General features: G+C 45.6%; 5 protein-coding genes across 13 annotated transcripts in view; 1 reads left to right on the plus strand and 4 right to left on the minus strand.

Annotated features, from left to right (window-relative positions):
* Window positions 1-16,703: 16,703 nt before the first annotated feature.
* On the minus strand, window positions 16,704-46,356 carry PIAS2 (protein inhibitor of activated STAT 2). Of its 5 annotated transcripts, none has more exons than XM_062018344.1 (15): window positions 46,270-46,356; window positions 36,870-37,344; window positions 33,203-33,287; window positions 32,551-32,601; window positions 32,339-32,429; window positions 29,776-29,910; window positions 27,375-27,480; window positions 26,713-26,786; window positions 25,834-25,994; window positions 25,158-25,291; window positions 24,580-24,751; window positions 22,407-22,546; window positions 21,344-21,385; window positions 20,570-20,607; window positions 16,704-17,484 (listed from the first exon to the last, which is right to left on the minus strand). In XM_062018344.1, exons 1-15 carry the CDS (start codon window positions 46,291-46,293, stop codon window positions 17,401-17,403), a joined length of 1,812 nt encoding a protein of 603 aa, XP_061874328.1. In that variant the 5' UTR covers window positions 46,294-46,356; the 3' UTR covers window positions 16,704-17,400. The 5 variants fall into 5 exon arrangements, with proteins under 5 accessions (XP_061874328.1, XP_061874326.1, XP_061874329.1 ...); XM_062018342.1 differs by having other exon boundaries at window positions 16,704-17,510; XM_062018345.1 differs by lacking the exon at window positions 21,344-21,385.
* Window positions 46,357-53,557: 7,201 nt separating this feature from the next.
* On the plus strand, window positions 53,558-86,758 carry KATNAL2 (katanin catalytic subunit A1 like 2). The gene is made up of 16 exons (XM_062018529.1): window positions 53,558-53,648; window positions 60,656-60,726; window positions 61,071-61,237; window positions 63,359-63,401; window positions 64,123-64,246; window positions 65,281-65,391; window positions 65,865-65,957; window positions 66,713-66,790; window positions 69,764-69,862; window positions 70,537-70,600; window positions 71,296-71,414; window positions 74,364-74,455; window positions 76,755-76,865; window positions 84,402-84,564; window positions 86,116-86,218; window positions 86,531-86,758. The coding sequence occupies exons 1-16, from the start codon at window positions 53,598-53,600 to the stop codon at window positions 86,668-86,670; spliced, it is 1,629 nt and encodes a 542-aa protein (XP_061874513.1). The 5' UTR covers window positions 53,558-53,597; the 3' UTR covers window positions 86,671-86,758.
* A 2,904-nt stretch (window positions 86,759-89,662) lies between these two features.
* Window positions 89,663-105,217, minus strand: HDHD2 (haloacid dehalogenase like hydrolase domain containing 2). Of its 5 annotated transcripts, none has more exons than XM_062018426.1 (7): window positions 105,182-105,217; window positions 102,894-102,995; window positions 97,783-97,991; window positions 94,954-95,038; window positions 91,041-91,257; window positions 90,633-90,696; window positions 89,663-90,358 (listed from the first exon to the last, which is right to left on the minus strand). In XM_062018426.1, exons 2-7 carry the CDS (start codon window positions 102,992-102,994, stop codon window positions 90,255-90,257), a joined length of 780 nt encoding a protein of 259 aa, XP_061874410.1. In that variant the 5' UTR covers window position 102,995; window positions 105,182-105,217; the 3' UTR covers window positions 89,663-90,254. The 5 variants fall into 5 exon arrangements, 4 of the variants coding, with proteins under 4 accessions (XP_061874410.1, XP_061874408.1, XP_061874409.1 ...); XM_062018424.1 differs by having other exon boundaries at window positions 102,894-102,999; window positions 105,182-105,211; XM_062018425.1 differs by lacking the exon at window positions 105,182-105,217 and adding an exon at window positions 104,649-105,114.
* A 2,279-nt stretch (window positions 105,218-107,496) lies between these two features.
* IER3IP1 (immediate early response 3 interacting protein 1) lies at window positions 107,497-111,651 on the minus strand. Its single transcript, XM_062018428.1, has 3 exons — window positions 111,506-111,651; window positions 109,759-109,860; window positions 107,497-109,137 (listed from the first exon to the last, which is right to left on the minus strand). Exons 1-3 carry the CDS (start codon window positions 111,594-111,596, stop codon window positions 109,082-109,084), a joined length of 249 nt encoding a protein of 82 aa, XP_061874412.1. The 5' UTR covers window positions 111,597-111,651; the 3' UTR covers window positions 107,497-109,081.
* A 23,526-nt stretch (window positions 111,652-135,177) lies between these two features.
* The window catches only part of SKOR2 (SKI family transcriptional corepressor 2), a 25,448-nt gene continuing 18,521 nt past the window's right edge, over window positions 135,178-142,104 (minus strand). The window contains exon 7 of the mRNA XM_062019067.1: window positions 135,178-135,240. Coding sequence (XP_061875051.1) covers window positions 135,178-135,240 — 63 coding nt within the window. The remainder of the gene's footprint in view (window positions 135,241-142,104) is intronic.

The raw sequence follows: 142,104 nt of genomic DNA on the forward strand, positions 1-142,104 counted from the left end.
AAAATGCCTGCAGTCTTTAAACACCTCAGTCAAAAAATAGTTGCAGTCTTTCAAAACCACAATTGATTCAGATATCAAGTCTTAGAATCATTCTAGAAACCAGTTTAGGTGCTTGTGTGCCTTGATCATAAACCAAGCTCATTTTGTCCCTGTCCATTAGAAAATTTGGATCACTTCTGAGCAAAATCCAAGTCGTTTATTTACTGTTAATTTAAAATACTGCACCTAATTACTCCATCAAATACCTCGTTCTGAAGTGTCTCTGAAATAGCCTTTTGAGAAGGGAGTTATGTACATAAGTATTCTGGCCTTCTGCTGAGCACAGGGCTTGAACATGTGGCTGGAGAGGCAGTTAGCTCCTCAAAGTGAAGCTGTAGTAGGCTATGGGGGGGTGCATCATTCCTCTGTAGTCCATTTAATCACAACTACTGCAGCCTGTGTTTGTGGTCGCTGCATTCCTGCAGGAATAGCTAAGTATTCTTTCCCGCCCACCCCCATCCCTCCCCAATCAAACATGCTGCATTTTCTCTGTTGGAGTTTATCTTGGAAGTCCTGGCCATTCTTTTGAAGTCTTGGCTTTTCTCTTTTTCTCTTTTCTGTGATGTTTCAGCATCCTTAAGAAAACTTGCATGTAAAGAGAGCATGTGATGTCAGAGAGGTGCAGTCCTGCTAGCAGCCTCTCCTGGATGTGATGGAAAGATTCATTACTGCAGTCTCTCAACATACTGGTGGATAGTGGCTACTAGATCCTAGGTAAGAAGTTTATTTGGGAACAGGAAATGAGATCTTTCCTCAAGGGCCACTGCCACGTTTGTAGGGTCAGTTGCTAACAGGTTCGTTCCTTCCTTCTTTCTTTCCCATCCACATACTGCATGATCTGCACTGCTAGTTTAATGGGGTCCTGTATGATCTACAGCCTCAGCAAATGCCCTCATCACTCATCCCTAAAACTCATGCTTGTATGACTGTTTGAATACCTCAGCACATATTTAGGTAGCACAGGACAAAAACACCCTGCAACCCCAGAGAAGTCAAGTTGAGGCAAATCACACCAGAGTCTGATTTAATAGGACTTAATTTGACTTCTGATTTGTTTACACTTCATGACACAGTCAGTTTCCATTATCATCCCTCTTTATTTCCTACTTCTATAATTCCACAGTATTCTCTTAACGTGTGAACCTATTAGAGTTTGTTAAACACTCCAAGATTTTTTTGCAACTGTGTTCAGTGCAGCTGTGAACAGCTTGTTAACACATCTAAAGGAAGCAACCTACAGCACATGTGAACTTCAGGAACTAACTCAAAGTGATCTTTAGCTTGCAATCCCTCCCTCCCAAAACCCACATGGATCTTACAGATGTGCCATGCTCATCTCTGAACTTTCATTTTCCTCCTTACAAATGGATTTTACTTTAAAAAAAAAAAAAGGTTTTAAAGTAATTATTTTGTGTTTGGAGTTGATTCACAAATTTTAACCGAGCATTTAGACTAATGCAGATCACTATGGAGCTAAACTTCCTGTAACAGTCTACACAAATGTATCAGAAACGTCCTGTGGATAGAGCAGCACATATCATCTCAAGAAATCAGACCAGGACAGCAGCAGCAAACTGATGTTTTCCAGTCAAATTTCCCCTTATCTTAATGGGATTTCTTATTTACCTTCTACAAGTGCTGTGGCTGCCTTCCCATCACACCAGATTGCCCCTTCCTCCCTGCCACTCCTGGGCCCCTTCCTTTGCTTTGAATTGCAGGCTGTCGCCCTCTTTTACCTCCTCTAAGCGTTAAGCCAGATCCAGCCTTCACCTCTGCATCACAGACAGCTTCCACCAATGCTGGCTTTCAATTTCTCCCTGAGGTCAAATTGCAGCCCAGCCCACAAATCCCACCCCCTGGCTTGGCTCTTGCATCATGAGCTGGAAAGCCCTCCTATGACCAAGATTTGTAAGGCATGTTTGCAGGGAAGCAGCAGTTTTCTTCAGCCTGTACTTCATGTCCTATTTATTTTGCATCTTTTCCCTCTTATGTGACAAGAAACAGCAGTTTGTGTTGGGGGAAGTCCCTCTCTTGAGCTAAATCTTTGACTCTGCTGGAAATAGCTCTTTCAGTTGCTCCAGTGGCTCTGAAATCCCCTACAGTCAAAGAAATCTCTCTAAGGAGTGTTTCTACTATCAAGCTTTATTTTTGCATCTAAAAGAAGCTCTCAGACTGTCTTCTAAGAGGTTTCTTTCTCTCAAAATGCAAACAAGATTCTAAATCTAAAATTCTAAATCAATGAAACTTTTTATAAGTATGACCAACAAAAGGGAAAAAGCAAAGGAAAGGGTGGAAGGCTCATTTCCCTCATCATTGTGAGTTAAATGCTGAATCTACAAGTTAATCCTGTCTCATGCAACCACCAACCTGTTTAGGGCCACTCACATGAGTATAGAGGTAACACAAAATGGGTTAAGATTTGCAGAATCTGGGCTATTAGATTAATAGCTAATTGAGGCCAGGACTGCCTGCTCCTGTTTGTTTAACACACAGCACAAAGCAGCTTTCTGCTAAAAGCCTCCAGCTAGCTCTCCAGTAAGACTGAACAGTAACAACAGATTGCTGATGACATCTGGAGCAGTGTCCCTGCCTTATCAACTTGCCATCATATTTTACACCTCAAAGCAGGTTTGAAGTTTTAAAGCTGGATTAATGTATGAGCTTAGTTAGATACACTCGCTTAGAAAGTGCTTTCCTCAAGGGCTGGGCAACTCATTCTGTTTAAAACATGTCACCATTAAATCTAGTCTCTAACACAGTGAAATCAATGAGTGTACCATACTCCAACTTTCCCTTTGGCAGACTAGAACTCCCAAGCCAGAATTCTCTGGGAATAGAAGGGGACAGGGGTGATAAAATGTTTCTCTGACACTCGAGTATGCACCTGATGGAGGGCAGCCAGTGGTTGTAAGCAGTGCCCAGCACCTTAGGGTCCCACAATAAACTCAGCTCAGAGCCCTACCATTTTTGGGAATGTTTCTTAATATTTGTCCTGAAGAGTTAAGTTTTTATCAGAACTGTAAAGGTTTTCAATGAATGCTTTTCCCTGTGCTTTTACTCCTTACTGTGTTTACATTTATAGAAACGTGATTTCATCCCTTACTTACTACCATCACCACACCAGGTAACAGTGGACCAGCAGGAGATGGACAGAAGGGATTTATAAACAGGGATTTCCCACAGAAAAGGCGGTAAAAAGGGAGAACAGTGTTTTCAACACATCCTGAGGATCAAGGAGAAATGGCAAATTCAGACTAAGTATCTTAGAGCACAAGTCTGTTGGGGACCAGCTGAGGGCCCTGGGGATGTTCATCCTGTAGAAGAGGAAGCTAGGGGAAAACCATCTCTTGACAACTGCCTGACAGCAGGCTGTGACCAGGAGGGGTTGGTCTCTGCTCTCCAGCTACAAGTGACAGGACAAGAGGAAACAGCCTCCAGTTTTGCCAGGGGAGGTTCAGATTGGAATTAATGAAGATTTTCTTCCCCAAAAGACTGTCCAGCCCTGTCCCAGGCTGCCCAGGGCAGTGGTGCAGTCCCCATCACTGGAGGGATCCCAAAGCTGTGGGGCTGAGGGACACGGGTTAGTGGTGGCTGTGGCAGTGCTGGGAGAATGGCTGGACTGGAGGACCTTAAAGGGCTTTGCCAACATAAATAATTCTGTGATTCTGTGAAATGAAGGCCCGGGAGATGCAAAGCTCCCTTTGTAGTTCTAGACATGACTGGCAATGTACGGGAGAGCAGGATGATAGGTTTTGCTAACACTTAGGCAGTATCATGCCCTAAGAGTGCCTTAAGAAAGTTTAACAATAACCACTTCTGAAGTGCAGTAGATTCCATGCAGTCACCTCCAAGGCTAGGAAGGAAGCCCTGAGACCAAACCAACCCCAGCTCAGCATTGCTGCAGGTGCACAAAAATTGACTGAGAACCAGCACTTTCTTCCTTCAGAGCAACTACCTTCTGGAATCCCAGCATCCTAAAATCTCCATTTAGGCCACCTAAGTCCAAACCTCTTCTGCATTTTAAAGACAGTTCAGGCATTTAGGAAATTTTTCATACCTCTACTCTGTTTCTTCTGGGGTTCTCTCTGGACTGGGATTTGATGTAATAGGTAGTTTTGAAGACGGAGGAGCGCTCTCTCCCTAGGCACAAACAGAATAGTTGAATATATATATTAGAATAACCACTTTCCAGAGAAGACAAGAGGAGAAAAATTCACAGTCAGAGCTGGAATATTATTGCACCATATGCTTTCCAGCAGCCAAGCACAACAGGGTCCCTCCACAACCCTTGCCTTACTGCACCCTGTTGTATTTCCACCTGGAAACACATATGGCAGTGCCTAAGAGATAAATTCTTTTTCTTTTATTTTATTTTTTCTGATTGTAATGTCATTTGCCAGCTTTAAAGGAACATTTGATTGTGAATCACAGTCAGGCTAAGGATAAAAAAGTTCCTATCTGTTCCCACTAATGACAAAAACAGGTCCATTGGCCTGATGGCATTATATGAGCAAATAAAAACTTGAAAGAATGGTTTGGATTCTACTTTGTCTCATGGATCACTGACCAAATTGTTTTCTCTGCAGAAACATGATGCCCCACGGTTTTGTCAGGGACACTAAAGGGTATGAATTTTATTTTCCAGCTCTCAGGGAACACCTAGGGGGTAAGAGAGACATTACAAAAATCACTCTTCTGCTTGTAAAATGAAAAGTACTGCTTTGTAAAGAAGTGACCATGCATAAATATGCAGGACCACCACAAATGCTTTCACCCCCAATTACAGCCAGATTTGATAAAGCCATTTGTTACTGCCAACACTTTAATCATTACAGTAAGCTGCTCATGACTGCTGCTTGATCAGGGAAGAAGTTATGTTAGAAGATGGGAGTCCCTGGAAGAATGAGAGACTACAAAAATCACTTAGAACTAACCTATCATCACTCAGAAACAAGCAGAAATATTTAACAGTAGCTTTGTTGCAGTGGTGATGCTTTTCACCTCTCCACAGCAGCTCTAAGGGAGTCAGATCTCTTCTGCTTGAAGAGGGTTATATTGGGTGAAAATACAAGGAGGAAGGGTTATTACAAGCCTGGCCACAGATGTGGTGTGAAAGGAAGACGGTGGAACTCTGGATTTGCCTCATCAGCCTGGATTAATGTGATCATTGTGGAGGGCTATTCCACAGCCACTCCCTTTAGTGAGGGTGTCCTTCCTCTGGCCATGACACTGCGCCTTAGCCCTGTGACAGCCATTGCCTCAAAGGGGCACACTGGCCTTGGCAGGTAAAGTCTGAATGCCCCAGGCAGTTGATCCACCTGGGCTTTGAAGTGTCAACTCCTCCATCCCAGACCTGAAAGAGCCCACGGTGGTTTTGCCAGTGTAGAAACCCGATTCTTGTGTCTGGCTGATATTGTGAGCTTTCAAGTCTTAATCTGTTCACTTCCTAAGGAATAAACATCCAGAGATTCCTTAGCAACTTCAAACCCTGCACACGTGGGTTTACTGAGATGGTCATTCCTGACAGAGCTTCTTGAAGTTGTGTTTACTTCCACGTGGGCTTTCCTCAGGACAGCTTTGTTGCATTGCCACTTGGCACACACTGTTCTTTTCAATCAATAACAAAACTTCTCCACCTCCCAGCTAAAACAGATGTGACCTTTTCATTGCAATTTAGCAGATGTTCTCAAATGTAGCAAAGTTAACAGAAAGCTGAGTGGTAGCTCTTATTTAATTCACTGTGGAAAATCTGTCTGCATTCTTCCTGGAGCAGAAAACCACTTCATTCCTTGTGCTTTCCCTTCCTTTCATTCTGTTTTACAGCCAGAATCAAATTAACGTATCAACTAAACTTTCTTGAACCTTTTACATCTGTACCACTCTATTCAACAGCATAATCTAAAATAACCAAACTCAATTTAAAAATGTATCATAATAGTAAATTATTATAAGGGAAGTACTAATTTCATTCTCAAGCAGGGACCTGATGGCAAAGAGACTGTAATTTTTCAGCAATGTCTTTCATTTATTTCCCAAACCAAATCAAGTGCCTTATTGAGATCAGCCCTCAACTCTAAATGAACTTGGTTCAGTTATGTTCCTGTTCAATTGGTGGATGTGGACAAGCAAGCGTGTTTCACTAGCACAAAGGATCACATGATCCATCTCAAACTTACATGTACTGCAAAATGCTCATTTTTACGGCAGCCCTTTTGTGCCAGATTATTTCAAGCCAGCGACAACAGCAGTCTCACTGATTTAAGGAGAACAGAATAAAGGCAACACAGAGACAGTACTTTTGGAAATCATGTGTGCTGCTTTTATGGGTTAGTATCAACACTGAGTGTTCTTCCAAGCCTTCCAGTGAAGGGGGTGAAATAATACCATGTGGCATATTCTACTAGTCACTCAGTCACAACAAATCACAGGCAAACGAAAAGCTGAAATGCTTTCCTAAAGTGCCTGTCTCTCTTCATTGCTAAGGAAGGCCTCCAATGCAGAAACCTCTGCTAAATGCCTAATATTTTGTGAGATGGACCCAAGCATTTCTGAAGAGCAGGCAAAATCTGAAGAGATTGCTTGACTGTAGCCAATCACAGAATCATTCAGGTTGGAGAAAACCTTTAAGCCCGTATAGTCCAATTGTTCCCCCAGCACTGCCACAGCCACCACTAACCCATGTCCCTCAGCCCCACAGCTACACAGCTGTGGGATCCCTGCAGGGATGGAACAGCACCACTGCCCTGGGCAGCCTGGGACAGGGCTGGGCAACTCTTTCAGGGATGAAATTGTTCCCCATCTCAAATCTAAACCTCCCCTGGAGCAGCTCTCCCTGGGAGAATGAGAAGGTCGTCTCCCCTCAGCCTCCTCTTCTCCAGGCTGAACCCCCCCAGGTCTTCAGCTGCTCCCCAGCAGACTCATGCTCCAGCCCCTTCATCAGAAAATAGCAAAAAACCCCTAATCTGCTTCCTGTTAAAAGCTTTAAAGGAATGGAAAGGAATTGCATGTGGTTAGGAAAATGCCTACGAAAGAAACGTTGCAGCCACACCTAATATGTAACTTTATACCCTTCATTACTTGAATTTCAAGATGAAATTGTTTAGTGGGACAGTCGAGGGTCCAAATCCACAGTCTGCTTGAGATGAGTGGTAACAAAGCTAAATAAATGCACGGCATCAGACTAAGGAAACTCTCAGCTTTAAAGGCAGTGCTACCCTGGAAAGTCCCAAAAGCTGTTGATGAAACTATCATCTGCCTTGCAGAGACTATTATACCATAGGATTTTCTGTTCACAGTCTTAAAAAACAAAAGTTAGAGGGTTTTGGCTGTTTACCGGGTTTACTGGCATCAGTTTCACAGATTTTCAAGTAAAATATTGCTCAGGTGCCTTTTTGCTGCCGTACACACCCCCATCTCATGCTCATATAGTACAGAAATACCGTGAAGCTGAAAACTCATAGTGGTATTTTGAGGTCAATAGTCCACTGCTTCCTTAATGAAAAAACTTCAGGGCTGGTCTCTTTTATTTGTCCGAAGACTACGTGAATCATCAGTTGCAAAGAAGCAGTTGCTCCGTAAGGTACCTTTGTTGTAGGGTAGTAAAAGGTTGACCTACTGGAGAGCAGCTCCCAGAGAGGGACCTGGGAGTTCTGGTGTGCAGCAAACTAAACAGGAGCAGCAATGTGTCCTTGTGGGCAAGAAGGCCAATGGCTTACTGCAGGGTATGAAGAAGAGTGTGGGCAGCAGGTCAAGGGAGGTTCTGCTCACCCTCTACTTTGCCCTGGTGAGGCCTCATCTGGAGTCCTGTGTCCAGTTCTGGACTGCTCTGGTCAAGAGAGACAGGGAACTGCTGGAGAGAGGCCAGCACAGGGCCACCAAGATGATCAGGGGACTGGAACAGCTCTGTGATGAGGAAAGGCTGCTGGAGCTGGGGCTGTTCAGCCTGGAGAAGGCTGAGGCCATATCTTATCAATGCTGATAAATCCCTAAAGGGCCAGGGAGGACGGGGCCAGTCTTTGTTCTGTGGTGGCCAGGGACAGGACAAGGAGTAACAGGCACAAGCTGGAACACAGGCAGTGCCACTGGCACAGGAGGAGAAACTCCTTTGGTGCTGAGGTGAGGGAGCCCTGGCCCAAGCTGCCCAGGGAGGGTGTGGAGGCTCCTTCTCGGGAGGTTTCCAACCCCACCTGGACACGTTCCTGTGCCCCCTGATCGAGGGGAACCTTCTTGAGCAGGGAGTTGTGCTGGATGAGCTCTGCAGGGCCCTTCCAACCCCCACCATTCTGAGATTCTGTGCATTAGTAATAAAGTTGGATGTTTTTACTTCTCATGTATCGTTACTAGACATGGGATCCAAATAGATTATCTGCTGAAACACAGATAAACCTGTTGTCTTCAGAGGATCCCCTCAGAGGTACTAATCGTAGGTTTAGCTAAGTGCAATCAGAAAGAAAAGCAAATAGGCTACAGATAGATCTGTGTTAACTGCAGTGTCCCAACATGACTAATACTGCAAATGAGAAAACATTCTAGTTAATACATTTGAACAACACACAAAGAAGACCCCAGATTTACAGAACAAGCAAGGTTGTTGGCTAAGGGGGTGACATTCTTACCCAAGCAGGGTTCAAAATTGAACTGTCCTTGGGAAAATCCTATATAGAAGCAGGTGAGCTCTTCAGATGCCCTCAAAACTCTCGAGATCTGAGGCAACACTGGTGTGGAAGCTGTACAGTAATTAGAGTGCCACCACTGAATTAACACATTCCTTGAGAAAAGAGAGTATAATAGACACAAAATGCAGTTAGGATTTCCTAATCACACTCCTGCTTTCTGCATCCTCCTGGGTGCTTGTTCTTGCTATTTTAGCATCTTACATTTACACTATTGTATTAAACTCTGATCAAGTAAACTTTCAAGTTCTCCTTTGTGTAGATGCTCTGTTGACCAGGACAGGACTATTTTTCATGTCTAGGGCTGGAAGCAGTTTCTGGTAAGAAACACTCAGTCTGGGTGGCTGATACGGCCATTTATTCCATTCACAGTGCTTTACGTACATGAACACGCTGTATAAGTTTGATTTCATATCCTTCTTTTCTGATCTTGGGTTCCTTGGCAGTATTACTGTACAAATTCCCCCCGTTGGTTGACCTCAGAAGTTGATGCTCTCAGCGAAGACGTTCACCCGCTCACTCTGTGCTCGGCTATTTAATTACCTAACGTTCCTAAAAGACATTTTCGGATGAAAATCTGTATTAAGAACGCGTCTTAAGTGACAGCAGATTGTATTTAAAAAGAGGCGATGTCGCCTTCACGTTTCGACACGGAAACGATCAGCCATTTAATCTTTTTCTTTAAAAAAAAAAGGGAATGAATAAGGGGTTACGGCACCGAGCCTGACCACCCGTTCAAAGCAAGACAAAACCTGCTGCTCTGCCACCAAACATCCCAAGAGGGAAAAACCTACCCGGTCCGGCGTGGCGGAGCGCGGCCGCCTCCGTCCTCGCTGAGGGGAAGGGACGGGGCTCCACCTAACGGCCGTTTCCCTGAGCGCCGGCGGAGCCTGAGCGACGGAGGGGAAGGAGCCGGGATTCTCTTCCACCTCCACGCCAGCCACCTGGCGTTCACAGCCACGGCGCTGGCACGGGAGGATCACCAGGGCGAGAGAAAGCCGCCGCGCCCTGCCTGCCGCCGCCGCCCGCACCGCGGGAGCCGCCGCCCCTCTGAGGGACGCGGGAGGCGATGGCCGGGGGCCGCGGCGGCCTTGGGGGACCCCTGGGAAGGAGCTCCGGCAAGCAGCGGCCAGGAGACCACAGCAGCGGGAACGGGCGCCTCACCTGCGGAGATGGGTCGCAGTGGGAGCAGGCGGCCGAGCGGGGCAGGGACTTTCCCCCCACGCCCTCCCGCCCCGCCGCCGTGAGGGGACGCCGGCCGCCCCTCAGCACACGGCGGGCGGCCCGGGCAGCGCTCGGCACAGGGGGAGGGGGTGTCTAAGCCGGGCAACAGCTGATCGCGGCTGTTCCCGCCTCCCGCGGCTCGGCCGAGGCGGCGGCAGGTGCGGCCCGGGGCCGTCCGCCGCGACGGTGAGTGCTCCCGCGGGCAGGACGCGGCGGAGGGAGCGCGCCGCCATCACCCCGGCCGTGCGTGGCACAGCCCTGCCCTGGCCTCGGCGCCGGCCGGAGCAGCCCCGCCGGGGCAGCGGCGTCGCGGGAGTCTCTCCTCATTCCACCCTCTCAGCCCTGGGGCTGTCCGAGGATGGGGAGGCGGCTCCCGCGCTCTCGGGATGTGGGACTCGGGCTCTCTGCTGAGCTGATTTAGTTGGTTTCATTCGCTCCACATGCTGTTTGGTCAGAAGGGCGCTAGGTGTAGGGGTGGGGAGGGTGCCGCTGCTTCTTTCTGCCCCTTTTGCAGGTGCAGGGAGTTCATCCTATCACTCCAGGTCAAGAATCCGAACGTTTTCGGTACGTTCTGCTCACCAAAATCACTTACAAGCTTTGGGGTTAGATCCTGATCATCAGTGTCTGTCAGGAGATAACAGCATTGATTGCAGTGAGACTGGGAGTGGGCTGTGCCTACGTGTGAAATACATGCCCTATAAAGTGCTGCACTGCACTAAAGCTTCAGGAGGAATTGGTCTGACCTGAATCAAATCAGCAGCGTTTCCTCGGGGAAATCAAATCTATTAGAAACACCACAGGGTGGGTTGCACGGTTTTGTTTCATTTTCAGTTTGTTACAGTAGGAATTTGAACATCTTTAAGAGAAAGACATGCCCTGCAGAAGAGGAAGGCATTGCTGACAGCCAGGGATAAGCAAAGCTGCAGTACAGGCTACCCACACGATGTAATGCAGTGGTTAAAGGACCAAGGTCATTGTTTGGCTGCGGTGGTTATGAAACCTGAGGGGTTTGGCTGAAGTTTGTATAAAGCAATGATGCTTGTCCTACAAATAACTGCTTTCATCTCCTTAGGTTTTTGCTTGCTGTTGTACTTGGAAGAACTGAATGCCTGTGCAGCAAGCATTTCACAGCAAGATAACTTTGAGCTGGTTTCTGCCTCATAGAGACCTATCTAACAGGTCTTTAATTAAGAAAGAATGTCTTAATTAAGATGACTGTTAGTTTTTAATTGGCCTTTGTGGGTTTAGTTGCGTTTATGACCAAGAGAAAGTGATGTCAATGCTTTTCCCTGTCATGGAACACTGGTAGCTCCATTTTGGCATTTGTGTAATGAAGTGGTAAGTAAGATGTTTGGAAGTGGGTAGCATTTATTAATACATAACCCTGGACCTCTTGCCAGAAGGCCTAGTACGACATTACTATGGATGTTGGACTGAGCTCTTTTCTAATAAACCAGATTTTATTAACAAGCTAATTAGCAGAAACTTCAGAATGGTTTACCCAGATTTATTAACAAAAACGGCTGCTACGATATAACAAAGTGAATTAAAAGTGAACCAGCAACGTTAAGCTCTTAAAAATACACATTCAGGCCAAGGGATGAACCAAAGAATAACAAAGGAGTGCTGCTAAACCTAAACTTGTCTCTCAGTATTAGCTTCCAGCAGGCTGAAAGCTTCATGCCCATGCTTTGCCATAGGCAAAAAGTACTAGTGCAGTAATGTTGAAGACACCAGACCTTCAGTTTTTGGGAAGGGAAACAGTCTTGCAGCTGAGCAAGGGGCACAAAGTTGGAAATAAAGATTTGTTGGCGCTGTTGGCATTGGGCTGTCATGAGACTTGTCAACAGAAGCTTTGAGGTCGCTTAAAGAGGCACCGTGGGCTTAAAATACCAGAAAGAAATGAACTCTTATGGATATCTCTGTAAATAAATACAATCTAGTTTCCAATAAATGTATTGGAAACTTGAAGACAAGGGGAAAATGCAGGTTTCTGTGAAAGGTGGGATCTGTGCTAGTTAAATATTTACCCAAAGTAAATGCCACTTGTTCCATTTATGTAGTGATTTTGCCTGGGCCAGGGTGGGCCAGGGTTTGGAAGCTGGGGGAGCTACAGGGCTGGCTTCTTTAAACTAAGAGCTGCCAGAAGCTTCCCCTGTAGCTCACAGGGCTCATGCCAGGCAAGTCTAAGCTGGACCCAAAGCTGACCCAGGCCTGGCCAGTTAGTGACTGAGGTAACCCCTCTGGGAACAACGTCTTGGAGAAGGGGGAGAAGTTGCTGAACTGCAGCAGCAACAGGGACTGAGACTGTGAAAACATCTCCACACACACCAAGGTCAGGGGAGAAGGAGGGGAGGAGGGTGCTCAGGCCCTGGCAGAGAGATTCCCCTGTGCCCTGTGCTGCAGCCCATGGTGAGGCAGCTGTGCCCCTGCAGCCCATGGAGGCCATGAGGAGCAGAGACCCACGGGCAGCCCGTGGAGGAGCCCACGCCGCAGCGGGTGGGTGCCTGAAGGAGGCTGTGACTGCGTGGGAAGCTCACCCTGGAGCGAGCTCCTGGCAGGGCCTGGGAGCCCGTGGGGAGAGAGGAGCCCAGGCCAGAGCAGGGTTGCTGTCAGGGCTCGTGACGCCGTGAGGGCCCCGGGCTGGAGCAGCCTGTCCCTGAAGGACTGTTCTCCTGTGGGTGACCCACGCTGGGGCAGGCTGTGAGGAGCTGCCCCGTGACAGGCCCCGTGCTGGGGCAGGGTGTGAGGAGCTGCAGCCCGTGGGAAGGAGCCACGCTGGAGCAGTTGGTGAGGGACTGTGTCCCGTGGGAGGGACCCACAGTGCAGCAGTGGGAAGTGTGAGGAGGCCTCTCCCTGAGCAGCAGCAGCGGCAAAGCCCATCTGTGATGAACTGACCGTAACCCCCGTCCCCCATCCCCTGCGCTGCTGGGGGGAAGGAAGGACAGTCCTGGGCAGAGGGAGGGGTGGGGGGAGGTGTTGTATGATTCAGTTTTATTGCCCATCTCCCTGCTCTGATTGTTCATGAATGAATCAAACCTTTTTCTCTCCAAGTTGAGTCCGTTTTGCCCCTGACACTAATTGCTGAGTGATCTCTCTGCCCTTATCTCAATTCACAAACCTCTCACTATATTTCTCTCTGCCCTGTCCAGTTTAGGGGGGGGAGTGATATTACAACTTGGTGAGCACCTGGCACCCAGCCAGGGCTGAACCACCACGATTATGAAAGCATATAATTAGGAAACGTAAAGAGTATGTATGCACACTTCTGAACAGTAAAGTATTTATGTTATAAGTGCATATGCCATGGCTCTAGCACTCAACTCTTGCTCAGAGTACTGATTTTAATTTTCTTTTTACCACAGAACAATTTAAAAATGGAGAAATCATAAAAGTAGAAAAGGAAAACGCTGGTGCTGTTCTCTCCAAAGGGAAAAGTGAAGAAAGAAATAGTCCAAGGTCTCAGAAGAAGCATGTAAGTTTTGCTCAAAGGAGACTTTGTGTGCCAAGACACCCTAAAATGCTCTACAAAAGAAATATAGTTGGTTATTAGGGAACTGAAGAATAAATCTGCAGAACAAATTCAGAAATAAAGTGCCTTGGTTTAAGGTGGGTCACAGATGAAACCATGAGTGCACTCAGAAAGGTTTCTTGGTTGTACTACATTTTCTTTCACAGAAAAATAGGGGTAGGTCAGTGGTTGTGTCTGTTGCAGACTTTGGGGTAGGAGTGAAAGTTCAACTATAGGGGAGGATGGGGAAATGGTACGTGGCTGGGGTGGGGAGAGAACAGGCTGCTGCCTAGGTTGGATTTTTCTCATCTTGGAAGAAAGAATTGGTTACTTTCAGTAGAAGTTTGGGCTTTGTTTGTTGTTTTTTTCCTTAGTAAGAACTATTTTCTTGAGAAATGTAATGAAAAAGTTGAATAACAGAATGTTGAGGGCTGGAAGGGACCTGGAAAGCTCATCCAGTGCAACCCCCCTGCCAGAGCAGGACCACCTAGAGCAGGGCACACAGGAACTCATCCAGCTGGGTTGGAATGTCTCCAGAGAAGGAGACTCCACAGCCCATCTGGGCAGCCCCTTCCAGTGCTCCCTCACCTCAACAGAAAAGAAGCTTTTCCTTGTCTTACTTTGGAACCTCTTCTGTTCCAGCTTGTCCTCATTGCCCCTTGTCCTATCATTGGCCATCACTGAGCACAGCCTGGCTCCATCCTCCTCACACCCACCCTTGATGCATTTGTAAACATGAATGAGGTCACCCCTGAGTCTCCTCCTTTTCATAGAACCACAGAATGGTAGAGGTTGGAAGGGACCTTTAGAGATCATCCAGTCCAACCCCCCTGCAGAAGCAGGTCCCACCTAGATCAGGTCACACAGGAACGTGTCCAGACGAGTCTTTTTCAAGATCCAAAGTTAGCATGAGAATATGCAGTAATAAGAGTTATACCAAAAGTGTATCTCTTCACGTAAAAATCCCTCTTCTGTCTCCTACCTACCACTCTGCTTTAAGCTGAGCTCTTTTGGTGTTTGTTTCTTTTACTTACTGTCCTTGCAGGGGGGCAGGTTCCCTGTGTTCAGATGCACTTGTGGAGACTGTTACAAACCTTTGTCGCTGTAGCAACAGAAATGCGGATTCCCTTATTTCCGTGCCATGTGCAAGCTGAGGAGTCCATTTAAGCGTCTTTACAGGAAAATATTATTACAGTCTATTTAATATATAAGCTGCAGATGTGGGATGTGAGTTTTGTGTTTGTTTGATAATTCCCATCATGTTTTTCCTCCCAATTCTGGCACTTTTTTTTCCCATGTCCTTATGAAGCACCTCAGGCGTTAAAGGGATTTGCAAGAATAACCACTTTAACTGCACTCCTGTGACCCACAGGTGATTGTCATCACAGAACGAGACAGGCCAAGATTAGTGAAATCTCATCTCCCTCGGCCAAGTTGTCACGTGTTGAACAGCTTGTTTAACAGAGAATTACCAGGGCTTCTGAGGGTCAAGAGGGTGTGGGGTATTTTTGTCCCTGCACATTGAAGGGGGGGAACTGTTCTTAGCAAATGGTAGAATTATGGAAATAAGAAAAAATTCTTTCTCGGATACCACTTATGAGAGGGGCTAATTAAAATCTCTGAAGAGGTTTTTGGCTGAGTATATTGGCTACAAAAGGAGAAGACTTTGCTCTTCCTGAAACCAGAAGAGTGGCTCATCTGAAAAGCCCCAGAGATGGAGATTAGGTGTGGGAGCAAGCCTTGGCAAAGTGAGGGGCAGCAGTGGGAGGAGAAGAGAAGGATGTGTGTGGCAGCTCTGACGAGAGCTGCAGTTTGCAGTTGTGTTGCTCAGACTCTCCTGTAATGTTTACCAGGGATGAGCTGTTCGGTCTCTGTGAAAAAAAACCTTCATTTTTGTGGCAGCTGACATTTTGTGGTATGAAATCTGAGCTCTGTTTTAAAGTAAAGCATGCCAAAAATGTGAACCATTGTTTGTAACACCGAGCTTTAACAGCATGAGCAACTTTATTTCTTCTTCAGATTGTGGCTTTAATAACAAATGGTAAACGCTTACAGCTCCACAGATACATCCGTGTACTTTAAAAGGAAGCAATAGCTGATGCTCTTTTTTTTCCTCCCCTATCCAGGTGAATTTCAGAGCAGATCTGAGTTATCATGAGCAATACTAAGAATGTGTCAGCAGTTGCTCATGTTGATCATGACACATCAACAAGAGTCCTTGGTATTTAACATGGGTGTCTTTGCTTCAGCCAGAGCAACTCGATTCACAGACACATGAAAAGATGAACAAGGAAGATGTACCACAACCAAGTCTTGTAAGGATTTGTTTGGCTCTGTGTTCTTCCACTCCCCTTTCCTTTTTAATCTAAAGACAGGGAAATGGTTTGCTCAGAGCCTTGTCAGTCTTGTGGGATCTTTGTTACATGATGTGAATCAAGCTGTGTGTTACAGAAGCTCAGTCCTCAGCATGCAGGCTGGGCAATGTTGGAGTAGAGCTTTAAAGGGAGACCCTGTGACCATCCTTACCTGCTTCTCCCTGTGGAGAAAGACACTTTCAAAAAAAGGTTCTCAGTAGGAACCTTAGTTTGATTTCTAGACTAACACCTTGTTTCTCCAAGCTGCTGTGAGGGGCTGTCTCTTGTTATTTCCCCTGTCTTTGATGTCTATGGAGTTAACAAGTTGTGAAGTGATTTGGAGCATGACTGCAGGATTCCTGCCGTGTTATTTTGCTGTGGCTGCTACCCTGAGCTGGTGATTCTGAATACAAATAAAAAAAATAATGACACCCAAAACAGATTTTAAGATCCTAGGAACTTCAGAAACTGAAAGAGATCCCTCAGAAGAAGAAGAAACTGCTGGAGAGGCCAGCACAGGGCAACCAAGATGATCAGGGGAATGGAACACGGAGGGGTGTCCTGCAGTGACAGAAACCAGGAGGAGCCAGAGATCCTAGAAAATAATCCCACAAGTCAGACATTCCTTCTGATTTACAGCTGCCAAGGAAAGCACACGCTTCAACTTGATCAGCTGGTGAGAGAGTCGCAGTTCCCAGGAGCACAAGTCATCCAACTTTTTTAAAGGCTTGTTTACTGTCACTGCTTAGATGTATCTAACTAGAAAGTCACCTAGAGCTCAGCTGTGCCTGCTTCGAAGTGTTGGGTGGTGGTGATGGTGTCCTTCCTCCAGAGGTTGCGTAAGGCAGGGTTGCATAGCTTGTTTATCCCCTCCCCAGCCCAAAGCACATTAAGAGGAAGAAGTCACAGCTTAGGATTTCATTGCATTTGTGAAAGACATGAATTCAGCAGAAAAAACAACAACAAACAAACAAATGATAGGATCCCCTTTACAACATCTTCCCTGACCTCCTCAGGTCGGGAGGAAGAGACATGGCTACTTCACAAAGCTTCACTGTCTTAAAGGAAGCTGAAACATGAAAATACTAGAAACTCACCAGAGTCCACGCACCTGCCCCACTGTCCAGGGTGGCAGGGGTGGTGGTCTAGAGCGTTTAAGTGCTTGTTTTTTTCCTTTAATTAAACTCCCCTTTGTTTTTACATTATTGCTGTGTTTTACAATAAAAAACAACATTCAGAAAACCTAACCAGCAGCAAAAAGTCAATTCCCCAAGAACAAGGCCAAAGCATTATCTGAAGAGGCATTTTCTCTACTGGCTATTTAAAGAAAAAACCCACAACCCCTAGAACAAGAGAGAAACAAAATCCAGCCCCATCTATCCCCTGTCTCTAGTGTAGATGATTTTACATCACTCTCCAGAAAGGCAAATCCTTGCAATAAATATCAGCGTTAACATTCCGAGATGGCAAAGTTCCAGAGAGACAAAAAGCTGTGTGGGGTGTCCCTGGGAGCGAGTCCCTGCACTCTCAGTCCAGGGAGATGATGTCGGGAGCGCTGCCGCTGCTGGTTATGACGCCCGTCTCGGCCCTGCCCGAGGAGCTAACGTGCGTGCTGCTCTCGTCGTGGCTGGTAGAGGTGATGATGGTGCCAGGCGTGCTGCTGCTTGTTAAGGTTGAGGTGAGACTATCCAAAAACATAGGAGGACAGTACTGCTTGAAACAAACAATGAAGAATGAAGAGACTAACCGCACAAGGGAAATGTATGCTCTGAAGATACATCTTCCCTACAACAAGCACAAACCACGTCATTAGCAGAACCTCGTTAACACACACATCGCAGGAACCTGAGTTCTGCTGGCTGGCAAGTACACAAGCAGAGGTGGCAGCCACAAGCCCTTTGCCCCCATCCTCCCCAGTGTTATCTAATGTTTAGTAGCACATGGATAAACACTGCTGTGACCACACAATCACAAAAACACATGAGCCTCTGGAGAACATTCATCGCCTGCAGCTACTGGGCACAAGCACAGGTGGCAAAGAAGCCAGTGGCATCCTGGGGGTTATTAAGAAAAGAGTGTCCAGCAGGTCAAGGGAAGTTCTCCTCACCCTCTGCCCTGCTGAGGCCTCAGCTGGAGTCATGTGTCCAGTGCACAAGAGGAACAGGTACTGCTGGGGAAAGGTCAGCACAGGGCTACTGAGATGTTGAGGTGACTGAACATCTGACTACATAAGGCTGTGGGATCTGGAGAAGAGAAGGCTGAGGGGAGACCTTATCAATGAGAAATCCCTAAAGGGTGGGTATTGAGAGGATGGGGCCAGTCTTTGTTCTGTGGTGGCCAGTGACAGGACAAGGGCTAACAGACACAGGCTAGAACACAAACAATTCCACTTAAACATAAGGAAAAAACACTTTACTGAAGGGCCCAGGATGCCCAGGGAGGGTGTGGAGGCTCCTTCTTGGGAGGTTTCCAACCCCACCTGGACACGTTCCTGTTCCCCTGATTGAGGGGAATCTGCTTGAGCAGGGGCTGGATGAGCTCTGGAGATCCCATCCGACCCCCACCATTCAGGGATTCTGCAATTTTAGGCTCCTTTCATCATGAAAGGTGGCAGGATAATTTCTGCTACTGGAGTGGAGGTTGGAATGATTTCATCTCCCCTCAAGATGCTCCTTCAGAGTGTATCCCTGCAGTGATACCTGTCTGGGGGGGCCCTCAACATTTTTAGCACTGACAAATGGGCTGGAAACCTGTGTATTCTAATCTCAATCCCCCACATTTCAAGGCTGGAGTCTGCCTGTGTAAGAATCTAGTTACAGCAAGACATTCTCCCTAACTGTGTAAGTTTCCAGGGAAGGAAAAGCACTGCCTAGTTACTTTTTACCTACAAAACTTCCCTGTAATCCAAAGCCAGTGGGGTTTAGGTGTTACCTGCTGGGATTTACTACAAAGTGTTCAGCCATGTGCCCACCAAATTGTTTGACATAAACTGTCTTCATTAATCTCTTGCTAATATCAAAAACTGCTAAGCCTCTCTCCATCATTTTTTAACAATCACAGAGCACAGGTGAGGTGCCTGAGGACAGGAGAAAGGCCAATGTCACTCCAGTCTGCAAAAAGGGCAGGAAGGACGACCCAGGAAACTGCAGGCCACCTCCATCCCTGGAAAAGTGACGGAACATCTCATCCTGAATGGTATCACTGAACATAGGAAGGATAAGATGGTTATCAGGGGGAGTCAACATGGCTTCATCAAGGGGAAATCCTGTTTGACCATCCTGATATCCTTCTCTGAGTGCATAACCGGCTGGCTAGATGAGGGAAGAGCAGTGGATGTCATCTACCTTGACTCCAGCAAGGCTTTTGACACTGTCTCCCACAACATCCTCATCAGAAAGCTCAGGCAGTGTGGCTTGGATGAGTGGACAGTGAGGTGGATCGAGAGCTGGCTGAATGACAGAGCCCAGAGGGTGGTGATCAGTGGCACAGAGTCAAGTTGGAGGCCTGTGGAGTTCTGGGGCCAGTCTTATTGAACATCTTCATCAATGACCTGGATGAGGGGACAGAGTGTACCCTCAGCAAGTTCCCTGATGGCACCAAACTGGGAGGACCGGCTGATTCCCCAGAGGCTGTGCTGCCATTCAGCGGGATCTCAACTGGCTTGAGAGTTGGGCAGAGGGGAACCTCCTGAGGTTCAACAAGTGCAAAGTTCTGCATCTGGGAAGGAACAGCCCCATGCACCAGTACAGGCTGTGGGTTGAACTGCTGGAGAGCAGCTCTGCAGAGAGAGACCTGGGAGTCCTGATTGATAATAAACTAAATATGAGCCAGCAATGTGCCCTCATGGCCAAGAAACAAATGGCATCCTGGGATGCATCAAGAAGAGTGTGGGCAGCAGGTCAAAGGAGGTTCTTCTCCCTCTCTACTCTGCCCTGCTGAGGCCTCATCTGGAATCCTGTGTCCAGTTTTGGGCTCCTCAGCTCAAGGGGGACAGGGAACTGCTGGAGAGAGGCCAGTGCAGGGCCACCAAGATGATCAGGGGACTGGAGCATCTTTCATACAAGGAAAGGCTGTGGGACCTGGGGCTGTTTAGTCTGGAGGAGACTGAGGGGGGATCTTATTAACATTTATAAATATCTAAAAGGTGGGTGTCAGAAGGTTGGGGCAGCACTTTTTTCTGTTGTATCTAGCAACAGGACAAGGCGTGATGGGATGAAGCTGGAACACAAAAAGTTCCACTTAGACATAAGAAAAAAACTCTGTCACTGTGAGGTGAGGGAGCCCTGGCACAGGCTGTCCAGAGGGGTTGTGGAGTCTCCTTCCTTGGAGGTCTGCAAGACCCACCTGGACACGTTCCTGTGCGACCTGATCTAGGTGACCCTGCTCCTGCAGGGGGGTTGGACTGGATGATCTCTAAAGGTCCCTTCCAACCCCTACCATTCTGTGGTTCTATGAAAACCAACAGACAGAACAGTATATTTACAGAGCTTAATCTGACTTAATCTATGCAGTATGAGCAAAGAGGATGAAGTATATGGTGGCTGTATTCAGGTTATCTGCTTAAGAAAGGCAAACAAAGGGCCAGGAGGGCCTGGATTTCTCCTAGTGAGCCTGAACTGAACCCTCCCCGTTCATGTACCCTTGCAGCCACCTCTTAGGAGAACAGATTTACCTGGTCTGTGGTTAGGTCTAAGCAAACATGGTGTGGATGACAACAGGACCCAAAAAATAGTCTCAAAAATTAACCCCCAAGCAGTTCAGAAACATACCTGTGAATCGACTGGGATTAGTGAAAGGAAATCCAGACCTAGAAAGAAGAGAAGGACAATAAATGGACACATCTTTCTTCTATTCACACACAACAAATTTAAAGGAACTTTGTGGTTGTGGGACAGGTGTTTGCCATTGTTACAGAGTTTCTAAATGGAATATATCACTGTGACACCACTCTCAACAACTACTTCAGGCAGCAGCAAAACGAGTTATCTAGTACAAGTGGCTCTTGAGGAATGAGAATGATGCAATGACTTTATTATTCACTGGGTATTGCAGGGTGGGTCAATGCGGTTGCTTAGATGGAGGTTGCCATTTGGAGCTGTTGGTTCATAATGCAAGTTTCACTGCATATTGTACCTGACTTTGGCCAAACTGGGACATGAAGAGTGTGTCATCACATTAAGGATGCTGGAATGAAGTAAAGGCACAACATGCACAAGTCCAAAAACAAGCAGCAGGTCTCTTCCTCCACCCACGGGCAGCCAATAAGGAAACATTTCTAATATCATCCCCGTTTTGTGTCTAGACAAATAGAAGGAATGAAGAAGAGGAAACTACAAGTAGTTCAAGGTATATCCTCCAAGAGCAGTGACAATTAGCATGTGTCTCATGCACCATTAGTGTAAGCATTAAGGGCAAGATACTGGAAAAGATTATTAGACCAATGAGAAATTGCAGCCTTTTGTTTTGTTTCTCAATATTGGCCTTGTGTTTGCTATGTCAACAGAAAAAAAATGGTGGAACTTCCTCCCTCCATCTTCCCTCACCTCCAAATCTGTTCTGGCCAGCAGCATCTCTCCTCCTCTTCTCTGTTAGAGAAAAATTTTGAAGGAGATGTAAGCTCATGTGCTTTGATAGAATTGTCAGCTTTTGTTACAGAACTTCAGTTGATTTGAGATGGAGAACAGCTCCGAGACTTCCACTCTCTGGGCTTACTCTCCTGTCCAATTTGGGAAGGCAACTTCTGATTTCTTAACGAGGGAGATGCAGAGGGAGGGAGCAGCAAGGGAACCAAAATGGACAGAGGAATAAGGGGAATGATATCTGCCCCATTGCCAAACTGGTGCTGAAAGAAGAGGAAAAAACCCAGAGATGTGGCAGGGGAGAAATGGACACAGGCAATGGAGGGAGAGGGGACAGGGAAGTACAGGAGGCCCACATGACACCTGTCACCACAAGTCACCATTTCCTGAGCTTCGGGTTCATTACAGCTTGGCAAAGAGACCCCCCCAAGCCCCTGTACGCAGTGTTCTTGTCACGGAGCCAGGATAGAAAACAATCAGTATCCCCACCTTGCGTCTGATACTTAGCAGCAGTGTTGAAGAATACATCATAGGCATTTAGGGGATGTCTAGGTAAAGAAAGTCAATAGAGGTCAGCTTACATATTGTAGCTCACCTTAACCTTTTTCATACAGTCTAGACAAGAGTCCCACCAGAATCAGGGAGCAGAACATCTCTACCTCTAGGGTCGGGATCAGGGAGCACCGTCACGCCTCTAGAGCTTAAATAAGCAGCTACTGGCCCTGGCAGCTACAAAAGGTGACAAGGAGGTGTCTGCTCCCAGCCTGACTACAGCATTCCTGGCTGCTGTGTCCAAGTGCCAATCTGCACCCCAGAAGGAAGGTGTTTCACATCGCTGTCACGAAGTGCAGCCTGAAACTGGGGAACACAGCCTGTGCTGGACTTGTCTACACCATCACCTCAGGACAAGACTGCACAGTGTCCTGTTCCATTCAAAAACAGAACCAAAACAACCACAGAAACTTCACCCACTTATTTACCCACCCCACATATTAATAAATACAGGTGAAAAGCAGCCACCACCTACCTGGCAAGTCGGATGAAATACTGGATATCGGTGGGTGATGGAATGGCACTGGGTAGTCTGTTAACGAAGGGGGAACAGCAGCAGCGTCAACCGTTGTCACACTCGGCACTCTGACAGTGGATGGCTGATACATGAGCACCCTGTTTCGAACAGCAGGGGAAATTACAAACAACCTGGCCGTTAGTGAGGTAGGGAAGGGGAGTGACGCACCGCCGTGTGCTCTCAGTCACAACGTCACTGCGGTGCAGCTGCCCCCTACACAGCATCCCACCCAGACCTCCTTTCATAACAGCCATCATAATGACATGGCTTTATCTTGTCTCTCAACAGCAGCTGTGGCATAAGAGCAAGCTGGCATTGAAACAAAGCACGGTGCTCGAGTCAGTTGGCAGAGTCTACAACTCAAACGCCAATTGTTTCTGTGGATGTGCAGGTTGCTGGAGCTGGGAGGAGAGCCCTCACTTCCACTTCTCCACATCAACAAGCACCAGGAGCATGACTGCCCCTTATTCAGCCCCCCTGAGCACAGACCACACATGCAGGAGTTAAATGTCAAAGCCAGCTTTACCCACAGCCCAAGCCTGAGCTAAGTTTCACTCTTCACCAGCTTGCAACTAGTCCAAACTCTTCTGCAGCCTTTGGCCTTGTTACTTCACAGCACCATTAAAGCCAACACTAGACATACACACACATGATAAAACACTTCATAAACTCCAGGTCAGGTGGAAACACCCAAAACCCTGCTCACAGCTCCAAGCCCACCAGCTGTGACTGTTGGCCACTCACAGCTTCCTCTCCAGGCTGCTGCTTTGATGCTTTTTTAAAACGCTACTTCTGACTTCAGACCTTCCCATCTCAATCACCTTACATTTCAGCCTACCTTGCTTCTGCCTACAGGGAGACACCCCATGGTTTTACCAAAGTGAGGTGGAAATTATTCCAGAAGAAGCCATCCCGCAAAAGCCTGGCTTCCACTTGAAGGATGAAAACACACCATTTCTATACACAGTAAGGAAAACACATCAGCCACGACAGGCAAGAAAACTTAGTCCTTCTAGAGTTATAGTTGCAGGTAGGTATCTCAGTCACAAAGGAGCACAGAAGGAAATCTTGGTGCCTCTGGAAACTCTATTAAGATATGTAAGAAAAAAGCTACAAATGCAAGAAAGTCTCTTGCAGGACTCCTGCAATTCTCACAAAAAGCCAACAGCATTTCAGGATCGCTGCTGAAAGCTGTTGAAGATGACCAGCTCCTTGGCTCAAAGACACTCCTGGGGACTAGAGACATGGGACACATACTCCTTACTTCAAGAGCCAGCAAAACAGTTAGGAGTTCGACTATTATTTTAGTACAAGACATAAGCCACTACACAGTGACAAACACCTCACACACAAAGCAGCACTAAGCAGCTGTTACTAAAAGCACTTGGGATTGCAGTGACTCCTGTCCAGCCCAACCAGTGCCCCTCTCTTCCTGCACCCTACACGGCAAGAGCAAGAACCTCCTGGAAGCCACAAACAGTAACTGCATCCAGACAGACAGAAGAGATAACAGGAAAAGAGCTGGTGAAGCCCACTGCTGAAGTCAAGGATGACTGTGAAGATAAGCAGTTGAATGAGGACTTGTGTCATTAGTTGAGCAGGACTGACCGACAATCCCAGCCGACAAAAGTGTCCAAGACATTCTATAGTTTAACAGAGAGGAAGGAAAAGCTTGTCCTGACTCCTCCTTCCAAGACTGACAGGATGGATGGAATTCACAATACAGACTATTTTCCTGAGCACCAGAGCAGGTCAGATAAAGGGTGTTAGCAGTGACAGAAAAGCCTTTCAAGATGGCACTAACTTCACAAGAGTGCATAAAGCTCCTCAACTTGACACAATCTGCTTTCTCAAGAGAATCCTGGCCCTTAGCTTAACCAACTTCCTTCTCTACAGAGAAATTGCACAGCAACAGTCAGTGCAAGTCTTTAGTGAGATGTAAAACTATTTAATAGTACTTTGCCTGTACAAAGGTACTGTGTATCAATACAACCTTCTGCAAGGAGAGGCCTAGAAATTCTCCTCTGGAGGTGTGGAGCTGGATCCCAAAGACAGATGACAAGTCCGTGTGTCTACACATCAGTTTATCTGAGACATTACAGAGTAAGAACCAACTTTAAAATTGACAAACCCTTTGTTTGGGCTTCCTTGCGTTTCAGACATAAATATGCACTTCCTTTCGTCAGCAGGATCTTCCTCTTCATCAGAAGAGCTTTCTACTGTCAAGTCAATAACGTCAACTTTCTTCTTGTTTGCCTCACTGGCCACGGTCACAGAACACAGTTTGCTAACAACACTGGAACCTAAACAAGAAAAGAAAGTCTTTTTAAAAGGCTGTTGACACCAGCAGCTTCTATTTCCAACAGAAGCAGGAACTGAAATCCTGGTTTAGCTCATCTTCCTTCCCACTCCAGGGAATGTTACGGCCCAGGAGCTGTTTTGTTATTATTCTGTATCATGTTGGGAGTATTAAAGACAAATTTTAATCTTCACATACCCATTTAAGGGCCTATAACAAGAGCAACCTTTCATTTTATCAACAGCTATTACAAAAAAAGCAAAGCCTGAGCCCCAAAATGTACGCTTTGAGATATAACCCCTTTCTTTTTCACTTAAAGAAGGTTAGAACTATTAAGCCCCACCCCCCCAAAACTCCAAGCTACAACTAAGTCTCCCAGGACTTTGCAACCACTACCCCAATGTATGTACTTTCTATCTTGGTGCACTGTGGACTTGAGACTTCCACGGCTTCTTTCTTTGGCCTCATGGGGCACCAGGAGCCATCTTCTTGGAATTTGATCTCATCCACATCAGAACATTCGTTAAGGATTTCCATAAAGAGCCTGAAAGAAAGAAAGTTGAGAAGTTTCACTTTTGATTCCAAGTGAAGAGACATAGTTGTAAAGCTAAATACAATAACCTTCAACCCATTGCATAAACTCTCTCCCTAGTTCATCCTGCTGGGAAGGCCTGTAGTGACAGGCTCAAGGAGCATACCCATATCCCACTCCAGTGGGATACAATTCTTCCACACAGAAGCAGAAGTCAGACTTTGAATCAAGGTTGCTATTTGTTTATGAGTTAAAAGTTTAAAATTAATAGCTTCAGAGTCAGGTTATGTAAAAGTCATGTAAAACTTGTCCTTAGATGTTACATTTGGATTTCTACAGAGGAAACAGACTGAGGCTCGAGATATGGATAATGCAGTTAGGAGATAAAACTTCTGCAGTTTGTTACACAGGAAAAGAAACAGTCTAAGGATTCCTCCAAGCCTAAAGCATTTTGACAAAGAAAACAGTAAGAAATGGCTAAACCTAAAGTCACAAAAGTAGCTGACAAATACATCATGAGAACTCTTAAGTAACCTGTAAACACAGTCTCTTACCCATCTAATATTAGGCTCTCATAAGCTGCTTTTTTGTCACAGACAGGGCAGATCCAGGTGGGCTTCTTTTCATTCATTTGAAGGTAAAGAGCAGCATCAAAACATTGCAGGTGTGTGCAAGTAACAGCCCGGCAGGGGATTGTCAGTCTCATTTTTCCCAGCTGCAGGAGATGCATTTGAAGAGTGTTAGAACAGATGAAAGAGAAGGAGGCCTGGGATGGCAAACAATGCAATCAGAGGCAGTCAGTGAAGTAACTGTCTCTTCTCACTACAGAGTTTCCCAGAGCCAAGGTCACTGCAGACAAATCCACCCTTATCAGAGCCTGTACTGTGCGTTTGAAGGAACAATGAAGCCATCTTCAAAGTCTTCACTGGGTTGAAAACAGTCAGAAACATTTCTAATGGCCCTGCATTAATATTATTCCTAGGACCTTATTTTTATTGGAAGACCTACTGAAGCAACTAGCTTTATCATCTTCTTAGACAAATGTGTCAAAGGTTTTGGTGAGCTCCAGTTACGCTGGACTCGGAAAAACAAAGATCCAGAGTTGTATTTAGCACTGTAACCTTTAATTCTTCTGTCATCCTGCCCAATTACTCTCAACACCTCCATATACAAGATTACTCCTTCTAAAAGTTTCCCATTACACACAAGTAGCAGCTTGATGCCATTAACATTACAACTGAGGCAGTCATAGTTCCAAACCATAGCTGGTTGTGTGCTGCTACAAATCAGGGCCTAGGAGATACACTTCTCTCCCCAACTATTTGATATTAATAAGTATATAACAGAACCCAGTGAAGTTTCTAAAAGCAGCCTGACACAGCATTACAGAGGAAAGCACAAGTCTGCACATAGTCATTTCCAGCCATACTTACAGGACACATCAGAGACACCCGCAAGCTGGTTGTGGCAATCTCACTGTCAGGATCTGCTGTCAGTTTTTCTTTAACTATTGAAAAGGAATTAAGAACTTAAACACAGACATCACTTTAAATAATCTGTATTTCAAAGGTATGTGTTGCACATTTACAGTTATTTTGAAAGATTAATCAGCTAGGAAACTAGTTCAGAGAACTATCAAACAACAGTATTTTCACTGTTTATAAGCAACTGGCAAACACTCTGCATCACAAGATTGCTTGATGTGCAGCAGGTGTGCTAACAGCCACAAGGGTTGGTAGAGCCAACTCAACTGTAGGTGCAACAAGGTAAATAAAGCTGTCATCAGAGAGGGAGGTACAGAGACAAATCAGCATCACATGCAAGTGAGGAAAGTTTAGGACATCTGCCTGCACCCACCACAGGAAATGATGCTCAGGGCATTCCCATAAGAGTGTTTTGGATGGGATCTCCATGTGTGCTCCCTACCAGCACAGGGATTCTCACTGAAAAAGGTGCAGGATGCCTCAGCAAAGGAAGGCTTTGATACTCTAGGGATGGTGTTTCTTTTCAAAATGCTGCAAATCCCCTCAGTATTATCAGTTCCAAAGAGCCACTAACCACCTTAAAAAAAGTAGAGAGAGGCAAATTGACTTACTTAGTGCTCTGGAATGATCAGGGTTTCTGATACCTTTCATTTTTAGCCTCTGCAAAAGCATAGCTGAAGTGAGCTGACGAACGAGGTACACAGATATGGAGTAGTTCTACAAAGAGAGTTATTACAGATTTAGTGTTTGTTTCATACCATACTTCCACTGTGACAACAGATTATCATTTACACTAGCTGTAGCAACCAGTAAAAGCAAAAATGTGACGATTTTTAGCTTAAGTTACAAAAAACACTGACAGACAACTTCATGAGTGGGCAAGAGTCCAATACTCTGCCAGAATTCTCCTGCCAATGAAGTCCAACTGTTCTATTCCACAACCAAGAGGCATTTTGGGTCCTTTTCATGGAAAGATGACTTAGACTGGTGACACACCTTCTCGCACAGTCATTAAGAAACATCCCACATTTGTCTCCTAAATTTTCTGTACTTGGAATAGTGTGGTCAGCAGATCCAGGGCAGTGATTGTCCCCTGTGCTGGGCCCTGGGGAGGCTGCAGCTCAAGGGCTGTGTTCAGTGTTGGGCCTCTCACTCACTGACAGAGGGACACTGAGGAGCTGGAGCATGGCCAGAGCTGGGCAGCGGAGCTGGGGAAGGAGCTGGAGCACAAGGGTGCTGGGGAGGGGCTGAGGGAATGGGGGTGTTCAGAAGAGGAGGCCGAGGGGAGACCTTCTTGCTCTCAGCAGCTCCCTAACAGGAGGCTGTGACCAAGGGAGAGTTAATCTCTAGTCCTGAGCTACATGGGACAGGACAAGAGGAAACAGCCTCAGGTTGCCCCAGAGCAGGTTTAGATTGGAGATGGGGAATAATTTCTTCACCCAAGGGCTGTCCAGCCCTGTCCCAGGCTGCCCAGGGCAGTGGTGCAGTCCCCATCCCTGGCTGGATCCCAAAGCCCTGTAGCTGTGGGGCTGAGGGACATGGGTCAGTGGTGGCTGTGGCAGTGCTGGGGGAACAGGTGGACTCTGTAAGCTTAAAAAGCTTTTCCAACCAAAACAATTCTGTGATTCTAAAATTTTAGTTAAGTGTATAAAAGCTTATACTCGAGTCTTCCTCTGAAACATGTGGTGTCTCTGGTCCATGGCTTTTGATTTTGAAGAAACAAGTAAAAAGCACATTGTGACTTGCAGAAAGCCTTCTGGATTCAATTATCAGAAGAATAAGTAGTCCTTGATTTACCAACAGCTCTAAAGGCTGCTGCAACAGCTATTTAAAGCTAGAAAGGACTCAGAAATCCCTCAAATTTTCCCTTTCTTTCCTTAATAAATCCATTGGGGGATTTCTACAAGTCATTTAAGAGTCATTTTCAACTACGACCAATGACTGCAGGCACTAGAAAGCACCAGGTATCACATACCAATCACCACTCCCTCCCTCTCCTGCTACCTGAAGCCTGGCATGCTTTTCCCTCATTGCCCCTTTCCATGAAGTTTAGAACTGCATTATGAAGAGGCTCCTGGTTCCCCCACAAGTTCTCCATGCTTCTCCTCATTGAGTCACTTCTCCCTCAAGTCACCCAAACCTCCAGAATACTCTTCAGTTTTAAGAAAACACTCACAGCTTAGATATCCTGCACTACACAGGCACACATCCCACACAAACATGATCCAACCAAGCATGTTTGAGCTCCATCAAGGCAGAAACAGCTGATACAAGCAGCCCTGACACCTCCCTAAAAAATCCTTCCCTGAAGCCTCCCATTTAAGAGCTTTCCCAGATGGAAATACCACCCCCTCTTTTGGTTTATTTGAAGCTACAGTTTTAAATCAATTCATGGGGAGTCCATTTCCATGTAAAAAAAAACCCAAAAGAAACCTCAAAAATTAAAGAGATAGAAATATCCATTAACCAGTTCTTCCTACAAAGAGTTGCTTTTGTAAAACTGCTTTAGTATTACTTGGTTATAAACTAGGGAAAAACCTCATAAGCAAATGCACGTCTCCACCCCCACAGCCTTGGCACATCTGGTCTCTAAAAAACCTTCTCCAACAGACAGTTCCAGACACCAAGCAACATGCCTTATTTTTCATACCATCAGGCTACAAGGAAGAAAGTCGTTTTTCCTTTTGTCATTTTATCATGTCTGAACTGGTTTGTACTATTTGCATCCCAAAAAAAGATACTGGTCTTCTGGACAGACATTTCAGACACCACCTAACAACAGGCTCTCACAGGAATCCTGTGAGGAAGTCTTTGCAAATCTCAAGTGTTACTGTAAACTAGCACAGTTCTAGGGCAAACTTTGCTTGCTGGCACTGATAATAAGCTTAGCCATCTAACACTTAACACATGTTGGTGTATGTCTTGCTGGTGATACCAGGCAGAAAGGGAGAAGACAGGCTGGATGAGGTTATTTACACAGTTTTTCACATCCTATAGAACATAACAGTTTACCTTTCCGATTTCTGAAGCCCAGCAAATGGAAATCTGGTTTGGCACTGCTGATGACAACCTAACTAGAGACGTTATATTCAAGGGGCGTCCAGGTCGCTTCTGTTCAATTCCATTTTTTGGCGGTGGAGCATAACCCTGTGGGACAAAAAGGACAGAGAAAGGGTTACCAAGTCTTCCCCCACTTCTGTGAAACCTGTCAAAACAGACTTAATAGTTTTAAGCAGATGTATGGGAAGCAGGTAAATACAGAAGCTTTCTAGGCTGGAGATGAAATTCAATTCTTACTCTGAGAAATGTAACTTTGACAGTCTAAAACCATAAGTCTGGAGGTGCCGTAGTGTGTCCCGAGACAAGCACTGGAGCTGGAGAAGGATGTGGAGCACAAGTCTGACAGGGAGCAGCTGAGGGCCCTGGGGATGTTCAGCCTGGAGGAGGCTGAGGGGAGACTTGAGCCCCTTCTACAACTCACTCACAGGAGGTTGTGGCCAAGGGCAGGTCACTCTCTGCCCTGAAGCTAAAAGCAACAGGACAAGATGAAACAGCCTCAAGCTGTCCCAGCAGAGGTTTAGATTGGAGATGGGGAATGATTGCTTCCCCAGAAGAGTTCTCCAGCCCTGTCTCAAGCCACTCAGGGCAGTGGTGCAGTCCCCATTGCTGGAGGGATCTCAAAGCCATGTAGCTGTGGGGCTGAGGGACACAGGTTAGTGATGGCCATGGCAGTGCTGGGGGAATGGTTGGACTCAAGGAACTAAAGGGTTTTGCCAACCTCAACAATTCTGTGATTAAGTATAAAATCCTTGTTACTTGCCAAGACACCAGCACATAAGACTCTACTTTTAAGCCAGAACCAACAACAGAAAAGGAGAGAGATAGTTGTAGGAATACATGAGAACACCACGTGAACATGAGTTAGCACCACCTGAAGCAGTCTTGGCACGCCGGCAGCATTTCTCTGAAGTTTGTGGTATGGATTGCAGACAAGGAGACGACCAAGAATAATTTACAGACAACTGCAGAGGCAAGAATTTCTATACCAGGCAAAGAGAGAACAAGACTCACTTAGAATCATTCAAGCTGGCAAAGAAGGTTGGCAGCACTGAGTAATTACCTAGCACCAACACTACTGAGTGGGGCAATTGTAGTCTTTGAGGTAAAGAATTGATCTTACACCTCCTGTAACAGAAAGGAACCACCAGAAGAACAGAAGCAGCAACTGAAACATCAAAAAACGTTTGCAGGAACCCTCGGATTGAGGCTGTATTTTTCATTCAGATCACGCTGAAGGAGAGAAAAGAAAGTCACCACAGCAATAGTGACTTCTTTGCTTTCTCATCTAAAGTTTCTGCTGAACAAATTAAAGAATCATGATATGATGTGCAGGAAGAACCTACAGGAGGACCGAGATCCAAAGCAATGCAATAATCCAAGCAATTTTTGCTACATGCACAACACGTTATGCACAAAACGGGTAACACAGCACAGGGGAGCATGAGCTCTGTTAACAAGTGTGAGAATCAGATGATGTTGGAAGTCCACAGGACAACATCAGAACAAATTTTTTTGGTGAGTTGTTTAAATAAAGGTAGATAAATCTGCAGAAGAAAGGAGGAAATCCAGAAATTTGCAGAAGTTACTGAAAAAATACATGAAAGAAATGCTCTCACACAATGAAGACAGACAGAACAATGATGCAATGGCTACAGACTTACAGGAAAAAGCAGCTAGAGTATCATTTAACACAGAAAAAGCAGTCATGGTCACATATGGCAGGAAGGAGAGTACAGGATAGCACATCTAAAACACCAAGGTGGTGAAAAAACCCACCTCTGTACTACTACTTTTTCCATCTTCTTGAGCCTCCAGAACTATTTCAGAGCCTCCAGAACTATTTCAGAGCCTCCAGAACTATTTCAGAGCCTCCAGAACTATTTCAGAGCCTCCAGAACTATTTCAGAGCCTCCAGAACTATTTCAGAGCCTCCAGAACTATTTCAGAGCAGCTTGCAGCAGAGTTTCTCTCTGTTCCATGGTACAAAGACACTGCTTCCAGAGATTTTGCAAAAATGAGTGTTCTTCCCTTTTTGCATACATTCAGGCCTTGAGGTGACTCTGCCTACATCCTTGTTTTTGTGACGCCAGACACCAGTGAAGTGCATGACTGCTAACACTGTTCTGCTCCGCTATCAGCAAATGCTAGGAACCCTAAAATCCTCACAGTGCCACCCAAGGTGCAGAGCAGTGTACAAACTTCCACACAAGCAGGTGATGCCATGCCCTCGAAACAAGAAAAAACTCAAGCCAAGTACAAATATAGGCAGTCCAAACAGCGAGGGCTATGACCACTCAAGTCAAATAAGTTTGAAGAGCTATGATGATTCCCCATGCAGACACCACCTTGTTTTTCACATGTTTCGTTAACTGCAACAGATGAGGTTTGCTACAGGTGGCTCAAACAATCTATACAGTGGCTGTAATATGATTTTACATATTATACATATGTTACAGAAAACAACCAAAACACACTCTACAGGTCACAAAGAAACCACAAATACACACAAACTTACCGGCAATGGAAACAGCTTCCCATTTACTTTAATACACAAACTATTAGGGTAATTATCTTCTTGAGGGCAGCTTGTCTCTGCTAGGCACAGCCTGTATCACCAAAAAGGGAAAAATGCCATTTTTAAGTGTTACTCACGTTCATATGTACCCACAAACATCTACATTCATGTCACATTAGCCAATTAAGAGGAGAGCACTTTGAAAAAGCTACCTTAGCTGAACTTGGACTGTGTAATCTCTCCTGCCTCCTGGCAAGAAGTCTCTGTCATAAAAAGAAAGAAAGAAAACAAACACCTGTTGAAACAACAGATTTCATATTCCAGTCATATGCAGAATTAGCCCAGTATCACAAAACTTTGCTCTTCTCTTTAGTTTATTGAGCTGCGAACAAGTACTACAAGTGATGCCTCTGTTTTGTTATTGCAAGTTAAGCAAGACTTCAGGATCAGCATCCTCTGACAAGATTTTATAGCAATAATAATAAAGTATGGCGTTGTCGGGGAGTAAAAAAGCCCCACAAATTCTCTTGCCTTACACCATAGGTCTTGCAACAACAGAAACCCTGGGATACAATACAAAAGCAGCCTTCCATTCCTGCAGCCAGGAAACATGCAGGGAAGAAGAGCTTACAACCTCTCTAAATCGTCACAATTATTTGGAACCAAGTAATTGTCCAAGTGCATATACATTCTGTGGACAGTAGTTTCTGAGGACAGAAAAGACAGACTCAGTGCAACTTCTGTGAGGATTATCACCCTGCATCTACAAGCTTATGCCATGCATAAAATAAACCTAAATCCTTAAGCTTTCTCTTGAAACTTCACAAAAGTTCACTTACACCATGTCACATTCTTACTTCTTACCTGGAAATACAGATTTCTCTGACCTGTTGAGGTGTTAAAGCAAAGATAAAAAGCCTGTCTTGGAACCTCTGAATACTGCTCTGTACTAGAAAAAAAAAAGAGACACACAAGAGGTTTAATCATGGTGATTAAAGTCATTGATTAAAACAGGATCTGTATTTCTTTTTCCTGGAACAAGGCCTAAGTCACTTAACACAATCAAACTTGTGGCTGGGTTGCATGTAACTCTCAACAGGAAAGCAATGGAACAAATCATTCATTCAACTATATTCAGATGGCTTAATATCACATTACATTGCAGCTCTAAAGATGCTTGGCAAGCCGTGTTATAATCCTTTCTCCTGAGGGAGAAAGGCTCAAACAAAACAAACAAGAAAATACAGTACTGGATACCTGATGAAAAGAGCACTGCAGAGATATTTACAACTATTTTAGTGTACTACAAGAAGAGAATGTGCTCCAGGAGTTATTACTCAACTCGATAACAGGTAAAGGTAACTAAGTCTTTGGGGAGGAAGGAACTCCTAATGGCAGAGCAGCCAGCTAGACCTCATGTCTGGGGATTATTCCTCAGTGGTATTGATTAAAAAAAAATTAAAAGAAATTACAAATTTCTATCACAACTATACTCATCTGTCAGTGACACGAAGCAGGAATCAGAATCATAGAATAGTAGGGTTGGAAGGGACTTTTAGAGATCGTCTAGTCCAACCCCACTGCAGAAGCAGGTTCCACCTAGATCAGGCTGCACAGGAACGTGTCCAGGCGGGTCTTGAAGACCTCCAAGGAAGGAGCCTCCACAACCCCTCTGGGCAGCCTGTGCCAGGGCTCCCTCACCTCACAGTGAAATAGTTTTTTCTTATATTTAAGTGGAACTTTTGTGTTCCAGCTTCATCCCATCACCCCTTGCCCTGTTGCTAGCTACCATTGAGAAAAGGGATGTCCCAACCTCCTGACACCCACCCTTTAGATATTTATAAATGTTAATAAGATCCCCTCTCAGTCTCCTCTTCTCCAGACTAAACAGCCCCAGGTCCCGCAGCCTTTCCTCATATGAAAGATGCTCCAGTACCCTGATCATCTTGATGGCCCTGCATTGGACTCTCTCCAGAACTCCTCTGTCCCTCTTGAGCTGAGGAGCCCAGAAATGTTTTCGTATTAAAGGTCTGTAGTACGTACATATTACTTTCCTACTTTTTTCAATTTAAGTAAGAAAACTTGACCTGAAATAAAAGCAGACTGGATTTGTCCAAGAGTTTTAAAGTAACCAGCAAGGAAGGCAACACAACTAAAATGGGCAAACTGGGAAGAGCTAGACTGTGTTGTCTACTGTGACATTCAGAGATAACCTCTGTGCCCAGAAAACGCACACAACAGAAACAGAACAGAACCCAGGTGGAGCAAACACACTCCTCAAGTTCCTCAAACAATTCAAAACAAATACAATGTGTGCACAGCTCCCCATCACATGAAACACTTAGTGTTTTAAAAGCAATGCTTGAGCAAGTGTAAACAAAGATCATGGTTATGTTTTGTTATTGAATGTGGATTAAAACTAAACCTTGCACCTGCTGTTGTCTTCTCAGATTGGTTCAAAACAATGCCTCCACCCGGCCCTTCAAAGAGTCACAGAAAAATGGACTGCACTCCTAGCTCTGACTTATCTCTTTATTTGGTTTCTGAATCCTTAATTCCCAAGCATGCATGTTGGATTTACGTCTCAAGCATGCAAGTCTGGGACTGGGACTATAAGCTATGCACATCAATCTAAAAATATTCAATATGGGAAGCATGTTTTCAAAATTTGCTCATGAACCTGTGTTAAGAGTGACTTTCAGCCAGCCTTCACATCCTTCTAACATCAGCAGGGCCCGTTATTTGCTTTTCAAGCCATTCCTCTCATCTCATTTCCCCTCTCCTCGCACAGACCCAAGGCGTATCTCTGGCTCCTGACACATTTAGGTACCATACTCTGGAAAGAGTCTGAAGGCAAGCAAGTACTCACTTAAATGAACCTTGTCCTTCTTGCCCATGTCCCAAGAGGACCCAGATGTTACAGGACTATATGTTCCTCACTCCTGTGAGAGCTGGGCAGTGGCCAAAGATCCCAAGGTCTTCAAAGGAAAAAGGAACTTACCTGCAGCTCTAACTGTAACATGGTGTCACCCCTAAGGAAGCATTCCCTTTTCAAGGAGAAAAACAAAGTATCATTTCCAAAGCTGAGGAAATCGGCTGCTAGGGAAATGTCCAGCATCTCACCACCTGCTCTAGATGTCACTGATCAGGCAAACTGCATAGCAGAAAAAATAACAGGGAGTCCATGCTGTGTTATATGGGACACAGTGACTATGTGGCCAGCAAGCAGGCTGGTTAACTACAACCCAACTGTTGTCCTACAACACAGCATCATTCAGGAAGGTAGTTAAGATACTCAGCTACTGTGCACAGCGAGCATAGGCAGGCATTGGCAGGCATGGTGACACTGACAGATTGTCTCTGTGAAGGGAATGGCCCTAGAGCAGCCCAACACCACCACAGCCATTGTACCAACACATGAGCTCGATATTAAACTCCAACAGGGGATCACGACACAAACAGGAGTGACAAGAGGCACTGTAAGTAACACTTGTTAGGAATGCTTGCTGCTTTAGGTACCAAAGGATTAGCAATAATCAGTAGATACCTCACTGAGGTACAAGCCACAGCCTAAAAGACTATTATCAGTTAAGAAACTAAAATGTTTAAGTGGATACAAACTGTCTGCAAAATACTGGAACTGTTTCTCAAAAGTATTACTAAGTAACTTGGGGATGTTTTCTACTATGTGAGATAGGCTGAATATAAAGACAGAAAACAATTTGTATCCAAAGAATGAAATAAGTTTAGTGATGAGGCATTTGAGGAAGCTGAACTGAGCTTTCAGGTTATTTGGAAGACAAAGGTTCACTCTACATTTTAACATACAGTACTGGCAACAACCTATGGGCTGAAACCTTCACTGATCCGAGCATAAGGCTGAACTTTGCAGCACAAGTATCTATTCCAGTGCCAGATGCAGAATCACTGCAGTGAGGCACATGTCAACTAAGGCTGAACGTGTTCTCCTTATGTTGTTGCAACTTACTAATTACTGTTAACCCCGACAGATGTGTTTTTCACTTGTACCAGGCAGAGACTTCAAACCCTTCAGCCAAAAGCAGCATCAGGGGAGGTTCAAACCAGATAATAGGAAGCATTTCTTTACCAAGCAGGTGCTCAAAACACTGCAACAGGAGTCCTAGAGAGGTGGTTGATATCCCAAGCCTGTCTGTGCTTAAGAAGCATCTGCACAATGCCCTTAAGTAGTACTCTTTTGGGCATCCTTGAAGTGGTCAGGCAGTTAGATGCTCGCTGTAGACACCTTCAAATTGAACTATTCTACTCTTATTATTTAATATTCAAAAGAGAAAGATGTTCAATCCAACAGTATTTACAAATGAGAACACTGGTTTCTGCAGCTTGGCACTTTCAGGGCTAAGTGGTGAAAAGTGAGCAAGGGTAGAGACGATATGGGAAGGGAATTTCTACTTTTCCCCAGCTGCAGAAAGTGATTCAGGTCTGGACATTGTACCGTCACAACCAACTCATTTCGTGAATTAAGCAGCCTGCAGAGCTATTCAACACTTACCGAGACTTGTAGGTTTTATGAGCACATCAAGCACATCGTAAAAAGGGAGGCTCTTCAGTTGCACATCTGGATGAACGGGTGGAATCGGTGGGGATGGCTGCTGCATCTCAAAGTGGGGCTTAGTGTCTTGGAGAAACAAAGAACTGATAGGCGAGGAAGGAGACTGAGGCGTGACTGAAGTGGAAGGGAGTGGGTGGATGCCACCAACAGCCAGGTCAGGTTCCACAGGACAGGAGATACCGTCCAAATCGAAAAAGTTAGGTTTTATAGTGGAAAAGTCTGAATGTCCTTCAATTATCCTTGGGTACCGATGCCTATAGAGGTCTCGGATTTTTAGCTGAACTGCTGGGCTGCAGCCACTCTTCAGTAAGTCCAGTGCCCTCATGAGAAGGTCATGCTTCCGCCCGCTTTTGTTACGGCCAGTAAAGCCCAACAACACTTGTAGTTCAGAAACACGAAAACTTGATATCATATTCTAGAAAAGAAAGAGAGGTAAGCACAGTGGAAGCAACAGTACTCCAAACAGGGCTTTCTGAGGGGCATGGTGAAGCATCTGAACTTCAGCAGTCTAATTTCACCCTTGTTATCTTAGGTACTACCCACATCTTTCACTGAAACAGGAGTATATTTAAGAAACTGAAGTGTCCAGGATGAAGGTTGAGTTTGGCTGTGTCGATAATCTCAAAGACTTCTCACTGTGTCCAAATTCAAACAATGGCAAAAACAAATCTTTAATGCAACCCAAGTAGTGCCGTTTTAAATTCACAGGTAGAAGCATAAGCTTCAACACAGAAGCTCTCACCTCATGACAAAACATGAATAATCAGATGCATCAGTATTATCACCTGTCTTAAAGAATAAGTTCTGCATAGTTTCCTCTGGAACGCCCTTTCTTTTGAGCAGCATGTTAAACATGTGCATGAGCACAGAAAGGCATGCCAGGTTTCACTCTTAAAAGAATGACACAGAAAGGTAGGCACTTTTCAAACACCTGCACTGTATCATAGCTAACAGACTGTTTAATCAATGTGACTGACTCTTCCAAAACATCACAGAACACTTCCTGTCCTTTTCATGTCATGTTCTGGTCTCACAGAATACAAAAAGCTCTTCAAAGGAAACAATATTATTTACTTGGTTGTAAGTTCTTCCTGGAAGACTCTGAGGACCAAACTATGAAGTTCACAGACAGAAGGATTATTGTTTTTGAGAAAAAAACCCAGAAATAAAAGAAGCCCACTATGCAAAAGGAGAGAGGCAATCCTCTACCCCCATTACTGCAAACAATTAAGCTAGCACAGGCATATCATCTCACATTTTTGTGACCAAGCTCTTTTCAGAGGTATACAATTGTCCAGAATTCTTCTAAGCAGCTTCCTTCCTATTTCTCTGGGACTCTTCCACTGTAACAAGGACGTTAAGTTTTAAAGACAAAACCACCTCTGACTTTTAGTCTGTAGTGCAGTACCCTACCAACCCCAGACCCAGGCACTGGCAAATGAAGGCCCTAACAGGTGTGAAATAGTAGAGAACAAGGATCATAAAAGATACTTTAAAAACTGCAAATGTGCACGGCTGACTTTTAGAGTAGTAGTTCAAATGCAACATTGAAGGCTTTGGGTATTGATTTCAGACAGGATAAAACTCAAAACACAATGTTTTAGGGTTAACTTCCCTAATCCTTGCTATAAGGTTGAAGTTTACACCCACATATTCTAATACAGGTCTGATCTCTGCTAGAGTTTTAACACAGCTGTGCTAGAACCATGCAGTTCTGCAGCCAAACAAAGGACTGTGTGCCTCAATGCCTGCTCCCTATTATCTTCTTAATGTTCACAATATTGTTTCTACAGTAAGATAGATCAGGAAATTGAGCAAGACTAAAGGTGAGTTTAGAATCACAGACTCATTAAGGTTGGAGTAGCCCTTTAAGCTCATGAAGTGCAACCATTCCTCCAGCACTGCCATGGCCACCACTAACACACATCCCTCAGTCCCATAGCTACATGGCTTTGGGGTCCTTGAAGGAACTGGGACTGCACCACAGTCCTGGGCAGCCTAGGACAGGGCTGGACAGCCCTTTGGTGAAGTCATTCCCCATCTCCAACATTAACTTCCCCTGGGGAAACTTCAGGCCATTTCCACTTATACTGTCACTTGTAGCTTGGGAGCAGATACTGACACTCCTCACCCTGGTCAGAGAGTTGTGGAGAGCAAGAAGGCTCCTCAGCCTCATACAGGCTGAATACTCCCAGAGCCCTCAGCTGTTTCCTTTGTGCTCCAGTCCCTTCTCCAGCTCCTCTGCCTGGCTCTGACCATGCTGCAGACCCTCTGTGTCCCTCTGGCAGTGAAGGGCCCAGCACACGGGTACAATCACTGCCCTGGGACTGCTGACACAATATTGCTGGCAAGCCAGGATGCCCTTGGCCTTCTTGCCCACCTTGGCATGCTGCTGGCTCATTTCAGCCACTATCAACCAACTTCCCCCCTGCCGCCAGGCCCTTTCCCTCCAGCAGCTTTCCAGCCCCTCTGCCTCAGCCTGGAGCAGAGCCTGGGTACTACAACAGCTTTACAGTCATGCCACATAAAAGAGAAATTACACTGAAAGATAACAGTGATATTCAAGAAATTACTGAGAAGTTCATGTTGCATGCTCTGTAGACAGTTGCATCAGCTTGATAGCAACATCAGCTCCTTTATTTCAGTTGCAGGCAGTAAGTATGACTCTGGATTCCATAATCAGAATGCAAATGAATAAAATAATCCTTTACATTGAGATTAAGGAAAGAGCAAGTATTGCAAAACACCATCTATTACCCTGCCTGCTGCCTTCTGTGCATTCCTGCAAGTTAATCAAGGTGAAATGTGCCGTCAATCACGCCTTGAAACAGATCACATTTTCTGCAGAAATTTCAAACGAGCATTTTGTTACAAGATGGATTTCATTTTACTAGAAAACACAGGCTGGCTTCAATACTGCAGTCAGCAAGATTTTAAATTGACACCTCCATTAAAAATGCTTAGGAGTAGAGAAAAAAAAACCACACACAAACTTTTTTTTTTCCATCAACACAAGAATGTTTTTAGAAGAAGTCTCAGAAGAGTGAATGTTACTGGAAGCGATTAAACAATGGCTTTTGCAACATTTATCCCCTAAAGCTGATTCTGTGTTCCTTTTAAGGCAACAACCACCAGGCACAGGAGAAGACAGCTAGTCTGAGCTACACATTTTATTAGTGCATTTACAGATACATCAAAATGGACACTCACTACAATCAACAAGACTCTTAACAGAGGCATAACAGATGCTTAGGAGCATGGATAATCATGGTGCAAGGCAGGTATTACTGCCAACAAACAATATCAAGTTATTTTCTCTTGGGGTTCCAGCCATACTGCAGCCTAGCTATTAACATGCTTTTCACATCACTGAATTAAGATTAGACATTTGAGTTGTCACGTAAATGCCATCAATTTTCTCTTAAGAGAAGATATTTACAGCTGCACAGCCCAATAAAAAGCTTTTTTAACACAGGAGACTAAAGCCATTTTATTTTTAGTGTTCCTCCATGAACATGCTGAGTAGTTTGACTCAGTTTGAAGGAAATCAGACCAGGTAATTGAAGTACTTTTACATTCAAGAAATTCAAGTACTTTTGTATTTCATAAACACTTTTTTTCCCCCTGAAATTCACACTTGAGGGTCACAGGAAGTTTCCCCAGGATTGTTTCTTATTGTTAAAACTATAGCGACCATGACTCATAAGCAGAAGTACTGTTCTGAAGCATTAGGCTATAGGTATATCTGGAATGGTATTCATCTCACAGGAATGATGACGTTAAGGAGGCCAGGAAATGCTGACAACTCTGCTGAAGTTAAGTGTTGGCATGTTTCAGAACAAAATAAGGGATCAAATACCTCTCAAGAGGTCCATGTTCCTCCACATTCTCCTTACCAAAGCTACCTTCAACAGCCATTGTACTTATACATGTGTAGCAAAGGTAATCAAAAATGCCTGTTCAGTCCTTAACATACATCTACAATAAAGAGCAATGACTGTGCTTCCAGGGCAACTGCTCAAGTAGTGAGCCCCACACTCAGAACTGCAAAAGTGATACATGTAAATTTGAAAGTTCAAATACATCTGAACCTGAAAGTTTTGCTTCAGTCCCACTGGCTTCCAGACATTTTCTGAAATGTATGAAGGATAGAGAGAAAAGGGGTGCACCAAGGACCAGCCTCACAAACCCTCAGCTCCTGAATTTAAGCCCTTTTTCTGGATATTCATAGCACAGAAGCACACTACTAAGAATTTCTGCAATCAATTTGGATACATGCCAACTGGTAGTGGGCTAGAAATATGCAACACTAGTAAGAAAGAATTCACGCCAGTGATGGTTGAAAACCTCTATGTTGACACTAAACTCAAATATAAATATGTTCTAGAAACTGATGTAACTCTAGATTTAAAAAAAAAAAAAAAGCCCTGCAAATCCTGGGGAAGAGTCAAGTTACTAGCTAATTCTGTTTAAGTAGGGCAGCACAGTAAGAACAGCTCTGAAGACCACCACAGTTGGTTCATATAGCACAATCAGAAGCTTCCTCGGTATTGTGGAGCTTCTTTGTCCTAACTCTAGCCTGGCTCCTAATTTAGGCAAAGTTGCACTCAATGTAACAACAAAAATCCTAAATCAAATCCTTGCTTTCACTTCACAGAAAAATTCTTAAAAGAAAGCTTGACTCATTTCAACGCAGCATCATTTAAGCACCATAAACTACATTAATCTTCTTCCTCTCATCCATCACTGTATCTCGACCTAATCATTAATTGTTACTGTTTCTAAAGCCAAGATCCTCTTAAGGTACCACAGTGAGCCTTACTGGTCTGAAAAAGCAACTATTGCAGCTAGGAAGAACAGGGGAATTATATTCAGATACAAGATCAGTATATTGTCATAGGTTATTAACAGTATTTTATCAGAGGTTATCTTATTTATGTTGCACTTAACACTGAGTTTTTGAAGATTACTACACCACCAACTTCTCAGTATCTGTTCTATCCATTAGTTTATGTTTAGTCCAGAACAACACCCAGAATTTTACTTTTACAAACCCCTAAAGTGGTCAGCATATAAAATACAAAATCATTAACCCAGCTACAATGAAAGAGTACAATGCAGTGACTGGCAAAGAGCTCTCTTGTTTTCTTCTTGCCTAACAATTTAGCACTGTTTCATCTGGTAAGCAGGTGAAACACGATCCACTCAGACTGGAACATTGAAGCAAGGAGAGTGGAAAGACACCAAGTCTTACATGAACAAGGGATCTAACACATATAGGAATGAAACTTCAATCCTGTGCTTTAATACAGTACCTGAACCACACTGCTGTTCACATTCAGATTGTATGACTTCTCTATTGGGTGTGAAAAAGTAAAAATTAAAAGCATGACTGACTTTCAGCATTTATAAACCGTGATTATCCAGTAAATTTTGTGTAATCTTTCCTTCCACATAGGACATATGAACCCACTTCCATCTCTTCTCACTAAAATGAGGTGTGTTTTTTCCACCCCACAACAGCCAGGAAACTGGTCACTAGCGTCACAACTTCTGGCACTAGCATATTTCTTTGCCTATAGACATTTTTTCCCCTCTCAATAATGATGAAACAACAGGCTACTTCAAAATCTGACTAAATACAAACCATGTGACTGAAGCCATTATCTTTGAAACTGGGGATATGCAATGTTTCAAGCATTGCATGCACTCTGCGCTATTTGTTTCCAAATTAAGAGTCAAGATGCCAGCAGAAACTTATAAAGCCCAAGAGATGTTGTCTAAGTAAGAATACATCATCAGCCCTCTTATCTGCAGTATTTTGCTGGGATGCAAACCATAGCTTGAAGCCAAATCTCAGCAAGTTCAGAATTTGTCAGGAGCTGGAATTGTCTTTGCACAGATGGTGCTCAGAAGGAGACGTAGTTCCCCACTCCTGGGCCAATTCTCTTCAAAAATGTGTTCACATATCATCTCTGGCCCCCACACCAGACTGCTGACTTCTGTTCCACATCCATCTATGCCTGTGTAATCCTTTTGACATTCACTGTGAGTGAGCAAGGATTATGGGTAAAGGTATGTCATGGTTTGGCCCAGCTACCAAAGAAGCACCACAACAGTCTCTCACTTGGTGCCCCCCATTCATCCCCACCCTCATGAGGACGGCAGAGGCCCCAGCAAAACGGGATTCTTCCCCACAGTTGCAGCTTCTGTAGATACAGGGTCCTTCCCACAGGACAGCACTTCTTTAGGCTATAATGTTAATGAGCTTCTTTGGTGTGGGTTCTTCCTCACAGTTACAGCTTCTGTGAATATGGGGTCCCTCACACGGGACACAGCCTCCTCCAGCCATAGTCACTGCCTGTGGCATGGGGCCTTTAATGAAGGGAGTTACTGCCCCTAATGCGGGGTCTTTAACAAAATGAGTGATTATGCAGGTTCTTTAACGAAACGCAAACAAATCTCAGCTTCACCAGTCCTCGCCACAGGATGCAGGGGAGTCTCTGCTCCAGCACATCTCCTCCTCTCTTCCCTCGCTGACCTTGAAGTCTGCATGGTTGTTTTCTATCTCTCTTCCCACTCCTTGCACCTCCACCAGCCAGAAAAAGAAGAAGGGACAGAAGAAGGAAGAAAGAGGAAGAACTCTCCTCTTCTGTCTTCTTAAAAAGTGATCATGAAGGTGTCTAATTGGTTCAGCCCCAGTAGCGGGTCTTGCTCAGAGTTAGGGAGAGACTCAAGAAGCTTCTGACAGAAGCCATCTTTACAGCCCCTTCCCCCTTACCAGAAACAGCTTCATGTCAAACCGTGGCAAGGTATAAAGCCACATTCGAAAACACATTTATGAAGAGCAGGTCTGGAAACTATGTCTCAAAATACAAGAGATATGCTCACTCCATCTTCTTAGCAACTTCCTAACCCTCCAGAAACACTAGCCTACAGAATTCAAAAAACATTACTGATTTAATTCAGTTTTAATCTGAAGTCTGAAAGAGTAAGCCTTATACCAGATATTTTCACCAGTATCTTTAAAAGTAACAACTGTGGTTACAGCTACTTCCAGATCCTTTAACAAAACTCAAGATTTCCAAAAGCCATGATGTAATAGCAGGTTCCTTTGAGTATCTTTGGTTTTTTTTCAACACAGCTTCTCAGTAATAACCATTTACTCACAGCTCCCTAAAAATCTCTGTTCATCCTGAAGATTCAGAGGATATAAGGGATGAACTAGCACATATTAAAGTGATCCTTTGCCCTGAGGAGAGAAAAATGCTGCCCCCTGCATGTTTTCCCTCAAAAACAGGATTTAAGAGAGAACTCTGACCTCCTGCCCTTAGTCAGTCCTTAACAATTTACTGAAACAAATTCACCTCTCCAAATTGCTCTAGAGCAGGTAGAGTTGACATTCTACAGGAAATTGCAATAAAAAAGTGAGCAGCAAACAATACTGCCATAAAAACACCATGTATGTTAATCTATAAAGCAGTAGTTTAAGATCATTCCTAAAGGTCAATTCATCACATCAGGGGTAATGTGTGTCTCCTTTTCTCCTCTTTTGCCCAAAGCAGGAAAATTGATTTGTCTGGAAAAAAAAAACCTTAAAGCTGCAAGTCAAGTGCCTGACATTTGAGTAGATACATTCAAACATAGACTTAAAAACAAACAAAAAAGGCAGTACAGGCCTTGAAAACATGAGGCAATCTATTACAGCATCTTTAAAAAGCAGTATCTAGAACTTTCCCAAACAGATTGTCAATTCTTTTCAGGCACATATTGAACATTTAGACAAGCTCCAGGCTACCAGATTAATTTCACAGGCACTCCAGTTTACAAATAAGATTAATGAGAACATCAAAGGACATCTTCAGGTAAGTATCTTTTTAAACTATGGATACCTTGGGTTTTTTTTTTTTTGAGTGATGAAAGGGCAATTCTATAATTGACCTGAAATCCAGGTTCCTTTTCCCTCCATACTTTGAGTTACTTTTGGCAAGCAACTGTGGTGTATATATAATTTCAAAGTATTTATGTAGCCAATTCCCAGACAAAGTATTTTAATACTTATGCATATCTAGATTTTGTGTGAAAATGTGTAAACACAAGTTAAAAACTCTCAACAGTTAACATTAAAGGAAAAAAAAAAATAAGTGAACCCTTCTTAAATCCAAGACTGAGATAGAGCACTGCTGTCCTCAAATAAAGAAATCTGGTTCTTTCCATGAGACTTTTATAACTGAGCTCCTCAGCTACACTACAGCCACATCAACCCAAGCAGTGTTAGTTCTGGAAGAAGCCTTCACATAGGAAATTCTCTGGCGACTGCAGGATATTTCCTACTGTTGATCAGGCTACAGTCAGTTCAGCCATCAGATCTTGCTCTACACCAAAGTCTAACTCACACTGGTTAATTTAACTGTTGTTCTGCTGTAGGAAGGCCTAGGGTTGGGGAGGGGGGATAAGGGTGTTCAGTGGGTACACAGCATTCCCTCGGCAGCACTTCTGCAGGTGTGGAGGCTGCAGAAGGGCAACGTTCCCCCTCCAAACAAAGATACTCACAGATTGTTTAAGAAATGAAAGATAAAACAGAAAGGATGTGGCCAGCTCTTTGTGTACACACCTTAAAGTATGAAATGCCACCCACACACACACGGAAAAGAAAACCTCTTACAGAAAGTCCCGAAGTGCAACATAGAAGACATCCAACTGCAGAAAAAAACAGGTCTGAAAAGAAACGGTGGATTTCACGTTTCACGGGGACAGTTTTCCCGGACAGAAAGCGGTTAAGGGGTTCTCAAAAACGCGGTCGTTGTTCATCACTCTCCCTCCCGCCGGCGGCGCTGGGCCCTCCCCGGGCGCGGGGCCCCGCCAGGCGCCATGCGAGCCTCCAGCACCGAGCCGGGCCCGGATCAGCCGCACTCACGCAACAGCCCGAGCAGCTCTTAAAATGCCGAGGGGGAAGGGGAAAAAGGTGATGAGGGGAACCCCACCGACAGCACAGCCCCCACGGCGGAGATGGCCAAGCAGGCTCGCCGGGCTGCCCCCCGCCCCGGGGAAGTGACAGGGAGGGTTTTCCTCGGGCAGCGCCAACGGCGCAGCCGGCTCCCGCCGCCCCTCGCCCGTGTCTCCGCTCGGCCCCGCTTCATCCCCCGGGGAAGGTGCGGGCGGCCGATGGGCCTCGGTGGTTTCCGGACGGCCGCCTCGGCGAGAGGTGGTGGCGGCTTCCCGCTCCCTCCCCCGGGCATGCACCGAGGGATGCGGCGGGGCTCCTCGTGAGGAAAGGCGAGACATGTCTCACCGCCGGAACAGCCGAGCGACATTTTGGCCCTTATCTCCCCCTCCTCACCCGCAGCTCCTCGAAATCCGCCATTTTCTACCCGCTGCTGCTGCTGCTGCCGCCGCCGTCGCCGGGCCCCGCCGCCACCATCGTGCACCCTGCGCGCGCCCCGGCACGTGACGGGGGCGGGCGGCGGGAGTGAGCGGCGCCCGCCCGCAAGGCCCTGCCTGAGGGGAGCCGGCCGGGGGCACCGTCCGCCTTCCCCGCACGCTCATACACACACAGACACACACTCCCACACCCGCGGGGTCCCCAACAGGCCCAGCGCCCCGGGCCCGCAGGGGTTCCGGCGGGAAAGGCGGGCGCTGCCGCGATGTTACAGTGTCCCCCCCGCCCCCAAGAGCCGCCCTCAGAGCTACCCCCCCAAGGGACAATCTCCGTGCTTAAACAAAATTACTACATTCGAGGCAGAGAAAAAAGTAATAGCAACAAATAGTCTAGCGATTGAACTGCATTATATGCAAAGGTTCGGCTTGGGGTGTGATGTTACAGCTTTTAGCCGTCTAATCAAGCACATTCTCGTAATTCGTGCAACAATGACGATGATGTGACACGTTTCACTAACGAAAATTAAGCAAAAACGTCACCGGCAGTAAGCTTCAAAACTGAATAATGGGTTTCCTGCTGAAAGGGAAATGTTGAGACATTTACAGAAAAATAAACATCGAGGTGCAACTGAGAATATTATTTCCAAAAGCAGCCAGAGATCATTATCTAGTCACAATAATTACCTAGTCACAATATTCAGTTTCATTGGCAACTGCGCTGTTAAACCAAACAACCCATCGCAATTAAAAAAAAGGCAGTGAAGACTGAGCCAATAGGCAAGCTGCCAAACCAGCCCAAAAGAGAAGAGAGACATTGGGAAAATAAAAGGTCCAAAAACCTAAATTTATTTACCCATATTAACCAAAAAGCAGTAGGTTTTGCATGAGTGGTGGATTAAGAGGGGTAGCTGCAACCATGAGACTTCCCAGTACACTTTAAAGTACAACATAACAGGAGCTTCTTCGTGGGCCAAGAGATTAGCCATGTTGGCAGCAGGCTCTGCCAGGATTGAGGCAGATAATTCTGGGACCAAATAGCTGGTATTTTATAGCCAATATTGAAGCCGACTGAAGACTTTGGCTGTGATCACTTGATATCCCTACAAGATCTGAACAAAGATGAATTAAATTTACCAGGACTCGGTGTTAGGTCCTACACCTGGGTCACGACAAACTCGGGCAATGCTACAGTGTGCCCAGCTGGCCACAGGCATCCTGGCCTGTATCAGAAATAGCGTGGCCAGCAGGCCCAGGGCAGTGATTGTCCCCAGTGCTGGGCCCTGGTGAGGCTGCAGCTCGAGGGTGCACTGCACTGTGTTCAGTGTTGGGCCCCTCACTCACTGCCACAGGGACGCTGAGGGGCTGCAGCGTGGCCAGAGCTGGGCACAGAGCTAGGGAAGGGGCTGACACACAAGGATGGTGAGGAGGGGTGAGGGCCCTGGAGGTATTCAGCTTGGAAAAGAGGAGGCTGGAAGCAGGCTTTGCACCTTCAGCAGCTCCCTGACAGGAGGTTGTGGCCAGGGGGAGTTGATCTCTGCTCCCAAGCTACAGAGCAACAAGAAACAGCACCGTGGCAGGTTTAGATTGGAGACAGGAAACAATTTCTTCCCCAAAGGGTTGTCCAGCCCTGTCCCAGGCGGCCCAGAGCGGTGGTGGAGTCCCCATTCTAGGAGAATGGTTGGACTCAATGAGCTTAAAGGGCTTTTCCAACAGGAGTGATTCTATTAATTCAATAATTTACATTCTTAGTGGTAATTTTGCAATAGTTTTTTGAGGCAGGCTTTCCTTTTTATTTACTCTCTGCTAGTCCAAGATAAACTCTTAGTTCAGCTTAAGTTTTTAACCCTAACCAGAGCTAGCTGGTTCTGTGCTTGGTCTTGTAAAAGCCATTTCCTTCAACGTTTAAATGTAAGGACTTCATTAACTTCAACTCTGTTTTGTTAGTCAAGCTCAGGAATTCAAAGCCCAGTAAAGCATGCTATCTGCCACATTACTGCACAGGTTCAACCTCGAAGTCCAGCAAATGTTTCTTTTTTTCCCTGTAGTACAATACCAGGCTAAAGGGGGAAGATGCAGGTTACGATTTCTCAGATTATTAAAGCAGACACAAGCACAGGCCACACCAAAGCAGCCTCTCTTTCTTCTTTCAGCACACCCTCACATATTTCTTACTTAATATACACCAGGAAAGACATCAGTGTTCTATCTCACATCAGAGCTGGGCATTTCTTTTTCTTATGCACTCTCACACCACGTCTTTCAACCTTCCCATTCATCTCAGTCCAAATACCTGCTGGGATAAGAGCAAACAGATTAGAGGCTTTTTTCTCCCAGCTTTTCCTTACAGCCTTTCTCCTGCTTATTGTTGGGGCCATAACCTTAACCTTATATAAATAAGCACTCCATACTGATAGTACTAGTCAAGGTTTCTGTAGGTCCTCACTAACTATAATTAGTCTCCCCTTCTGCTCTAGCTCTTCAAATTCCTACTCTTCACGCACAGGTCAGCTCCAGGCTTACACTCACCAGGTACCAGGCTATCTTTCAACTTACAAAAGCTTCAACTTTTCCAACGTTTCTCTTTTCACCAAACATTTAAGAAACCTACCTCAGTTGTCAGACATTCTGTTTTCTGAAACTTTTGCTTCAACTTCCAGCTCTGCTTCCAACACCTCTTCCTTCTTCTCTTCTTTCTCCTATGACCACCCTCTGCCACAGTTGCCAAAGCATTCCCCACACTCTGCTCTTGAGCCTTTTCTGGTTTTACATTAGAAGTTTGAAAACGTGGCCTAGCACTAGCCATCAGAGGAGCCGCTAACCTACTCCTCTACAAAGCAGCCACTTCAAACTTCCAACAGTAAATCAGCTGCTCAGGTTTTTTTATAATTTCACATATCTCCCCGCCCCCTGCCCCTCCCCCAGGCTCTAATTAGGGCAAGAAGGGAGCCTATAGGTGCTAAGCATCCTGCCCACTACATTGAGTTAAGCTTTTGGGCAGGGGAATAAAACACATATGGGCTTCCCTCTGTGGCCAGCAGGCCCAAGGCAGCGATTGTCCCCCTGTGCTGGGCGCTGCTGAGGCTGTAGCTCGAGGGCTGTGTTCAGTGTTGGGCCCCTCAATGCCAGAGGGACACTGAGGGGCTGGAGCATGGCCAGAGCTGGGGAAGGGGCTGTGTCATTGGCTTGCGAGGAGCCCCGTTGTCTTAGTACCACGGTCCAGTAAAGAGTTGTCAGGTTTCCCCTGGCTCTGAGGTTTGGACCCACCTCTGGCCTAGATGGGCCAATTTGGTGCCTGTGCCAGCACTATTCAGGGACAGGAATTTTAAGTGTGTGGGATGGAAGCGACCATGCGGACCCCACAGTCTAAGGAGGAAGGAAGGAGGAGCACTGGACCAGAGACCCCTCTGCAGCTTGTAAAGAGAACGCAGCTGTGCCCCTGCAACCTATGGAGGGCAATGGCAGGACTGAGAGCCACCAGCAGCTCCGTGTGAGTGCACCCTGACAGTGTGAGGAGACGGCCATGGCACAGGCTATGCTGGAGAGCCTGCACGCCACAGAGCAGCCCCACAGGAGAGGCAGGGAGGAGCTGCAGCCTTTGGGATGAATGGACATTGGAGAGGCCCGTGCAGGGCTGCTGTGTGTGTGAGGTACCCTGCAGAGGAGCAGGGAGGATCGGCGCAAAGCCCGCCTGCCTTGAGGAGAGACAAATGGCAGAAGCCATCAGGAATAGACTGACTGAAACCACCACTCCCTACCCCCCTGAGCCATTCAGCAGGGGAGAAGAAAAAGACACTGGGATCGTGGCTCTGAGCCCAGGAAGAGAGGCAGGGGTGAGATGAAGGTGATCTTAAAGGGCTGGTTATGCTCTTCATCATCATACCACTCTGTGTTGTTTTCTGTCTGTTAGGTTTCGGGGTTTTATGGTTATATTTTGGTTGTTGGTGGATTAAGTTATTTTCTGTTTTCTTCCCCAAGTTAAGTAGCTTGGTCTGTTTTATCTGGGACCATTAAGCCCTGAAGTCTGCAGTACTTAAGACTAATAGTGGTATTTTGTCCCTGAATGGGCCTAAACCATGACATTCTGGAGCACAGATCTGATGAGGGGTGGCTGAGGGCCCTAGGTGTGTTCAGCCTGGAGAAGAAGAGGCTGAGGGGAGACCTTGTTCTCTGCAACTCCCTGCTTGTGACTAGGGAAAGGTTGGTCTCTGTTCCCAAGCTACAAGGGACAGGACAAGAGGAAATAGCCTCAAGTTGCACCAGGGCAGGTTTAGACTGGATATGGGGAACAATTTTTTCCCCAAGGGCTGTCCAGCCCTGTCCCAGGCTGCCCAGGGCAGTGATGCAGTCCCCATCCCTGGAGGGATCCCAAAGCCCTGTAACTCTGGGGCTGAGACATGGATTAGTGGTGGCTGAGACAGCGCTAGGGGGAATGGTTGGACTCAAGGAGCCTAAAGGGCTTTTCCAACCTCAACCATTCTGTGATTCTCAAGTCATCTTTCTAGGACTACATCCAGTACATCCATACAAGCACTGACTTTTCCCACAGCTGTTTGCTCTACTGAAACAGGGGACACCTAAATAAACTCTCCAGGCCTCCCACAAACACACTGCATATAGTTAAAAACCAAACCCATAGCCTACGGGTGCTCCCAGCATTGCAGCAATGACACTAATCAGTATTATATCTCAATATGAATTAGAAACAGTGTTAAAACCTAGGCAATCTGAGATGACTGGGTTGAAAAGTAGAGGGTTTTTTGTGTGTGCTGTGTTTAAAGGGATAAACTTTATTAAAACAGGTAGGGGTTTATTCATTGTCTTTCCTATCCCATAGCCATTTATTTTTTAATGCAACACTAGAGAAAGTGGATGCTAAAAATACAGTGGGGTGGTGCCTGCACCCATCTCCTGTTAGGTTCTGGAACTGTTAAAGCACAGAGACTCACAGGCTGCCCCATAACTGCTCTGCTGCCCATAAATATATGGTCTCTGGTTCCAAGAGGTTCTGAATTGGACATTTACTCTATTGGAAAAGAACCCATACATGTGGGTTCTTCATGTCTACACTTTCTGTGCAGCTAATTGACAAAACAGAGCTTCAATGGGCAACAATCTTTCTCTCTGTTATGTCAAGACATACAGTGGAGTATTAACTAAAGTGATGTCAGACTCAGTAAATCTGTTTTATGTATAGACGAAATGTAAATCACAGATCAGATTTTTCTGCTTTATTTTCATATTCTAATCAGTTTTGATGATGAAATACGTGTTAATTAGTTTTGCTTGCCTATACCAGGGTGATACACCTACAGTTTGGTTAAAGCACAGCAGGGAAATGTTTAGTTTGCTATACAGTTGTTTACTTGACCATTATTATGTGTATCAAGTGATGTCTATTGAATGTAAGGCCTGGATAATGAGTGCCTTGGCAAGGTTTCTTTGTTGGCTGTTCAGCTGTTTGGGGACACCTTGATCCTGCCAAGCAGCATTGTTCAGATTTAACCCCTGCAGATTTAATCACCTGAACTTTTGCGGGGATTCCCCAGTCCTCAACACAGCCTCCCTGACTGTGGGCATGCATTTGTCTTCAAGGACAGTTTTAAAGATTCGTGCACAAACATATGGTGAAAATAACACTGAAGTTTGTGTTCTAAGGATTGAAGACTTGGCCTCTTTATCCATTAAAACAGTAGCAAATCACATATGATGATACCACTGCCCCTTTAAGAGACATGGTAGAAAACTCTCTCCAGTGAAACAAAGCCAAGAACTCAGGCTGTTCTCTCATCAGGAATATGATCTTGGAAACCTAATTGGAATGGCTTGGATCTTACCTTCAATTACAGGAACTTCTCTTTCAGAGCCATAAACCAGAAGTACCCAGTGATGGAAAATGAATGCATTACCTACTCTACTACCACATTAAGGCCATAAACTTAAAAGTGTAGTAAATATAAAGTAAATAAAGTGTAGTAGGAGACAACCTAAGTTGGATGCAGGAACATTAAGCTGATCTACTTCAGAAACTTCATGTTTTGTGGCACAAATTTAATAAAAAATGTATGCATTAAATTATATGCTGAATAGGATGAATGTCAGTGTAATTAACTGAGCACTTAACATACCCTAATGTCCTATTTTTGCTTAGAAGATCCTTGAGGTAAAGACCTACTGAAAGAAGAGAGTTTTAAGAGGTGTGTGTGCAGTGGAAGACACCTAGCAAAGGTAGCTTGAAGGAACAGAAGACTTGGCTTACACCACTTTGGGAAAGTGCAAGAAGAGGGCTGGAGAGATATTCCTGAGTGGTAACACAGTTGCACCAAAAGGATAAAGCCTTTTTCTAGAGAACATGGTTTTGAGGATGAGATGCTAAGGAAGCATAGCATGACAGTGAAAAATCTCACAGTTGGCCTGGTGTAAACGAGTAGCTGCTGGTCTCCATCAGGCAGGACATGGGGAGAGGCTGTGCCTGCAACTGCCTGACTTGAAGCATTCACATACCAGAGGACAGGGTGTTTCCAGAGGATTTTCTTTCACCACTCTGTCCTGCTTTGTGTCCCATCACGGCTGTCACTAAGCAAGCCTTCTGCATGCCTTGATTTCCACTGCATCTCTCTTCAGGGGTTTTTCCTTTCACATCTCCAGCTGGGCTGAAGCCAAACAGCCTCCCACAGGTACAGCTCACAGTAATTCATACCCTGAACCCCGAAGGCTGCAGCCATCGGGCCGCCGAGTTCCACAGCGGCTTTTGGGTGCTCTGTGGCCCTCTCACAGCCCTCAGGACCAGCACACAGGCCGTCTCCATTTCAAGGCCCACTGGCGCCCTCGATGCGAAAGGCAGACCAATGTGCTGCTTGTGGGGCGCACCTGGGCTGCCCGGGTGAGCTGGGTGTCTGTAACAGGCGGCTGGGCTGCCGTGGCTCGGTTCGGTCCGCCTGCAGCCCCTGAGCCCAACGCCGCCATCACTCTCATCACAGCCCGACGGCGACCCCAACGCGCGCCAGGTGAGCCTAGCGCCGATTGGCCAGCAGCACTGCTAGCCCCGCCTTTCCTCCCTACGTTGATTGGCTCAGTCTTTAAACTGCCACTCCTCTGCTCCGCTCGTGATTGGGCAGTCTTCCGGTCAATCACTCTCCGTGCGGCTTCTCGGTTGGCTGCGTGAGGGAGAAGGGGCGGGTCTCAGCCTGACGGCGCCCGGCGGCCTCCACCGGGCGGTGGATCGGGCTCTGCCGGCCGCTCGCTGTGAGTTTCCCCGCGGGCTGCAGCCGCCTACGGCCGGGGACCGCCGCGATGGAGCTCTGCTGCCAGACGCTGAGATCCACCTACCGGGCGAGGGAGGCGGTGAGAACCGGGCGGCCGCGCGTCCTCGTTACTATGGAAACGGGGAGCGGTTCTGCGCAGGCGTGTGGCGCGGCGCAGGCGCGCGGCGCGGGGCCGGGGTCGGTGGTTGTGGGTGCGCACGGCCGGGCTGGAGCCGGCTTGGGGCTGCAGCTGCGGTGGTGGTCCTGGCTCTCCTCAAGACTGGGAGCTTCTCACGGCCTCCTCGCTTCTCGTTTCCCTTCCTTTGGCGAGGGGGAAGGGCTGTTGCTTGCACCCGCTCCTCAGGGCAGGCGGCACCCGCTTGTTCCCCGCAGCCCCCGTCAGTTGCCCTGTTGTGCCAGGAGAGAGGACAAGTCGGTTTTCCATCCTCCTTCAGCTCGTTGTACGATGGCTCGGGGCTGTACTGTCCCTCCTTGCCTCCAGCGCGCGAGAGTGAGTCCAGCTCCAGTAAGCCCAGAAGCAACGGGAGTTCGCTGAATTTAACCTGTTCTTTTGCCTCCATCTACTGGCCAAATTCGCAGAATCGCGTAACCACTGAGATTGGAAAAGCCCTTTAAGCTCAACTGTTCCCCCAGCACTGCCACGGCCAGCACTTAACCCGTGTCCCTCAGCCCCACAGCTATACTTTGGGCTTTGGAATCCACCACTGCTCTGGACAGTCTTTTGGGGAAGAAATCGTTCCTCATCTCCAATCTAAACCTCTCCTGGGGCAACTTGAGGCCATTTCTTCTTGTCCTGTCTCTTGTAGCTTGAGAGCAGAGACTGACCCTCTCCTGGCCACAACTTCCTATCAGGGAGTTACAGAGACCAAGAAGGTCTCCCCAGAGCCGAGGGTGGTTTTGACTAGTGAATGCAGAACTATTTGTGGGCATATGATGTCTAGCTCAAGCACTCGTCTCCCTAAGCTGTACCCCTGCATTTGCATTGGTTTACTTTGTAAGATGACTTCTCTATAGCCTTTTGGCTGAGAAGATCAAAGTTTATAGTTTGAGTTTGGAGTAGAAGGAAGTGTCCATGTCCCACAAGAGGGACAGAGGTTTGGAGGGTACTTTTTTAATGCCAGTGACTAAGGAACAACCTGAAGCTGCCAAGAGGATTTTTGATTCTTACTCTAAGGCTCTTGACTTCTGTGGAGAGAACCTAGGTAGTTAATTTCTCTTTTCTGAACTGCACTATTCCTAAGGTTAGGCTGCTACATCTTCAATTTACATCTCTAAATAATTACTGGAATTCCTAGTTCCCCAGTCCTGCCCTGACCTTTGTTGCATTTTCCCATTGTTCTGTTCTATAGAATCGAAATTATTATTTCCTAGCAACTGAGGCAAAAAGTGTGAAAAAAAGATCTATATAAACATAAATTATTACACACATTAAAATTCTATGGCTGTTCACACCTACCCAGTGTAGCCTTGCTGTCAAAGAAGTATGGGTTGTGAGGCATTTCACTGGCTTTAATTGTTAACCATTCCCTATGTTTGTTCTGTAAATCACACTTGGAAAGCAGTATTGTCATAACTGAAAATTCAAGTCAGCAAATGGAAGAGTTAATGCTTATTCATCAACATGTAAATTCAGCATCCTTGTTTTGTATTATTTAATAACTCACCATACTTTGGATCCATTCATTTTTATGTATTCATAACAGAAATAACTTCTAATTAGTGAAGTCTTGGCAGTGTAAAACCTGGCCTCAGTGATGTTCCTGTTAAAAAAGGGAAGGTAACAATGGTCTCTGAGTGCTTCTTAGCATCAGAGCATCAATTAATGAGACAGTCTGTAGCTCCTGCATGGAGAAATCAGGAGGTTCTGTTTCCAGTGCACTGAACTCAAATTGCCTTTTAGATTTGAAATGCAACACCTCTAGGATGCATCCTGTTGTTACTACTAGGACAGCCATGAAGACGTTATGTATGTCTTCAGTTATGAAAGTGATTTGTAATCTTTCTTGAGAAACTTGGCCAACTGTATTGCTTGTGTCATGCTTGTAGAATTTGGAAGAGAAATGAGAGCAAAGCAGCACCTTTTCTTTGTGCTGGGAAATTCTATCCTGTGGCAGCCAAGTTATATGTTGTTTAAAACTCACCATTTCCCTTCTCCATTTGTGTTTCTCAAAAAATGCTGTCAGCAAGACAAACAATAATTGAACATCAGCCTTCTAAAAAGCCTGGCAAGGCTAGAAATATAATATACAAAGGGCTAGGAGAGAGGGAAAGCTGAGAGGATACAGAGCTGTGATGGGAGAAGGAAAACTGGGAGTGTCCACTGTGCCCCAGCTACTCTCTCTGTCCTGGTACATGGTGCCAGCTTGGCCTTGAGGAAGCCCACACTTGGCAGCCATCACAGGATCCCAAAGGGAGAAGAGGGAAGGGATACTAAACTGCAGGTGTGTAAGATATAGATGGTAAGAGCTTTCCCTGTATGGTTACAGAGCTGACTACTTTAATGGGAAGAAGCTGGAACACAAAATGTTCCATTTAAACATAAGGAAAAACTCTTTCACTGTGAGGTGAGGGAGCCCTGGCCCAGGCTGCCCAGGGAGGGTGTGGAGGCTCCTTCCTTGGAGGGCTTCAAGACCCACCTGGACGCATTCTTGTGTGACCTGGTCTAGGTGGGAGCTGCTTTGGCAGGAGGGCTGGACTAGATGATCTCTAAAGGTCCCTTCAACTCCTACTGTTCTATGATTCTATGATTTTTCTTGGCCCACTCCTGATCACAGATCCCCCTGAACTCATCTTGCTGACTGCCTCAGTTAGTTGTACTAGGGCACAGTATTACAGCAGTTATTATTTCCATGCTTCCCAAAACCTGACTTGCTCTGTAACTTTTTTCTGCATTCTCTCAAATGTATTCATGCAGAAGTATAAGCTCAAATGATAATGTAACTTCATAGGTATAAATTAATCTTTTAGTAGGTCCATTAGTTTGATGAAGTTACACAAGAGACCAGGTTGATTTATAATATAAATGCATTTTAGTGAAAGGTATAGAGATGCCTAAAAGAGCAGTTGCATTTAAAGATGCGTGACTCTAACAGAGTTTAATTAGGAACATCTCCAAAGAAAGGAATACATACCACTCTTTTGTGAAGCTAGAAGTAAACAAAGTACACTTCAAGTGTTGGCGCTAATTAGTTAACTGCTCAAATATTTAGTTTTTAAAACAAGATCTCGCCTAAGTGCTTTAAGCTTTTATTAATTGCCTGGACCCCAAAATCCTCTATAGTAATTGAAAATTTAATTACACTCATTTTTTTGTTGTTTTAGGAATGGAAGCTTATTAAACTTTAAACACTTAAACATCTATTGAAATACCAGTGTCTATAAACAACATGTAATTCTAAATACTAATTAAACAGGAAGGCTGAATCACTATAAAGCTAAACTGAATCTTAAGTAACTTTGCACTCGTAACTACTCCTATTTTTTTTCATGCCGTATAAAATTTACCATTTCCTCTCTAAAGACAGCAGAAGTCCTGGGCAGTGTTAGTAGCTGTCTATACTGTGGCAGGCATGTTGTTTTGTGGACATAATTTCAGTTGGAGAAGAAGATGGAGTTCAGGAAAGGGGAGCAGCATGGGCAGGGAGCTGCTGAAGAGAACAGCTAAAGCTGCTGGTGGCACTGACATATGCAGAGGTTCCTCCGCCTCTTGGTAAAGGCTACATGGTGGATTAAGACTGGGGAAAGTCAGGGAGATTTGGCTTTGTAGGGTCATTCAGGAGAACAATTGTCTGTGCACCACTGACTCGGAAGATTTATGGTTTAATAACAGGTCCTTAATTTTTGCTTCATAGATTCTTCACAGAACTGGGGTCAGACATTTTGATATCTCTGTGCTGTTTTTCACATACAATCTAATGCAAGTCCACGTCAGTTGATCAACTGATTAACAGCTTAGTTGCTTTTCCTTGGACAGCTGTCTGACTTCTCAAATTAACTATTGCTGCTTGTGTTCGTATGAACACGAGGTAAAGGCAGAATGAACCTTTCAGTCCAAGCTCTCTTCTGATCTTTAGATGAGGTTGGTTTTTTATGTAGGGGTTTGCTTTTGTTTCTGCTTGGTCAACACAAGAAGAACATTCCTATATTAATGCTGAAGTGGGTTACTCATGCAGAGAAACTATGTGCAAAGCAAGTCTCTACCTGGAGTGTTTGAGATGCTGCCCATCACTGCATCACTATTCAAACTAGAACTTAAAATACCTTTAGGGATAGCAGAAGTAACCTAGTGGGATGAACAGCAGCAGAAGACACACCAGAAGACAAATTATTTTCAAGGAAACTTCCAAGCATGGATTGTGAGCCCTGTCAGTTCATGAGGCAGATACAGTTTCTCTCTCACCAGAGCATATACTTGAGTAAATACATATTTGAATAAAGACTCAAACATGAAGCACTTGATGTGTTTGTCTTCTATGACAACCAGTGTGTTTTCAGCCCGTGTTTAAATATTTAGAGGTAGCTGTGATCTTGCCTTTTGATATGTGGAAAAACACAACATTTTTCTCAGCATAAAAGCAGGAACAGTAGCATTTAAAAAACCATACAGGTGGGACTCTCAGCAAATACTGACTACAACGTCCTTCTTGCTCCTCCAAACCTCTTTCAGAAGATTCAGGTCATCCAGGAGAAATGGTGAAAGGTCCATCATTCAGAATTTCTTTTCCAGTCACCAGCACCTCAGAACAATAAGGAGAAGATCCTTTCATTCCAGACTGTCTAGGGTTTTCTCTTCACTATGACAGTTCTCAGAACTGGTTAATTTCTTATTGCAGGACCTTTCAGGAACCAATCTACTTCATTCAAGAGTTAGAGATCTACCAAGCATTTACACAGCATTCTTTGTCTCTCAAATGCTTTAGAAAAATCACCTTTGTACCATCAAACAAAGGAAAACAGTTTTGTAGCTTCCTTATAGACTCAGAGTGACTGCATAACTTTATAAAGAGAGTATCAACAGGAATAAAGTCTAGAAGTGAGGTATGAGGTATGTAGTTTAATTCGTCCTTTTAGAAAACCAGAATGGGATTCTTTGGGTGTTTTTTTACCGCTATGTTATATGCAAATACACTTTCACCGTGCTCGAAAAGTCCAGAGCAAAACCCAGCCCTTCCCTAGCTATGTCACTAGATGGCCCCACGTCTGAAGCAAAACATCCCAGAAAATATTTGCTCAACCCGGAGACCTTTTGCTTCTGCTACCCGCTGCTTTTTACAGGTTGGCAAACACACGGGGAGTTATTCGTTTTAAATTAGCTCGATCTGTTGTTTTATCTGAACTACGTTAATTAGCATCAGAATGACTATGTACTACACACGGCTGGGTACAGTGCAGAGGGAGCAGATAGGTCTCATCAGACAAAAAAAAGGACAGGCCGAGGAGGGAAGTTGGTTTTGCAGGACATTGCATCACCCCAAAGCACCTTTGCTTGTAGGAATAAATGATTCTGCAGTATCCACAGTTTAACTGTAGTGATGCTCTGCTCCAAGAAACAAGGAAGGGCAGGAGAACTGTCTTTCTGTGTGGATATTGCTTTTATGCATCTGGTAGCATTTAAAAGCCTTGGTCAGTGGTAATTCTTTGGCTTGTTTGTGTGCCAGGTCCTGGCAGAGAGAAGCAGGAGTTGTTGCTACAGACGCTGGGCCTGTATCCGTTATGAAGAGGACAAAGATTTGTGGGTTTGTCACCTGCAGGTCCCTAACACTTGGGCTAAGCTTTTTCTTGGAGACGGATGCAGGAACTGTTTGAGGTAGAAGAGAAGGAAACTGCGTGTGGAAATGGGAGTCTGTGCATTATTGTGATCAGGAATATGTATATATGTGCTATGTAAGCAACAGAAACTACTGTTCTTTCCTCATCCACTAAAAAAGTGCCATTCCTTCATACTCACCCTGGGTCCTCGCAAATAATTGCAGAATGATAGAATATCTCCAGTTAGTAGGGACCCATAAGCATCATTGAGTCCAATTCACAGTGCTAAATGTCAGCCCCCTAAAAGAGAGGAAGTAATTTCTTTGCCTAAAGGTGGCTTCGGCTATACTTGCTTTACCTGGGGCCCCAACTTCAAATCCCAATGAGGCAGACCAAAGTTGGTTTGTGGATTTCTAGAGCTTTCCTTAAAGCAGCTTCTGTTATGACCCTAAAATCTCAGTGTTTCTCTGCAGATACTCAACATACATGGCATATTTCATCAGAGCGAGGCTTCGTTCCAGTATCTTACAAGATTTCCACTTCAGTTGCCCCTTTAGGTCTCGGCATTGCACTTCATGCATCCTCAGATGTAGGTTCACTGAATGATGGCAAAGATGTTTTATGCTGTCTTGTTTTTATCGCTGAATTGTTTGTGAGTGGCTGTGGGTTCTCCAGTCTGTGTGAAGAAATCCATAGAATGACTCCATATTGAAATTTCTGCCTGTTGAGACCTGACTCTGGTCACTGCTGTGTTAAAATTGGCTGAGTTTGGTGTTATCACAAAATACTAGTAGTCTGTATTTCACTTTTGTTTATATATCAAAGTCCATGAACTGGGAGGTGGCAACAGCACACAGCTGGTCTTCCTAGTGTAATTATGCAGATCCCAGACCTTTTTTCCATCTCCCTTTCTCCAAGCATTCAGAAGATAGGTTCCCCGTTTGTAAAGGGAGGGACATGACCATCTTGGAGAACAAGATTTCCTTGCACAGCCTTTGAAGACACTGTGTATGTTGTCTGCAAAAGTCCTACCTTGAAATTCACAGCAGCCTGAACATGCTGGAGGTCCATAACCATAGAAAGGGAAGTTATTTTTTTTAACCTCAACATAATTTTCTTTTCTCTTGGCAAAGGTTTCTACCCATCCAGTAGCCCTGATAATGTGTAAGAAAAATTACACTGAAAACCGCTTTCCTTCTGTTTATTAACAGTGAGTTGTTTTACAGTTCTTACATGCTGTTGTCTTAATTTGTTTGTTTCCACAGGCTACATTTAGATGCTCTTTAGAGCAATAAAGAGAATATTACATTTGATCTAGAGTTCTATCTTAATTCACAGGATGAGATGCGAACAGAAGCTCGTCGAAAAAATCTCCTCATTCTGATTTTGCATTATTTAATGGAGGAAGGGTATGTTTTCTAAATAATAGTGCTCTAGATTTGTGAGGTTTTGTGTCTCTGGCCTCTCATAATGTGTCCTTTGTCCAGTAAAGTACTATAACCTATTTGAGAGTTTGTTTTTCTGAATTTGTGCAGGTGCTGGAACCAAAGTGCCCTCTCTAAGTTAAAAATGCTTTAGAGCAACCAGCAAAAGTTTTTAAAATAGAGTTTATGCTTTTATAATAGAGTTGCGTATAGATTAAATGTACCATGTATTTACTAATACCACTCCTCTGAAAAATCAGGAAAAGATACTGATTCTCTTTTTTTTTGACCTTTGGGTTTGGTTTTGTTGTTTTTTTTTAAACTACCAGGTACGTCGATGCTGCAAATGCTTTGGAACAAGAGACAAAACTAAGTTTACGTGGCTTTGAAGTTTGTGACAACATTGATCTTGAGACAGTTTTGATGGAATATGAAAGCTATTACTTCATAAAATTTCAAAAGTATCCTAAAATTACCAAAAAAGTCCTGGACACTGGTATGTAGCTGTACTCAAAAGAGAAAGCTTTTATTTCCAAAGCCTAAAATGTGTATTTGCTTGCTCTGCTCACCGCCCTTCTCACGGATGTCGGTGTTTAATGTTTGAACTCTCCTACAGAGTGATAGTTTAGCACACAGGTCATAAGAATTGAGAGACGGGACTTTGAGCCCTTCTGCTTTTCTTTCTCTCTCTGTTTAGAGGAACAAGAAGGTATTTTTTTTTTCCTGTCTGTTAAAAACTATTTTGCAGTTGGAGAATGGCATATATGACAAAGATATATCTATTTTCTTCTCACAGGAAGGGAGCAGTGACTCTTTTTGTATTCCATTTTAACATTTAAGTGACTTATATTGTAACTTAGCTCATCCAAGCTAGTTCTTAAAAGTTTATCCCAAATAGTCTCTTTAACCATTTATTTTGCACATTTTCATAGACTAAAGGTGAACTGCCAAACAAATAATAGGCTTGTTTGCTCCAAAGGACTTATAGTCTGAGGTAAAAAGGAATGATACAGAATAAGGCAGATCAGAACATGAGCCTGAATAGTTTTGTACCTGACCACAAAATGTAAGTTATAGAAGCCACAAAACAATATGAGTCAGCTATGAAGAGCTTGGAGGATGCGAAAAGCCCTAGCATCATGTAAGAAAATGTAATAAGGGGATGATTGGCCAGGGAACATTTCTGAGCAGTTGTCATTGTTTCACATGGCTGTCAGCAGCTTTGAGATCACACATAAATGAAATGTTATGAAAATATGATAAAATTAGCAGTGTAGCTGAAATTATTTTGAAAAGTATTAAAGCCACTACCATTACATTCATGGGGATTGGTGTTCATACAAAGAGAGGAGCAATGTTGCAGGACAAAACCAAAAGGATATGTTATAAATCAAGAAGAAAAACGTATTACAAAGCATTTGTCACATCATACTAGGTCAAACTGAGTAGTAGCTAAGGCTCAATCCGTGATCCAAATGAAAAACCAATTCCCCAAAAGCAACTCTTTAACACTTACAAGCTCTTAACACCTGTTTTTTGGACAGTAAAGCTGCTCAGACATGGGGCTCTCAGCCATTACTCAAGCTCAGGGCAGGGATGTGTTATCCTTTTTTCCCTAAAGCCTAAACACCCTCCCTCATGCACATGTGGTGGTTCTGCTGCTGCTTGGTTCTTCATGTCTTAAGTTGTGTCTATAGTCAGGTCATGGCATACACAAGCCAAATAAAAATATTAGTGTGAGGCACCTTCCTGCTAAGTTCTTAAAAATACTCTCAGCAAGTGCTACAGAATGGACTCATTTCTGCACTGAATTGCAGTTTGCAGTGTTGTAGACCTACCTGTGCGATTGTAAGTTTCACACCTGGGCTCTGCTGCCTCTGAGTACACCGTGTTCCCAAACTCTTTCAGTGAAACAGCTGTTTAGGAAGGATTATTTTCTGTAAGTGAATGAGAATCTGACTTGGTGCGACACCATTCCACTGAGAGCACTGTTAGGTGTATTTTGGAACAACTAGGTGCATGTTAGTGTGAACCAAAACTTCAGCTTTGTGAGTTCATGTCTGGGCTTTGTGGTTTGACATTCTGTGGGGAAAAAAAAGTGCTTTTCTTTGTCAGAAATTGTTTCAAATGATACCATGGTTTGATAACCACCACTGCAGTGTGACATTTGTGCTGAGTTGGTATGTTGAGCATGATAAAATTACTGTTAAGAAGAGTGAGGTAAATTCTTAGTTCCCAGTTCAGTAATGACCAATTATTAGCCTTAAATAAACATTCTTTGTGATACATTAAATTAGTTTATTGTGCTTAATCCAATTTCTGGTAGTGTCCATTTCACTGTGAAAATGATACTGGATTAAAAATCGAAGCAAAGAAACCAAAAATTGAATGAACCTAAAACTCAACAAGCCTGAAGCCGAACAGTTCTCTCTAATATCAGTTTACTTTTAAAACAATGCTGCAAGCTTGCCTTACTTACAGTCATACTGCTCCTGAGTATTCTTTGTTATTTCCAAGGTCATTAACATGTGCCCAAGAATATTTTTGAAGGAAAAAAAAAAAGGTCACCTTTTTATATCTTTAATTATTTTCCATTTTAATATTAACTTTGCCACAGCAGAAAATAAACAACAGCTGAGAGCTGGAGGAAGACCAAGAAGGTAAGAGAAATGTCTGGGGGTTTTTTTGAGCAGAAAAATTTTCCTGTAAAAGCAATAAGCAGTGTGGCTACTAAAGCTTAGAGTCCCACTGCTGACTGCACAGTGCATTTTTCTGTATCTTTTTAGGGGAAAATAGAGATTTCATGCAATTATAGAATGATAGGTTTGAAGGGACTTTTAGAGATCATCTATTCCAACCCCTCTGCCAAAGCAGGTCCCACCTAGATCAGGTCACATAGGAACATGTCCAGGCGGGTCTTGAAGACCTTCAAGGAAGAAGACTCCACAACCCCTCTGGGCAGCCTGGGCCAGGGCTCCCTCACCTCGTAGTGAAGGAGTTTTTACTTATGTTTAAATGGAACTTTTTGTGTTCCAGCTTCATCCCAGCACCCCTTGTCCTGTCACTAGATACAACAAAGTGCTGCCCCAACCTCCTGACACCCACCACTTAGATATTTGTAAATATGAATGAGATCCCCCCTCAGTCTCCTCTTCTCCAGACTAAACAACCCCAGATCCTTGTTTAGTTCTGAAATGGAGTTACAGTTTGCAAAGGTTCTGTAATATGAATAAGGTAAGATATAGGGTTTGACCAAAGTTTGACCAAAACTGCTTTGTTTAAAACTAACAATTTAAAGCCTTTTAATCTTTTGACATTTTAAAAGGAAAAAAAAAAATACAATTGTGAACGCTTCTCAAGATACTGGTTTTTTAATTCTAGGACAGCAAGTTCCTCACAGAATGTCTCAAGGGTCAAACATCAAACAGTGCAACGACCATTGTCAAAAACTTCACCGGGGGGTACAACAGAATTTAAATCATCCACCAGTGAAAGCCCCAAACAGGTTTAATTGTGCTTTATCTTGGCAGCATTACAGTTGAAATTAATGTGATTTTATTTTGATAGGCTACAGGCAGCAAGAGGATGTGCATTACACAATTAATAATTGAGTAACTAATGGGTTTTACTAATTATGTGGTTTAAGAGTTATAGATGCAAGACTTCAGGAGAATGTGCTTTCTAGCTGTGAGATGCACAGCAAGTCACAGGCAAGAATTAGAGGAAAAGCAATCATACAGTCCAAACCATACTGGAAACAACCAGAGTTTTCCTATTAGTGCCAGTAGATTAATCCTCAGTGCCAGAAAGCAAGACAATCAAACCAAGTACTGGTGTCAGTCATAAGCACCTTCATGGTACATGAAGTGTTGGAGACTGAGGACATAATTTGGCTCTGTGATTTTCAGTTTTAGCAAGTCTCATTTTGGTAAAATTGCTGTAAAGGGACTTTCTTGCCGTCCTTTAGAGAGGAGGGAACGGTAACAGCAGCTTGGTTGGCACGCATCATATCAGTTACAAGTTTTGAGGGACTGAGATTTCTTTTTAATTCCTTGTCTCTGTTTCTGCACAGGGTTGATCTCCTCTCTGACCAGTTCTCTCACCCTTTAAAAACCATAGCTTTTGGACATTACAGCAGTGACTGATATGCAGTGAATGTCAAAGTAACTTATAATCCTAAAATAGCTGCTCTTTCCTGAGCTGACAGACTGTGCCTTGTACTGACATGTTATTTCCACTGTTCATTCAGTGTTCTCATAGCTATGAAAAATCCAGACTTCCACAACTTGCAATGAAATGTAGTTACAGTAACATGCATGAAAGAACTGGAATGCTGAACTCTAGAGCCATGGCTTCCATCACTGCCATCTGCAGTCAGATGAAGTCTGGCTAAACACACAACGGTGCTTGACAAATACAGGGTTACTGTTGCAGCTTCCATGTAATGATACAGCTCATCTGGGCACGTATGAAGAGGTGGGATGACATCTATAATGGGATATCTGTAGCTCATCTCGTTTAAAATTGATTTTTCTTTAGAATAATGGCAGCACAGTTACTCTGGAGCAATCTGACTTTGGCTTAAGCATCTCAGCAATCAACAGAAGTGGAGGAGACAGTGCACACCCAAGAAGGATTACTGGAAACCTGGTATGTGGTTTAGGACAGAAATGTGCACTTAGCAAAAAGCTGTGGAGTTTTGTCACAAATATCAAGTGTGAGATTTTTGTGTTTACTTTTATCTAAAGTGCCCCTGTATAGTTAGCTGAAGGGGTAGTTTTGTGATTTGAGCAGCAATTCTTTGCCTTGGAGGCCCTGCTTCTGTGTTTTAAACATCATTAAGAAGGAAAAATATTTTTAGTTTCAAAATCCAGTGGTAGCAACTGAAATTGAAGATAAATTGTGAATTCCTGAGTAAGATGATGAGAGGCTGTGCAGTTAAATCGTTGCAATGACCGAGGAGATGTGTGTTCTTTTCCCATTGCTACCACAGATTTTGTGGTTGTTTTTTGATATAGTTAGGACTGGTACATACAGTAAAGAAGGTAATTAATGGTAAGCAAATTTTGTTCCACTGCAGTTTTAACAGTTAAAGCCAATCAAAACACGATTTTCTCCTTTAGGGCCAAGCAATTGAATTCCATGGAATGATTCAGGATACTGTATCATCAAATGGAATAGCCTTGAACAGCGTTAATTGTGATCCGGATCCTTCAGTAAGTGTGTCTGTTCATATTTCTATCCAATGAAAGTGAACATCATTTTTTATAACCAGGAAAAAAACCAAACCAAAATATCACCAGAATGTCCTCATGCCCATCTGCTAGAAAAGGGCTTAGATTTCTGGTTGACACAGTTCCTTCTTGGATGGACAATCCTACCTGACACTGGTCTAGTTTGTGAGCTGTTGTTTACCCTTTGAACAAGACACCAAAGACAGGTGATACTTTATGAATCACCATAAAAAAAACCCTGCAGAAAGCCACAGAACATCTGAGGGTGAAATTCCAGTTCATTTGAATTCAGTACCTTGTTTAGTGTTCACCTCAGTGGAATTTAGGTGGTTGTATGGAAACTTTCAGTAATCAGTCCTTGACACAAGCCGTAGCTTCCAGGACAGTGAATCCAACTTACTCAGTGCCACTCCATCTGGCAATGGCAACACTGGAAGAGACTTTCAAATCAGAGTATGTGGCAATGTGGTGGACCACAGTTGTGTTTTTCACTCCTCTTATCCTATGCAGGGCGTGTGCACTAAGAGTTGCTCCTTTTAATGTGAATTCAGGATTACATTCTGTAAGATGAGAAGATGAGTTAATGCAAACATAGCTTGCCTCAAAATCTTATTATCCATAGTTCTGCAGCTTTAGGAGTTGACATTATCATGATGTAGCAGCTTTTTTGAAACTGTTTCATAGTTTGTTTAAAAATAATCAAAGTCTGACAAGAACTTTTGTTTGTCTTTTTTTAGGAACGGTTATTGAAACCCCTTAGTGCTTTTATTGGCATGACTGGCGAGATGAGAGAACTTGCAATGGTTGTAAGCAAAGTAAGATCAGCTCTCAGTTGTATAGAGATCTGGGTTATCTTTGTCATCCGAGATTGCTGTTTGGTTTGTTTTCTGCTGTCACTGATAGTGCTAATTCTTGAATGTGCAAGAGTAAACACTCTTATCATGAAATTCTTCTTCTTTACTGTGATTCTGTGATTCCCAACAAATAATTTCTTTACATGTAATGATGTTTCTTTCTGATACATAATGGAAGTAATTAACAGCTCCTTTCTAATGGGGAACATGTAATCTAATTGTACTGTACTCATGAGACCATCATAGCTTTTCCCTTTGTTCTGATTGCTACAGAAAATGTACAATACTTTGATGAAAAGAGAGATATAAATATATTAGCTAATGTATTAGCTAACTGTGATCAAATGGTGGGCAAAATCCTTGAGTCAACACTGTGAGTGCAGTTTCCATTCAGGCATTGGGCTGTATTCAGTGGGGATGATGTGCCAGTGTGGCAGCAAAATCCTGATTCTGAATGTGAGTACTAGATACCACACACCACAGTGATGAAACATTGGTATTCCTGCGTTGTTTACAATACATGGCTGCATTGGCTGCACTCCTTGGCTTTTTTTGCTTGGTGCAGTTGAGAGATGATATGACTGTAGGGTCTTCCTCATCCCAGCACAAGAGCTGCATGAGCAGCATCAATAATGCACTGTATCCCAGGCCAGACTGGAGATTCTTCCAGACGAGCACTTTGGCACCTAAGGAAATACTGACATTGTCAGTGCCATTTCATTTCATTCATGGGTCAAGATGCAGTTGAGGAAACAAACCCTGAGCCACTGGGGATCAGTGGCTATGGAGCAGGTAAAAGCTTTGCATGCATCGTCTCCCAGACCCCACAAGGCAGTTATCCAAAAGACTTTATAGTATCAAAATATTTGTAGTGTTGTGACTCTCTGGATCTAAGCATCAGAAATGGCATCAGCTGTTGCTCTCTCATACTTTAAACAAGCTGATAAAAGACCCTTGAAGACTTGTGCTGATGGATTATTTTATAGCTGTGTATGGCCCAGATTCTCGGTCTGCGAGTTTTGCAGTTGCAATTTAGTGGGACTGAAGTAGAAGAAATTTCCAACCTTAAAGTAAGAAAATTCTCAGTCATTTCAATTCCCCTCTGGTTTTTAATTTAGGTTCAAACTTTAAAATAGTGTTATTGATGCTGCCACTTCAGCAAAAAGCAATAGGGTTGCTTTAACCTTCGTTATGGGATGTTTGTTAAATTGTGCTGGTATGTTCCTAGTTGCTGTGGTAATCAACACTGTAAATCAATAAAAATAAATAGCATATGGTATCTACTTCACAACACAAATCTAATTTAATTTGGAAATGGTTATGGAAGTCTCTACTTAGTGTCATAAATCTGATTCATCTTAATTTGCTGTTAATAGAAACAAAAAGTCTCATCTATAAATATTTATTCTGATTGTGTTAAATCAAATTTTCCCCTTGGATATAAGCATAGCAATTTTTTTCAGCCTCTGGGGGACTCCCTGTTCTTGTTGGAGAGCAGAATTTATCCCAAATACTTGTATTGAGGGTATGATATTTTCTGCAGAACGATTAGTCTCTGGAACGCAAAGCTACAAAATATTGCTGAGGCAACTGGAAAGATTCATAGAAGACTTGAAAAGTTTGAGAAGTGAAATGAAATTAATTTAGTGAGTGCTTCAGGGCGTAGACTAATTACTGACTATATTTGATGGATACTTAGGGGAAATTTTTCATCCTGTTACGGAGTTTCTCACTGCTTTTCTTACAGTATATAAAACTGGCAAACTGAGGAGTGAATAGCAGTTTCTCAGTGTCACTTATTACTAACATAAGTAAAAGGTGAAGCCACAAAGTTACTGAGAATCAAGTTTAAAACAAACAATAGTATTTTCATTTGGCACGTGATTAAATGGTGGAATTCCTGCAGAAAAAGCATGTTTAAACAAGGCATAAGAGAAATTCACTAAAGAATGAACGTCAGAGGGTGTTTGAACTTGAAGACTGAGATGTCATTTTATTTATCAATGTCCTTCAGTTGCAAGTGCTGGTGGAAGTAAATATCACAGAATTGTTGAGGTTGGAAAAGCCCTTTAAGGTCATTGAGTCCAACCATTCCCCCAGCACTGTCACAGCCACCACTAACCCGTGTCCCTCAGCCCCACAGCTACAGGGCTTTGGGATCCCTCCAGGGATGGAACTGCACCACTGCCCTGGGCAGCCTTGGACAGGGCTGGACAACTCTTTGGGTGAATTAATTGTTACCAGTCTTCAATCTCCACCTCCCTTGACAGAGCTTCAGGGTGTTTCCTCTTGTCCTGTCACTTGTAGCTCAGGAGCACAGACTGACCCCCTTATGGCCACAGCCTCGTGTCCGGGAGTTGCAGAGAGTGATTATGTCTCTCCTCAGCCTCCTCTTCTTCAGGGCCTTCAGCTGATCCCCATCACTCTTGTGCTCCATCCCCTTCCCCAGCTCTGCTGCCTGGCTCTGGCCACACTGCAGCCCCTCAGTGTCCCTCTGGCAGTGAAGGACCCATCACTGAGCACGGTATGAATCAATGTATCTGCCCCATGAATAACATAAACACTCCTATTGCTTATGCTTTTTGTTTACATCCATAACTTGCCATCATCAGAGACAAGACAGCAGGGTTCACAAACCTCCGTACCATGATAGATATTAGCAGGTGACTGAAACTAACTAACAGAAAACAGATCCCAGAAATGGAATTGCTCAGCATATAGCTTTGTCCATGTCTATGTTCTGAGGGAAACTGTGGTCTTGAGGTGAATCAAGATACAAGGTAGCAGCTCTGCAGAAATGATTACTGTGTGTGCTTGGGAGGTCCCTAGTACATAGGGTTAAACATTTGTGTCAATACACTCTTAATAACTGAGTAGAGGTAATTTCTCAAGTGTAGAAGAAGTGTTACTAACAGGATGTGATGTATGTTGCAGGACATTTATCTCCATAATCCAAATGTGAAGTGGGATGATATTATTGGACTGGATGCAGCTAAAAGGCTAGTCAAGGAGGCAGTTGTTTATCCCATAAGGGTAAGGAAGGTGCTAAATAGGTTGGAGAAACTATTGGTCTTGTTAGCATTGTACTTATAATTACAGTGGTTCCCACTATTTCCATGCATTTGTAGGCAGTTCGTGTTAGAACTATTCCTGTTTCTGTTTCATCTGACAAGGATGTATGCATCCTTCTGCAGGAAAATGGCCTTTCAGTATGAAAATTCTGATTATCAAGTCATGTTCTTTGGCACCTTTGGCAATGTAAGAGGTCCTGGATTGTAGCTGTATTAATTCAGTGGGAAAATGACTTATAGAACAGAATAGCAAAGCAATTGTGTTAGAAGAATTCACTTAAAACAGATGGTAAATACAGTATTTTTATCAGTACTTGGATCATTTTATAGCGTCATAGACTGGTTTGGGTTGGAAAGGACCTTAAAGCTCATCCAGTTCCAACTCCCTGCCATGGGCAGGGACACCTTCCACTGGCCCTGGTTGCTCCAAGCCCAATCCAACCCACCCTTGAACACTTCCAGGGATGGGGCAGCCACAGCCCCTCTGGGCAGCCTGTTCCATATGTATTATATTGTTTTGGAGGGATTTTATCTCACTGTTCAAATTTCTTAGGTTTCCTGAATATGTTGGAAGCAGGAGAGGCAGGAATTAGAATCCTTTGTATTTTGTTATAGGTTACTTTTCTGTTTCCACAGTATCCACAACTGTTTACTGGCATTCTGTCTCCTTGGAAAGGATTACTGCTGTATGGACCACCAGGTATGGAGAGCTTCATACCATGTTTGTTTGTATGTCACAGCCTCTGGGTTTGTCCCATGGATAAATCATTGGTGCTAATTAGATGAAATGTGTTAATAAAGAGCACATTCTGTAATGTGAAATAAAAGGAGACTATGTTGGATTAACGTTGTTGTTACCTATGTGCCTGACACTAAAACCTGTCTGTCTGTCTTCCTCACAATCTTAGGCTATTTCTACACCTAAGTCTTTAAGGAGACCTTATTGTGGACTTTCAGTACTTAAAGAGGGCTTATAAGGAAGTTGGGACAGAGTATGTTGCAGGGAGTGTAGCCATAGGACAAGGTGTCATGGGTTTACACTATAAGAGGGAAGATCCAGGCTAGATCTAAGGAGGAAATGCTTTACTGTGAGGGTGATGAGGCCCTGGCACAGGCAGCCCAGAGAGGAGATCAATGCCCCATCCCTGGAAACATCCCAGGTCAGGTTGGATGGGGCTCTGAGCAACCTGGTCTGGTTGAAGATGTGCCTGCCCATGGCAAAGGGATTGGTCTAGGTAGCATTTCAAGCTCCTTTCAGCCCAAACCATTCCATGATTCTGTGACTTTTTCTGTTTTACTGTTTTTATCTGACTGGCAGTAGGATGAGGGGAATTATCAAAACATTTGCATTGTATTTCTGTAGGGAGTGAATTTCTTCAATGGTGTTGTTTGTAGGTACTGGAAAAACTTTGCTTGCTAAGGCTGTTGCCACAGAATGCAACACAACCTTTTTCAACATATCAGCATCCACCATTGTCAGCAAGTGGAGGGGTGACTCAGAAAAACTCGTCCGGGTAAGAATTATTATCTCATTTGTTACACTTTGACAAACACCAGCTTCCCACTTAAAGAACTGGAGTTTAACACAGAACTGGAACATGAGTATTCCTCCAATAATTGCCATGGAATTTTAGTTCTGCAATGCAAGACAAGGCAAATGTCCTGATGGCAGCATTTTTGACTCACTGAATAAAGGAAGACAAGGAGAGTTCTGTCTGTAAAAACACTAAAGCAGTGTTTGCTTAGTGACCCCTTCAAAGTGCTTCACCTCCTTTCTGCAAGTATTGTCTCCTAGGCTCCTTACAAAATGTTATTCAGGTTCCCAAATTCCCTACCCTTCTTTGTCTTCATGGCACAGAATTGACAATGAATTCTCTTGTCACAAGGAAACACAGTCAAACTCAGCTGCAAATACTGTTTTAAGGAAGGTAGTTTGATAGTGTATTGATTTTTGCATATAGGCTAGGAAGTAGCATGTGTGGCTGGACAGGAATGCAAAAAAATGCAGGGATTCAGGTGTAGCATCCTTGCCCTAAGATCCTCATCTCTCCATAATGTCCACCATTTCAGTAAGAAATTCACAAGCTCTTAGTTTTCCTTTACACTCATCTCTTAGGCTACACTTGAGATAAATACAGAGCTCTTGAAAATGAAGAATCGTAACAGATTGCACTTGGCAAAGGGCATTACTAACATTCTTAATCTCTCTTGAAATTTAGGCAATGTCTGCAACATAAGTATTCTTCAGGTGTGCTTCATCCTTTAAAATGGCACATTTTTCTTCTGACATTCCCCTCGACTGTCATTGATCCTCTTGACATCTGTCTCATTATCTTCCTAAGGAGTTCCCTTCTGGCAGGAGTAGGGATGGGACAGTCTTGTTTTCTGACACCATTGCACAGAAGGTTTCTGTGAACAGGCTACAGCATTTACAATGATACTGAGTTTTTGACAGCTGAGGTTTTGGCAGAATCAGAAAATGAAATAAGATCGTGGATCTGGACGGCTTGGGGAACAGTATTGTGTGAATGGAATCCCATGAGGCTGGTGCAGGAGTTCTCTGAAGTTGTGTAAAGTGTCTTTGTGGACATTTGGAGGCACGTCCACCCATCCTCTTTTCCTCAGTTCTCAGCTGCATTGGTGTGATTGGATATTACAGATTTGTAGGTGTTGTGGTTTAGGTTCCCCATCAGGGAACAAAAGACCAATTGAGATTAGCCTCAAGTACTGAAGAGGCTGAGGATTGCCAAAGGGCAAGGAGAGCTTAGTTGCCACTTAAGGTTCAGGACAAAACAGACCAGGCTACTGGGCTTGGGAAAGAAAACAGAAAATAGTTTAATCCACCACCAACTAAAACATAACCATAAAACCCCAAAACATAGCAAACATAGAACAACACAGAGTGGGACAACAATGCAGAGTCCGACCCTTTTAGACCCTTTAGGCCCTTTTAGACCACCTTGTCCCCACTCCTCCCTTCTTCCTGGGCTCAGAGCCCTGATCCTGGTGGTTTTACCTCCTCCCACCCTGAGAGGCCCAGGGGGGCAGGGAGTGAGGGTTTCAGTCAGTCTGTTCCTGATGGCTTCTGCCATTTGTCCCTCCTCAGGGCAGGTGGCTCTGCACCCCTCCTCCCTGCATGTCCATGGGGTACCTCACACACACACAGCCCTGCCCAGGCTGCTCCGACCTGCATTCATCCCAGAGGCTGCAGCTCCTCTCTGCCTCTCGTGTGGGGCTGCTCTGGGCCTGCAGGCTCCAGCACGGCCTGTGCCATGGCCCCTCCCCACACAGTCCCTCACCCATCTGGCTGCACTCACACAGAGCAGCTGGTGGCTCTCAGTCCTGCCATGGGTCTCCGTAGGTTGTAGGGGTACAGCTGCATTCTCACCACAGCTTGCAGAGGGGTCTCTGGTCTGGTGCTCCTCCTTCCTTCCTCCTTCTCTGACTGTGGGATCTGCATGGTCACCTCCATCTTGTATCACTCTTACACCTCCTGCCAGTACTTCAAATTCCCGTCCCTAAATAGTGCTGGCAGAGGTGCCAGATTGGCCCAGCCGGGCCAGAGGTGGGTCTGAATCCAGGAGCCAGGGGAGAGGCCAAAAGCTCTTTACTGTATCTTCACTGCAACCCGCTCTCGCTGTTACCAAGCAAAAGCTGCTCCTTGCTAAACCATGACAGTAGGAAAGTTGTAGGCTAGTCACAGCCTACTCGTGAGTCTGGGCAAATAAATTAAACCCTGTGTTTCATATCCAAAATGTAGAACATAATATACACCTTCTCAACTTCATTTTTTCAAGTGTTAAGGTTAAAAAGTGCTGGATTAAAATATACTGTTAATCATATTTATTTAAAACTAGAAGAACTGTCTCTCCACGTCTACAGAGAGATGATGAAACTTCTCTCTCCAAAGCCACACTTTTTATGTCAGCTTAATATTCCTGTTTTTTTTAATCTTGATTGTTCAAGCAGTTTAGGTTTGTTTGCACCAGGAACAACAAAAAAACTACTGGATTCTTATCAAGAGAATCAGGCCATTTTCTTTTGTTTTGGGTCAGCTGACTCATAATTTTTTTCTCAAGTCCTTATTTAACAAAAAACTACAAATGAAGCAGCAACAGAAGACGGATGTTTAATCTCTGGTAACAATTTAGGAGTTCCCAGAATCCTCTGATGGATCATTTTCTTCTATCCCATTATTTGCAGGGTACTCTGATAGGATTTAGCTGGAAAGATTTACATCTAAGGCAGGATTACAAGGCTGTGTTCTTTATATCTCCATTACAAACCTTTCAGAATTTGAGAGGATTCAGGGACTTTCAGCCCACACAGCATTTTCCCAACAAATACCTTTTTTTTCTCCTACAAGTTTGGAATGTGGGTTACTTATCTTCTGTGCCAGTGGCCCTTATGCCTTTTTATGTCAGTTTATCCTTTCTTTCACATATATTCTTCTCTCTAAACAGGTGTTATTTGAGCTTGCCCGGTACCATGCTCCTTCCACCATCTTCTTGGATGAGCTGGAGTCAGTTATGAGTCAAAGAGGCACTGCTTATGGGTAACTGATCAGACTGCTTCCTATGGCTATAGGACAATATTTGTCCCCTTTTTACTGCATCTTTTCAATAGTGTGTGTGTGTGTTCAGGTGCTGACTGACATTTAATTACAGTGTACCTGTCAGGAACAAATCTTAGCTAAATTAAAGACTGAGGCTACTCTAGAAACTCCAAGAGCAGCAGATCTTCCTTTAGAAGGGTGATGGAGATGGGAAAGGGTCTGGAGCATGAGTCTGACAGGCTGGAGGGCCCTGGGGGTGTTCAGATTGGAGAAGAGGAGGCTGAGGGGAGACTTTCTTGCTCTCAGCAACTCCCTGACAAGAGTTTGTGGCCAGGAGAGGTTGGTCTCTGCTTCCAAGCTACAAGGGACAGGACAAGAGGAAACAGCCTCCAGTTGTACCAGGGCAGGTTTAGATTAGAAATGGGGAATGATTTCTTCCCCAAAAATGTTGTCTAGTCCTGTCCCAGGCTGCCCAGGGCAGTGGTGTAGTTCCCATCCTTGGAGGGATCCCAAACCGTGTAGCTGTGGGGCTGAGGGACATGGGTCAGTGGTGGCTGTGGCAGTGCTGGGGGAACAGCTGGACTTGAGGAGCTTAAAGAGCTTTTCCAAATTAAGTGATTCTGTGATTCTGTGTTTCCATGACTGGACCCCTGAAAGACTAGTCCTTGGGTTTTATTGACATTAGAATTCCTTTGAGTGCTAATGGTAATTTCCTTGACTTTCTACTGAGCATTTTTTGTTTGTCTGTGTTGTCAATTTTCGGACCCTCACAGCATGTTACTGTCAGGATGTCCATCAGCTCTGATAGCACTGCTTCATGGGAGCATGGCACACACTGTGGGGGCCTAAAGAGTGGGCTGCAGAGGTGGTTTCATTCACAGCAGATGAGATCAGTGGAGAAGCAAGAGTGAGAGACAAGTTGCGTGAAGATTAGCAAGGGACTGTGAGTCCAGCAAGACTGTGAGGAGGAGGAAGGTACAAGAGTGGGTAACTACTGATGCTGTACTTCAAAATGAAGAGAGTTGCAGTGGAAATAAAAGCAGTGACTCTTTGGACAGACTTAGGCACAGCAGGATAGGATGGAGTGTAGATGGTGGAATGGCATTTTCATCAATGGGGTGGATTCTGATGGCATATTCAGGGCTTCTGGATGCATGAATGTGAGGATGTTATTGCTGCCATCCCTGGTGTAGACAGTTTTTATAGTTACAAACAGATAGAAAAGGTTAGAGGTGAAGAAGAAGCAGGACAAGTATAAAAGTATTGTTATAACCATTAGGAGCCCATGAGAGTGGATTTTACATACTGTAAATTATATGCTCAAAAAGATTTATAAGTAGAAAATGTAAATAGTAAAGATACAACTGGCAATAACTGTCAGTTAAAACTATAAATTAGGGGCCAAACTTTACCTTCATGTGTACTTTTAAAAGCTCTCATTAACATCACTGGATTATGTATTTTAATACAGAGATTTAGCTAAGATAATGTAGTTATTCTTACAAATCCTTATCAAACATTGACTTGGCACCAATGAGTGAGTGCTTTTGGAGAAATAAGCCTTTAAACCTGAACTGTAGCTCTTAACGCTCTAAGGCCTTGATGTTTTCCCTGGGTTTGATCCAGGAGTTACCAAGACTTCACAACTGGGGACCAGGAGTTCAAATTGGTTTTCCTGCAAATTGGGTTACGTGGATCAGGGCCAGAATTCATGGCACTTTGCTTAAGTTCTTTTCCTTCTTCTCCTTGAGGCATTTTCTGTGTGGTCTGTGCCCTGTTTTTAAATACATTTCCATTTGGCATATTCTTCTGCCTGCTTCTGGTAGAACATGATGTGAAATACTGAGTTCAGTAGTAGGTGTAACTGCTTGTGGCCTTCACATTCACCTACAGACAAAGGCCAGCAGCTGCCCTGAATAGGTAGGTGTGTCAGTTACTTAATGCAATTGTCACGTTATGAAAATTCTCCTGCACAGATGGATCAAAGCCTTGGCTGTTTCCCAGCAAACATCAATGTTACATGGAGATTAATATGAAGGGGGAAAAAAAAAAACCCAGATATTTTCTTTGGGTTCAGTAATAGTGAATTCTCCTCACTTTAATGCACCGAGAAGAGTCCATTTAAGTAATCATTAAAAAGCTCGATTTTTAATGCTTAGATGTTAGCTAATGGAGCTTAATCATGCTTTGAACTGGGGCAAACCTGTGAGAAGGGCTCAGTTGCTGTGAGTGACACTGTATAAATAAAGATGATTACTTTAATGCCCTGAGAGAATAATGTTTCTCTGAATCTTGGTAGTGGTGAACACGAAGGAAGTCGGCGGATGAAAACAGAATTACTGGTGCAGATGGATGGCTTGGCCCGATCTGATGATCTTGTATTTGTTTTAGCAGCTTCCAATCTGCCATGGTAAGAGATCCAGAGAGTACATTTTGAATACATTTGCATGAGCTTCTAAGCACAGATAAAGATTTTATTTAGACTTTTGCAGAAAAAGCCTTGATATTTGGTTAAAGCATTTAAAGATTAATTTGGAGCTTTTACTTTTAAACTCTATAGTTCTTGCTATTTGTGCCACATGAGAATAATCTGTAATAAAGGCAGCATATGCTGGCCCACCAGCTGCTAATATTTAAAATGGAATATTTGACTTTATGGGCAAGTTATTTACTATGTTTAAGCTAAGAAGGGTTTCAGCCTGGAACTGTAAGGTGCTTAAAACATCCAGTGCTTAGAAGGACACTCCATAAATAGAAATGTTGGATTTTGTTGGTATCAATGTGACTTTTAAAAGTTGAGGGACAAAATTCTTCATTTTCTTTAACACAATTTGGACTAGAAGAATGAGTGATTGGAACTAGGACACTTCATCTTTGGTTCTCCAGAGAGGTAGGATTTGGCTTGAGAACAGGAGAGACAGGAGAGGATGGGGTAGGGAGGTAAAATTTGTAGTGTAACAGCTGAAGTGCTTGGTGAAGGGGTCCAACAGACAGCAGAAAATGGCCAGCTCATGTGCCCTCCTTGACTAGCATCTGCCATGGCCACTGACAGACCCAGCACCATCATCTGACTTGATCACTGGTTTGAGCTACTGTGATATATGTTTTCTGTTAACACAAACCATTATCAAATGCTTCCGAGTAGAACATGAGAACACTGGCTGTTGGTTAAGCACAGCTGTTTTGAACAGTTTTATCTGTAGCTCACTGATCATGTTCCAGAGTAGAAGCCAATGCCTGCACAGAGTTTTGAAGCACGTGACTTGGTTTTGAAGTTAATTGTCATAGGTTTGGAAGTAGTGTGGATTTCTGCCTGCCCTGAGATTCATAGAATCACAGAATGGTAGGGGTTGGAAGGGACCTTTAGAGATCATCCAGTCCAACCCCCCTGCAGAAGCAGGGTCACCTGGATCAGATCACACAGGAACGTGTCCAGGTGGGTGTTGAAGACCTCCAGAGAGGAGCCTCTACAACCCCTCTGGGCAGCTGGGCCAGGGCTCCCTCACCTCACACTGAAACAGTTTTTCCTCATGTTTAAATGGAACTTCTAGTGCTCCTTGTATCCCTGGGCTATAGATCCATGAAACCTTCAGTAGAACATCTTTTCCTTCTGAGAAAGATGTCCATTGAAGCAGAGAGGAGAACCTCAGGCTGTGGATATTGGCTATTTGGTGACGGACAGTCTCAGATGCAGATGTCTGAAAAAAAAATGAGACATTCTTATGCATAACAAGGGGTTTTTTTCTTCTTTTCTCTGAAGTACACAGGAAGCAGAGAAATACAAGGTGTCTGCCTCGGAGTACACTGAATGCCTAATGTTTTTCCATTCTGCTGATCATCAGGTCTTTCTTGGTATCTCTGTCTCTAAAGGCACGTGGACCTAAGTGGGGCCATTCACTTCTGACACACAGAGGTGCTCAAGCTAGGAATCTGAAAAGGAGACAGCGGTTTGGTTTCCTGGGAAGTTCAAACCATGGTCTGAGAAATACCTGGTGGAGCCCACTAGCAGGTGTTGCTGCAGAGGCTGAAGTTTGTGCCCCTGGGAAGAGACCCACTCTGCCTCCCTCTGCAAGCCTGTCTTTCCCTCTACTTTTTCTTTTCTAATGCTAAATCATCTGTTCCGAAAACAATCAAGGAAAGATGTTTCTGAGAGCCACAAGACAGACATCTTGCCTGCTCAAATTTGAGAGCCAAAGTGGCAAAATATTCAGAGAATCATAGAACGGGATTTTAGGATCATTTAGGCTGGAAAAGACCTTCAAGGCTCTTTCCTCTTGTCTTGTCACTTGTAGCTCAGGAGCAGAAACCAAATCCACCCCTGGCCACAACCTCCTGTCAGGGAGTGTCAGAGAGTGCTCCTGTCTCCCCTCAGGCCCCAGGTTCAACACCCTCATTCCCTCAGCCCCTCCCCAGCCCCTTGTGCTCCAGCCCCTTCCCCAGCTCTGTGCCCGGCTCTGGCCACGCTGCAGCCCCTCAGTGTCCCTGTGGCAGTGAGTGAGGGGCCCAGCACTGACACAGCCCTGGAGCTGCAGCCTCACCAGAGCCCAGCACAGAGGCACAATCCCTGCCCTGCTCCTGCTGCCACCCCAGTGCTGATACAAGCCAGGCTGCCCTTGGCCTTCTTACCCACCTGGGCACGCTGCTGGCTCCTGTTCAGCCACTGGCACCAACTCCCCCAGGCCCTTTCCCTGCAGCAGCTTTCCACCCCCTCTGCCCCAGCCTCTTTGCCTGGGCTTGGTGTGGCCCAAGGGCAGGACTCAGCACTGAGTGTGCCTGCTGCAGAGGATGTGCTTTAGAAGTAGCTGTGGTTGTGTGTGAAAAGATGTTTTAGGGAGATGGAAAGCTGGTGACACACATCATCACTGATAGTCACAGCCTCCAGCAATTTGTGAGTATCTGCTTCCAGAGATGTTGGAGGGGTTTGAATCGTAGAATCACAGAATTGTTTCAGTTGGAAAAGCCCTTTCAGCTCCTCAAGTCCAGCCATTCCCCCAGCACTGCCACAGCCACCACTAACCCATGTCCCTCAGCCCCACAGCTACAGGGCTTTGGGATCCCTCCAGGGATGGGGACTGCACCACTGCCCTGGGCAGCCTGGGACAGCGCTGGACAGCCCTTGGGGGAAGAAATTGTTCCTCAGTTCCAATCTAAACCTGCCCTGATGCAACTTGAGGCCATTTCCACTTGTCTTTGTAGCTTGGGAGTAGAGAATGACCCCATCCTGGCCACAACCTTCTGTCAGGGAGTTGCCAAGAGCAAGATCTCCCCTTAGCCTCCTCTCGCCCAGGCTGAACAGCCCCTGGGCCCTCAGCTGCTCCCCAGCAGACTTGTGCCCTGAGGTCACAGCCCTGTGCTCCTGCAAACATCTAATGTTAAGCTGGATTTCAAGAGATTTGTTTAACTTGGATATTTATTGATCATGAAAAAAATGAGTATCAAACTGCTTTTAGATGAATGAAAAGAAGCCTAAACAAAGCTCTTTGTGCTGTGCTAAGCTGCACTGCAGCCATCGATCTTCCTCTTCAGCCAGTGCTGGCTGCTGGTCAGCCTCCTCTGTTGAGAAATTACTTGTTGAGAAAAAACCCTCATTAGAGAAGAAATAATGTAATCCTTAACCATGTAGTGAATGTTTCCCAGTGTGTTAGTGCGTGTAATTCAACTCAGTGAGGTTGCAGATGACATGAAGCTGGGTGGGGGTGTTGATGTGCATGAGGGCAGGATGGCTCTACAGCGGGATGTGCCCAGGCTGGACTGAGGGGCTGAGGGCAACAGGAGGAGGCTCAACACAGCTGAGTGCTGGGTCCTTCCCTTGTTCCACACCAAGCCCAGGCCCTGCTCCAGGCTGGGGCAGAGGGGCTGGAAAGCTGCTGGAGGGAAAGGGCCTGGGGGCTGAACATAAGCCAGTAGCGTGGCCAGGGGGGCAAGAAGGCCAAGGGCAGCCTGGCTTGTGGCAGCACTGGTGTGGCAGCAGGAGCAGGGCAGGGATTGTCCCCCTGTACTGGGCCCTGGTGAGGCTGCAGCTCCAGGGCTGTGCTCAGTGCTGGGCCCCTCACTCACTGCCACAGGGACACTGAGGGGCTGCAGCGTGGCCAGAGCCGGGCACAGAGCTGGGGAAGGGGCTGGAGCACAAGGGGCTGGGGAGGGGCTGAGGGAATGGGGATGTTCAGCCTGGAGAAAAGGAGGCTGAGGGGAGACATGAATCCTGCTGGCAGTTCCCTGACAGGAGGTTGTGGCCAGGGGTGGATTTGGTTTCTGCTCCTGAGCTACAAGCAACAGAATGAGAAAGAAGAAATGACCTCAAGTTGCACCAGGGCAGGTTTAGATTGGAGATGGGGAACAGTTTCTTCCCCTAAGGGCTGCCCAGGGCAGTGGTGCAGTCCCCATCCCTGGAGGGATCCCAAAGCCCTGTAGCTATGGGGCTGTGACATGGGTCAGTGGTGGCTGTGGCAGTGCTGGGGGAATGGTTGGACTTGAGGAGCTTAAAGGGCTTTTTGAACTGATACGATCATGTGGATCCACTACAGTGCTGCTTTCTTCCCCTTCCCTGCCCTCAAGGTGGGTGAAGTTTGGTGCAGGCTGATACTGCCCTGTTCTGTGTGAGCTGAGTCTGTCGCAGCTGTGAGTGTTTGGCTGAGTTCCAGAAGAGATGGGCTCTGAAGTGCAGATGGGATCTGGGATTGCCCTGTAGTGAGCCCTTTGCTCTCAGCAGTGCAGGGTGCATACAGCAGAGGACTGTGAGGATGGAGAACAGAGGATGGTGTGGGGAAGCTCTAAGAAGAGCAGGAGAAGATTTGGAACAAGAATAAGCCCTGAGGTTGTGGGAGCTCTTCCCCAGGAGGAGATGAGGCAGGAAGGATGAGAAGCTCCCTTGTTCTTGGTGCCTTTCCTCCAGAGCACTGCGGTGATGATGGCACCTGGCAGGGGTTGGTTATGGACCAGGCAGCTGTTTCTGGGTTCACTTCAGGAGCTATGGGGGTCTCTCAGTTTCTACCTAAACTGGTTCTAACCCTTCCTCCTCTGGAAAATGAGAACAGGCACCTTGTTCATCTTCAGGAAATTTGGGAGTGACACCATAGCACGAGGCCTTGTGATGTCAACCTGGAGGAGCTCCAAGAAGTCACTCACTTTTATAGGTTCCATGACAGCTTTGTGTGCCTTTTTGTGAGCATTTATTTCTTAATGCTTTTATTGGCCATTATTTCAGAGAATATTTTGGTTGGCTCGATGTTTATTGTTCTATTGTGATTAATGCCACTTAACCTTGGGTTTGATCACTGACCAAACAATTCATCCAACAACCTAAATACTTAAGATAACAAAAACATTGTGTCTTTATTTTCCTCTTTAGCCAACAAGTAGGGTCACTGCAACCTTTCTGGGTAAAAAAGAGCAACTCCTGTCTATCAATGGACTTACAGAACACAGATAGGAAGCTCCTGAGGCTGTCATCTTGGGGGACATTCCACGGGTGCTCTGAAGCAGGAGTAGTGGTGGAAAACAGCATCATTTAGAGGATTTGTAGAGGCTCTGGCTGTGATTGTCCTTTCCCTTCAGGAGTGGTTTGTTTAAAGTACCTGCATGGGCACCTCTAAAACCCTGAGGACTTTTGCTCTGTCTGTGTAGAGAACAGTAATATGAGTAAATAACAGCCAAGGGGTTGGTAAGCCAGACAGTAATGATTTTCAGCCAAGCAAAACAATTTTAAGGAGAAGTTGAGCTGAGAAATACATTTGTAAGGAGAGTGGAGACTAGAATGGTTGTCTGGTCTGAGTGGGACCCAGTGAGAGATGCATTACACTGAATATTGGAGAGCATCTTAGCCTAAAAGTATCAGCAGTAATATCAGCATAGCAACAGCCATTGATTAGCAAACCCTGGTATTTCCTTCTGAGACCTTGATCAGAAGCACTGGGTTGGATCTGATTCTGAGTGAATTCAATCAAAGGTCTTTTCCAGCCTAAATGATTCTGTGAGTTCCTGTTGTCCTCGGGGCTGCTGTTGATCTGCTTTTCCAGTCTTCGCTTTCCTTGCCCTTGGCTCAGCACACATGCAACAAGCTTCTCCTGAACAGAAGCCCTTTCTGGGGAGAGACATTTCTGCTCCCACTGAGCTGGGCCAGGCATGCTGAGTCTGTGGAAGCCATTTGGGAGCCTATTTTTGGTATTCTCTATCATGTGCTGTGCCAGTAGAAAACATTTGCTACTAAAAAACAGACAAGTCAGCAAAGGTGACAGCAACAGCTCTATTGGTTTGCTACAGATCTGTCTCGAGCTGGCTTTGAGCTCCTTGTAAAGTGATGAGGAGCTGAATCCATCCAAGAATCCTTGCTTGCATGCTGACTTTACTGGTAAAAGTTTCCCTCAGGGAAAGGCAGGGGCAGGGTTACTGGAGTGTCCCTGCAGTCCCAGTCTGCAGTGGGCAGGAGTACTTCAGCAGTGGGCTCCTGCTGAGGCAGCAAGGGTGGCAACGCTTCCCTCTGATGTTTCCCTCTGATGAGAGTTTCTCAAAAGATGTGAGGACTACATTTTAAACAGAAGTAACAAGCTGTGACAGAATGAGGCCTGTAGAGAAGGTTTGTACAGCACTTGGAAGGATCATTGTTCTCTTCTTCCAAGCTGCAAGTGACAAGGAACAAGAGGAAATGGGCTCAAGTTGCCCCAGAGCAGGTTTAGATTGGAGATGGGGAACAATTTCTTCCCCCAAGGGCTGTCCATCCCTGTCCCAGGCTGCCCAGGGCAGTGGTGCAGTCCCCATCCCTGGCTGGATCCCAAAGCCCTGTAGCTATGGGGCTGAGGGTTAGTGGTGGCTGTGGCAGTGCTGGGGGAATGGTTGGACTCGTGGAGCTTAAAGGGCTTTTCCAACCCCAACCATTCTGTGGTTTTATAGTAGCTCAGAGCAGCTCCTGGAAGGCTCTGGAAACTTATGAGTAAGTAAATATTTTGCAGCAGATGTTTATTCTTGAAAATTATACGGATGGCTGGGGTACCTGTGGGTCATTCCCATTACAAATGGGATGAGGGATGAACTGCAGTAGGAGCTGGTGTTCAGTTTTCTGGTTGCACAACTGTCAGATGCCAACACCTGAAAGGCACCTGAGGGGTGGAAAAAGCAGACGAAGATTTGGTGTTTGGAGGACAGAGGAGCTGGTGTGCAGGGAGATGGAACACGGCACTGGCAAGAAAGACTAGTTCTAGATGGTGACGAAATGCAACAAGGATGGAAGAGAAACACCCATTTTTCTTTCAAGCTTCGTTTGTGCAGCACAGACAAGCAGAAATGAAGAGTGATGATAATCTTTTGTATTTTACCTCTTTCCATTTTTCTCTCTTTTTAGGAAAAACACCTTCATGGGGGAGTTGTTGACAGCAGCATGGGGTTTGGCTCACTCACACGTTTATCCAGCCTGTCCACCCTTGACATGCTCCTTCTAGAAGGATGTTTTCCTTTGTGGCTGTGTAACTTAAAATTTGCACTGCAGGAACAGTCTCAAAACAAGGTCCTTCCACCATAAACCTGGCAGTTGCATGCAGGACCTTCATTCTGTGTTTTGTATCTACTAAACACCCCTTACAATGTAGCAATTGATTAGTCCTGACAGAGCCCCAGACAATTTGCAGTGTCTCCTTAATTGCAAAGGGAGAAAGAGCAGCCAGGTTCTTGCTGATGAGACACTGCTGCAGAGGAGTGCCAGGGCCAAGGAAGACAACTACAGTAGCTCCTGATTGTTATTGTTTAACCTCATTGTGACAATCCAGCCTATTGCCAACAGGAACATACTGCATAATCAATCCTTTATGGTTTGGGGTTGTTGGTTTTTTTTGAAACTAGGTTGACACAGTTACAGGTGGGGCAGGAAAACGTCAGCCCCTGCAGTCAGGAGCTCCGAGCTGTGTCTCTGCAGTAAGGAGGATGAGCTGAGGTGATTCCTTTCTCGCTTTGCACGCAGGGAGCTGGATTCTGCCATGCTGCGGCGCTTGGAAAAGAGGATTCTGGTCGACCTCCCAAGTCAAGAGGCACGACGGGCCATGATCCAGCACTGGCTGCCCCCGCTGGGCAACACGGGAGGAGTGGAGCTGAGGACAGATCTGGACTACAGCCTGCTGGGCCAGGTGGGACAGCAGTGCAGCAGGGACAGGGCCCAGGCTCTGCCACAGGCCTGGGGGTGGGAACCATCATTCATCACCCACAGTGGTGGTGGTGTGTTGTGGCAGGAGAGGTCCAGGGGCCTGGGACAACAGCTCTGTGTGCACCAGTTGTGACAGAGAGAGCTGAGGGAAGGACCTCAGCTCAGTTTGAGGCTCCAGTCAAAGAAGGAGCAGCCAGACATGGGGCTGAGCATCCCACAGGCATGTGCTTGGTTGTGGAAATCGCTGGTTTCACACAGCTCTGCCTGCAAAATGCTATGTTCTGATCCACTCTGTTGGGCCAGCTTTTCAGCCTTAAATACAGGGAGACTTCCAGCAACAGTGGCTGTTATGACTCCTCTCACCAAGCTGGGAGCATTTCCAATTCATCAGTGTAATGAACGGTTAATTGTGTAGGGAAGGTTTGCTGTGGAGAAAAGAGCATTTAGACAGTGAAGAGATTCATGGATAACCAGGCTTTCTTCATTTAGCCCTTTATCACATCCTGAATTCCTTGAGAATTCTTACAGGTTCCTCAGTCCTTTTAATGTCTGTGCCAATCATTGTTTATGACACTACTGCTCAGGTTTTGTTTCATAGATCATAATGGGGAAATATAGTTTTTTGTTAACAGGAAATTGTTGTGGGAACAAACATAGAAATGTGGGTTTAATTTGACCTATAGAAGGAAAAGGCCCAGTATTTTCCTTGCTCCTACAAAGTACTGTGGGAAAAAAACCCAAAAGAACAAAGAACAAAGCAAAAGAACAAGCAACATGACATTGAGGGGAGGGTACACATTAATATCCATCTGTGTGTGTCTCTGTAAAGAGACACAGAAATAGACTTGAGATAGAAAGAGATTTTACAAATACTGTATAAATATAGAATTGTTGAGGTTTGAAGAGAGCTTGGAGAGGTTGGAAGAGACCACCCGTTCCCCCAGCACTGCCACAGCCACCACTAACCCAAGTCCCTCAGCCCCACAGCTACATGGCTCTGGGATCCCTCCAGGGACAGGGACTGAAGCCAGGCTGCTCTTGGCCTTCTTGCCCACCTGGGCATGCTGCTGGTTCATGTTCAGCCACTGGCACCAACCCCCCAGGCCCTTTCCCTCCAGCAGCTTTCCAGCCCCTCTGCCCCAGCCTGGAGTGGAGCCTGGGCTTGGTGTGGCACAAGTGCAAAACCTGACAATGAGCCATGTTGAACCTCATCCCATCGCCCTCAGCACATTGCTCCAGCCTGTCCAGGGCCCTCTGAAGACCTTTCCTGCCCTCATGCAGATCAACATTCCTGCGCAGCTTGATGTCACCTGAAAACTGACTCAATCCCCTCATCCAGATCACTGATGAAGCTGTTAAACAGAACAGGCCCCAGCACTGAGCCCAGGGAAACACCACTTGGATTTAACTCCATTCCCCACCACTGTCAGGGCTCACTCGTCCTACCCAGCACAGGTATTTCTGCTTGTGAGCATCCTTCCTGCTGGGCTGTACGCCCTGTGAGCTGTTCCGTATCGCTCTGATCCCCTCACAGGCGACAGACGGGTACTCTGGCTCAGACATCAAGCTCGTGTGCAAGGAAGCAGCCATGAGGCCGGTGAGGAAAATCTTCGACGCACTCGAAAATCATCAGCCAGGTACCAGAGCATCTGAGGGGAGCTGGGAAATGCTGATCTGCTCTTGTTGCTCCAGAAATGAACCCCAGCAGGTGGAGCTGTCAGCTGCTCAGCAGAGTTTTAAACTCTGCATTTCTAACACATCCACCTGAACTCGGTTTCCTGAAAACCAGGCATTTTTCTGCCAAAGCTGTCAGCATCTGTGCACCAGCAGGAATTATTCCTTACTCATCAAAACTCACCTGCTCTTCCCATGTTAAGTGTTGCATTTGGCAAGATTGTTGAGTTGTTTTGGTCACAAGAACAGTGTTTAAACAATTCTCTTCTCTTTAGGCAACAGTAAGTTCCCTGTGATGAGATTAGACATGATCACAACAGCAGATTTCCTCGATGTGATTGCCCACACCAAACCCTCAGCGAAGAATCTCAGCCAGAAGTACTCAGCGTGGCAGAGAGAGTTTGAGTCTGTGTGAAAAGGAAAACTCCAGAAGACTGAAAACTTGGCACTGTTCTGCTATCCAAAATGACACTGTCCTGCCTCTCAGGGATGGAATGGGCTCAGGGAAGGAGGTGCTGCCGTTTCCAGGAGAGAAAATGGAGTGAGAAACATCAGGGGAGAAATCTTCCCTCTCAGAATGCAGCGGTGGAGGGCAGGGGTTAGTTGGGTGTGTTTTACTCGCCATTCCTAATGGCCATTAAAGAAACTCTCAACAAACAATTTAATGGTAGTTGCTATGTAATGAAAACTCCAGCCTTAATTTTACATAGAGAGAGACAGAGATCACTTCCTCGTCAGTCTTTGTTCCCTACGGTTGTTTACAAGTCGGGGGTAGGAAGGATGGAGCGGAAAACTTAAGAATAGTTAGATAATTAGTGATAATTCACACACCAGGACAGGCTGGGGGTTGAACTGCTGGAGAGCAGCTCTGCAGAGAGAGACCTGGGAGTGCTGGTTGATAATAAACTAAATATGAGCCAGCAACGTGCCCTCGTGGGCAAGAAGCCAATGGCATCCTGGGGGCATCAAGAAGAGTGTGGGCAGCAGGTCAAGGGAGGTTCTTCTCCCCCTCTACTCTGCCCTGCTGAGGCCTCATCTGGAGTCCTGTGTCCAGTTCTGGGCTCCCCAGCTCAAGAGGGACAGGGAACTGCTGCAGAGAGGCCAGCGCTGGGCCACCAAGATGATCAGGGGACTGGAACATCTTTCATATGAGGAAAGGCTGCGGGAACTGGGGCTGTTTAGTCTGGAGAAGAGGAGACTGAGGGGGGATCTTATTAACATTTATAAATATCTAAAGGGTGGGTGTCAGGAGGTTGGGACATCCCTTTTTTCTGTAGTAGCCAGCAACAGGGCAAGGGGTGATGGGATGAAGCTGGAACACAAAAAGTTCCACTTAAATATAAGATAAAGCTCTTTCACTGTTCAGGTGAGGGAGCCCTGGCCCAGGCTGCCCAGAGGGGTTGTGGAGGCTCCTTCCTTGGAGGTCTTCAAGACCCACCTGGACATGTTCCTATGCAACCTGATCTAGGTGAGACCTGCTTCTGCAGGGGAGTTGGACTAGATGATCTCTAAAGGTCCCTTCCAACCCCTACCATTCTGTGATTCTATGAATTCTTCCTTGTGGAGACTCACTGGAGCATCACAACCAGCACAGCTTTACCAGCACCCTTTTTTAATGGTCTACTTGCAGGAAATTCAGGATCTTAGCAGTGTCTTGTAAATTTGGTTGTCTGTCATTCTTCTCAGCCGAGATCAAAGCCTTTACTGTGCCAAACATATTCCTTCCCAGGTGGTCTGGGATATGTCCAATGTGGAAAAAACAAGGAGTTAGAGGAACTCTAGCAAAGGAGCAGATTTAGGCTAATCTAACTAGAAAATGGATCAGTGGTTACCCACTGGTTTGCAGCCAGACAGAAACAGCCACCAATTTGTCAGTGCTGGCAGTGCAGAGCTGAACACAAGCCAAGGTGGAGACTCTGCTGCTTCAAGACATGCCCAGGTGACCAGACAGGACCACCCCGTGCCCTGCAGCCTTTCCATGAGAAACTGACACTTTTCCAGGCTCCTGGGTCTCACTGCTGCCCCTCTCATCCTCCCTCTTGCTTAGCCAGTTTCCTCCCTTCTGTGCTGCTGCTTGTCCAAGTCCCCTGGTCTCAGGTGCTTCCCAGCACATTCCAGGCCCTTTGAAGCACCAACAGCTCTCTTTGTTCTGTTACTCACATGGTCCCAAGGCTTTATGGGCAATGTCTTCACACCATTTTGCTTACAGATCTCGTCTGCTGAACCTGACTCTGAGCTGAAAGCCCCCCTGACGTACCAAGAGAAACCAGCACAGGTTCAGAACCGTTGGCATCAACAGTAGATGGGGTATTTTGTTCAAAACTGTAGGTTAGAATTGACAAGGGCACACAAACAGTATGTAAAATGGGGTTTGTTCCTGGAGGGTTACTGTTTCATAGAGTCATAGAATGGTTTGGGTTGGAAGGGTTCATCTACCCCAACCCCGTTGCCATGGGCAGGGACACCTTCAACTAGGCCAGGTTACTCAAAGTCTCATCCAGCCAGGGATGGAACACTGACTGCCCCTGTGGGCAAGCTGTGCCAGGGCCTCACCATCCTCTCAGGGAAGAATTTCTTCCAACTACCTCATCTAAATCTCCTCTCTGTCAGTTTGGAGCTCTCACCCCTTGTCCTGTCACTCCAGGCCCTTGTAAAACGTCCCTCTACAGCTTCCTTGTCAGCCCCTTTACGGATCGGAGGCTGCTCTAAGGTTTCCTCAGAGCCTTCTCTTCTCCAGGCTGGAGCCCCCCAAATCTCTCAGACTGTCCTCACAGCAGAGGGGCTCCAGCCCTTGAAGAGGTTTCTACTGCCCAGTCTACTCCATCCTCACATTGCCTGAGTGTAGGTAACCACCCTGCAGGTGAGACCCCAGCCTGAGGCTCCTCCCACCTCAGCTGCGAGGCTCCTTCCTTCACCACCATCATTTTTCTCAATGAGCATGAGCACAGCTCATTAACACAAAACTCTGTTTTCTTTCAGTGAGGTTAATGCTCCAGCAATGTATAATTACAACCAAACATTTAACATTTAACATTAACACTCAGGGGCACTGTAAAACAACTGTAAAGGACTTTGATTATTACAGTTTTCAAATGGACCAGAAAAGCTATTTACTGTCCTTAAAAGTCGGTTCCCGTTGGGGGATTGAAGGCACAGGAGAAACACAGCATCCTACAGAGCTAAATTCCATTCTACAGCTCCACTTACCAACTGTGGTGTAAAAGCTGGAAGCTGTCCCCACGGCTTGTGAAGGATTATTCCCATATCATTAGAAGAAAACACCAAACCCACCCAACCAACCCTGAAAACAGTGAAATTTTGGAACTGCAGCGTTAAATAGGACCCTGCTGAAGCCTCATTTCAAAAACACACAGTCTCCAAGGCATTTAATAGCAGATCTTTGTTTCTGTACCATTCTTTTTAATAACAGCATCTAATTAAAACATCTGTAAAATGCTGACAGTTTTAGCTTTATGTAACATCTGAAAAAACAAAAGCCAGGCTTTGTTCTAATGAGAGGAAAGAGATCAACAGTGGTTACTATTAAACAACGGTGGTATTTTTAGTCACTTCACTGCTAAACATGCATGATCTCAGCCTTCAGAGCAGAGCAGAAGCATAGTGATCACACTACAGGCTGAGTGGGGTTCTGCTCTTGGTTGGGGTTCTACTGACTTTGAGTATTGCCAGTTGGGTTTTTGCTCAGTTTAACTTATTCAGCAAAAGGAGGTGACACTTCCCAGACGAGGCTTTTCGTCAGTTATTTGTTGAGAACACCCAGAACTCTCTGCCATGCTCCTGATGTCATCCAGGAAGGGGCTGTGCTCGTTGTAGCCTTACTGTCTCACCTGCTGAGGATCCGTGGGGCCTCACCATATCCCCGCGAAGCTGCTCCAGGAAAGGAGCTTCGCTGTGGCCCACACTGATCCTCTGCCCTTGCACAGCTCCAGAGGGTTCTGATGCCTTGATCGTGTTTCTTCAAGCTCAGGATTCTCTTCCTCACAGCAGATGCTGCAGGATGTGTTCCACTGCCTCTGGGAAATTCTCACAGGTTAAGTAAGGGGCTGGACTGATCTTGTCTTCATCTCCTGGTCTGTATTTACCTGCAACAGATTAACAAAAGGCATGTTTATCAAGTGCCTTTTGGTTTTTTCACCTGAAAATGACAGCCTCCTTGGGTCAGTAACAACCAGACACACAAAATCACACAATCATTCAGGTTGGAAAAGCCCTTTACATTCGTCAAATACAACCATTCCCCCAGCACTGCCACAGCCACCACCAAACCACGTCCCTCAGCCCCACGGCTGTGCGTTTCGGAGGCTCTCCAGGGATGCACCTTTGTGTCCTAGAGTCACCCCTCCACTGAGTACTCACCAGTCCTGACCAAAATGCCCCGCATGCCTGCGCTCTGGGCACCGCCGACATCGTCCCGGCAGTCCTGGGGCAGCAGAGCAGAGAAGCTGGTTAGTGGGCACAGACCCATAACAACCCCCTCTGCCCTGCACATCACCAAACATGGTAAAAAGCAGCTACCTGGAGTCAAATGTTTTTGCTGCCTATTAGATAAACAGCCACAGGCAGGACCTAGTACCTGACAAACAGTGACTGCAGTGAGACTGACCGGCCTGCACCTGGAATCCTGCAAGTGCTGATGGTTCAACTCCCGCCCCACCTTCAACCCCAGCCACACCAGGTCATGGCACTCGGGAGGCACAACACAGAGTGGAGGAGGGAAGTGCTGTGCAACCAGGCAGGTGACAGGGGTGTCTGGTGGCCACGTACGTCACCGATCATGATGGCCTCCGCCGGGGCACAGCCGGCTCCCCGCAGGGCCTCCAGGAAGAAGGTCTCCTCAGGCTTCCCCACCACAGTGGCTCTGGTGTCCGTCGCATATTCCAGCCCAGCCACGAACCCTCCAGGTCCCAGAGACAAACCATCTCTTTTCTTGAAATATCTGGCTTTATGTATAGCAATGAGAGGAGCCCCATCCAAAATCAACCTGGAGAACACAAAGAAGTACAGAGACTGAGTCAAAGAACCACGACACTTAAGAGCTGAAGGACTCAGCTGGAGTTTCACAGAACCACAGGATGGTGGGGGTTGGAAGGGACCTCCAGAGATCATCTAGTCCAACCTCTCTGCCAAAGCAGGTCCCACCTAGATCAGAATAAAAGTTCCTTCCTTTCCTGACACAGCAAACTAAACAAATTTCCCAAGTGACAAATTTATTCTCCTGGGGATTTGAACAGGTTTGAATCCTGTTTAAACTCTCAAACAATAAGGTCCATTGTTCCAAGCAGCCTCACTTTTCACTAAGGCAAGCATCCAAACATGAGATCCCATCCAATTTCCTCACCCAAATCTTTCAAAATCCACAAACCACCGGAACTGGCTGGAGGCAGCAGTTTGGTGGCCTCGTCCTTAAGCTTCTTGCCTGGACTGAAGACACAGCAGTGCTGGCAGGAAATTTGCAGCCCAACAGCTTTTGGTTTGACCTGTACCAGCCCAAAAGTGACGTGTTCCCAGCAGAGGTGAGTGTTCAGGTGAATCCCAGGTAGAAAGTGAATCATTTAACCCTAATTTCTATTTTAATGTTGGAGGAATTGCAACAAGAAGTTACATGAAAAAGCCACAAAGATAATGGCCACATTTATGTCTCCCTGAATTCCTCAGTTAACAGAGGAGTCTTTTAGAAACCAAGCTGGATTTGAGCTCCTTGGAACAAAAAACTCCAAGTGGGACATAGTTCAAAGCAACAAATCAGCAGATTCCTAACACCTCTGCAGAGGGTGACAGAAGAGAGGTGATAATGTGAGCTATGGTGGTGTTACAGGAGAGTCTTAGCTGGGCACAGCACCTGGGAGCCTGAGGAAGCAAGCGCAGTGACAGTGTGAGATGGGGAACTACTCTCTGCCCAACAGCTGAGATCCTCCCACCTTCCATGGGCACATTCCTGCCCTGACACACCAGCATGGAGCTTTCCCATCACCTGACCCACCTGTTAAAAACCTGCACAAAACACGGCCTTGTCTGGAATGGGTGCAAAAAAATAAGGCAAGAAGTAAATTAAGAAACTGCTTTTGCTCCACCAATCTCAGTCAGCACCTCCTTAGACTTCTTACCCTGTCAGCCCATCAGTTCATTTTCTGTCTGCTGTATGGTTCTTGTACTGTGTTCAGTGTCAGGCTCCTCACTCACTGCCAGAGGGATGCTGAGGGGCTGGAGCGTGGCCACAGCTGGGAAGTGGAGCTGGAGAAGGGGCTGGAGCACAAGGGTGCTGGGGAGCAGCCCTTCCATTAGACCAAAGAAAACTTACTCCAGCAGAACACTTTATCCTCAGTACTGGAGGCAAATCCTGAACAAGTCAGTCAGAAGTCAAAGATCACACACAGCCCATAATACTTGGTCCTCTGACCAGCCTGAAACACAGGACTAGGAATACATTGGGCAAGCCCAGGACAGATTCAGAGAGGATGATATCTTTCCCTGGGCAGACAAGTCAGCCAAGAGGCTGGGAACACATCTGCAGAGGCAAGGTGAGCTGAAGGATGCAGCCTTGCTCTACACACAGCCACACCACCACAGACACAGCTCTGGATAGTGCTCAGGCATCATGGACCTCATGCTGCCCCTTGAATGTGTCTCTCTTGGGCAGCAAGGCCACACCACACCTACTGCTGGGATATGGGAAGCGTTTGGCTTTCAGCATCTCCCCTCCATCAGCAGAGCTAGGTGTGCAACTCTGTTTTTAGCCAAAAAGCCTTGATCCAGCCTGGGCCAAGCTTGCCCAGCTGCACAGGGCCAGTTCTGCAGGCTGGCCTGGGCAGGCCTGGGGCCCTCAGGGACTCTGGGTCCAATGACTGGCTTCTTGTTTGGAGTGTGCTGGTCTCCAGCCTGAAGTAGCTAACAGCTATCACTCAACAGCTAACACATTAATGACAGAAACAGCAAGCACTCCAATGATGTAAGCACTGGAATACACGACGGGTTAAGTTCATGCAGTTGTGAAATCAAGACTCTGCTCATGACCGTCCTGTAAAGTTCTCAAATCAATATGCCGTTGGCAACACACACTAATAAGGCTGCCAGGGAACCAGTTTGGGTCAATACCTGTGCTTATGACACAGAATTGCCAAGCAGATAAAGGCAGCATTGTCCACCTACTCCACAGAGCCTCCATAAGATACCGGCAAGCAGTAATTGATACTCCCTCTTCAGATTTACTGGTTATAGAAACAGATTAAGGTGCTTGAGACCAGTATTTTTCAAATTCCAAGGTGAAAAACTGTGTGTCAGCCCTCATCCAGGAAGCAAAGAGCATAGAAGAGCCATGGCATGCCTGGGAGCACACTGGGTTGCTAACCAGTGTCACCAGACGTCCCCTTTAGTACAGAGACAGCACTAAGGCTCATTCCCAGCCAGAGCCCAGCTCCCACAGCTGGGCTGGGCTGAGCTGGGCAGGGGTGCTCCTGCTCCTCATGAGCTGAGCACCTTGGCCTAAACTGCTGCTGGAGAAGAGCAGGCTCAGAGAGGTCCCAGGGAAGTGAAAGGGAGGCAGGGCAGGCTCGCTGGGGTGCAGGGTAAGGGGGTGACCAGATGACTTCTCTGAATGTTTCCTAACAGACAAAAGGCAGATCACCGGGGCTGAACTCAGCAACAACCTCCTGTTCAAGTCTTTGAAGATAAAGAGTTTCTTCAAGTTAAGAATGCTGTGATGAGGTGGCACTAGAGAGCACTGCAAGGTGGTTAAGGTTGGAAAAGCCCTTTAAGATCCTTGAGCCCACCTGTTCCCCCAGCACTGCCACAGTCACCACTAACCCATGTCCCTGAGCCCAACAGCTACATGACTTTGGTATCTCTCCAGGGATGGGGACTGCACCACTGCCCTGGGCAGCCTGGGACAGGGCTGGACAGCCCTTGGGGGAAGAAATTGTTCCCCATTTCCAATCTAAACTTCCCCTGGGAAGGCCATTTTCTCTCGTCCTGTCCCTTTAGCTCGGGAGCAGAGACCAACCCTTTCCAGGCAGAACCTCCTTGTGAAGGAGTTGCAGAGAGTGATTGTGTCTCCCCTCTGCCTCCTCTTCTCCACGTGAAACAACCTGCAACAGGGACACATGGTTGTGCAACCTCTGCACACACTATTGCATCTTGGCTCCTGTACAGTCACAGATAAATTTTATCTGACTTACCCCTTAATCAGCAGAGAAAACAAGGAGCATTGAAAATAGCACAGACTGGATCTGATCCACAGTTCACCTAACCCAGCATGCTGTGCAGGCCACTCTGAACCCAAGATGCCTCAGAAGGTATTGCTAGAAATCCTGCACTAGGCAGGTAAGGAAAAATCTGCCCTAAATACTGGGCTTCCTTCCCTGTAACATTAGGGCTCCAAAGGCTGAGGTTTGAACAGGGAAACCATCTCCCAAATACTTCCCAGCATCCTTGGTTTTGCATACTTCCTCTTAAAACACAGCTGACAACCCTGACTGCACTTCTATCACTTACTTTACAGACTGAAAGCTTTGAAAACCAGGGTGAAGGCCCCAAACCCACCAAGGTGGCTCTCTCAGACACTGGCTACATAAGGGTGATGTTGGTACCAGCCTGCTCTTGCCACACGAGGAGGGTTTCCTTGCAAACGAGCCCAGCCCAGCACAGCCACCACTGGAAAAGCCACAAGAAGGGTCTGACTCACCGGAATGCTCTGTTCATCATCTCATAGTGAAAGTGCTCGGGAGCCAGTCCTATCACCACTGAGTTGGGGTCGTCAGTGGCTATCCCTGGAAAATCAACACAGGACTGAGCCAACAGGACTCTATTCATATTTAGCAGTACACAGTCAAAAGTGCAATTAAACACTTTACAGGAAAGGAAATGAGTGCTTTCTGACAAAGACTCTAGCTTTATGTCCTTTAGAAACGTGGAAAAGGTGATGATCTATCCAGGCTCTGCCAGCCTTCACAAGGCACACAGCTCTGCAGCTGGACACTCATTACAGTGATGGAATAGCGATTCTCTCACTGCCTCCTCTGAAATGCACACAGCACCTTTGTAACTGAACAACTGTTATCTGAGAGTCCCTTTGGACACCTATTTATCTGTAAGGACAGCAAAGCAACAAGACTAGTGAATTTTTCGATTCCCTCTGGAGAAAACTCCACTTTGGGTATAAGGCCTGGCAAGTTGTTCTACACATCAGTCTGGTTACAATGATCAAAGATGGTATTGCAGGGTGACCTAGGAGCTGCTAACAATGGGTAAGTTTTGACCCTTCTGGAAGGTTTTGGGTTGGGTTTTTATGTGGACTACTTCCCTCAAGAACAGCTTGCACCTCCTTTATTCTCCAGGGGAGCACAACTGTTTATACATGGCAATGTCTGTTCTGAACAGAACCAGGAATGGCAGCAAAGTAGGATCTGTAGATCCTAGAGAAACAGAAGTGACAGTTTTATTTATGATGAGTTATCAGCTGCGTCCTGCACTTGCGGAGGTTTTTGTTCTGCCTTCACACAGCATGTCCCCTATGCCTTTACTGAGACAACTAGAGCCTCTGAGTCCCCAGAGAGCACCGTCACAGTCTGCTGCATGAAATGCCAGGTGGATCTGTGACACCACCCAAAAGCATCTGGGTCCTTTACCCACTGACAGATTATGTCCATCCATCTGCGACCAACTTTAGAGAGAGATTAGCCAAGAACAGCTCAACAGCAGCCACTAACAAGAATTCAAAGCATTCTTCATTGTACTTAAATATTTCAAGAGCAGCACTGGGGATGTGAGCTAAAGCACTCGCAGCAAAAAGAAACAAAATGAACCATTCCAGACCCAGTACCATTAATTCCCCTCTGCTGATATCTCTGCCTTTGCCATCTTGTGCAAAATTAGCATCAGCTACTGTAAAACTGATGGAAAGATCCCAAATACAAAGAGATTAAACTGATTTAACACCCTTCAGGGAAATAGATGCTGTCTCTGACCAAGACACTTTCCAGAGAACACAAATACAGAACATTGCTGGGGGCACCTCACTCTGGATATAATGTTAGGTAGAACAGATTATCAGGTTTTGTTGCTCCCAGAGCCCACAGAAGCTTTTCTCCTGAACATCTCCTCTTTCTGAAGGTTACTTCTCTGTGCTACGGCACGAAAATTTAACAGGGAATGTCTGTTTCATAGCAAGATTAGAAGTTACTTAAATTTTGCAGCCATCAAGATTTCAGTTGATGAGACTGAAGCATGTCCAGAGCTGGGCAGCGGAGCTGGGGAAGGGGCTGGAGCACAAGGGTGATGGGGAGAGGCTGGGGGAATGGGGGTGTTCAGCCTGGAGAAGAGGAGGCTGAGGGGAGACAGGAGCACTCTCTGACACTCCCTGACAGCAGGTTGTGGCTGGGGAGGGTTGGTCTTTGCTCCCAAGCTACAAGGGACAGGACAAGAGGAGGTTTAGATTGGAGATGGGAAACAATTTCTTCCCCCAGGGGCTGCCCAGCCCTGTCCCAGGCTGCCCAGGGCAGTGGTGCAGTTCCCATCCCCGGAGGGATCCCAAAGCCCTGTAGCCATGGGGCTCAGGAACATGGGTTAGTGGTGGCTGTGACAGTGCTGGGGGTATAGCTGGACTCATGAGCTAAAGGGCTTTTCCAACCTCAACCATCCTGTGATCTCCATTTTTGCCTTGCCTTCAAATGAAAGATTGAAAATACAGTACACAATTTTCAACTCTGTTTAAAACACGTCTATCTTCAGCACTCTGAAACCAACTGTGTGGTTATGCCAACAACTGACTGTCCTGGCTTCAGGCACCTGCGAGACATGTCCAAGTTAGAGTAACTCATCCACTACACCTCTCATCATTGAGGGAAGGAAATGGGAACATCTGAAAGGAAAGTAAGTTTTAATCAGGTCTTTAGAGACACCAATCTAGAGAAGTCAGGGCAAGCAACCTTCTGACACCTATTAAGGTATCAAAGTACATGGAGTTAGATTTAGATGTTAAACACAAGGTAAGTAACAAGAACTACCTGAAGATTTTACATTTAATAATGATCTATTAAGAGTAATAATCTATTAAGAGAGCAGCTAGCCTGTCTACACATTGGCTTCTCAGCTCTTTACAAGCAAAACCTCCATGCAACAGTTGAGGGAAACATGATTTCCAACAAACTGATAAATCCTTGCTATAAAACAAAGCAGCACTGGTAGATGAAATAAATCTTCAATGTTCTAGTGATGAGTGTTATTTCTTTTACACTGGAAATTAATAAAAAGTATTGAGATTTTCTTAAACTTATGACTATTTCAAGGCTTTGGCTGCCATTTCCACTACTCCTACAGAAGCCAGGGCTTCTGTGTAATCTTAACTTTAAAAGAAGAAAGGATGTTTATGAGCCTAGAGAGTTCCCAATTCAGGCTTCATCATGGCTACTGGTGCATATATATATATATATCTGCAATACAACTGTCATTCTACAAAACAGAGCGCACAATGTTTTCTTTGTTGTTCTCCTGTGCTGCTTTGTGACCACCTCACCTGTGAAATCAGGCAGGGCCTTGTCATCCACCAAGAGGAGAGGCCGCACCTGCATTTGCTCCAGAAGGTTTCTGGCTGCTGTCAGAGATGTGAAGATCTCATTTTCTGCAATGTCAAACCCCAGCTTCGTCAGCCTCGCCAGCAGATCTCTCTTGCACTCCTTCGTCGTGTTCGTCACGAACCGAATGGTGACGGGAGCACGGCGCAGCCTGAGGAACAAAGAGCAAAGGCAAGTTGGTCACAGAGCCCTTTCATGGTTGCCTCTTCAGGGCTAAAAGAGAACTGTTTGTCTAAAGGTTGCAGGTGAAAAGACTGCAGAGACAGAGAACTGCTGGAGACAGGCCAGCACAGGGCCACCAAGATGTTGAGGGGACTGGAGCACCTTCCTTATGAGGAAAGGCTGTGGGACCTGGGGCTGTTGAGTCTGGAGGAGACTGAGGGGGGAGCTCATTAATATTTGCAAGTATCTAAATGGTGGGTGTCAGGAGGTTGGGGCAGCACTTTTTCTCTTGTATCTAGTGACAGGACAAGGGGTGATGGGATGAAGCTGCAGCACAAACAGTTCCATTTAAACACTAGGAAAAAACCTTTCAGTGTTTCAGTGAGGGAGCCCTGGCCCAGGCTGCCCAGGGAGGGTGTGGAGGCTCCTTCCTTGGAGGGCTTCAAGACCCACCTGGACATGTTTCCGTGTGACCTGATCTAGGTGGGACCTGCTTTGGCAGGGGGTTGGACAGGATGATCTCTGAAAGTTCCTTTCAACCCCTACCATTCTGTGATTCTGTGATTCCAGAGTACTAGTGCCAGACAAAAAACATGAGGCTGTTAACTTCTACAGACTGAGGCGTGATCTGAAACAGACGGCAAGAACTGAAGCTCCCAGAACAAGACCAAGACTGCCTTGCTTTGTTCCTACCAGCAAAAACATGGAGGAAAATGGTGGTTCCACACTCCACTTTCATAGGAGTAACAAACGCACCTGCAATCAGTAGTAATGAGTTTGAAAAGCACTTTCAAACCAGGCAATAAACAGACCAGGCCTGTGTTCTGGATCAACAGCATCCTGAACCAGAATAACAGAGCAACAATGTTCTTTTGTTTAGCGTCTTGAACTCCACGTGCCAGGTGAACTTCACATCAGCTATGGCTGATACAGAGACATGGGATGCTCCAGTAGCCTGTGTTACCTGCCTGGCCATTTTGTGTCAGTTTTGCAGCCACTTCTCCCTCCACCGAGCAACATCAATATCCCAGAAAACCAGATTATTGCCCTACACTGACAGCACATACTACTCAACAATCAAATCATTTTAGGGGACAATTTTGATGGTACTGCCTTTAATTACTCCCCCACCATCACTTTCTCTTTGTTGCTATAGAAACAAAGACTGGCATCACGGCCGCATGGAGAACATCAGAATAAAGTTGGTCAATGCTGCAGACTTGCTTGCATCTGCCACTTCTTTCTCTTGATTGTCAGATACCCTGACACTTCACATGGATCAACTGCTACAAAAATCTCCCTGTTACTAACAAATATTAAAATGAGATATTTTTTCCCTCCTATTAACCTCATGCCATGGTTTGATGTGAAGCCATGGGTACCAATAAAGATGGAAACGATCCCGTTGTGCCCCAACCAAGCTCATGCTAATCTTTTCAGCTTCTCTTTAGGGAAGAAAATGATACAGAATCACAGAATCACCAATCAACCACCTGGATGAGGGGACAGAGTGTACCCTCAGCAAGTTCCCTGCTGGCACCAAACTGGGAGGACTGGCTGATTCCCCAGAGGCTGTGCTGCCATTCAGCGGGATCTGGACCGGCTGCAGAGTTGGGCAGAGGGGAACCTCCTGAGGTTCAACAAGGACAAGTGCAGAGTCCTGCACCTGGGAAGGAACAACCTCATGCACCAGCACAGGTTGGGTGTGACCTGCTGGAGAGCAGCTCTGCAGAGAGAGACCTGGGAGTCCTGATTGATAATAAACTAAATATGAGCCAGCAACGTGCCCTCATGGCCAAGAAGCCAATGGCATCCTGGGATGCATCAAGAAGAGTGTGGGCAGCAGGTCAAGGGAGGTTCTTCTCCCCCTCTACTCTGCCCTGGTGAGGCCTCATCTGGAGTCCTGTGTCCAGTTCTGGGCTCCTCAGCTCAAGAGGGACAGGGAACTGCTGGAGAGAGGCCAGTGCAGGGCCACCAAGATGATCGAGGGGACTGGAGCATATTCCTTATGAGGAAAGGCTGCAGGACCTGGGGCTGTTTAGTCTGGAGGAGAGGAGATTAAGAAGGACCTTATTAATAGTTACAAATATCTAAAGGGTGGGTGTCAGGAGGTTGGGCAGCACTTTTTTTCAATGATATCTATCAACAAGACAAGAGGTGATGGGATGAAGCTGGAACACAAAAAGTGCCATTTAAACATAAGGAAAAACTGTTCCCATGTGAGGTGAGGGAGCCCTGGCCCAGGCTGCCCAGAGGGGTTGTGGAGTCTCCTTCCTTGGAGCTCTTCAAGACCCGCCTGGACACGTTCCTGTGTGACCTGATCTAGGTGAGACCTGCTTCTGCAGGGGGGTTGGACTGGATGATCTCTAAAGTTCCTTTCCAACTCCTACCATTCTGTGGTTCTGTGATTCTGTGAATCACAGAATTACTGAGGTGGGAAAAGCCCTTTAAGCATCTTGAGTCCAACTGTTACCCCAGCACTGCCACGGCCACCATCAACTCATGTCCCTTAGCCGCACAGCTGCAGGGCTTTGGGATGGTCACTACCCTGGCCCTGCTGTCCAGGATTCACTGACATAGATTAGTAGAAAAGAGTATACAAAAGTATGTCTTTCACATCTGTAAACAAAAAGGCCTGTCTGCTCTTTGCAGTGAAATGCCACCTGCTCTCCCTAATTGTGACAGCAGGTTGAAGGGCACAAACAACACCTGCCGCGAAGTTTTTGGCTCTTGGCCTAAAAAACCAGACTCGAAGTCTGAAACCCAGGCTCGAAGCCTGAAAAACCAGCTCTAAGCCTACTTCATGCGGCGATCAACCCAGGGTCCAATTCTCAGCTGGATGGGAAGAAATCAGTCCTACTCAATGTGAGTGATAGCAGAAATCTTCACTTTATTAAAAGCAGGCTCTAACTTCTATATCCAGCAGCTTCAAAGCTAGCTCAGCAACAGCAGCTAATAGATTACATTCTCACGTTCATCCTACTTGCAGTTTCTGCAATAAGCGAGCTCCCTCACATTTTCCCATCTTGGTTTTCTCCAAAGTTGTTTTCCACCTTGAGCTGTTAGCTCGTTAGCTGAAAACAGCCCGACCTTGAGGCAGCAGAAGGCGGCCTGCTGTCTGCGCTGACTACGTGACAGCAACTGCTTTAACCATGGCTCTGACTCTGGTCTTGATTGTGCATTAAATTCATGTAACTAGAACTCAGATTGCCTTGCCTCATCAGGCCTAACATTATACCCCGGGATCCATGTCCATGCTCCCTCATTTTTTCTCCACAAACACCAAATTTTGCACCTTGTCCCTTTGCTGTTCCACTCCCATGCGTAAGCATGGCTCATAAGGAATTGAGAAGCAGAAGCAGAATCAGTGGCTTTATAAAACAGTCTGCCTTCTCATTCTATAGAAGGCATTTCTTCTGTCCAGTCTCCTGCCTTGGGGTTTTGACTTGAGCAGCAGACAGGACAGATACTGAACTCTTCCTGACAACATCACCACTTTATACAAATAAGGATTTCCAAGTACACTGACTCCCATCTGGCTGAGCAACAGTCAGGCTTTATAAAAAACTAAGCAGATAACACAGTAACAACTCCCATCCTTAATTAAACCCTATTCCCCCCCCTTGATTAGTTCTTGCTGTCCCAGCATCTTAAGGTGTCCTTCTGCACTCACCACGACAGCACTTATCACTTTATGGTTTTCTTCATGTGTTGTAAGATGTCCTCTCCAGGAAAACACTGTCACACACAGTACAAAGACCCCTGCAGCTGTATATCCTGTTTTCCCACTGACTCTGCCAGATCAAGACATTTTATTACGCCTCAGTTTCTTGAGGTACCTTCCATCAGAAGAGAAGAGGTATATAACTGTCCTGTTTATATATGTCCCTTATATTTCTTAAGTTATTGAAATTCCTACAAAAGCTGGGCTGTATTATCAAGTCCTCCTCAAACTAAAAAAGCAACTGAAGTTGTTTACCTAACTGAAAGAAACTTAAAAATAATAAAGCAAAGCCTTGGCTGAAAAAATACAAATGAAATGAGAACTCTGCAAAGGATATCTTGCCCAGTTATTCTGTCACTCCACGTTAGCTCACCACACACCTAACAGCTCAGACTACCAGGTTCCTGTAGTTAAACAGAGCACTGAGGAACGTCTGAGCTGAAGTGACTTTCATGTACATGGGGTTAATTCAGGTTAACTTCACTACTTTCCACTTTGGTGAGGGCTGTAAGTCACCTATGAATGAGCTGAAATATTCTGAATATTTGTGTTTTCTACCTAGAACACATTTAGGGAGCAAATAGGGAAAGGTGTGAGGGCACAGGTGTTCATGTGTTCAGTACCACAGAATCACAGAATGGCAGGGTTTGGAAGGGACCTTTAGAGATCATCTAGTCCAATCCTCTACCAAAGCAGGTCCACTTAGATCAGCACAGGAATGTGTCCAGATGGGTTCTGAAGCCCTCCAGAAAAGGAGCCTCCACACCATCCCTGCGCCAGGACTCCCTCATCCCACACTAAACTTTTTCTTATGTTTAAGCAGAACTTTTGGTGTTGCGGCTTCATCCCATCACCCCTTGTCCTGTTGCTAGATACAACAGAAAAAGTGCTGCCCCAGCCTCCTGACACCCACCATTTAGATACTTGTTAATATTATTGAGATCCTCCCTCAGTCTCCTCTTCTCCAGACTAAACAGCCCCAGGTCCCGCAGCCTCTCCTCAATATCTAGGTCCTTTGCTGATTTCTCTTGATAGTCATACAGGCATAAATAAAAGCAGGGCTTGGCCACGTTACTTGCTTGTCCAGGACAGCAGAAAAAGGCAGAAGCTTCAGTCCCCAGCACTGACAGCACTTACTATCAGAGTAAAAGGAAAAGGGTCACTTGCCTTTTAAGAGCTTCCTGCGCACCCGGCACAGCTGAGTCCTCGACGTGAAGAGTGCCGCTGAGATCCACCAACACAGCTTTCAGCGCCCGCCGAGCTGCCATCCTGCCTTCCCCAGGGGAAAGCCAAACAGATGAAACAACAACAAAAACTGTTAAGCAGACAATGGTTCATAAAAACAAGGCAGTCAGTTAAGCGACTGGTTTGTGCCAAGGCCGGCATTGCTCAGAACATTGCTCGCTGTATGGAATGGGCCCCTTTGGACATGAGAAATAAAAGGCAGTGCTTAAAAGAAAATACATAATTGATGGGGTGGTATTTTCCCAAACTCTCTAAACATGGAAATCAGGCACTGTTTGTTTTTTAAGTGCCTTCATTTGATTTTCTAAACAACTCCGAGTGTGGGGAGGGGGGTCGTTAGGTTTGGTATGGCTGGTTCAAGGCCTCAGCAAGCCCATTCCAACAAGTCCCATCGACACCAAGGGCACACAATCCTGCTAAGGGACAACATAGGCCTCTGATTGCAAACCTCAAACTGCTTTGCTGAAGTGGATGTTGTTCATTCTATTTTTGTAAGCTGGGTCCATGGTGATCCAGCCCACAACACAACTCAGCTGCCCTAACTCTCAGGGTATTCGGGTGTTGATTGCCTGTGCTGGGGAACAAACTCTGAGAGAGTAGTGTAGGGGAAAGGGACCTGAGGGTGCTGGTGGGTAGCAGGATGAGCAGGAGCCAGCAACGTGCCCTCGTGGCCAAGAAGGCCAATGGCATCCTGGGGTGTATGAGAAGGGCTGTGGGTAGTAGGTGGAGAGAAGTTCTGCTCCCCCTCTACTCTGCCCTTGTGAGACCACATCTGGAATATTGTGTCCAGTTCTGGGCCATCAGTTCCAGAAGCACAAGGAGCTGCTGGATAGGTCAGAAGTATATGATAAATTGCTTTTAGGAGAAGTCATCCTAAGGGAGCTTCATCAATAGCAAGGAAAGAGGGCAGCAAGTTTCCAAGACATCTTCTCTACGTAAAACACTTAAGAGTAGACCAAGTGTCTGAACAGAGTCAAACTTCCAGACTAAAATATCATCTCCATGCAAAAAACACCTCTCTTTCCTCACGCCCTTCAACCTTCCACAGGGAATTCTGAGCATCAAGAGACTGAAGAGAGGACTGAAGAAGGTGCTGTTATATAAATTCTCTAGCCAAACACACGTGACTGCAGAGCCACTGCACCATGTCTGCACAGAGAGCACTGCTAAGGACACAGACACAATATCCTAGTCTAGCAGAAACAGGAAGTTCCTTTTTAATTCCTCTCTCAACCCAGATGTCCATTGCTTCTCCTATTCACAGCAATTCAGGTGTTCTGGAAGCTATTTGCAGAACCATTACTGATTTTAAGCACAAAGCTCATGGCCTAGCAGGAAAGTCCTGATAAACTTCAGCACCTCAGTTTTCCTAACAGCAGCCCAACACGAGGGGAACCTCACATTCGTGCTGGCATCACACCTACACACACGGGATGAAGCCACACGGTAATTCAGGCCGCTTAGGATGTGAGGGACCACCCAGTTCAACTCCCATCTGGTCTCTGGCTACGCAAGGTGCTCGCACCCCAAGTGGAAGAGGCCTCGTCGGGCTGTGGGATGGCCTGTGATGGCACGGACATGCTACCGCCACGGCTGGGCTGCTCTCCGTGGCGGAGGCGCCTCACGCTCCCCTCCCTGGGCCAGCGTCCCCCGGCTCCAGTTCCTCCTCTCACCCACCTCCAGTGTCAGAGGCGACGGCCGGGCCGCTCCCGCAGCTGACCGCACAGGCCGGGCAGCGGGGCAGGAGCCCCTGGAGGCAGCAGCGAGCCCCAGGACCTGGCAGCAGCGCACGACAGGCCCGACCCCGGCTCTGCTGAGGGGAATGGGGCTGCAGGCTGCGCGCCCAGCCCCACGCAAGGCCCGGCCGGCCCCGCGCTGCCGTTTCCCCCTGAGGAGCGGCGGCTCGTCACGGAGCCCCGGAGCCAGTCCGCTGACCCACACCACCTCCACGGGCGAGTGCCTTTTCCTCTGCCCGCCACACTGGCCACGAACACACCCCTGCCCAAGGACATGGTACCGCCGCTTTCTGCTAGTTTGCGACGGGCAGGTGGGCCGGTCCATTCTCTGGCAGGGGAGTCGCGCCGGGCTCCCCTCTGCCTTGAGGCGCATGGTTCCGCCCGCCCGTGTGCGCCCGAAGGCGGCGGGCGGGCCCACTCGAAGGCGGGGGGGTGGATGAACAGATAGCGGCAGCGCCTCTTCCCGACACTCACCTGCCTCCAGCCGCCCGCCCGCCGCCTGTGCCGACTGCCCGCCGTCTCCCCGCCCCGCCGGGCCCTTGCGGGGCCGGGGCTGCCCGGCTCAGCGCCGGTACCCGCGTGCCCTGGAGCGCCGGTGTGCGCGGCTGGGCGGCGGCGGGCGGCGTCAGGCAGCGCGGCGGGCAGTCCGCGGGGCCCGCGCGGCGCTGAGGGGCGGAGGGCGGGGAGGGCAGCCGCCGCCACAGGGGCTGTGGGCGCCTTGGCCGTGGGCTCGCTCTTGGTGAGGTGTCAGGACGGTGCTTCACCCGTGACAGCAGCAAGTTCCAGGCCGCGGAGAGCACTCTCTCCCTGTGGTGGTGGCGGTGGAACGCGGCTTCTGCAGTAGCGCTCATCCGCAGGAGAGGCGGCGTACAGAAAACGCAGGGAAACGGAACGGCGTCTCCTAGGAAATGAGGGCACATGGTATCATCAGGAGGCCCAGGGGAGACCTGCTCGCTCTCTACAGCTACCTGAAGGGAAGTTGAAGCGAGGTGGCAGTTGGTCTGTTCTCCCTAGTAACAAGAAATAGGCCTCAGGTTGTGCCAGGGCAGGTTCAGGCTGGATGTGAGGAGGAATTTCCTTACTGAAGGGCTGTCAGGCATTGGCACAGCTGCCCAGGGAGGTGCTGGAGTCACCGTCCATGGAGGGGTTTCAGAGACAGGTGGATGTTGCACTTGGGGAAACGGTCTAGTGACTGTGCTGGGGTAAAGGGTGGACTCAATGATCTTAAAGGTCTCTTCCTGCTGAAACCATTCTATGACTCCTACGTTGTGATGGTGCAGTAAAACATCCCATGTCTGTAAGATAACGTGATTCTAAATCCTTAACATTGCAACCTGAGATGTCAAAGATCATTAAAGGGAGTCTAATTTATTCCCTTTACCTGCCCCCATCCCCACCAAAACAAACCTGTTAACAGCTGGGTATACAGAACTGATCCTTTATTCCTGTCTCTGTTTGCACTAAAGCCTCCATGGGCTGTCTCACAGGCCTCTTCCTCACCACACAGCCAGCCATGACTGGTACTGCCACGATGCAATATACTGCTGTGAATACAGCTGTTTACAGATGCTTACTAGAACCAACTATTCAACACTGGGAAGTCTCAGCCCTCAGTTTGACCCGCAAAACGTTCTGGTTATTGTTGGTTTTGTGCCAGGTATGAGCAGTATCGCTGTTTGGGGTTTGAATTGACTATGGCGTTGCAAGATACTTTGCACACAGAGCTCTTTGCCAGGTGGAAATTTTTTGGCACGTTCCCTGTTACTGGAGAACCCAAGGCCTTGCCAGGCTTGAGGTGCTTTGCCTTGTTTGAACTTAGTCACAGCAGCCTTGTTGCAGAACTGCCTGAAGCCACACAAGGAGATGGTGACAGTGTAGTTATTCCCTTGTTTCTCTCTACACTCCTTTCTCTGCCCAGCTGCTGGCTACCCTTTTGCCCTCATCCCTGCTCATTACCTGGGAGACCTGATCTTTAGCTTCTGCCCCACTTTGAAACCCTATTTTGCAGCTGCCAGTAAAAACATGTCCCATATTTGCTCCAAATGCAGGATTCTCTGATTCCTGGTTGCAGAGAACTGCTGCTCCTTCTTACTGCAGCTGCAGAACTGATTTTCCAACAACCTGCCCACATGCTGTGAGCCATGCGTTAGAAATTTGGCCTTTCTGAAAGGACAGGGAGGCAGGAGGATAAAAAATAAATCAGTTTTTCACACATTTTTAAAGCTGTTGCTTATAATATTTAATACTGGCTTTTTAAAGGAAGAACTAGTGGTTTATATGAAAAGGTGATGGACTCCAAATCATTCAGTATTCCATCAGCAATGGAAATATCCACTGCTGCTGTCTTACAAAAGGCCCTTGCACACCTGTCACATTTCATCTGTTCTGCATACACTCTGTCCAGTTTCCACGACAGACAGATACATGAAAATAACTGATGCAGACTGCACCTTTGTCACCTCTGACTTACTGAGGTTGGTATAATGAAGAAATGTAACACACCTGCCTTTTTACAGAACTCACAGGTTAGCAAGGTGATGTTCTGCCTCAGGCCAAAGCTACCACAGCTCGTCAGGTTTGCTACAAAACCCAAAATACAGCTTCATAGAGAAGGGATGATACTTGCAGATGCCACGGGGATGGCAAAAGAAAAGTATTTTGTGCAAGAGAAAAGAAAAAAAAAGTATTTCATGTAAGAACAGTAACTCTGGTAACTGGAACAGGACGAAGCTGAGTTCTGGGACATTCCCACTGTGCAGAGATGTGGAGCAAGTTATGAGAGGCAGGGCTTAACTTAGAAATCCAGACTTTATTTACAATTTTTTTTCATTGTTTGACACAACAGCACACACTTTAGTCATTAAGATGTTGTAAGATGAGAAACAAAACCTGTTTTAAAGTAATGAAACTACCAGGTTCCCATTAATCTTCCCCACTTTAAAAATAACCCAAAACATTTCAGCAGAGGAAGAGATGTAAAACTTCTAACTTTTCTATAAAGGTAGGTGAGAATCTGCTGCTATTCATCCAGCCTTGCTATGTAACATCAGACCTAGCCCAGCAGTGAAGGGAAGTTGTAGCGAGGCAGGGGTCAGTCTGTTCTCCGTAGGAACAAGCAATACAACAAAAGGAAATGGCCTCAAGTTGCCTGAGGGGAGGTTCGGGCAGGATTTGAGGAGGAATTTCTTTGCTGCAAGGGTTGTCAGGCACTGCAAGGGGCTGGAGGTTGATGCTGCAGTTAGGGAAATGGTCTAGTGACTGACAGGGCTGGGACAAAATTCTTAAAAGCCTCTTCCAGCTGAAACAATTCTACAATTCTATAACGAGGACGACATCTGTACCAAAGCAGTTGGCAAGATTCTCTGTGACCAAACTGCATGGTCACACCCATGGTTTCCATTTCGAAGTTGTTCATTTAACAAAGAAAGATGGAGGGTGGGGGAAGAAGCAGCAGTAAGAGAAGCTGCACATTTGTTTTTGGTTTTTTTTAATCAAAGAAATCCTGTGTTTTCCCAAGAAGCCTGGAATACAAATGGCTCTCAACTTCCAATAACACTTAATCCCCATGTGGAAGTTTAACACACAAAAGAGAAAAGCAGTATTATTAAAAAAGTATTAACAAGCCCAGACAGAATGGTTACAAATGCTCATCACAAACACAACATGATAGTCTGAAATTAACAAGAGTTGCCCAGCTTCAGGTACAGCTTTTTTTTTTTTTTGGGGGGGGGGTGGGGTGGGGATGGATTTTGTATAACAGTTGCAAACTATTTTCAACTTGAGCGTGAAATGGTATTGATTTTAAAAGCTGATAAAAGATCAAGAGAAAAATCCCAGTCTCAATCCAACCAGGAATGTTCTAGGTGAGCCGAATCAGGATTTTACCCAGCTGGTTTCATCTCCCTCAAGGTCACAACTGTACTTTAACAATTTATCATTCCAATAATTGTTGTTCTCTTCAACAGTAGGGTGGTGGTAACTGAAATATACTGAAACACTGTCATTTTTCTTAACTTAAAATATATGTTGGGAAGTGTACTGATGGAAATTTCATCCCTGAGTAACTAGACATTTAAAAGCCACATCCCACCAACAATGACTGTGATACATCACAGTATGTCCTCTTAAATAGTCAGTGGTGACAGACCTTGTCCTGGTCCAATGTACTCGCAGCACTGCTGCATGGATCCCCTTATCTCATTTGATGAAACCATGAGGGAGCGTTAGGGAGGAGGGTAACTAGGAGGAAATGTCTTTTATTATTTGAAGTTGAGCATCAGATCGACAGCTTAAATCGTGCTGGGTCCCAGAGAGAGATGACAGTCAGCGACTTGCTTCTTTGGATGTCCAAAAGATTTCCAGGATGGGTAATCTTCAGCCAAACAACAGGAGGAAAACGATTGTAATGGAGTTCACCACTATTAATGGCACTGTGGAGAAAAAGCAAAAAGGCAAAGAGAGGGGATTGTGAACATTTTCATTTCAGTGCCACAGCGTGATCTCAGGATATTACCTTTTAAGGAGCAAGACCAATCAACATGTTAAAAATACAGTGGATTTCCTTAATCCAGGTACTAGTGGAAAGAGCCAGGATCAAAGCCTGGGATACTAAAAGTTTAAAAATTACAGGAAGCAACAGCATTAGGGACATGGCACTGGCCATGACAGTGTTTGGTTAAGAGGTGGACTTGATGAGCTCAAAGGTCTTTTCCAACCTCAACCATTCTGTGACTAAATTCCTACCACCAAGTACTTCCCTTGAAGTCAAACTTAGGCAAGGTGAAGCTCATTGCGAGCTCTGATCACCAAGCTGCCCCCCAGCTCCCAGACTCTGAGGAAACACAGGGCAGAGCAGTGTTGCCAGTGTTGGGAAATGTTTTACACAATCAGTGTCCTCCCACACAGCATCCACGCGTGAGGGAAGGACAGGCTGGAAATGACAAGGAGAAACAGCAGCTTTTGGTAAAACAGTAAAAATCCTGATGTTACTTCCTTAAGGCCCAGAAAGAAAACTTTACAGACAATATTTTAGTGAAAGGTTGTCACCTCACCTCTCATAACGGTTCGTATGGATCGAATGAGGTTTATTAGCTGAGCTTTAATTCCTGGTTCCTCGCCAAACCCTCCAATCCTTTGATCGCTTCCCCAGCCAACTGCAGCACATAAAAAACAGCCAGAAGTGTCAGAAAAAATGCCCCCAAACCACACAATACTCCCAACAAACGCCATCAGCAGTACTAATGAGTGGCCGATCCTGAATCCTGGAACACTGGAAAGGAAAACTACACGGCAATTCACTTTTTTTCATGATCAGCTTTTCAAAACAATACACTGAAAACTGTTAAAGCCTTTAACGAAGGCAGTAGTAACAGATTAACTTTTCTGTAGAGGAAAGCCTGAACTTTTTAATATGCCACTGCTCCTAGTGTGCCAGACAAACGAATGCCATTATTTGGGCTTCGAAAACCACCACCTGCCAAAACAAAAACACACAAAACCAAAAGCTAGTCAAAAAAAAAAGGAGACAGACTACATCTGCCCACAGCCCTTCAGCAGATAATAAACCAGGAAGCAGTTATTGGCCATCAGGTTATGGTCAGCCCAAATCCTGAATCAGTAGGATGCTTTTTGTAGCTCTGTAAAAAAATAAAAGAGACTTTTCAGGGCATGATGGACATGCTGAAGTTCTACAAAGCGCTTTGGGGCAGAAGCCCTTCCCTACCAGCTGCAGGGAGGCTGAGGATGTGGCCCCTGTGCCAGGATGAGGGATTTCTGAGTCCTGATAGCCACAGCCCTAGGCAGGGATGAGAAGAACAGCAAAGGGAGCAGCTCTCAGTATCCAAACTTACCCAGAAGAGCCTGCCAGTTTTTTTTTTTCCTCCAGACTTAACTTTTGAGTGATTTTTTCCCCCCTTTTCTTGTCTCTGTCTCTTGCTCTGCTGGCAGCAGCAGGCTGAAGGCACCGCATGAGTCCTGTCCCTCACCAGCTACTGCTTCCCACTCACAGAGAGCTCACAGTTATTCCCACATCTTCCAAGTTACCTGGGGCCAGCGAGAGTGGCTTCACTGATCTTGGCCTGACATCTTCCTCTACCTCGAGCTGCTGCTCACCAGGAGAGCAACAGAAAACCTCAAACCAGGTAGATCCCTCATACTAAATCCCAGCAGGGAAGGGGAGGAAGGCATAACTATCATTACTCCTCCCAAAAATCCTGGCTCCAGGAAAATGGGGAAAACTTGGATCATCGGTCATTTGGGGTTTTTTTTCCTGTGGCTTTGCTGAGGTTTGTGTCTGTGGCTTTGCTGCATTTTGTAGGGTTTGCTTTTCGAGGGCAAGGATCCACAACCTTGGGGATCCTTCCTCAGCACTGCAGAACCGTGAAGGTCCAGAGTTTGAGCAGTGCCATCTCATCAACAAAGAAAAAAGGCATAAGATGAAAGAAATCACCTCCAGGATGCCGCACGGCCTCGATGTGCGGCATAAACGGAGGTGAAACGGTACAAAAAGAGAAACAAAATTACGTGAAAGACAAAGGGAGGACACGAGCAACGTCAACCACACCGGCAGCAAATCCCAGCTTCAGCGCGGAAACCTGCACGAAACGTTCAACACCGGCACGGAGACGCTGCGAGGTGGCGGGGGAAGGGGGGGAACGGGAGGCCCCGCCGGGCTGGGCTCGGCCAGGCGGGGGAAGGGGAGGGAAACGAGAGGGAAGGGGAGGGACGCGTCGCCGCGGCCTGTCCCGAGCCGCCCGCGGCCGCTGCCCTCCCTCCCCGCCGCGGCCGCCGCCGGCTCACCGTGTCGGAGGAAGCGCTCTTCGTGCAGCACGGCGATGGCGTTGAGGATGAGGAGCGAGGCCTGCAGCAGTGAGTACAGCGTGAACGCCATGGCCCGCGCCCACAGACGCCGCCGGGCGGGAGCCGGCGCCCGAGCGGGACGTGGCGGGGCGGGGCCGCGCAGCCGTGGCCGGGCGCTGGCTCCTGCCGCTCGCCCCGCCCCGCGGGCTGCCGGCGCCGCCGCTTCGCTCCGCGGTGAGCACGCAGTGATTCAGCTCCATCGGTGACTGTCCGGTCTTCAGAGGAGGGGGAGGTGGCGGGGGAGCGGCATCGTGGAGTGGGGCTGTCGGGTAGCGCTCAGGGACAGCACCTGCGGATCATCCAGGATCAGCTGGGTCGGTCAAAAGCATAAACCACTTTATATCAACCCGTGTAAGTGTGTGGGTCGAGCTGGGGGGAGAGGTTGATCTGTGTGAGAACAGGAAGGCTTCGTAAAGCTCTGGGCAGGCTGGAGCGAGGGGCTGATGGCAATGAGATGACATTCAGCACAGCTCAGTGGCAGGTCCTGCCCTTGGGCCACACCAACCGCTCCAGGCTGGGCCAGAGGGGCTGGAAAGCTGCTGCAGGGAAAGGGCCTGGGGGCTGGTGCCAGCGGCTGAACAGGAGCCAGCAGCGTGCCCAGGGGGGCAAGAAGGCCAAGGGCAGCCTGGCCTGTATCAGAAATAGTGTGGCAGCAGGACCAGGGCAGTGATTGTGCCTCTGTGCTGGGCCCTGGGGAGGCCGCAGCTCCAGGGCTGTGCTCAGTGCTGGGCCCCTCACTCACTGCCACAGGGACACTGAGGGGCTGCAGCGTGGCCAGAGCCGGGCACAGAGCTGGGGAAGGGGCTGGAGCACAAGGGGCTGGGGAGGGGCTGAGGGAATGGAGGTTTTGAACCTGGAGAAGAGGAGCCTGAGGGGAGACCTTGCTCTCAGCAGCTCCTTGGCAGGAGGCTGTAGCTGGTGGGGAGGAGTCTGTCTCCGCTCCCAAGCTACAAGGACAAGAGGAAACAGCCTCAAGTCAGGGCAGGTTTGGATTGGACATGGGGAACAATTTCTTCCCGCAAAAGGTTGTCTGGCCCTGTCCCAGGCTGCCCAGTGGTGGAGTCCCCATCCCTGGAGGGATCCGAAAGCTGTGTAGCTGTGGGGCTGTGGGACTTGGGTTAGGGGGGAACGGTTGGACTTGAGGAGTTTGAAGACCTTACCTGACCTGAAACATTTTGTGATTCTGCAATTTAATAGTAAGGATTACTTAGATGTGTAATACTGTGTCATTGACTGTATTAAAGCAAGCATTTTGGAAAGGACAGATGAAGACAAAAAGAAGTGGAGGTGTGGGTTTGTTCATGGGTAATTTGCACAGTGCCTGAGTGTCTTTTCAGTCATACAGTCTGGATGCTCGATTCCCTGCTGAAGTGGAAGACCATCTCACACTTGCTGGTGCATGGATCTTGAAGCAGAGCTGGAGCATGGACATAAAGTATTGGTACACCCTGAATAATTTGCCCAGATCGTATCAGAAGTCTGTGACAGGGCAAAGAATCGAGATGGGGGTCTCTGCAGTCCACCAAATTAAGCACGAAGTTATCATTGGTATCACGAGAATGACTCCAATAACCATGAAAGTGTGGTGATTATGCAAATCATTGTACCCTGATTGAGTAATAAAAGCTATCAACCATTCTGAGTTAAGGGGTTCGTGTGTTGTATGATTACTGAGAAATAAAATCTGAGTGATTATGCAAATCAACACCCTCAGCCAACTGGACTGAGAGATGCAAGGGGGAAAAAAAGTGTGTTTATGCATCGATAACTATACAGTATCCCCGAGCTCCAGTTATTTTTGTGATTTGACTGCAGAAGTACCCAGAGGCCCTGATCAATCTGATATAAAATATAATTGTTTTCTTTTGGATTCTTCAGCGAATCTTGACTTTTGCAGTCATTACATTTTGGATAAAGAATAATTGGGGTCTGAGCTGATTTTGTGCTAGAACAAAAATGTAAGTAAATATTTATGAAGATGATACAGGAGGAAAACCTCAGACAACGTCCATACATTTTAATATTACAAATGTATTTTTGCATGTATTTGATTCTATGATTCTATATAGGATCACAGAAACATTCAGGTTGGAAAAAGTGGGGATTCCACCACTGCCCTGGGCAGCCTAGGGCAGGGATTGACAACTCTTTTGGGGAAAAAATTGTTCCCCATCTCCAATCTTCCCCTCCACAACTTGAGGCTGTTTCATCTTGTCCTGTCGCTTGTAGTTTGGGAGCAGAGACCAACCCACCTGCTACAACCTCCTATCAGGGAGCTGCTGAGAGCAAGAAGGTGTCCCCTCAGCCTCTTCTTCTCCAAGCTGAACATCCCCAGAGCTCTCAGCCACTCCTCACTTGTGCTCCAGCCCCTTCCCCGGCTCTGCTGCCTGGCTCTGGCCACACTCCAGCCCCTCAGTGTCCCAGTGGCAGTGAGTGAGGGGCCCAACACTGAACACAAATCTAACAAAAATCAATCATATTCATCAAAGTTTTGTCATCTGGCCAAAGTATTTGTCATTTCAGTTATGAAAAGGAGTAGAGTCTCAGTTCGGGGCAGTGAGTAAAACATCTATTGCAGTTCCTATGAAATAAAATCATATCGATATTGATACATTTATATCTAATATATAATACATTTATTATATTATATAATATACTGAAGTGTTATAGGAAAGCTCGAAACATTTCCAAGTGAAAATATTTCCAAAGATGGCCCTGCTGAGGCCTCATCTGGAGTCCTGTGTCCAGTTCTGGGCTCCTCAGCTCCAGAGGGACAGGGAACTGCTGCAGAGAGGCCAGTGCAGGGCCACCAAGACGATCAGGGCACTGGAGCATCTTTCATATGAGGAAAGGCTGCAGGAACTGGGGCTGTTCAGGCTGGAGAAGAGGAGACTGAGGGGAGATCTCATTAATAGTTACAAATATCTAAAGGGTGGGTGTCGGGAGGTTGGGGCAGAACTTTTTTCTGTTGTATCCACTGACAGGACAAGGGGTGATGGGATGAAGCTGGAACACAAAAAGTTCCATTTAAATATAAGAACAAACTGTTTCAGTGTTTCAGTGGGGGAGCCCTGGCACAGGCTGCCCAGGGAGGGTGTGGAGGCTCCGTCCTTGGAGGGCTTCAAAACCTGCCTGGAAATGTTCCTGTGCGACCTGATCTAGGTGGGACCTGCTTGAGCAGGGGATTGGACTAGATGATCTCCGAAGGTCCCTTCCAACCCCTACCACTTTATGATTCTATGGTTTTAGGTGTTGGCTCTGATTTTGCAAACACTTCTAGGTATGATTAACTTCACGTATGTCAGAAGTGAGTGGGAATGCCTGAGTGTGCTGGTGCATGTGAATGCACACTTGCTTGCTCAGGAATTACATCATATTTCCCTTTATTTATCATCTAGATTTAAAAACCTGGTATAACTACAAACATCCGAAGAACCATCACTGTAACACTGAAAAATGCAGCCATTTCCAGCTGCCCAGGGGCCCACAAAGCTTTTTTTAATCATTCAAACCATCTTTTTCCCTGCGTCTTTAAATAACAAAAAAAGCTGATCTTGATTTTAACACATCTCCATGCACAAAGAGAAAGTCAATATCAGGCTGAAAATATTTCATCCCAAAGGTCATTGCTATTTTTTAAGAAGCTGTGAGTGTTGGCATATAATGGCCTCACAAATGGAACTGCCATTTTTTTTGTCTCAGGCATAACTTAGGGCATTATGGCAGTAATTCTATAATTAAATACAGATAAATATGAAGGGTCACTAACAGGCACGTCCAATAACCACCATCATCAAGTATGATTTCCTGGGCTACCTCCTTACGGTATCCAACCTATAAATAAATACTAACCTCAGTGAAGGGCTAATGTTTAGAATTATGGCGCTGAAAAAAAAAATGAGGTTTTTAAAATAAGTATACAAGTTATGGCTTAGTATTTTTACCCATAATTAAGATGTATTTCCAAAGAGCAGCTGCTATCAAGCTTACATAAACCTGACATGATTTTCCCTGTTGTAAAATCCATCATGGCAACTTACCAACCACATGAGTCTTAGCTCTGAATCATCGTGTTACATGGCTGAAGGGAAAACCAGATAAAGTTGCTTGCATTAGAAGGAAAGCTTTTTTTTTCCTCCCTTCTTCTTCATTAAGGTGTTATGTTTCAGCGCAGTAAATTCCTGTGCTGTCATCTGCAGAGTGCAGTCAATCACCATAAAGGGGAGTTTTAAACCACCTTACAGATGTCAAAGGATTAAACTTCAAGCTAGTGAAGTATTGTGAAGACCTTGGTATTTTTCTACTCTGCATTTATAGTTCAATATTGTCCATCATAGCTCTTTGAGCCTAAGTATGCTCTAGTTAAGAAGGCTCAAGGCTTGCATGCTTGTTGCATGTAAGTTCACAGGTTTATGTTAGTTTCTTCCTGGTGAGCAAATACCAGCTGAAAGGAAGTCTCCCTTTGACTTCAATCCCTACATCCTTCCCCTCCTTTGCCACACACAGAATTACAGAATCTCAAGGGTTGGAAGGGACCTTGAAAGCTCATCCAGTGCAACCCCCCTGCCAGAGCAGAACAACCTAGAGTAGGTCACACAGGAACTCGTCCAGCTGGGTTGGAATGTCTCCAGAGAAGGAGACTCCACAGCCCATCTGGGCAGCCCCTGCCAGTGCTCCCTCACCTCAACAGGGAAGAAGTTTTTCCTTGTATTTCTTTGGAACCTCTTGTGTTCCAGTTTATACCTGTTGTCCTTTGTCCTGTCATTGGCCATCACTGAGCACAGCCTGGCTCCATCCTCCTCACACCCACCCTCTACAGATTTGTAAATATGAATGAGGTCACCCCTCAGTCTCCTCCAAGATGAAGAGCCACAGCTCCCTCAGCCTTTCATCATAAGGAAGATGCTCTACTCCATCATTCAGCATGGTCCTGCGCTGAGCTCTCTCCAGGAGCTCCCTGTCCTTCTTGAACTGAGGGGCCCAGAACAGTCCATCTCTGCTCGTGCTTATTTGGAAAGTAAATAGCTGTCCTCTTCAAAAACACAGCCTGCCAGCTTCCCTAAGATTTGCACCTTGAGAGGACATTAATATGGCTCTGTACACAAAAGGAGATTAAAGAACAAAAGAAGAAGTACAAATTTCTGGATTTACACCTGAATTGATTGATACTGTTTCCTAAGTTTATTGCATTTGGCTCTGTAAATGTAACAGCCTTTAAATGTCATTTGCCGTGCACCCACAAACACACACATGCTGTCGTTCATCTGGCTATTATCAACAGAACAGTATTATATGGTATCACATTGTATTCCACTGTGATTATTGACATCTTCACCTCGGTCACTGTCTGTGTTGTGTTGTGCTGGGATACACCAGTCCAGAACCAAAGCTTTGTGATGCTCAGCACTGTGGAGATATTTTTCCAGGGATTTTCCAGACCCTGCCTCAGCTGGAAGATGGTAGCTATCAAAAGCAGGCCAACACAGAGAGAGGGGCAGCGAGAAAACAAAAAGACTTTGTCAGAGGATTGGAAGTCTCTGCTTAGCCCCGTCTTGCTCCCAACAGTCAGGGTTTGCAGGTTGTTGAGGCAGCAGTGGGTCTTAAGGAGGGATTTAGAGGAAGATGAGAAACAGCTCCATGAATTTTGACAAGGGGCAGGAGGATTCTGTCTTTGTGAGGCGAACAACATGAAGAAAGAGCAGGGGTATTGAGCAAGGTGAAAGAGAAGGGGTGCCTGAGGTGCTGGTGCAGGTAATGAGCAGGTGGGAGCAGCTCACTAAATACAGGTACAGACTCTTACAGGCAAGAAGCTGGTGTTTGCCACCATGGATGTGCAAGTAGGTGTTTCTGTCGGGCTATGGTGTCAGTAGCAATATTTTGAATGGGAATATGTCTAATTGCAGAGGAGAAAAGATCCTACTGTGGCTGAGCCTTGCCAAGAATGGCTGAACATGTCCCCTCACTTTCAGAATCAGGTCTGCATTCCACCTCTGCTCATACAAAAGTTACCCAAACTGCCTTTTTGGGATAAATGTGGAGGCGTTATAATGGTGACTGAAGTCCAGCCACCTTTGCAGAAGCCCACATGGGTTTTCGCTCAGGTCTGTGAAGTGCCCAATACCTGTGGCACAGCCTCATCTTTCTGTGCCTGCCCAGTTTTGATAAGCACCCCGTATGGGAACTTCCACAAGTGTGTTGGTGTCACAGGGTGTCTCGCTAAGGCCAGACTCTCCATCAACAGCTTCCCTAGGGAACGGCTGGCTCCATTTGAGCCTGCAAGAGGAGGGGATTCATAGGCTGCAGCCTTCCTGTTCACATATTTGGTGGACCTCAGGGCTCCTGTTTGAAAACATGAGCCCTGAGAGCATTACTTCCACTTTGGTTAGCTAAGGCACAGCCCTTGCTAGACGTTGCTATTTGTTTTCCAGACTCACCTGAATGTGTTCCTGTGTGACCTAGTTGAGGGGAATTTGCTTTAGCAGGGGGCTGGGCTGTAAGAGCTTTAGAGATCCCTTCGAACCTCCACCATTCTGTGATCCTATGATTCAATGGTTGATGCCAACCACCCTTCCAAACTGTTGGCAACTCTGAAGTGCCTTCCTGATCCTGTAGATATTTCAGTGCTCTGCAACATTGGAGGAAGAGACCATGCCAGAGTCCTTGTGGAGGAATACTCACTAAACAAAGGGCTTTTCTCCTATTTCTTTTGTTTGTCCAATATGCAGGAGGTAGGCCAAGAAAGTTGGTAAAATAAATGGAAAAATACATATCCTGCAGATGCTGCAGTGTTTCCAGCAGCAGCCAGCCAAGGGCATGAAGCTGGTCTAGGCTTTCCAGATCCAGGGAGCACACCTATCCCTCTCTGTGCCAGATTTCAGACTACTCTGTCCACTGTAACCATCACCTGAATGGGGAGAGCAGCCAGGCCCGTTCTTCAGCAAGCTGCAGTCAGCCAGAGGCAGAGGTCATTGGTGTAGGGAAAGCTGCAGCGCTCTGTTTAAAGATTAATGGACATTATCTTTCTTCAGGCTGTAAAAGTGGGCAGATTTAAAAGTAAAAATAGTTGTTCATAGGCCTGGTGGCTTAAAAGAGGTTGCAGTCTGTCCAGTAACATTAGACACAGAGTCTCACAGCTGGGAGGAGACCATGTGTGAAAGGCTATTTAGGTCTCAGCAGAACATGTGGGATCCACACACGAGTTAGAGGGATTGGGAAATCTTTGTAAACATTTCCAGAAATCCCCTCTCTGGTGTTTTTTCTCCAGGACTTATTCCACTGAAAGAGAAAACGTGGAAAGTTATAGGTCCCTACAGTAAAATCTTAACACATCAGAGAGATAAAGTAGATGTACCTACACTTTTTCTGCACTCCCATTAACAATTTCCATTTCCCTGCATTTTCTAATAGTGATGCAGTACAAGCTCAGAGCCCAGAGCTGTGGTGCAGAAAACAAGGTGCATCGTGTCAGTCCATCAGCTCACCAGCTCACAACCCCCAGCCCTCCGTCATCTCCAGTGGAAGAAGCTGTGGGCCATCACTGCTCTGGCGCTGGGTCGAGGGGTGTGATGGAGACGAAGGAGAAGAACGGTAACTTGGAAGTGGAGAGTCTCTCTTCAGAGATGGTAAACTCTGGAGACACAGTTTGCTTTTCAGAAATGTAACTTGTGCACACTGGGCCAGGCAAATCCACTGTTGAAATCTTACCAGACCTGTTGTTTGTCGCTGTGGTGTTTTCCACCACCACGGGTGTACGGAGATCTTTGGAGAAATTATTTGATGTACACCACCTGGCACAACAGAAACAAAGCAAACCCAACCCTTAAGTATTAGATAAGCACAAAGAACTGGTTGCATTTTGAACTCAATCCAATTAAGAAGAGATAACTAATGGCAGTGTAAAAAACTGATAGCTAGGGTAGAGCTGATTTCATTAATTATGGAGGCCACTGTTTCCTCTCCCTCTAATCAGCCCTTTAGTGTAAAACACATCTACGACTCCATTGCCCTCTTCATTTTGCTAGATGCATTCAAACTAAAGCTGAAGAAAATGAATTCCAGATTGGTATTACCCCAGGACACGCTGTAGCAGTTCTCCAGCCATTGTGATTGCACGTTGCTGCAGGCTGTTGGAGAAGGGGCCTGGGAGGACTCCAAGAAGCCCCAGGGTTTGGCATGCTCTTCCCATGGGCTGCCTGATCACACTTGGCTCCAGCAGGAATTCCTCACTGCACACATGTCCTTGGCAACCTTGGGGTCTTCTCCTACTGCCCTGACACACTCACCTCCGGAGAAGACTCGTTGCTACACTGATGGCAACCAACAGTAAGAGGCTCCCACTGAGAGACACCATGATAATCTCGTAAGTAGATGGTGATGAACCTTGGAGAGAGTATAGAAACCACAAGTGAGTTTTGCCAAAAGGTATCTTTAGGGAATGCAAGCTTCTGTCAAACAAGCTCAGGCTGTTACAGGCTACAAATACTGGTGGTCCTTTTGCTGCACACCATGGATGGAGCAGGGTCACCATCTCTGTGCTAGCAAGGTATTCCTGGCAACTACTTTTTCTCCAAAAGTCTCACATCTCAATTAATTAACTCATGAATCTTAGTCTACCGAAGTATTAAGCTAAGCTGCTTTGCAAGGCTCAGACTGAAACCCAGCTCAATAGATCTCAAGGTGGAGAAGTCTTCCCTGCACTCTTAGACCACTATGTTATTCTACTTGTTATCCACCTGTTCACAGCAAAGCCATAGCAGGACCCTAAATCTTACTGCCTCTCTAGCCAGCACTTTCCATCCACTTCCACACTTCTCAATCTGCTTCCACCCTTTTTCCTCTTTGATTTAATCCCAAACTTAAAGGAGTGAAATCTGGCTTATATTCCCCATCCGTCCCAGCTTCCAGGTCTCCCTCTCCTTTTCTGCTGTTGCAGCTCCTTTTATTTCCACCATTCTTCCCTCTCTAAAAGCCCCAACAGAAAGGGGTGCAACATGGCTGGTTCCTTCACTCATTTTGAGCCATTCAACACTATCTGCTAATCTTACATACTTGATAACACTGCTGTTGGTTGTTTGATGCCTCTCAGCAGTTTCACCACACAAATAAACACTGCAAAACTGATTTGAAATGCTAACAACCAGGACAGTAAAGCACCTTCTTCCTTGGAAACCACCATGTTGTGGAAACCTTCTTCACCAGCGTGAACCATCCTGAAAGAGAAAGCCAACAAACATTTGGGTCACAGCTTAACGTTCAAAACCAGCACCTTTATTTTAGACCCATTTATGGCATCCAGTTAATAAAGGCAAGAATAAATTGTCTGGTGTTATGTTCTCAGGTCAAAAAGAAGAGCCTGCATCCAAAGTCCTAGATGTTGCACTTTAAATTCTACTCTCTTTGCGTCAATAAGCTTAATTTAAAAGGGAATTACTGTGAAAAAACCTGTATAGCCACAGGTTGCATAAGAAAGAAAAGAGTGGCTGAAGAGGCTACAATCCTACAGGAAACAAAGACAAGACAAACCCTTACATTTATATGAAGGATGACACCAGTTGTGGAATGCTGCACTGACTGAAATACTGTTTGTGACACAGAATCCCAGAATGGTTAGGATTGGAATGACCTTTAAATGCCATCTCCAAACCCCCAGCCATGAGCAGAGACATCCTGATGCTCAGACCAGGTTGCTCAGAGCCCCATCCAACCTGACCTGGGATGTTTCCAGGGATGGGGCATTGATCACCTCTCTGGGCAGCCTGTGCCAGGGCCTCACCACCCTCAGCCTGAAACATTTCTTCCTTCTATCTAGTCTGAATCTCCTCTCTTTCAGTTTAAACCCATTACCTCTTGTTTTGTTGCTACAACTATCACCCCTCCTTTCAATGTGAATCAGAGGGATCTGCAGTAACTTCTACTCTTAAAAGGTTGAACAACAGGATCAGACAGCATGTTTTTGTAGCTGAGCAGACTGTCTAGGCTTTGCCTCTTATCTATTGGTGCATGTGTCTGTGAATAAACTGAAATGCTGTCCCAGAATCTCATGTGAGGTTTCCCCTGGTGCATGGGAAGCTGGGCTGAGTGTTACTGAAAATGGAAGATCATTTGCTTACTACAGCAACCTCTGGCCCCCCATGACACGTTCTCTTTTTGTCACATCAGTAAGATGTCCTAAGGGGAACTTCAGTCTCACCTTTCAGCTTGGAAAAAAAGTTAAGAAAATTAGACATGGTAAAGTAAATCTGGAGCAGGACAAGATGACAAAGTTCTGGATTACCTTGTGACTGCTGGAGATCCTTCCATCAGCACCACACTACCAAGGCCTTGCATGAAAGTAAAGCTGGTCTGAAGGGTTCCAGACGAATTGCTCACTTCATTTGCTTCTCTTGATTGCTTTCTTCCCTCTGTGGTTTTTATGAGGGCAGAATAATCTCTGTCATTTATGGCAAATCAATAAAGAGGTGGATCAAGGAGAGGCTTTACTCCTTTTGTTAAGCAATTCCTTTCACGACCATTCCGGCAGAGCAGGAGGCACAGCTGGATTTCAAACCTGCTTCCTTTTGGGACTTCTTGCAGCCTGGCTTAGCTGTTCTTCACTGCCCCGTGGTCAGGAGGGTATCATCAGTCTTGCTCTGCAGCACCCACCTCTTCCCACGCCTTTGAGGGAAGTCACAGCTCTGCAGATCTGGACCTAGTTTTGCTCTGCAAAAGCTCCCCATTGTCCCTGCCAGAAGGAACTGCTGGCAACTTCACTGAGTTATCTTGTGTGAAAATGCGATTACCTGTGGTTTGTGATCAGAGAAGGAGTGGTGCTCCAGGGTGGAGACTGTCCCTGTCAACACATTCACATAGAATACATTAATAGACTCCACACTGGCAGATATTTCAAAATAGACATTTAGGTGTTCTTCTGCCGTGCCTGAGCTGCAAAACAGTGTCAGCTCTTCTTGCCTAACTGGTGGTATCAAACAGGACCAAAGCCCCTTTCCAGATCCCCTGGAGATTGTTTGGCAGGGTTTCAGGTGTCCACAATCCAAACCACTGAGCACATTTAGATAACGACCGGGGCTGAGAATTCTGCTCTATGGCGTAAGAAAACAGTGAATGAGCTACATTAAATAGATTTTACAGAGCGGTGAACAGCAGAGAGCAGGCTGGCAGACATGCAGATAGGTTCTTTTGTTAAACCACACGGCAATTAGCCATTCTGTACCCTCCATAGAGGACAACACTCTGTATGTAAGTACCTTCTCTCTCTTCTCCAGGGCATCATTGGCCTTTTATTTGGCTTTGAGCCAGAGCTACTGAGTCAATTGGAGTCTTTGTAGTGATTTCCCTGACACTCAAATCATGCCCTGTGGGGAAAAGATGCTAAATACATGGCAGACTTCTCTCTTGCAAGCTACTGAACATCTCCTGAATGATGCTCAAAGCCCTCCATCCTGCCCAGTGTGGAGACATGACGGAAGTATCTGAGACACGTCCTTCTCCACAAACACCTCTTATTAGTGGAAATTCACTTTCACTGAACTTTCAGTGACATTAAGGAAAAAGCAATGGGAAGTTCTGAATATCCCTGAGAGGGGATTGATAACTTACTTTCTTTCTTTCTTTCTTTCTTTCTTTCTTTCTTTCTTTCTTTCTTTCTTTCTTTCTTCTTTCTTTCTTTCTTTCTTTCTTTCTCTTTCTTTCTTTCCTTCTTTCCTTCTTTCTTTCTTTCTTTCTCTCTTTCTCTCTTTCTCTCTTTCTTTCTTTCTTTCTCTCTTTCTTTCTTTCTCTTTCCTTCTTTCTTTCTTTCTCTCTCTTTCTTTCTCTCTTTCTTTCTTTCTCTTTCTTTCTCTTTCTTTCTTTCCTTCTTTCTTTCTTTCTCTCTCTCTCTCTTTCTTTCTTTCTTTCTTTCTTTCTTTCTTTCTTTCTTTCTCCCTTTCTCCCTTTCTCTCTTTCTTTCTTTCTTTCTTTCTTTCTCTCTTTCTTTCTTTCTTTCTCTTTCTTTCTTTCTTTCTTTCTTTCTCTCTTTCTTTCTTTCTCTCTTTCTTTCTTTCTCTCTTTCTCTCTTTCTCTCTTTCTCTCTTTCTTTCTTTCTCTTTCTTTCTTTCCTTCTTTCCTTCTTTCCTTCTTTCTTTCTTTCTTTCTCTCTTTCTCTCTTTCTTTCTTTCTTTCTCTCTTTCTTTCTTTCTCTTTCTCTTTCCTTCTTTCTTTCTTTCTCTCTCTTTCTTTCTCTCTTTCTTTCTTTCTCTTTCTTTCTCTTTCTTTCTTTCCTTCTTTCTTTCTTTCTCTCTTTCTTTCTTTCTTTCTTTCTTTCTTTCTCTCTTTCTTTCTTTCTTTCTTTCTTTCTTTCTTTCTTTCTTTCTCTTTCTTTCCTTCTTTCTTTCTTTCTTTCTTTCTTTCTTTCTTTCTTTCTTTCTTTCTTTCTCTCTTTCTCTCTTTCTTTCTTTCTCTTTCTTTCTTTCCTTCTTTCCTTCTTTCCTTCTTTCTTTCTTTCTTTCTCTCTTTCTCTCTTTCTCTCTTTCTTTCTTTCTTTCTCTCTTTCTTTCTTTCTCTTTCTCTTTCTCTTTCCTTCTTTCTTTCTTTCTCTCTCTTTCTTTCTCTCTTTCTTTCTTTCTCTTTCTTTCTCTTTCTTTCTCTTTCTTTCTTTCCTTCTTTCTTTCTTTCTCTCTCTCTTTCTTTCTTTCTTTCTTTCTTTCTCTCTTTCTTTCTTTCTTTCTTTCTTTCTTTCTTTCTTTCTTTCTTTCTTTCTTTCTTTCTCCCTTTCTCCCTTTCTCTCTTTCTTTCTTTCTTTCTTTCTTTCTTTCTTTCTCTCTTTCTTTCGTTCTTTCTCTTTCTTTCTTTCTTTCTTTCTCTCTTTCTTTCTTTCTCTCTTTCTTTCTCTCTTTCTCTCTTTCTTTCTTTCTCTTTCTTTCTTTCCTTCTTTCCTTCTTTCCTTCTTTCTTTCTCTCTTTCTCTCTTTCTTTCTTTCTTTCTCTCTTTCTTTCTTTCTCTTTCTCTTTCCTTCTTTCTTTCTTTCTCTCTCTTTCTTTCTCTCTTTCTTTCTTTCTCTTTCTTTCTCTTTCTTTCTTTCCTTCTTTCTTTCTTTCTCTCTTTCTTTCTTTCTTTCTTTCTCTCTTTCTTTCTTTCTTTCTTTCTTTCTTTCTTTCTCTCTTTCTCCCTTTCTCCCTTTCTCCCTTTCTCTCTTTCTTTCTTTCTTTCTTTCTTTCTTTCTTTCTCTCTTTCTTTCTTTCTTTCTCTCTTTCTTTCTTTCTCTTTCTCTTTCCTTCTTTCTTTCTTTCTCTCTCTTTCTTTCTCTCTTTCTTTCTTTCTCTTTCTTTCTCTTTCTTTCTTTCCTTCTTTCTTTCTTTCTCTCTTTCTTTCTTTCTTTCTTTCTTTCTTTCTTTCTTTCTTTCTCTCTTTCTCTCTTTCTCCCTTTCTCCCTTTCTCCCTTTCTCTCTTTCTTTCTTTCTTTCTTTCTTTCTTTCTTTCTTTCTTTCTTTCTCTCTTTCTTTCTTTCTCTCTTTCTTTCTTTCTCTTTCTCTTTCCTTCTTTCTTTCTTTCTCTCTCTTTCTTTCTCTCTTTCTTTCTTTCTCTTTCTTTCTCTTTCTTTCTTTCCTTCTTTCTTTCTTTCTCTCTTTCTTTCTTTCTTTCTCTCTTTCTTTCTTTCTCTCTTTCTCTCTTTCTCTCTTTCTTTCTTTCTTTCTCTCTTTCTCCCTTTCTCTCTTTCTCCCTTTCTCTCTTTCTTTCTCTCTTCCTTTCTTCCTTCCTTTCTTCCTTTCCTTCCCAACAGCCACCTCACTCCAAACTCGGTTTTGTGGAGAAGCTTGGCATCCCAGAGAAGGGAGCTGCAGCAGAGGAGGCAGCTCTTTCCTGCGGAAACGTCTTATCTCACGTGGATTGGGTGCAGTCCACCACTGCCAATGAACAGTGCAAACAAAACAAGCACACGGCAAGCAGTCAAGAGTGGACGTGGCTGCAGAGACACACGGCACAGCAAGCAGTGGTCCGAGGCATATGCATGGCCTGAGCTGCTTAGTGCAGCTCTACGTCATTTACCTGCTCTGGGATTTATTAGTGAATACTTGGCTGGCAGTCTGGGGATGAAGCATTTTGTATTGGTATTGGTGTATGTATCAAGGATAATCCTACTAGAGTGGAAAAAAAAGCCCTCTCAAAAATGTACTAATTTGAGCCAGTTGGGTAAATTTGAGTCAAAATAAATTTGCTCGTCTGGGCATAAACTCCATGGACAAACCCCTTAGGGGAAAAAGAGCTACAGAAGATGATATGGAAAGTGAATCATCCTACAGGAGCTCTCCCAACAGTTCTGCTTAGAGAGATCCTGCTTTGAAAGCCAGAGGGGTAAAAGTGCCAGGCTTTGTTTTTGCTGATTCCTTGTTAATACAGCCTAAAAAACACAGGTTTGATGAGAAGCTGCTGGCTTTTTGTACACTGCAAAATTTATACCAAACTTTTGGCACAACTGCCTTGAAGTTTTGTATTAAAACTATGGAAAAGGAAGAAATTTTGAGGAAATCTGAGCTTTAATCCCTCACAGAATGCAAAATACACAGGAACAGTCAAGAGTTGATCAGTAGCACAAAAAAAACCACACGAGGTTTTATTTATTCATTATCAGGGCCTTATCCTGCTTTCCATACCCAGGTCAGACAAAACTTCCCCATCTTCACTGTAATGCCTTTAATTGGCCTGCTCATGCAGAGATAAATTCTTTATGTAATCAAGGTATTTACTGGGTCAGTATAACTGATCTCAAGAGCAGTAAATGCTCAGATTCGCCATCAGCTTCAAATAACTTCTTTGTGATTCACTGGAGTTCACCTGCTGTTTCAGAGCAAGGTCAACACAAGAGAAAGAAGCTCTTTGAGGAAGATGGTTTGAAGGCACTTAAAAGTACAGTCCTGAGAGAAGGTCTGTTCCCATGCTCTCAAGTAAGGGAAAGGGCCATCAGGCTTTTGCATGTGATACCCCTTTACCAACACAAATAACTGTGCTGAAGTATCTCAGAAGCAAATGAGGTGAGTCATAAGTGCTGGAAAAGCACCACCACATCTGAAGGATAGAGCTGAGCTTGGAGATGTGGGATATTCATGGAAACCCAACTCTGCGCAGGGAAAATGAAAGGGCTCATTGAATAACGAGCTTTTAGGATCTGTTTTTCATTCAAGAACCTAGGAAAATTCAAATCACAGCTCAGTGTGCAGCTCAGAAATCCCATTCTTAGGCATTTTTGAGGAAAGAAATGCTAAAACTAAGATTGTAATACAGCTATTACCTTTGGCTTCTCTTGCAGCCACGACTGCAGAAGTGAGGTTTGGTCAAGGACACAGGTTTCTTAAAGGTGTTGACAAACTGCACATCATGTATAAGAAAAGCTTAATGTTTATTTTCACACTAACACAACACTCATTTTACATTAAGGACAGCAACAATACAAGATGTGCTATACCAGTAAATAAACCATGGGACCATTCCTGTGTGGCACCAAAGAGGTGCACCCACCGCAGGAAAGCCTCGGCTCTCACCTCACATCCTCTGCCAGGACCGGGCTGACTTGCCATCCATGCCAAGAACTGCACATCAGAGGGCTCAGACACAACCCTGACAGAGTCTCTGCAATGATTTAACTACACAGGTGAGTTTACAGAATCACAGAATCACAGAATCCCAGAATGGTGGGGGTTGGAAGGGACTTACAAAGATCATCCAGGCCAGGTCCCCCTCAATCAGGGGGCACAGGAATGTGTCCAGGTGGGTTTGGAAACCTCCAGAGAAAAAGACTCCACGCCATTTCTGGGCAGCTTTCCCTCATCTTCAAGTACAGGGGAATGTTAGTACAGACACAGCCTCAGGGTACGTGTACTGCATATACAACTGTATCAACTACTGGTTATATCTTCCAGCTGATGGGCAAAAGCAGACATACAGAAGGGAAAGTCCTGAGAAAGTTAGAAAGACAGGATTCACTGTAAACTAACACCAAGATAAGAAACCTCAGCTCACTGGAATTCAAACTCCTCGTTAGTAAAGGCCTTGAAGACCCTGAATGCTAATAACTAAGAAGCTGGTGTGCAGACAGCTGCAGACAAGAAGGACTTGGAATGTGGAAAACAGAATTGTTTGCAGCCTGCTCCCTGGCATGGAAATCTACCAGAGACACTGTACAAGTGTAAGCTCAAAGAGGACTTATTACAATATGAAGTGGAGATAGGTCATGAATATGTAATAGGTGCTTATCCATACCCCTACCTGTACCCTATAAGTAGCCCTTTGTTAGACAATAGTGTGTGAGCTGAGCAGAAGTATCTCCCTCGCACCCCTGGCGCAATACATACCTGCTTTATAACCCTTAACCGTGTTACAGTTTGTTCCACACGTCACAGCATCCTTTTTTTTCCTTCTCTGGTGGAAAAGTTGAGGGCTGAGTATGCGAAGCACGAGTGTTAAATGGGACCTTCATCACTTTAACGTGTACAAAACTTGTCACAAGAGCAAAGCAAACAAGAGGAAACTGGTGATAAGAAGCTCCCTTGGATGTTTAACGAAGTAGGTTTGTTTAGGAGGTGGCTGTTCTGTGTTTGTTTTCTAGGATCATATTCTTGAGCTTTATCAGTGTGAGGGATGATGTTTTCAAATCCAAATACTTAATTCATGACTAATTTGGAGATACACTTTACATTTTAACATTTGCAGTTGTGGTCTGTAAATCACAGAATCACAGAATGGCAGGGGTTGGAAGGGACCTCTAAAGATAATCTGGTCCAGCCCCCCCGTCCACCTGGATCAAGTCACTCAGAAACATGTCCAAGTGGGTTTTGAAAACCTCCAAAGAAGGAGCCTCCACTCCCTTCTTTGGCAGCTTGGGCCAGGGCTCTCTGAACCTTACAGTAAAGTTTTTCCTTAAGTGGAACTTCTTGTATTCCAGCTTTTGTCGACTACCCCTCGTCCTGTAACTGCACACTCGTCCTGTAACTGCACACTACAGAAAAAAAGTGTTGCCCCATCTTCTTGACATCTACTTTCCAAATACTTGTAGGTATTAATGAGGTCCTCCTCAGTCTCCTCTTCTCCAGACTAAACAGCCCCAGTTCCCGCAGCCTTTCCTCATAAGGAAGATGCTCCATTCCCCTGATCATCTTGATGTCCCTGCGCTGGCCTCTCTCCAGCAGTTCCCTGTCCCTCTGGAGCTGAGGAGCCCAGAACTGGACACAGGACTCCAGATGAGGCCTCACCAGGGCAGAGCAGAGGGGGAACAGAACCTCCCTCAACCTGCTGCCCACACTCTGCTGGATGCCCCCAGGATGCCATTGGCTTCTTGCCCACCAGGGCACAATGCTTGCTCATATTTAGTTTATTATCAGTCAGGACTCCCAGGTCTCTCTCTGCAGAGCTGCTCTCCAGCAGGTCAATCCCCAGCCTGTCCTGGTGCAGGGGGTTGTTCCTCCCCAGGTGCTGGACTCTGCCCTTGCCCTTGTTGAACCTCAGCAGGTTCCTCTCTGCCCAACTCTCATACCATTTGAGATCCGACTGAAAATCTTGCTGATCACTGACAAACCAGACGAGTGGAGCTTCCATTTCCTGACCTAGAAGCTCAGCATAACAAACCAAGTGCAACTTGGACATTTCGAGTTTGACCGTTCAATTCGATAAGTTATTGCGTGTCTATTCTGTCACTTGTATGAGCCATGCATTTAAGACACAGTTTCACAACTTCAGCAAGATACAGACACATTACTTGCTGGCTATGAAAAGTCACTGGGGAATGTGATGGTCTGCAAGGAGTAGAAAACAAATAAATCTGCCGTAGATCCCTCATGTCTCCTCCTGGGCCTGACCAGGCTGGTTCTCAAATGGTGAAGGACAACAGGTTACTCTGCATAGCTGACCACATCCAGGAGCTCTGGCACTCAGAAGCCATTAGAGCAGTAATTTCTTATTGAGCAACAGGATTTCTTTATGTCTGGGCAAAATTTTTGATCTATAGTGGTAAGACATTTTACCACCACACTCCAGTCGAGTTCATTCATCACAGAAAACATCATTGTGTCACTCTGCACTGTAATCTATATAGCATCCTATATCCTGAAATCTCTATTCAGCTAATTCTCCATCTCAAAAAGGACACAGAATCAGAAAATGGTTGAGGTTGCAAAAGGCCTTTAAGCTTATTGAGTCCAGCAGTTCCCCAGCACTGCCACGGCCACCACTCACCCATGTCTCTAAGGAAAAGGAATATGAAGGCTACAAAGCTGTGGGACTGCTTCTGCTGGAGGGATGACTATGGCTCTTCAACCTGGATAAAAGACATTCAAAAAGGCTCAATAAATACCTATAAAATCATGACTGTCATGGACAACGTGGATAGAGCAATTGGTCTCATCCAGTACAAGAAGCCCAGGGCATAAAGTGAGGCTAAGAGGTGGCAGCTCCAAGCATCAGAAGCTGGTGGTTTGGGTTTTTTTTTCCATCACAACCTGCATTTAAGCTGTGAAGCTTATTGCCACAGGATGCTGTTTGCTGCTAAAAGCGTGCCTAGGTTTTAAAAAGTCACTGGACGAGTTTATGGAAATAAAAATCCATCAAGGGTTATTAAAAACAAGACATCATGTCTAGATTTGAAAACCCATGAGCTGTAAATCATTAGATGCTAAAACAATGTTCTGGGAATGTGTATCTAACTGCTTGTGTGCTTTTATAAACTATCTGATTTCATCTATTACAGGGAACAAGGTAAAGGTGAACTTTTGGCCTGGTCCAGCTTTTCTGACATTTTCATTGCTTGCTTTCTACGCTACAGAAGCCAGAACGCTGCCAGGTCAGCAAATTTTGCATTTGAATCTCATCAGCTCACCATCTACAGGAGCAAACTACAACAGGGAAGGGCACAAAAGCAGGCTGTGCCCTTCCTCCTCTGCTTTCCAGACCTGTCAGGCTGCACCTGTGAATGGTACAAATCCATCAAGGGTGGGTGTGAGGAGGATGGAGCCAGGCTGTGCTCAGGGATGGCCAATGACAGGACAAGGGGCAATGGGTACAAACTGGAACAGAAGAGGTTCCAAAGAAACACAAGGAAAAACTTGTTCCCTGTTGAGGTGAGGGAGCACTGGCAGGGGCTGCCCAGATGGGCTGTGGAGTCTCCTTCTCTGGAGACATTCAAACCCAACTGGATGAGTTCCTGTGTGACCTACTCTAGGTTGTCCTGCTCTGGCAGGGGAGTTGCACTGGATGAGCTTTCAAGGTCCCTTCCAACCCTTTGGATTCTGTGATTTCTTGGCAAGTGGCCAATACAGAAGCTTTTCTGCTGTTCATTAGGCAATACTGACTCTGACCTGTCACCACTAGCAAGTCACCACGGCGCTGTGCTGAGCTGTTTTGATCACAGACAGAACATGTAAAGTGTAGGTACTTTCAAAAACCACACAGAACACTCAACACCATGATCACAACCTGCCTCAACACGTTCAATTTTCAGGGCAGTTTTATCAATGAGCACGATCCTGTGAACTTGATGTCTGAAGCACAAGACACACATGCAGAAAACTTTGAGATTCCACTTTCATTATTCCTGCTGGTTCCCTGCAACAAGAAAAGAAATATAATCCTTATTTTACAGTGTGTCTGTAGCTAGGCAAGTCAAGGTCAAAAGTATATGATGGAGCCAGACTGTTCTCAGTGATGCCCAATGACAGGACAAGGGGCAATGGGTACAAGCTGGACCAGAAGAGGTTCCAAAGAAACACAAGGAAGAGTTTCTTCCCAGTTGAGGTGAGGGAGCACTGGCAGGGGCTGCCCAGATGGGCTGTGGAGTCTCCTTCTCTGGAGACATTCCAACCCAGCTGGACAAGTTCCTGTGTGACCTACTCTAGGTGGTCCTGCTGTAGCAGGGGTTTGGACTGGATGATCTTTTGAGGTCCCTTCCAACCTTTAGGATTCTGTGATTCTGTGATTTAATCTCCTGGGGATTTTCTGTAAAATAGAGGAGTACTGAGAGAGCAACTCTACAACACATCCAAATGCTGAGGATGTCTGAAATTGCTTTCAGATGCTGGTGGTGATGTATTGGATGATCTTCTATGCAGACAGGGATGTTACCATGCTTGGGACTGGGACCTTTTGGATGAAGATGAGCTTCATTCAGGGAAGCGCTGGCAAAGGAGGTGTTGCACATCATCAGGAAAAGACCTGGAAGCCTGTGGCTGTGTCTCCAAAAGCTGACTGACTTTGTCGTGTCTCCCTTTATTTCTGTGGATCCACAAGATGATCTCTAGAGGTTCCTTCCTAACCCCTGCTATTCTATGATTCTGTGATTCCTGGCTTCCTACTTCCAAACGTTATCTAAATAGCCATGAAATACCTCGACACAGCATTTGTGAATTAAAATACTTTGAAAAAGGGGCTTTTTTGGGCACAATTTTCCCAGTTCTTTAGTGGAGTAAGCATAGCATTAAAGTACAGAGAAGCTCAACTATTATCTCATAGTTTTCTTTTTTTTTTTTTTATTATAGACCTTTTATTCACATGAATGATAAAGAAACTACAACAGAGTTAAATACCTTCTTTGATAACAGTGATTATATTCTTAATTACACTCAATATTAAATTGTAAAATATTTCCAGAGGAGTACAATCATAATTCATACAGCAGGCAAAATACCAGAGAAGGGAAAAGGTGGAGGAGAGGGAGAAAGGTATGAGAATCCCCAATCGGCTTTTAAAAAGCACTGTGTATGGCTAATGCTGCTCTAGCTATGCATCCATCCATCCATCCATCCGTCCATCCGTCCGTCCGTCCATCCATCCCAACGTGGACATGGCCCACCCGGTAAGACACGCGTTTCATTCCATAAAACAACCACTATTCAAAAGCAAAAGATGATCTGGCTGATGCTGTTGTCAGTGTTTGTGGTGTGGAAAGGATTGACAGATCCTTCCACGGCTTAGCGTTTCGAGTCCTCGAAAGCGTTTTCTCTATCAAGTTCAGCAGTCCTTCTAAAAACACACAGACTTTAAACTTTGGTACAACCAAAAAAAAAAAAGAGAAAAGATCCAGGACAGGCATTTTTTTAAATTTTGTTGTTGCTGTTTTGTTTTTACTAATAAATGGCTGCTACATTCTATTTTACATGGTTGTCCATGATGCTTTGAGGTCACTTGTCCTTCGGTTCAGAGGAACCTGATTTGTTTTTTCTTTAAATCCCCAAGCTTTTCCATTTTATCAGTCTTTACACAACTCAGGTTTCTGAGTGGTGGGTTTTAACTTACAAGGTAACAGCTGCAAAACATCCTGTGCTTCTGGGAAAGAAAAACAGAGAGAAAATATTACCAACACCAAGCCCAAGCCTGAGATTACTCACAGAACTATGACATTTATTTACAGCCCTTGACAAAGGGATAAACGGAAAGTCACCTGCTTGAGAAGCAACCTTTGAGACTTTGCTAGACAGCATCTGTACAGTCATGTGGAAATCACAGAATTGCTAAGGTTGAAAAAGACCTTTGAGATCATCAAGTCCAACCGTTGCCCCAGCAGTGCCACGGCCACCACTAACCCATGTCCCTCAGCCCCACAGCTACACGGCTTTGTAGCCAGGGATGGGATCTCCACCACCGCCCTGGGCAGCCTGGGACAGGGATTGACAGCCCTTTGGGGAAGAAATTGTTCCTCAATTCCAGTCTGAACCTCCTCCGGCACAGCTTGAGGCCGTTTCCTCTTTTTCTGTCACTTGTAGCTTGGGAGCCCAAATCAATCCTCCCCTTCCCAGCCACAGCCTCCTGTCAGGGAGTTGCAGAGTGTTCATGTCTCCCCTCAGCCTTCTCTTCTCCAGGCTGAACACCGCCAGCGCCCTCAGCTGCCCCCCAGCAGACTTGTGCTCCAGACCCTTCCCCAGCAACATTCCCCCTCTTCCTTGCCCTGCTCACATTAAGGATGAAGAGCAAATTGTAACTGACTAGTGCACGACTAAACACAAAACTTGCTGTGGAAAGGAACCCGAAGTCCAACAACAGTAGCTGAGAAACACAGAGTGTTAAGTGAGTGGTTGCTCTGCAATGCAGACGGCTCTTCACCCCCAGGGTGCATTGTGTGGGTATGTCTGTGCACACACATTCCTTCTCCAGGCAACTCTTTTCTGCCTGGCACACTGAGAATCTGAAATTGCTTCTGAACAATATAGTTGTGATTCTCTGCTTGACTGATTTAGCTTAGCAGTTAAGTAACGACTAATCTTTCAAAAGCACTAGGGCCTACTTAGAGAAATCCCTGTTGTCTGGAGGGATGGTGTGTCACTGGATACAAAAACAGAACAAGAGCTGCATCCATCCTATGCACTCTCAGCAAACAGGCAGGTAATGCTCTTGGCTGTGATGCCAGCACCCTCCTCGCAGGGATGGTGGGCTGGTGAGAACCTGATAGTGGGCATAAACAGTGCTGTTCATCTGATGCTGTTCATTCTGCCATCCTCAGGCAGTCTTTTGTCGTAGGTTGGTGCTTTGGACAAGGTGCTCAGGGCTGGACCTGCTGGTTCTCATCTGAGGAGGCACACTGTTTTATTCAGGGTTTTAATATCACTGAATCTGTTTTAAATCAGTGCTCAGATTAATGTGGACTCAACTGGAAAACGCTGGCAGGCAATAAGAAAGCATGCACAAGAGGCCAAACTAGACCAACTTGATGCTTAGATTAATCTCCTTATCTCAGCAGGCAGAGCTCAAGGCCACGGATACTGGCTATCTGCTTACTCTATACTTACCCCTGATGGTTTTATTTTTAAGTATCTGCTTCTTCCACAGCTCAGGCAACCCTCCATCACCTATGTTATTAAACCCTTCTCAGATGTCCCAGCCTTTCTCTTGAGTACCTCTGCTTTGTACGTTACTAAGTCCCTACATATTAATAGCTTCTTTTTTTCTAATCCACCTACTCCAGGGATTTTTTTTCAGTGAATCTACAGGCCACATTTTATAGTAACAGGGCTACAGGCTTTTTGCCTCTCTGTCTCCAAGCTCTAATCTTCTTGTTTTACCGGGAAAAAGAGAATGTAATTTAAATGTTAAGGCCTTAGCACCTGAAATGGGACTCTCCTGGCCCACTGATGACAGAGCTGGCATTTCTTCTAACTGAAGGCTTCTAAAAACACTCCTCAAAAATGCAGCACTGGGTTTAGCAAGATACCATACATGGGCACTGGGGTAACTGTCACCTGCAGGAGACTGAACTGCAGAAGACAGTGTCAATGTAGTTCTATAAAGCTCCCAAACTGCTCTTTCCTAGGGCTGCAAAAGCTCTGTTATGGGAAGAAAACCTCATACCCACCTGCCCACGTGTGAACTTTTACCACATTACGAATGCCAAGGCATTTCCCTCCTCCCACTGAAGGCACATGACTTTCCAGTGCCAAAGTGCTCAGGTTCAACCCTCAACACTACGTCCTGCACCAGGGAAGCCTCATAATTTGTGTGTCATGTCAGTTATGAGCTTTAGACCGTAGCACACCACCCCCACACACAAGGGTTTTACACCAGAATCGGTGACATCAAGCAACAGAACGATCCTCTTACTGCCTGCAATAGCTGCAAAGACTAACAATACAGATAGGTTGGGTAAAGTCTCTCCTTTCACAAGCTCACCTTTAGCTTTTGCTGAGGTGTGCACCGAGCTTTTCTTTCCTGATCAAGCTTGCTGCATAGGGAATCTGCAATGACACAGAAACAAAGCCAGGGTTTGGCAAATGAGACATCCAGGCTGGAATCCCTGCACATGAAGGGTTTTGTTTGCCTCTCTGTATCATTTGAGGGGGAAAAAAGGAATGCCTTTTAAATCAAAGGATTTAACTCTTTACAAAACTGCAAGAATGTTGAAGCAGAAATAAACTGAGAAATGGTGCAAATTAAATCAACACACAGATCTTAAAACCCAACATAAAACACATCTCCTGATATTTTGTTTATTACTGACAAAAAGAAAAGCCACCAGCCATTCTGCCACCTGTGAGGAGACAAAAATCAGCCGTCTGTAACACAGCAGGCAACACGCACTGGTCGCTGTGCAGCTGAAATGCAGCAGGTTGGGAGCATGAGGCCTCCTATATTTATATCACCGTAATTAGGAAGTTCCTAATAGTTCTCTCTGACTCTCACCAATCTGAGGGAAGCCACTGAAGTGGAACAAATAATTAAAGAAAAACAGAACATGGGCATATTAGAGAACATAGTTATATTTAGAAACAAAGAGGGATGATGTGCTTGCTGGCTACTGGGAATACAGTACCGGGCTGCTCTCTTTCAGTGATGGGCCTTTAGGATGCAACAAAACTAAATTGCTCTGAGGTTTCTCCATAGCTGGGAATACAAGTGACTACAAACCCACTATTCTTTCATGCTGCCTTTTGGAAGGATTGTTGGAGGAATTCAGGTGGGAGTCGGGAGAATGTGTGTCCCTAAGCACCTAGGTGCTGTGCACACTTGAGGTGACCTGCTTGTGCTGTCAGGCACTCCGGAATATATTCACAAATCATGCTGAATATGTGGCTGCCAGTTGACAAGTGGGCTGGGGTGAAATCAGGAGCAAGGCCTTAAGCTGCACAAACGGCAAAAGAAAGAGACAGGGGAATGCACAGAGTTCAAGCAACCTGCCCCACACACCTAATTAAATACTAGAGGCATCTGAATTTGTAGCCACATCCACTGGCTGTTTACCTAATGTGCACTCCTTTACCACCCTGGTTTGAGTTTAATCACATTATGCCCGCAGCGTGCGAGGATGTTTGTGTAAACTGTGCCCAGCATGTCTCTGGGCTGGTGTAAAGGGCAGTTTGTGCAATGACATCGAGAGATGTATCCACCCCTGCCTACCTTGGTAAAGAGGAGCACAGAGAAGGCTCAGGTGAGAGGAAAGAAAGGGGCATCTGCAGCCCAGGAAAGCCAACCCTTTCATCTCTTGGGAAAGGAGGTCAATCTGATTGAAAGCAGCAGCACTAGGAAGCATTGGTGTCTGCAAAGATGGATGAAGAAAGGCCGAAGCCCTTCATGGGGGCACGTTGCTTCCCCCACTACACAGCCCTGAGAAAAGGGCAATGAGTGCACATAAACTCAGAGGCCCATGACCTGAAAAGACCCAGGATCCAGGTGTTTTGTCTGACTACTTGTAACCCCCTCCCCACCTTAACAGAAGCTAGAAGCTACCAGGAAGCCTGCTACTAGATTCCTCCCAAAAGAACCAGAGCGCTCCCCTCCACCAGGTCCTTGGACAGCACAAGCTGGAAAAGCTCCTCTCCAAACTGCAGCAGAGAGGAATACACACAGAAACGTTTCAGCTGACCACCCGTTTTCTCAGGTTAGATTCCTGAGAGCCCACAGACAAACTGCCTGAAGAAGTTTGGCTGAGAACCTGTGATGCTTCGCCAGCTGCTTCCTCCCTCTCTCCCACTCACAACGGACAACAGGCAAGATGGGCTCTTGTGGCCGCCAGTTATATAGGGCATCTCCCAAGCTGCACTGACCTAGATAATAGCACGGGGTACATTCTGTAAGAAATTAACTGTTCCTAATCCACTTCTCTGCTATATTTGGCACATCAGCATCTTTTCCACGTGTGTTGGTTTATCCATCCTCATGGTAATAAATGGAACTGGGAGAGGTATTTCAATAGGGAAATTACTATTTTGAGTTAAAATAAATCAACTGCAATGTCACCTTCTATTTTTGACATCGGAAGAGCATTTGGTATCTCCGGTGCTGAGGTGGAATAGTATTTAGGCCTCTTTGTGACTAAATACCGTCCCTGTTTGTTCACTCATGATGACTTCTGGGGTCATGATGGGGTTGTAACCCAGGTGGGCATGAAGATGCAACACATGGCCTTTAGCTAAGAGTGTACATCCCTGCCAGCAGTTACGGAAATGGAGAGAGTTTAGTTTTAAGTAGAAAGCCATCAGCTTCTTATGACTAAGTCCACATTCATAGGAAATACACCACAATGGGAGCAGATCTGTAGGAGGAAGAGCCAGTGTTCATACTGCATTTCCCTTGTTTTTATTTCCTTCAGGCTAGCTCTAGTCTGGCCCTGGGTACTGATGACCCATTAAGAGCCCGGGCACACTCCTAAATGCATTCCTGGAGCACATCCTTGTTTGCTTCATCTGGAAGGGATCCACTTTGCAAACTCTTGAGTCTGTTCCACAATGTGAATCAACGGGCAGATAAGCAGATAGCACCAGGGATTCACTTCTACAGCACACATCTGATCCCTGCTACACTCAGGCATCAAAGAAGCTTCTACACAACATCCTCTTTTGGAGACTTCACCCATCTCTAGGTGAGGTACACAATAACACATCACCCTGACTCCTTCAGGGGGTAATCTTCAGTAGGTCAAAGCACTATTATCTGACATGTATCTACAGATACTTAGTTAAAAACTTCTCATTTCTAGAGAACACATTTGAGATCTCAGACAGAACACTGCCCAGTCAAGACAGCCCTTCTAAATTAAAGCATGTTTAGGCAGGAAAGCAGACAGATGTGCAGCTGAACTACCCCTGGGAAACTACAGTCGCTGCACTCATGTTGCTTCTGGAGAGAGTGATGAGTGGGATTAAGCAGAAGATAAAGCATCCACTTTAACAGCTGAAGGAGGAATCCAAGTGCCAATGGGATGCCACAGAGAATGAATCTCCACTGCTGCCCTGTGTGGGCTGAGCTCAAGGACTCTTCTCTCCTGGGTGGGCAGTGGCAGATGCGCAGTGCAAGGTACCAGCCTGCACAGGGTGCAGAGCAACAGAGAGGCACAGCTGGAGTACAGAGCCTCTTTCCAGTGTATTTTTATGTCTTGGACCACAGCAGTACCATAGAAAAAAAAAAGATTTTGCACACAGGCAATGGATGAGGCTGGCTTGTACACACGAACCCATTTTCAATCAGAACCTCTGCAGATTCTAAAGGGAAGGAAATTTTTACTCCTGTTTATAATAGTCAGTAATTCTGCCTACAATACTCTCCCTTTATTTACCATTTGAATTTACTGCAGGCACAGCTCCATCCTGTTTACCCAAGGCATACACAGAATCACAGAATGTTAAGGGTTGGAAGAGACCTTTAGAGATCATCCAGTCCAACTCCCCCGCAGAAGCAGGTCCCATAGCTTGCACAGGAACATGTCCAGGCAGGTCTTGAAGATCTCCAGAGGAGACTCCACAACCTGAACTCCATACCCAGATGCATTATCAGGATACAAGTCTCACTCATCCATCTTAAAAAAAGCAGACAGCGGCAAACAAAGTTCTGCTGAAAGCAGTATTTGCCAGCTCACTTTTCTGTGAGCAGCCAGGGATGTGCATGACACCTTCAGCACCAAAAGGACTCATGCCTAATTTCTACCACCGTACCTGGAGAGGAACTCCATCAAAAATCAAATTAAGGTAACAGAACATATAGACACAGACCTGCAGTATCATCCCAAATGTAGAGAGGAAATGAATGAGAAAAAAAAATACAAACATCTCTCTCTCTTTTAGGGGACAGGGCAAGGTAATGAAATCTGTCTTGAAGTCTGCAAGACAAAGTAAACAGAGAGCTCCAGAAATGCTGTTTTACCTATTATTCTCTGGGTGTCAGTGGACAAGCACTTCAGCACAAGACGCAGCTCAAGAAATCCAAGAGCCATTCTCCTGAACCAGTGTTTGCCTCTAACATTCTTGTCAAGGTCAATCAATCTAGATGGATCACTTTAAGCAGAGCACTAAACCAGAAATTTCAATACAGCACTGCTACTTCCTATTTCCACTTCTGGAATATGGAGTGACAGGCTTGCAGCCACCAAGGTCTCTGCACAGAAAAATGCAGATGTTCCTTGTTTGTGTAACAAGTACATTAGTTGTACAAGGCACCTACTTTCCATGTACAACCTAAAATAAGAACTGAACCTGCTGGTGCTTGTCTTAATTACAGGAGGACCCAGAGGAACGTGATCTCATACTTATGAAGCTCTACCAGCATTACCATGTGGTAGATTTTTTTTCTTCTTTTAAGCACTCCTTGTGAATCTTTAAAGATCAAGGTGAAAGATGACACAGAGGTAGAAATGAATTTTGCAGGCAGATAGTTCCTGATTTATTTTCTTTCCTGCCTCTGTCAAAGCAGCACCGAGAGTAGAAGGCTGTCAGACATCAGAAGAGTTCCATCTGGATCCCAGTTCTGAGCTCTGAATGTTACTACCAGGCTAGTGAGGAGGAATTCAGCTCATGGGCGTATAAATAAATACCTCCCCCATCCCCCAGACGAAACCAAATCAACATTTTCCACTTGAGTTGGAAAACTCAAGGGTCTGAGACATTTCTAACTTGTCTCAAAGCTCTGTTGCCTTTTACCCTTACAGAAAATTGGTGGGATTGATCACTACCTGATCTGAGTTATCTAAACCACAACGGCAGTGGCAAGCTTTTCGTGATGGAAAGGTTACAGCTGAGGTCAGTGTTTCCTAGAAACTCAACAACTACTTGTAAAGGACCCCGAAAGGAAGTTAAGAAAATCTAGCCTGTTCACGGGAGGCTTAAATTTGCTGCTCTGTGCTCTACTTCTCTGTGCCAGTGTTTTACAGTAGTACACAAAACCACAAAAGGATAAAAATCATCATGCTGGGAATTCTGCTTCTTGTCTTTTTCTCCCCCCAGGCAGCTAGGAAGCAAGTTCGTGCTTTTTAAATTTGATCCACTAACACAGTTGCTCAGTAGAAGACAGTATCAGACAGACACAGCATCCCAAGCAGGAGCTGACTTGGTGCTTTCAGGCTGGCTGAGCTCTCCTGACAGATGAATTCTGGTCACAGTGGACAGAAACCCACAATGCTAAAGGTAGCTTAGCTCTTCTGGGGCTGTACCACCAAGTGGCATCTTAGAATTTACCCTGACCCGTTGGGCAGCGATTTCTTCTCAGCGACCCTTTCTGTACAGCTCAGCAACAGAAGATGGATGACCTATGCCTGAACCCATATGTAAAATCCATATTTTACTTATGATCCCTGAGTACACATCATTTGGGAGAACAGCACTTTGAAAGAGGAAGTGAAAAATGCCTGCAGTGATTTAAGATGCATTTTCTTGTAAAGTCTGACAATGGGTTGCTTCCTGGCACTTGTCCTGAGCGTGGCACAAACCGGTTGTGATAATTCCCGGCTGCAGACACTCTGACCAACTCCTTTCTCAACAGAAATAGCTGATGGCTGCACAACGTCTCCCTGCTCCAGCCACCTGCCAAGCCAGGTTCTGTCCACACGCCAACATCCACCGCGGAACACGGGACACAAGAGGATCCGTACGACCTGAGCCTTCCTCCCGGCTTTTAGGAAGACATAACATCATTCCGGTTTTTGCAAGTCCGGAGCGGACAGGGCATTAAAATAACCCGTCATTGATCACACACGGCTTTATGGGGCGCTGAGCGAAGGCGCTGCGGTGCAGTGAGGGCCGGGGGGCGGCAGAGGGCAGCGGAGCCCGCAGCAGCCGGCCCCGCGCAGCCCCGTCCCGCACCGCCGCTCCGCACCGGCACCCGCGCCCGCGACCAAACAGCGTTCCCGCCGGCGTGCAGCACCGGCCGGGCACGGGCCGTTACCTTCCAGCACTCCTTTCCCTCTAATAGTCAGATTACACCGGGCATTCGCGGTAGAAAGTTTCGTACCGCTATATTTGGTTAATTACTTCTCACTTGACCTCGGCTTCTTGTATTCTGGACGTCTCCGACTTGTCACGCACTGCATGGCAGTTTATTTTGAAAGCCTGCAGCTTGAAGAACTCCAGCTCAGGGCAAGTAAAACCTGCCTCTGCTATCCTACAAGATATCCTCTGCTATTCTACGAGAGATGCCCTTCATCCTCCTGCACAAGTCATAGAATCACAGCATCGTTTTGGTTGGAAAAGACCTTTAAGATCAAGTCCAACCACCCATCTCACACTGCCAAACCCACCACTAACCCATGGAAGGACTCATTTAAGTTGTACAATCCTTCAGCAGTGAGAAGAGCCAAAAGAAACTGAATTCTGTGTATATACATTGCTTGTAAAATTAAAATTAAAGTGATTAAGCCAAGTTTATGTAGCTAGTTACACCAGTACACTGAATTTAATACTACAAAGGTATATACCTATGGAGTTGTGAGTAAAATTAAGGTTCAAGTGTGCAATACACATTTCTGCTTTTCTCTTTGCACTTCTATGCTGGATGTGGGCAGCTCTGTGAAAGCAATATTACAGAATTCCAGGCACATACAAAAAGAAGACAACTTGCCCCTGGTGAAAACAAAACAACAAACAAACAAAAAATCAAAGGTAACCATGTTTTTTTGTGTGTATTCTGCACCAAAGGCTTTAATTCAGTCATGCCATAAGAAAGCCAAAGGAGTTCTATCATTAGCACATTCAGCTCATGAATCTTAATTCTATATATAACCATCCAAGATACACTTGCACAAATGAATTAAAGCAACTGCAGGGGTTATCACATTGAAAGTGCTGACTCCATTTCAGTTATCCACCAAAATGTCACTAAGATTTCTGCACCCATCTTAA

Source organism: Colius striatus, chromosome Z (assembly GCF_028858725.1).
Source record: "Colius striatus isolate bColStr4 chromosome Z, bColStr4.1.hap1, whole genome shotgun sequence".
NCBI lineage: Eukaryota > Metazoa > Chordata > Aves > Coliiformes > Coliidae > Colius > Colius striatus.

Coding starts and splice junctions, on each gene's coding strand:
- PIAS2 (XM_062018342.1), bottom strand. CDS start 46,293: ATGGCGGATTTCGAGGAGCTGCGG. Junction 33,288..36,869: donor CATAAAACCTACAAGTCTCG/GTAAGTGTTGAA, acceptor TTTTTTTTCTAG/TACAGAGCAGTATTCAGAGG. Junction 24,752..25,157: donor ACAGTGCACCAAGATAGAAA/GTACATACATTG, acceptor TTTCTTGTTTAG/GTTCCAGTGTTGTTAGCAAA.
- IER3IP1 (XM_062018428.1), bottom strand. CDS start 111,596: ATGGCGTTCACGCTGTACTCACTGCTGCAGGCCTCGCTCCTCATCCTC. Junction 109,861..111,505: donor AGAGCGCTTCCTCCGACACG/GTGAGCCGGCGG, acceptor TATGTGCTGCAG/TTGGCTGGGGAAGCGATCAA. Junction 109,138..109,758: donor CATACGAACCGTTATGAGAG/GTGAGGTGACAA, acceptor TTTTCTCCACAG/TGCCATTAATAGTGGTGAAC.
- KATNAL2 (XM_062018529.1), top strand. CDS start 53,598: ATGGAGCTCTGCTGCCAGACGCTGAGATCCACCTACCGGGCGAGGGAG. Junction 65,392..65,864: donor GAAGGATTACTGGAAACCTG/GTATGTGGTTTA, acceptor TTTCTCCTTTAG/GGCCAAGCAATTGAATTCCA. Junction 86,219..86,530: donor ACTCGAAAATCATCAGCCAG/GTACCAGAGCAT, acceptor TCTTCTCTTTAG/GCAACAGTAAGTTCCCTGTG.
- HDHD2 (XM_062018426.1), bottom strand. CDS start 102,994: ATGGCAGCTCGGCGGGCGCTGAAAGCTGTGTTGGTGGATCTCAGCGGC. Junction 95,039..97,782: donor GGCCCTGCCTGATTTCACAG/GTGAGGTGGTCA, acceptor TTGATTTTCCAG/GGATAGCCACTGACGACCCC. Junction 91,258..94,953: donor ATGATGAACAGAGCATTCCG/GTGAGTCAGACC, acceptor TGTGTTCTCCAG/GTTGATTTTGGATGGGGCTC.